At 40.0% G+C, this 144,179-nt stretch overlaps 2 long non-coding RNA genes and 2 other non-coding genes across 4 annotated transcripts; 2 read left to right on the top strand and 2 right to left on the bottom strand.

Moving 5' to 3' along the window:
* Positions 1-13,133: 13,133 nt before the first annotated feature.
* Positions 13,134-13,242, top strand: LOC141603815 (small nucleolar RNA R71). Its single transcript, XR_012525663.1, has one exon. It is a non-coding gene; the product is annotated as a small nucleolar RNA R71 (small nucleolar RNA).
* Positions 13,243-37,717: 24,475 nt separating this feature from the next.
* On the bottom strand, positions 37,718-41,507 carry LOC141600109 (uncharacterized). The gene is made up of 6 exons (XR_012524150.1): positions 41,320-41,507; positions 40,380-40,498; positions 39,796-39,897; positions 39,361-39,485; positions 38,695-38,827; positions 37,718-38,344 (listed from the first exon to the last, which is right to left on the bottom strand). It is a non-coding gene; the product is annotated as an uncharacterized LOC141600109 (long non-coding RNA).
* A 3,002-nt stretch (positions 41,508-44,509) lies between these two features.
* LOC141600108 (uncharacterized) lies at positions 44,510-63,525 on the top strand. Its single transcript, XR_012524149.1, has 2 exons — positions 44,510-45,032; positions 63,329-63,525. It is a non-coding gene; the product is annotated as an uncharacterized LOC141600108 (long non-coding RNA).
* Positions 63,526-85,751: 22,226 nt separating this feature from the next.
* On the bottom strand, positions 85,752-85,858 carry LOC141604000 (small nucleolar RNA R71). The gene has a single exon (XR_012525829.1). It is a non-coding gene; the product is annotated as a small nucleolar RNA R71 (small nucleolar RNA).
* Positions 85,859-144,179: the final 58,321 nt, after the last annotated feature.

The following is a 144,179-nucleotide window of genomic DNA, read 5'->3' as shown; positions in this document are numbered from 1 at the left end:
AGTTTTAGGAAGCGTATGGTTTAAGCCTTAAAATCCTCTTTCATACCTTTAATCGTTTTCCTCCCTTTTGTTCATACCTTGGTTGGATTTGATTCTTAAGTATAAAAGTTTACTCGTTATTTCCTTGTCTTGAATACCTCCCTAATTCTAATATCTCTTACTGGTTGTTAACTAGTTATCTTTATGATTCGACTCTTTTAGTCTCACACTCTGACATGTTGCTTAAGTTTCCTTGTTGTCTAATTTCCCTTTCTCCTTGATCATAAGCGTTACCGTTCATACCTCTTTTTCTCGCTTCATCTTGGTCCTCCTTTAAGTTTGACATTCGTATCTTGTGAAACTCTATCCTTGACATCCTTGTAATTTTAACTTCAATTTTTACCCTAAGAAAGTCATTATAGCTCTCTTGTTGGTTAAGTTTGAGCTCTCTTAACATACTTTGTTTTTATGCTATCTAAGTTACTTTCCTTTTTGTACAATTTCAAAACTTTCAAGCTACCAGTTTCGATTCATTCTTAAAAGTTTATGTCACTTCTGCAAACTTTACCTATTTTAAAGGTTTGAAAATGAAAATTTAATTTAGTTCCCATTTTGATCTTTGAGCATCGACTCCTTTATCCTAAATATTGATTGTTAAACCCGAGTTGCTTTTAAATTTTGTTCAAATTCTAACTAACTTTGATTTGTTTATGATTCTTTGTCAAAATTTAATGTTATATTTTCACGAACTTGACTCCTTTTTGAGTTTAACCATGAATCCCTTAATTTTCATTTGGCTTTTGCGAAAGAAAAATTTGAATGGATTGCCATTTTCATTTGGTTTTAACGTTGATGGGATGTTAGGACTCGTTATTAAAGGCGTCTAATAACTTGCCCTGCGCTTATCGGCGAATGATTTTTATTTTAAATTTGTCTCTGACTTGGAAAGTTAGCGCTCTTGTGTGCACGACAAGGGCAATTTCGTTCCATGGAGGAGACTTATATTTTCGAAAACTCTCTATAAATGTTTTTGAAAGCATTTTGATTTTTGATTCATACAAATGATTTGCCTTTTGACCTTATCTTTGATTTGGAATGTGATGTTCTTGAATGCGCAACGAGAACACTTCCGTTCCTTTGATGAGAATCTGGTTCTGTCGGAAAATTTTATTTGAAACTTTGGAAAGAATTTTGATTCTTACGATAAGTGACCTTTTAAATGTTTTGGTTACCGATTCCAATTCCAGTTTTATTTTTATAACCTTTCATTTATACTTTCAAGTTTCGAGGACGAAACTTTTTAAAAGATGGGGTGATTGTAACACCCCGTATTTTATTAAGTAGGATAAAATTCTTTTAATTGCTATTTTGAATTTAATTACATCATTTAACGATTTATATATATATATGCTTAGCTAATTAATTAATTTCATCATAATTCGATACGTTAATTTTAATAATCATTAATAAGTTTATTTAAAGTTAGTTCGAGTTTATTGAAATTAGTTCGAGTTTATTTATTTAATAATTTCCGTTTCTTTACGAGTCCTTATGAAAGTTGTTTTAAGTGAACCCGACATGGATTTTGGGAACAAAATCGTCCAATTAGCTATTTTGAGCTTATTTCACTAAATTAGCAATTTTTATTAATATCCGTTAGTTTTGTAAAAATCGCTAATAATTCCGATTCAAGCTGATATTGTATTATTTACGTTAACTAGCTGAGTTTATTTTATTTTCACTCATTAAATTTATTTATTATTGATTTCGTTTTATTACTGAAACTTTTACTTAAATCGGTTAAATTTAACTCGAAACGGTTTTAATAACTATCGAAGTTTCTTAACGACGAAGAAACGTACGTATAATAAATAGCAGCGTGCAAGTTTGCTCCCTCATTTCTCACGCATCATCCTTCTTCTTTCTTCTTTTTTTCTTCTTTTACGTTCTGTTTCCATTTTTTTTATTTTAAATTGATCCTGCCACTCCGTTTGTCATCCGTTATCAATGATTTTTGTTCCATAGCGCTCCTTTCGTCGTTCTCGTCAATCCGTTGTAAGTAAAATTCATTTTCGTCATGTATTTTTACAAACCCATTTATATTTTCAGCTTTATTTATTATAAGACGGTTGTATGTACTAAAATAGACGGTCTTGTAGAAGATTTGTTAGCCATAAATGATTAGTTCAATCGGAAAAAGGTAACAATTATGGATTACTCGATATTACTTGTAAAATATGTTTATTTCGAATGCTGGTTAGTCAGTTGTATAGTTGAGACGGTGTATACTGATATGTGGAGATGATTGAGACGGTGTATACTGACCTCTAGGGATCATTTGGGATGCTAGTTAGTAAGTGGTATATTTAAGACGGTGTATCTTTGACATGTATGGATTGTTTTGGGTGATAATTGGTGTGTTTTATAGTTGAGACGGTGTATACTGACATGTAGGGATTGTTTTGGACTATTTTGGACTCTGTGTTGGGGCGATTTTTGTAGTCTTTGGGGTCTGTTTTTGAGTTGCTTTATACTTGTGGATTTCCGCTCTAAAACCGTTTTAAATGCTGACTTAGTTGGCTCAGCTAGGACTGTTTTTAGGCGCGAGAATGGAGTCTTAAGGGGACGATTGGTACTCTTTTGGGCGGGGACAAGAGCGTCATCGTGGGTTTTCACTTTGCATTTGAGGACTGGAGTTGGGGTCGAACTTAGGCATCTTTTGGGTTCTGTTTTGGGTGATTTTTGGGTCGGGTTATGAAGTAGGGTGAAGGGTGGCTATGGGTAGTCGGGTGGTGGTCGTGTCGGACTCCTTGTGGCTTGCTTTTAGGCGAGTCGATGTGGCTGGTCGTAGCTTAAAGATGGCCTGGCCGTGGCCTAGGCAGTGGCCTAGCTAATTCACGAGTTTGAGGCCATGTGTAGTTGGTGGTTAGGCCGAGTTTGAGGTTGTCATAATAATTTTAGAGTCGTGTCTATAATTTGTTTTGACGCTAGTTTGGTTTATTTAAAATATAATTAAATTAATTTTCGTCTCATATTTTTATATAAAGATAATTCATTAATATCGTCCTTTCACATAATTATTTTAGGTGGCTCATATGTGGTTGAAGATGAAGAGTAATTTTGGGTTTTAGAAGCTTTCTCAAGTTATTACTTGTCTCTTTGCTAGCGTAAGGTAACTATTCCGAGTTACTCGACGAATTAATGTCACATTAGTAGTTAATTTTGTGCCTGTTGTTTGTTAAGTGTTTAGGTGATTGATAATGTGTTACTTTCGTTTTTCACATGATAGAAATTAGAAATAGCATGAGAATTATATTGTGATAAATTTTATGATTTGGGCCAAAGTAGGCAAAGACTCGAGTGGGCAGTTGACCGAACGAGTTTGGTCAAGCTAGGTTTAAAACAGATCGACCTCGATTTGACCGATGACCCGTCGCGGGACTCGGGTCGAGGGTTTGTCTTTGAGGTAAGATTGGTTGTTATTGGAGGTTTTATGTTATGCCTTGATATTTGTAATTATCATTTCACATGTTGGTTGTTGGATGCTTTGGATGCCTTATGCTTGAGTCTTGTTTGCCTTTAGCCATTGTAGTTTATTCTCATGGACTATGATATTGATGGTTAGCTATAATTTGGTTATTGATGACATTGAGGATATGGTTGGATTGTCTGCTGAATAGACATTTATATAGCCTTTCGCATGATAGAATGTTAGCATCTATGTTGGTAAGTTGGACTCTTTGCCCCTCTTATGGTTAATTGGGTATCCTACTTGTCTTGTGTGGTGTGGGCTAAAGTATTCAAGCTGGGACTAGCTGGGACTAGGTCCTAGGTGAGTATTTCGGCCTTCATCATAGATAGGTCATTATAGTCTTTGACGAGTGTATGTTCACTGCTTAATAGCCTCTGTGTTCCTGACTTGGTGGGTTTATATCCAAGTTGGGGCATGACCTCGTTACTTATTTTGAGAGTAAGTGGTCAGCTTAAGTACTAGCCAACCCTTTGGTGGACTCCTTAGGGTACTCACATGGTTTTATAAAATTGTGGGTCTTGGGTGTGGTGGTGTGTATCCGCATGTCTAGGTCTGCGCAGATTTTAGGCTAGGGTTGTGTTGTGTCTTGGCCATGTTTTGATAGAACCTCTGAGCCAAGATACCGGTTCGATTACCTTCCCTACCTCGTGGTATAGACTCGAGTTCTGAGTGACTATTGACGGGACTAAGAACTTATGCCTGTCTTTGATATATTGCCCTTTCTTGTTTGATGATTCTATGAATCATAGAAGGTGAGATGCAAGCCGGCTATGGTTGATAGAGTTTGGATTCCCGGATGTTATGTGATCCACATGATAGTGTAGTATGAGTCGGTCTAGTATTCACATGTTAGGACTATGTGTTGCTATATTGTTGTTCACATGATAAGCACGATTGTCTAGCATCTATATGCTAAGGCATTGTGTGATTCGTATTCATATTCTTATGTTTACATGTTATATTAATTATGACATTTCGTGGCTGGGAGAACTCGGAGTTACTCCCCACTGACTGTGGCTTTCGTATTTCTATAAAATGCGATTGACAGGTAGGTGATGCATATATGGGGTACATGGACGAGCTAGCGAGCAAAGTAACCTTGGAACCTAGATTGACTTTATTATATTGTGACCCTTAAATACTTTTTATGTCATATACTTTTTAGGGACATATGTCTCCCTTTCTCATATTTGGTTTGTATAACTTTGTTTCTCGACTTTAGCGATGTTTCATTCATGAGATTTATTTTGGACCTTGCATGTTTGACACCTTCCCATTTGGATATCTTTATAACAGGTTCAGGTTTTAAAAATTACAGGTAAGCACATGAGGCGTGTTTTTATTCCAGCCAAAACCTTATTATTTTCAAGACTCTTTTTTTTTTTTTTTTCTGTTTCTTTCTTTTTCTTTCATTTTCATTTTTTTTTCAAAATCTGAACTGGTGGTCGATCGACCAATGATGGCAGTCGATCGACCACCCTGCACACTCCAGAGCATTCTGCCCAGGTAAACAACTTCCTTTTTTTTCATTTTTTCTGAATTTTTCCTTTCTTCCTGTTTTCAGGCTGAAGTGAATCCTTCACTTCTCAAAAATACCCGCTCCAACATTACAAGAGCGAACCAAAACAGCTTAAATCAACAAATTCCTCTACTACCTCCTAGCTTGGCACAATGGTAGGCTAAGTATGGGATGTAGTTGAGGGCAACTGGCAATTTTGGCTTATAGTGGAGTTAATGGGGTAAAATGAGAAGGGGAAGGTGCAATAGTTCTCAAAACATGCAATACCGACCACAACCAATGCGTATAGGCAATAAGCAATCAAAACTCATACACGTGCAAAACATGAAATGAAGGGAGTAACTACTCTCAGTCCTAGATTAACCGGTCATAAATGTCACCAGTTATAGGCTCTATATCTCAGAAGGTATATGTAGTTTGCCAAAAGTAATGAGTCAAGTCTAATTGCCCGAAATGGGTTCCATAACAAAATTTGAAAGATCACTTTTAATTCTTGCTAAGCAGCTGTGAAAAGGCAAGGAATGGCATATTTGACTAATAGAGCAAAATCATCATTAATAACTCCAATCCGACTCAACTATATGCAAAAGTAAACGTGATATTTTTGGTTTTTTTTGAAATTTTTCAATTTTTTTTTTATTTTTTTTTTTGAATGGTGAAAATAAAAACAAATGCAAACAGAAATGCACTAAACATGTGACTGAAATGCAATAAAAGACAAATGCAGATGCAAAACAAAAGGCATATGCAAATACCCTCCCCAAACCAAAACGCACAATGTCCCCATTGTGCTCAACAGCAAATCACCAGCAGAAATATGGGAGAATAAAAGCATAATAAAATAAAAGGAAACGAATAAAGAAAGGAAGAGACTCACAAAATACGACCTCCCCAAACCAGCGAAAAACGGGGAGGTCACCAGCATCTAATCTCCACCCTCGTAGTCAGAGTCACTGTCCTCTCCGGACCCCGAGTCACTCTCCTCCTCCTCCTCAGCAGCAGCAGCAGCAGCAGGTGTGGCCCTCCTGGAACCGGAAGCACCAGCAGTAGTAGTGGGAGGGGGTCTCCTAGCAGGCTGAGGGTAACCGCCTGCAGGGGGGACAAAGTAAGAAGGGTGAGCCCAGTCACCCTGTGGAAGCACCCCCCCGAGCCAACTCATCGTAGACCGGGTACAGGCTGATGGCCGTGTCCAACTTGTGCTCGTTGAAACTCCTGCACAAGTCACCCAAAACACGTGACATTGCCCTCTGGTCCATGACCGGAGGGACAACCAAAGGAGTAGATGGTCAAAAAGTGGAGGTGCCAGCAGTGGGAGTGGTAGTGGAGGTAGGGGGTGCCTGTGAAGAGGAGGCACGAGCCCTCCTCGAAGTGCTAGCAGCAGGTGTGGCCGCCACCAGAGGAAGCCTGTAACTAGACAAGGGCGGCCGAGCTGCCCCCTCAACAGTGGTAAGGGGCAGGACAAGAGGGTAGCCAGTGACAGGGATGCGGTCACAGATGAAAGAGTCAATCTTCCACCGCATCTGTCTATCGACCCAATAGACACCCCTCGCATAACGGAGGTCCATGAAACGCAGGTCAGGGTCGATGGGGTCCTCTGTCGAGGAAAAGTAAAACAAGGCGGTTGGCGATACGTGTCACCAAACCGCCACAGGCAATGGTGGTCAAAGTGCCCTCACTTACAGTCTGAAAGTGAGCGGCAGTCAAGTAGGCAATGTTATAGATACGGGCCGTCCGACGCTCAACGTTCAGATAGCCCGCCAAAATCGAAAGCTCAATATTATTCACATTGTTAGACTCTTTACGGCCAAAAATGGTATTACCCATTAGCCGTAGAAAATAACGAAGAGGGGGCAAGTGGACGGAAGTGCCCGTCCTCCTCGACCCGTAAGTGTCACCGATACAAGACCACATGACCCGATGAGTGTCAGAGGGGTCCGAGGTTCTGCCCTCGAAGTAAAGACCCAGAAAAACCGCAAAATCAGCAAGTGTCAGAGAGTAGTTGACATTAAAAAGACGAAAGGAAATGCAGGGTTTGGTCGCATCAGCCTCAAAGGCTTTAGAATCAAAAGCGTAAGAGGAAAATAATTCAAGGGTCATAACATAATATGTGAACTCAGCCATGTCCACAAGACCCATCATACCCGTCCCATTTAGCAGGGACACGACCGACTCGTAACAGCCTAGTTTCTCCAAAGTATCTTTATGGAGAAACCGGGTAGCTGTGACCTTAATCTTCGAAACAAATAGACAAAACTTAGCACGCTGCTTAGAATCAGCAAAGATAACCTGCGGATAGTCAGGTAGACTATTCGTGGTAGCTTCTATCAGTAGTGGCGGTCCTCGTTGCCGCTTAGCTGGCCCTTGGCTCGATTGTCCTTCTTGCATTGGCTCTTTTCCCTTTGTCATTGTTGTTACCTGCAAAAAAACCCATAAGCAACGAAAAACCCCTTAGCAATGTCAATTTCTGGAAACCCGAATCAAGATCAAAACTGGAAGCGAATTAGGGTTTCGAATAAATTGGGGGAAACGGTTTAAAACACGTCCTAACTGCATATTTGCGCTGAAAATCAAGGGGGAAAGGGTAGACTAAGCAATTAAAGTACAAGGATGACAAGAAATCAAACCCTAGAATCGATTTCCCCAAATCGATTTTTCTCATCTCACAAGCATATAAGTCGAAAACTTCGCATAAAACCACAATAAACTCGAGAATAGAGCATGGAAATGAGATTAGAGACATACCTTGAAGAAACTTCGAAGATTAAAGCAAGAAAAACGAGTGAAAGACGGGATTATTGGTGAAAATCGCAGAAAGGGAAAGGAAATTTAGGGTTTGCTCAAAAGTTTGTGTTTTGTGAAAATGAATGAATGAATGAGTAAAACTCCCCTTTTAGTTGTAATCTGATCCCGCAGAGTGGTCGATCGGCTACTTTACTCAGTCGATCGACCAAGATCCCGGCACAGTGGCTTCTGGAGTCCCCTTTTCAGTCGATCGACTGAGCCACCTAGTCGATCGACTGCTAGACCTGGCAATTTAGCTCAATTTCGTCAAACTTGTTTCCCGACTTAATCTCCGTCTTTCTCACAACATCCAGTAAACCACTTGCGCACTTTGCATAAAATAAAATCCTGCAGAAATTATCAAAGGCGCACAATTTTCCCAAACCAAAAAATTGCAAAATGCATGAAATTAAATAGACTCAAAAGAAATGCGAATAAAATCAAAGAACAGAATAAAATTCCTAAATTACAAATAATTACAACCTGGGTTGCCTCCCAATTAGCGTTGGTTTAAGAGGTCCCGCACGACCTTTTTACCTCACTTTTCATCATCTGATAGCGGGTCGAAGTACAAAACTTCGACTTTCCCAACATATGCATCTGATCCATGATAGTGCTTCACATATTGGCCATTTACCTTGAACCTTTCTCCAGCTGAGGTCTCCAATTCCACCGATCCGAACTTTGTGTGACAATTTGTGACCGTATAGGGGCCGGTCCACCTGGATTTCAGCTTACCAGGAAATAGACGGATACGAGCGTTAAAAAGAAGTACCTTATCGCCAATATTGAACTCGCGCTTGATGATTCTTTTGTCGTGCCAGCGCTTTGATTTTTCCTTGTAGATCCTTGCATTGTCATAGGCTAGCAGCCTAAATTCCTCTAGCTCATTCAGCTGTGTCATGCGTTTCTCACGAGAGAGGTTAGGATCCAAATTCAAATCACAAATAGCCCACCAAGACTTACGCTCTAACTCAACAGGTAAATGACACGTCTTACCATATATCATTCGGTATGGAGACATCCCGATTGGCGTTTTAAACGCAGTTCTATAAGCCCATAAGACATCATCCAACTTAAGACTCCAATCTTTCCGTGATTTAGAAACAACTTTAGCTAAGACTTCTTTCAACTCTCTGTTAGAAACCTCAACCTGACCACTAGTTTGGGGATGATACCCCAAACCTCTACGATGTTGGACACCGAATTTAGTCAATAAAGCACTAAGTTGTTTCTCTTTAAAATGCGTTCCCCCATCGCTAATGACAACCCGAGGGACACCAAAACGAGGGAAAATGATCTTTTTAAACAGTTTAATCACGGCCTTTGCATCGCAATGGGAGGTAGCAATAGCTTCCACCCATTTGGATACATAATCTACAGCTACGATGATATATTTATTACCTTGACTGCTCGGAAAAGATCCTTGATAATCAATGCCCCAGACATCGAAAATCTCAACCTCAAGAATGCCTACCTGTGGCATCTCATGTCTCTTGGAAATATTCCCCGATCTTTGACAAGCATCGCACTCAGCAACAAAATTGCGACAATCTGCATGCAAAGTTGGCCAATAGAAACCAGATTGGAGTACCTTAGCTACGGTCCTGGACGGACCGTGATGACCACCATAAGCAGAAGAGTGGCAAGCCTCTAGGATATCCTTCACCTCCCACTGAGGTACGCATCTCCGGATGAGACCGTCTGCGCATTCCTTGAAAACATAAGGATCATCCCAAAAATATTGTCTAGCATCATAGGCAAACCGCTTCTTCGCCGCCATGAAAGCTCGGGTGGTATCCTACTGTCACACAATGTTAGCAAAATCAGCAAACCACGGAGGTGGATAAGACCCTGAAGTAGTAATAGCTAACAAACTCTCATCGGGAAAAGAATCATTAATAGGTAACGAATCCTCCCTTTCGTCACCATTTTGTAGACGAGATAAGTGGTCACTACCACATTCTCTGCTCCTTTCTTATCTTTGATCTCCAAATCAAACTCCTGCAAAAGGAGTATCCACCTCAAAAGTCTCGGCTTCGCATCTTTCTTAATAAAGAGAGTCTTCAACGCTGCATGGTCAGTGTAAACAATAACTTTAGAACCTAACAAATAAGACCGAAATTTGTCTAAGGCAAAAACAACAGCTAGAAACTCTTTCTCAGTGGTAAAATAGTTGACTTGAGCCTCATCCAGAGTTCGGCTCGCATAGTATATGGCATTCAAAGCTTTATTCTTTCGTTGTCCCTTAACCGCACCGATCGCATAATCGCCTGGCATCACACATGATCTCAAATGGGAGGTCCCAATCAGGCGGGTGAATGATTGGCGCAGAAACTAGGGCCTCCTTTAACTTCGTTAAAAGCGACATGGCACTCATCAAGTAAATTCAAAGACAAAGCATCCTTAAGGAGCAATTGTGTAAGTGGTTTAGCAATTTTTGAAAAATCCTTAATGAAACGCCGGTAGAAACCAGCGTGACCAAGGAAACTCCTCACTCCTTTAACATTCACGGGAGGAGGTAATTGCTCAATCACCTGCACCTTTGCCTTGTCAACATGTATACCTTTATCAGAAATCAGATGCCCTAACACAACTCCCTCATTGACCATAAACCGACACTTTTCCCGATTTAAAACAAGATTAACATCTATACAACGCCGCATGACTTTATCAAGGTTAGCTAAACAACGATCAAAGTCTTTGCCATAAACCGAGAAATCATCCATGAATACTTCCATAATATTCTCTATATAATCAGAAAAAATCCCCATCATGCACCCTCGAAAGGTAGCGGGGGCGTTACACAATCCGAAAGGCATTCTACGATACGCAAAAACACCCTGTAGACAGGTAAAAGTAGTCTTACTCGATCGTCCAGGATGAATAGGGATCCGAAAGAACCCTGAATATCCGTCTAGAAAACAGAAAAATTTGTTAGAAGCAAGTCTTTCAGTCATTTGGTCAACAAAAGGGAGGGGGAAATGGTCTTTCTTGGTGGCGGCATTCAACTGTCTATAATCAATGCACATCCGCCACCCTGTCACTACTCGAGTTGGTATTAATTCATTTTTATCATTTTTAACCACGGTAGTCCCTCCTTTCTTCGGGACTACCTGAACTGGGCTAACCCACTTGGAGTTGCCAACTGTATAAATAATACCTGCATCGAGTAGTTTCATCACCTCAGCCATAACAACTTCCTGCATCTTCGAGTTCAACTTGCGTTGACCCTGTCTATAAGGCTTGTGGCCTTCTTCCAACTCTATCCTGTGCATACAAACATCAGGGCTGATGCCCTTAATGTCATCAAGAGAGTAACCCAAAGCCTTCCTGTTTTTCTTAAGTACACACATCAAAGCAGACAGCTGGTCATCATTGAGCTTAGAGCTAACAATAGCTGGGTACTGCTCCGTATCATCTAGAAAAACATACTTAAGATTAGGAGGAAGTGGCTTACGCTCTGGCACCTTTACCTCTACAGCATAGACAGAATCAGCTTCAATGGTGTAGCAAGTGTTCACCAAGTTATCGTTGGTAAGGCTCAAAAGCATCTCATCTTCTTCTTCATTGAGCTCGTAGCTCTCCATTGAGGCAACCAAAGCATCTGGCTCCTCAGCATTCTCCACTGTATTACCTGCACACTCAGCTAAATGGGTTAGATCAGCTAAGGGATCCTTGGCTAAGGATTCCCTCCAATTGCAAGTAACAACCCTGTCAACAATATCAATAGAATAACACGTATCCTCATCAGCAGGTTCGGTTGCCTTGTGAGCAAGACTGAACTCAATGGTGTCATCCCCTACCTCTAAGGTGATGGTTCCGCGTTTGACATCTATCACAGCCCCAGCTGTATGTAAGAACGGTCTACCTAAAATGATAGGTATCTGACTGTCCTCTGCAATGTCCAAAACAACGAAATCGACAGGAATAAAAAACTTACCCACTCGAATGGGTACATCCTCTAAAACACCTATAGGTCTCTGAGTCGATCTATTTGCCATTTGAACGGTAATATCGGTCACCTTAAGTCTACCAATATTTAACCTTTCGCAAACAGAATACGGCATGACACTAACACTGGCCCCTAAATCACAAAGGGCCTTTCCAATTACGTGGTTACCTATAGTACAAGGAATTGAAAAACTACCCGGGTCTTTTAATTTAGGTGGCACATTAACTTGTGAAAGAGCATTACATTCCTCCACAAACGCAACATTACCATCATCACGAAAATTTCTCTTACGATTCAAAATATCTTTCATAAATTTAGCGTAAGAGGGTACCTGGGTAATTAAATCAGTGAAAGGAATCGTTACCTCGAGATTCTGGACCATCTCTAGAAACTTACCAAACTTACGCTCCAGCTTAGTAGCCTTCAGACGCTCCGGATACGGGACTGCAACACTGGCCGTAGGATCAGTAACCTTCGGCTTTCTTAGGTTTAAAACCCCCGTCAAATCATCAATGAGTGAAGAATCATGCGGACTAGTTGACGGATTTGCATCCTGCTCTGGAGTTCCAGTCGATCGACTGGTATGAGTGGTCGATCGACCAAGTAAGCCGGGCGTGAACAGTTCTGTCGAATTAACTTCGTCAGTGTCTCGGTCGATCGATCGAGGATGTTGGTCGATCGATCGATGGATGTCTTTGGTGTGAATAGTTTCGACCAGAAACTATTTTATCGACACTTGATCGATCGATCGGGAATGTTGGTCGATCGACCGAAATGCATCGCATTCAGACTCGTTTTGCACCGAATTTAAACGAGCTTCTTCGTCATTTCCCGAGTCTTCCTTTGGCTTGTCGGGACTTTCATAAGAAAGGCCACTTCTGAGATTGATGGCATTGATCGTCTCAACCGGCCCTTCACATTTGCTTGAAGAATTAGCAGCTTGCTTAGCCTCCATATTATCCAATTGTTTCACAAAATTCCGTGAGGACTCAATCCCGGCTGCTTCCATATTTGCCACTTGAACCAAAAGGAGTTGGACCATCTCTCTCAACTTCTCGATCTCATCCGAGTTTTGAACAGGAATTTCAACTTTCTCCTTGGAAGCTTCAGAAATTTCGAGCCTCTCGAGACGGGTAGAAATGGAAGTCATAAGTGTCACAACAGCAGTCATTTCTTCACTTTGCTTTCGTGACTTTCCACGTGAACTTCCAAACTTAGCTTTATGGACTGCCATCTCCTCGATAGTGTTCCAACCTTTGCTTTGACCGGTATTATTTTGGAACCTACCATTAGCAGCTGCATCCAAGATGACCTTGTAATCATCATATAAAGCATTGTAAAATAGGTTGCAAAGATACCATTGCTGGAAACCATGATGAGGGACAGCTCGGACCAAACTTTTGAAACGTCCCCATGCTTCACAAAAATCTTCGTCGGCTCCTTGCTGAAAACTCGTGATTTTACCCTTCAAGGCATCAGTCTTTGAAAGCGGGAAGTACTTCTTGTAGAAGGCTAGTGCTAAAGATGTCCAATCAGTGACTCCAGCTGCTACCCTGTCAAGGTAGCGGTACCAATCTCGCGCCGAATCCTTCAAGGAGTACAAGAACATGAACCCCTTTACTTCATCTTGAGTTACCCCATCCGGTATAGGTATGGAACAGCAATAGTCTGTGAAAATTTCCATATGCTTCAAGGGATCTTCATCTGGCAGACCCGCGAATTGATTCCGTTCCACTAAATCAATATAAGAGGAACGAAACTCGAATTTACCGGTAGTAGGGGTAGGTAACTGGCGCCCCTTTGGAAGGTGGTGCTCCTTTGGCTGAAAATTATCATATATCGTAGCCATAATTTCCAAAGTGAGAGTACTCAAGTCTTCCTCTCAAAACCTGTCTTCTAACTGTGCAAAAGCAAAACTAGAAGTAAAGGTAAGCAACGGCCTCAAGGAACAAAAGTTCCTTGACACAAGAAAAATAAACTAAAATAAAGCAAACAGAATTACACCGTCTCCCCGGCAACGGCGCCAAAATTTGATACCGTCGTTTAGTACCAAAATTAAATTTATAGTTCCAAACTAAAACTATAGCTAGTGATAGTAAGGGTCGAACCACAGAGAGACAAGGTTGATTTTGTTTGCTAATTTTCAGTCTACAAAAGTAACAGATAATTGGGGGTTTTGAATTTGGTTGATTACCTTCGGTTCACCATGGCAAATAATAGGTCAGTCAAGCAACAGAGGTCTTATAATACGGTCTCAGGGAAGATAAGCTAGTCTTTCGATCAAAGCTCAAATAACCTCACGGTCTAATAAGTCCCTAGAATTTATCAAAGCTTTCGCTCAAGAGAAATTCTAAATCTAACGATAAATCAAATTACCAATCTTTCAATCTAGCAAAGAAATCTATCAAAAGATAACAAGACCAATACGGAAGAACTCATGCTACACAACAATCCTAATTTAATACCATGGCTCACCTTGTTCCCAATCAAAGAAATTACCTACGCATAATTATAACTATTCTAACTTCGAAATTGCTAATAAAGAACAAATTTAACATGATGGAATCTAACTAGAACAAAGGAGAGAAATTCAATTGCTGAAATCAATTGATGAAACAAGAATCAAAATAACAAGGAAAAATAAGAAAGAGGAAGAATTGCATAAAAAGCTTACTAACTGAATATCAAGAACAAAGCATTCGAATCAAAGGTTTCCGTCTCAAGCTAGATCTCGAAAACTAAGTTTTTTCAGGAATGAAAAGCATAACCTAAAAGTTGCTGCGTTCTCTCGATAAAAAGATACTGAAAGTTAATTACAAGTTGGGCTTTTAAAAGTCTAACACGGAGAAATAATTATCAGCTCGAAATCAGGTCGATCGGGTCAAGACGGCCGATCGATCAAAAACGCGAATGAAAAGAGTAGCATCTGATGAGCTCCAGTGGTCGATCGACCTCATAGTCTAGTCGATCGACCGAGAATGCTGTGCAGTGGCTCCTTGTTGCTTCCAATCAACTCTTCACCCCTTGCACGCATCCCAAGGTGAGTGAATACGACTCTCCTTCTTCTTGGCTTCCTTGAACTTGCTTTCGGAGGACGAATTTGGCTTAATTTAGCCTACTTCCACGCATTCCTACAATAAATCATAGAAAATGCAAAGTAAACCGTTTCGGGAGAAATAGCAGCCTTAAGCTAACAATTATGCATAGAAATACGTGCCAAAGCCACAGATAAAGTGTATAGAATATGCACGTATCAACCGTGGTAGAAATATGTTAGGGTCGACATGATTAGATTAGTTTTGCGACAATAATTGTATTAAGAAATATAATTGTGATTAGGTTGAATGAATGCATGTAGGAGACCGATTAATTAGTTACCCCCGACCTAGATCGAAAGATTGGAAGAGAAGGCTTGCTTAATTACAATAGGTGATACCTAACTAGGGCGAAAGCTAAATTAGGGAGACCCTAGGGCGATTAGAGACCGAAAGGGTATAATCGTAGGTTTAAGGACCGAAAGGTGATGACCTCGCTCTTCTTATCAATAATTTAATCGACTCAGTTGACCCGATAGTGTAGTTGCCACGGTAGACCGATTTCTAGCATATTTTCTCTTTTACCTGATTTATCCCCGTATTTCTTCCTTATTATCTCTTATTTTGATTTCTCTTCCCTTAATCCTCGTAGTTTAGTTACCAAACAATTAAAACCCCCATTACTCATAGACTAAAATTAGACAGATAAATCTCATTTTTGCCTCCCTGTGGAGATCGACCCTACTTACCGCTAGCTTCTGTTAGTTGTACTTAGGTTTATTTTTGATACTAGAAACGACCGTATCAAATTTTGGCGCCGTTGCGGGAGGAGGCGTGATTTTATATTTTTTTTTTTTTTTTAATTTATTTCTTGTCTCGGGAACTTGTTCCTTGAGACGTTCTTATGTCTTCCATTCTCGATTTCGCAGGATGAGAAAGAAAGCTTTGGTGCTTATATAGACGGGTTGGAGGAGTTTCTCGAACCAAGACGAGGAATTCTTTCGGGACTCCAAATATGCCGATCTATCATCAAGGGAATGAATGTCCCTACGCGAGCATACCTCGAGGCTAAAGGTAAGGGGGATTTTGATGGACTCCCCACAAAAGAGGTATTAGAATTTTTTGATTGGTTTTTTCTTTGAAACCGTTAAACCCATTTTCTCTCTTCATGTTGACTCAGACGTGGGGATGGGTGAGACTTTAGAGACCAATCTAGAGGATGCCATAATTTCTTACGGAGACATAGAGGAGACTTCTAGCATGGTTGATAATCCCTTTTATAGGGAAAATCTAGAACCCCTTTATGATTCTTTCACAGACAGTGAGGACAACTGGGAGGGTCTCTTTGAGAACTTCCCTACTGACGAGTCCGGCCCTAAGGAGAGTGAGGAGAGAATTTTTGACAGTCTTGAGGTTAAATGGGATAGTTATGACGATATTATGGATGAACTTATTGTTGAGGACCCAATTGACCCAGTTGACTTTACTGTCCCTTGCATCTGGGATGATTATCCACCTTCACCTTTAGCTGACCAGACTCCTTCACCTCACAGTTCTTACCCGTCTGAGCATTTAAATTCTACTCGCGTTATTTTTAAGTTGAATGTTGTTGTGCTCCTTCATTTACCACCTGCGGTTATTTTGAGCTTCTATATTCCGCCCTTAGCTGGAGGGAGGAATAATTTTGTGAATGATTTTAGGAGCTGTCATAGGAAATTTGTTAGGCTTAAATGTTATTATATTTTACTTTCCTATGCTATTGCTGTCTTATGGTGCTACTTACAGTTTTGTGCAGCACATGCGCAGAAGTTTGATAGGTTGCTGCGAGCTTTGAGCTGTTTTGATTGGGCTAAATTAATTAGAGCAGCTGGATGAAAAAGAAGGTCGAGCTGGGACCTGTCTGAAACTAGCGCTACCCGGGAGGCAACCCGGATATTTATTTTTAGTTATTTTTCAAACATTGCATTTTATTTCAGTTGTGTGTAATAATTGGTCTTCGTACCATAGACTATATCAGTATGCTTGCTTTGTTAGTTTTGCGGGCTGTTTTTATTGCGTCTTTTGCAGGAATATACTAAGGATCTCTCGATCGAGTACTTTTTGTACTCGATCGAGAGCTTTTGCTGCTGAAATCACTCGATCGAGTACTTATATCACTCGATCGAGTACCTGCTTAAAAAAAAAAAAAAAAAAAAAAAAAAAAAAAAAAAAAAAAAAGTACTCGATCGACCACTATTCCTCTCGATCGAGCCGTTTTGGACGCCCATTGCTTGGATTAGATTCTTGTGACGATGCTTCGGAGCTATTAGTGACCTCCCACGTTGCTGGCTGGTTTGGGGAGGTCCCTTATTCGCGCAATCTTGTGAGTTTTCCGTATTTACTCTCTTTCTCTTTTAGTTTGCATTTCCTTTCCATGTTTTGGTACAATGAGGGCATTGTACGGTTTGGTTTGGGGAGGTTATGCATCCATATCTGTGTCTGCATCTTGTTTTTATCGCATTTCTGTTATCACGTTTAATTTCAGTATGCATTGTTGTTTATTTTCATAAAAATCAAAAATCTCATAAGAATTGAAAATTTTCAAAAATTCAAAAAATATTTACGTTTATTTTTGCATATAGGTTGAGTCGGAACGGTAGATTTCCGTGATGAAATTGCACTTTAACTTGTCTTTTTACTTGAGCCTTGCACTTTATTGACAGTTATTAGCTGAGTCTTGCGCATATCTACGAGTTTTTGTTCAAATTTAGCTGACTGTTTAGACTTGACCTGATAAATTGGCAACCTACTCTACAATTTCTGAGTTTTAGAGCCTTATAACTGGTGACATTCATGACCGGTTCATGTAGGAATTGAGAGTAGTATTCCTTGCATAGCATGTTCGTTATTTTTGCACTTTTATGACATTCGATTTCTTGTCAAATGCATACATTCGGGTTTGTGGTCGGTGTCACATGCAGGGAGGTGCTTATAAATTTTCCCCTTTTCTTATATTTTTCACTCATATAGCTCCACTTAAGCCAAATTTAGCCTTTTGAACCATTAGCTACATCCATAATTAGCCTGCCTTGTCAAGCTAGTTTAGTGTGACTGTTGTGGTATTTAGATCCATGTTGCGAGTTTGGCTCATTTTTATTGTCTGGAGTTGGTAGGAAAATGAGAAAGGATGAAGAAAAGAAAAAAACGTGGAAAAGAGAAAAAAGAAGGACAAACGTGTGAATGAAAAAAAATGAAAAAATGAAAAAAAAAAAAAAAAGAAAAAAAAAAGAAGAAAAAAATTTGAAATCATACGTGAAAATCAGAGGGAAAAAAGAAGGAAAAATCAAAGAATTGAACTAGTTTGAATTTAGAGACTGTCTGTGCTTATTCTTATCTTGTGACGGTCTTACTCCTCTGTTTTATTCCCATATTTTTTGAGGAGATAGTGTTTTGGGTAGTAGTGAGATGTGTGCCAGTGAAGGGCACTTGTGTTTATTTTTCAGTCAGTTGAGATTCGGACGGTCTTATATGGTCCTGTTTAGGAACTAGCTTGACGTTTTACCTTCACATTTCCATAATTTGTTTTGCCTTTTCTCACCTGAACCTCACTTTCCCATATCATTTGTAAGCCCTCAGCTGTGACGGACATTGTTAGTTGGAATGTATGTGTAGTACTTGAATCGTCTATCATTTTTGTTGCATGCATGTTATGTAGGTCGCAGTCTAGGTGAGTGACTGTTTCTCTTTCTCTCTTTTACATATATTATTCACCCTTTGCTTCATGAGAGAAGAGTGACCACATGAGAGTCTGATTTTGTTGGTCTTGCAAGGTCGATAGGTCAGCTTTATTTATGGACATCTTATAATTCGTTTGCGTATTGACCATTGTAGCTGTAACTGTTGATTTTTGTTGCATTAAATTGGTTCGAGTAGACAAGTTATAGCTAGCTCTGAGATTTCTTTTTCCGTTCCATTAGTTTGCATTTAGTTTACTCGAGGACGAGTAAAGGTTTGGTTTGGGAGATTTGATACGTGCATTTTATATAGTCTTTTTAGGCCTTTTTATGCACGTATTTCTATGCTATTATCGTAGTTTATGCTACGAAATGCCCCGAATATGCTACTTTGGTTTGTTTTGTCTTATTTGCAGGAATGAACTAGAAAGTAGTGAAATCAAGCCTTTTACCGTCCGTTTAGCATGCATTTGGAGGAAGAGTGAATTTGGAGCGGGAATGTAGCTATTTTGAGATGCGCAAAGAAGAAAGATAGCTAGGCGAGCAAAGGAAGAATTTAAAATTACTAGTACCTACTTTGGAGAGCCATATCTCGAGTTCTACAGTAGATATTCAGGTGATTACAATTGAAGATGAAAGCTTGTCCTCTTAGCTTTCCAATGCCATCGGAATCGCCCTGTTTGCCCAAGTAACGAAGAAATGGCAGCCGTTTGAAGTTCAGTGCGCGAAGCAGGAATTGTGTGTTGGGAAGTACTCGATCGAGTAAATTTATATTCGATCGAGTCCTTTTTCTACTAGATCGAGTAGATTCAATTTAAGGTTTACTCGATCGAGTGGTTTAAGCTTAATTTTACTCGATCGAGTGATTTAAAGTTACTCGATCGAGTAGTTTTTGTTATTGGGCTTGGGTCCGTGACGCATTAGGTCTAATTACGCATAGGTTTATTATAAATAAGGAGATTAGTCTTGCTAATCAGGGGGATCTCTCATCATTATCTCGGATGATACATCTCTTACTTTTACATCTCAAATACTTTGCTACGATTTCCGATCTACAACTTTGTAACCGTACTCTTTCCCTTTTAATTCATTCTTGTTTCTTTATTGCTTTTATTTTTTTTTCCTCTATTTAGTTATCATGTCTTATGTTATTAGATTAGCAATTGCTAGTGTAGTATCCCGAGCCATGCGTAGCTAATTCCTTTAATATGTTAGGATTAGGGAAACCGTGGTAGCAATATGTTAGGGTCGACATGATTAGATTAGTTTTGCGACAAGAATTGTATTAAGCAATATAATTGTGATTAGGTTGAATGAATGCATGCAGGAGACCGATTAATTAGTTACCCCTGACCTAGATCGAAAGATTGGAAGGGAAGGCTTGCTTAATTACAATAGGTGATACCTAACTAGGGCGAAAGCTAAATTAGCGAGACCCTAGGGCGATTAGAGACCGAAAGGGTGTAATCGTAGGTTTAAGGACCGAAAGGTGACGAACTCGCTCTTCTTATCAATAATTTAATCGACTCAGTTGACCCGATAGTGTAGTTGCCACGGTAGACCGATTCCTAGCATATTTTCTCTTTTACCTGATTTATCCCCGTATTTCTTCCTTATTATCTCTTATTTTGATTTCTCTTCCCTTAATCCTCGTAGTGTAGTTACCAAACAATTAAAACCCCCATTACTCATAGACTAAAATTAGACAGATAAATCTCATTTTTGCCTCCCTGTGGAGATCGACCCTACTTACCGCTAGCTTCTGTTAGTTGTACTTGGGTTTATTTTTGATACTAGAAACGACCGTATCAAATTTTGGCGCCGTTGCCGGGGAGGCAACGCAGTTTTATCTGTTTTTTTTTTTTTTTAATTTATTTCTTGTCTCAGGGAACTTCAGTTCCTTGAGACCGTTCTTATGTCTTCCATTCTCATATTTCCGCAGGATGAGAAAGAAAGCTTTGGTGCTTATATAGACAGGTTGGAGGAGTTTCTCGAACCAAGACGAGGAATTCTTTCGGGACTCCAAATATGCCAGTCTATCATCAAGGGAATGAATGTCCCTACGCGAGCATACCTCGAGGCTAAAGGTAAGGGGGATTTTGATGGACTCCCCACAAAAGAGGTATTAGAATTTTTTGATTGGTTTGCTGCTGAAACTGTTAAACCCAATTTCTCTCTTCATGTTGACTCAGACGTGGGGATGGGTGAGACTTTAGAGACCAATCTAGAGGATGCCATAATTTCTTACGGAGACATAGAGGAGACTTCTAGCATGGTTGATAATCCCTTCTATAGGGAAAATCTAGAACCCCTTTATGACTCTTTCACAGACAGTGAGGACAACTGGGAGGGTCTCTTTGAGAACTTCCCTACTGACGAGTCCGGCCCTAAGGAGAGTGAGGAGAAAATTTTTGACAGTCTTGAGGTTAAATGGGATAGTTATGACGATATTATGGATGAACTTATTGTTGAGGACCCAATTGACCCAGTTGACTTTACTGTCCCTTGCATCTGGGATGATTATCCACCTTCACCTTTAGCTGACCAGACTCCTTCACCTCACAGTTCTTACCCGTCTGAGCATTTAAATTCTACTCGCGTTATTTTTAAGTTGAATGTTGTTGTGCTCCTTCATTTACCACCTGCGGTTATTTTGAGCTTCTATATTCCGCCCTTAGCTGGAGGGAGGAATAATTTTGTGAATGATTTTAGGAGCTGTCATAGGAAATTTGTTAGGCTTAAATGTTATTATATTTTACTTTCCTATGCTATTCTTTGTCTTATGGTGCTACTTACGAGTTTTTTGCAAAGCACATGCGAGAAGTTTGATAGGTTGTTTGCGAGCTTTGAGTTGTTTTGATTGGGCTAAATTAATTAGAGCGGTGGATGAAAAAGAAGGTCGAGTGGGACCGTCGAAACTAGCGCTACCCGGGAGGCAACCCGGATATTTATTTTTAGTTATTTTTCAAACATTGCATTTTATTTCAGTTGTGTGTAATAATTGGTCTTTGTACCATAGACTATATCAGTATGCTTGCTTTGTTAGTTTTGCGGGCTGTTTTTATTGCGTCTTTTGCAGGAATATACTAAGGATCTCTCGATCGAGTACTTTTTGTACTCGATCGAGAGCTTTTGCTGCTGAAATCACTCGATCGAGTACTTATATCACTCGATCGAGTACCTGCTTTAAAAAAGAAAAGAAAAAAAAAAAAAAAAAAAAAATAAAGTACTCGATCGACCACTATTCCTCTCGATCGAGCCGTTTTGGACGCCCATTGCTTGGATTAGCTTCTTGTGACGATGCTTCGGAGCTATTAGTGACCTCCCACGTTGCTGGCTGGTTTGGGGAGGTCCCTTATTCGCGCAATCTTGTGAGTTTTCCGTATTTACTCTCTTTCTCTTTTAGTTTGCATTTCCTTTCCATGTTTTGGTACAATGAGGGCATTGTACGGTTTGGTTTGGGGAGGTTATGCATCCATATCTGTGTCTGCATCTTGTTTTTATCGCATTTCTGTTATCACGTTTAATTTCAGTATGCATTGTTGTTTATTTTCATAAAAATCAAAAATCTCATAAGAATTGAAAATTTTCAAAAATTCAAAAAATATTTACGTTTATTTTTGCATATAGGTTGAGTCGGAACGGTAGATTTCCGTGATGAAATTGCACTTTAACTTGTCTTTTTACTTGAGCCTTGCACTTTATTGATTATTATTAGTCATTTGAGTCTTGCGTATATCTACGAGTTTTTGTTCAAATTTAGCTGACTGTTTAGACTTGACCTGATAAATTGGCAACCTACTCTACAATTTCTGAGTTTTAGAGCCTTATAACTGGTGACATTCATGACCGGTTCATGTAGGAATTGAGAGTAGTACTCCTTGCATAGCATGTTCGTTATTTTTGCACTTTTATGACATTCGATTTCTTGTCAAATGCATACATTCGGGTTTGTGGTCGGTGTCACATGCAGGGAGGTGCTTATAAATTTTCCCCTTTTCTTATATTTTTCACTCAAATAGCTCCACTTAAGCCAAATTTAGCCTTTTGACCCATTAGCTACATCGATAATTAGCCTGCCTTGTCAAGCTAGTTTAGTGTGACTGTAGTGGTATTTAGATCCATGTTGCGAGTTTGGCTCATTTTTATTGTCTGGAGTTGGTAGGAAAATGAGAAAGGATGAAGAAAAGAAAAAAAACGTGGAAAAGAGAAAAAAGAAGGACAAACGTGTGAATGAAAAAAAAAATGAAAAAATGAAAAAAAGAAAAAAAAAAAGAAGAAAAAAAGAAGAAAAAAATTTGAAATCATACGTGAAAATCAGAGGGAAAAAAGAAGGAAAAATCAAAGAATTGAACTAGTTTGAATTTAGAGACTGTCTGTGCTTATTCTTATCTTGTGACGGTCTCACTCCTCTGTTTTATTCCCATATTTTTTGAGGAGATAGTGTTTTGGGTAGTGAGATGTGTGCCAGTGAAGGGCACTTGTGTTTATTTTTCAGTCAGTTGAGATTCGGACGGTCTTATATGGTCCTGTTTAGGAACTAGCTTGACGCTTTACCTTCACATTTCCATAATTTGTTTTGCCTTTTCTCACCTGAACCTCACTTTCCCATATCATTTGTAAGCCCTCAGCTGTGACGGACATTGTTAGTTGGAATGTATGTGTAGTACTTGAATCGTCTATCATTTTTGTTGCATGCATGTTATGTAGGTCGCAGTCTAGGTGAGTGACTGTTTCTCTTTCTCTCTTTTACATATATTATTCACCCTTTGCTTCATGAGAGAAGAGTGACCACATGAGAGTCTGATTTTGTTGGTCTTGCAAGGTCGATAGGTCAGCTTTATTTATGGACATCTTATAATTCGTTTGCGTATTGACCATTGTAGCTGTAACTGTTGATTTTTGTTGCATTAAATTGGTTCGAGTAGACAAGTTATAGCTAGCTCTGAGATTTCTTTTTCCGTTCCATTAGTTTGCATTTAGTTTACTCGAGGACGAGTAAAGGTTTGGTTTGGGAGATTTGATACGTGCATTTTATATAGTCTTTTTAGGCCTTTTTATGCACGTATTTCTATGCTATTATCGTAGTTTATGCTACGAAATGCCCCGAATATGCTACTTTGGTTTGTTTTGTCTTATTTGCAGGAATGAACTAGAAAGTAGTGAAATCAAGCCTTTTACCGTCCGTTTAGCATGCATTTGGAGGAAGAGTGAATTTGGAGCGGGAATGTAGCTATTTTGAGATGCGCAAAGAAGAAAGATAGCTAGGCGAGCAAAGGAAGAATTTAAAATTACTAGTACCTACTTTGGAGAGCCATATCTCGAGTTCTACAGTAGATATTCAGGTGATTACAATTGAAGATGAAAGCTTGTCCTCTTAGCTTTCCAACGCCATCGGAATCGCCCTGTTTGCCTAAGTAACGAAGAAATGGCAGCCGTTTGAAGTTCAGTGCGCGAAGCAGGAATTGTGTGTTGGGAAGTACTCGATCGAGTAAATTTATATTCGATCGAGTCCTTTTTCTACTAGATCGAGTAGATTCAATTTAAGGTTTACTCGATCGAGTGGTTTAAGCTTAATTTTACTCGATCGAGTGATTTAAAGTTACTCGATCGAGTAGTTTTTGTTATTGGGCTTAGGTCCGTGACGCATTAGGTCTAATTACGCATAGGTTTATTATAAATAAGGAGATTAGTCTTGCTAATCAGGGGGATCTCTCATCATTATCTCGGATGATACATCTCTTACTTTTACATCTCAAACACTTTGCTACGATTTCCGATCTACAACTTTGTAACCGTACTCTTTCCCTTTTAATTCATTCTTGTTTCTTTATTGCTTTTATTTTTTTTTTCCTCTATTTAGTTATCATGTCTTATGTTATTAGATTAGCAATTGCTAGTGTAGTATCCCGAGCCATGCGTAGCTAATTCCTTTAATATGTTAGGATTAGGGAAACCGTGGTAGCAATATGTTAGGGTCGACATGATTAGATTAGTTTTGCGACAAGAATTGTATTAAGCAATATAATTGTGATTAGGTTGAATGAATGCATGCAGGAGACCGATTAATTAGTTACCCCTGACCTAGATCGAAAGATTGGAAGGGAAGGCTTGCTTAATTACAATAGGTGATACCTAACTAGGGCGAAAGCTAAATTAGGGAGACCCTAGGGCGATTAGAGACCGAAAGGGTATAATCGTAGGTTTAAGGACCGAAAGGTGACGAACTCGCTCTTCTTATCAATAATTTAATCGACTCAGTTGACCCGATAGTGTAGTTCCCACGGTAGACCGATTCCTAGCATATTTTCTCTTTTACCTGATTTATCCCCGTATTTCTTCCTTATTATCTCTTATTTTGATTTCTCTTCCCTTAATCCTCGTAGTGTAGTTACCAAACAATTAAAACCCCCATTACTCATAGACTAAAATTAGACAGATAAATCTCATTTTTGCCTCCCTGTGGAGATCGACCCTACTTACCGCTAGCTTCTGTTAGTTGTACTTAGGTTTATTTTTGATACTAGAAACGACCGTATCAAGTATTATTAAAACGATAGATGTTAATTATTTCCTTCATTTACGTTTTTGTAGTTAATTATTCGCAATGAATTCATCTAATACTCCTACACCAATCATCGTTGATACATGGTTCCAATCATTCGATGAAAAATGCTCCGAGTATGACAACGATACGATTAGAGAATTACGCATTGGCATTGGTCAGGATGGAAATTTTTGCTTCTTTACCACCTCCACTCAACCCACTCCAATATTATTGCCCACCACCTTGGAAAGAAAGTCTTGTGAAGAAAATCTTACAAAACCTTAGGCATCCTTGTTTGAAGAAACAATGAGAAATATCAAATTGAGTGGGAGTTCTAGCAAGAGTGTCCTTGCAAATGAAAGGAGTGTTGGTATTTATAAAGGGAAGGCAAAAATGGGCGAGAAACCCAAACCTGATTATAAATTGGAAATGGATAGTGGAACTACCAAGACCAAGACCAAGAAGGGTGCCAAATCCTATGAGGAATGTCATTATTGTAATGTCATGGGCCATTGGAAGCGAAATTGCCCCAAGTATTTGGAAGATATTAAAGTTGGACTTATTACGCCAAGTGGGACTTGGAAATGTGAAAAGCTAAACAAGGGTGATGTGGATCGCCGACAATGAAATGGAGCTCGGGTAGCCGCCACTTCAAGAGAAATTTATGTACTTGTTTTTGCTAATAGCTTTGAGTTATAATTTACATAATTATTATTATGTATCCACTTTGTCTAAATCATTATTTCCTTGTGCGACATGAAAGGATTTATTTTTTGCCATCAAAGACAATTGTTGTATTTTGTTGAAAATAGACATGGATGTGAGCCATGTCACTTATCTTAATGTTATTCATGTTTTAGACACTTCCAACTCAAGCAATGATATCTACATAATACGATCCAAAAGACTCATAACTAGTAATCCAAATGATTTGTGCATTTGATTTTTCAATTTGGTTACGTAAAAGAGAAACGCATTAAAGGCTAGTGTCGACTAGATTTAATAAACCATATGATTTCAATCATATGGAATGTGAGAATCTTGTCTCCTTTGCAATATGATTTATACTTCCTTTAGTGGTAAAGGGACACCAGCAAGTGATTTGTTGGGACTAATACATGCCGATGTATGTGTTCTAAATGTGCATCATCGCAAAGGATATTTATGACTACTTCGTCGCTTTTAACAATGATTTAAGTAGATATAGGTATATTTACTTAATCAAATATAAAATGAAGCATTTGAGATATTTGAGAAATTTCTAAATGACGTAGAGAACCAATTGAATAAATTTCTAAGCATTACGATCCAATCGTAGTGGCAAAGATCTAAATAATAAATTTGATTTATTAAAGATGGATTATGACCTAGTGTCACTACCCATAATATCAAACTAATATGAGTCGGTTTGAGTTGATGAACTCAATTTTGGGAATTTGCAACCCAATACGGACAAGTAATTCTAAACGGATGGTCAACCATGAGATACCTAGAATAGAGAGTCTATTAAACCAAATCACATGGATCAGACTGCCATATTACATGTATCAAGCTGCCATGTTTGGGATGGCCTTTTGAAAGCTAATACATAGTCTAGGTAAACTCCAAATACTCCGTTAAATATATATGTTTGTGACTTACAAAACTATCTCTCAAGAAGATAGATGTATTTCTGAGAGATAGAGTGGGAGTAGATTGAATCGTCACAAACATCTCTTATAGTTGAAATGTTACTTTGTGAAAGTAATGGAATTATAGAGTGGGAGAGTAGTTGAACTATAATCTATGAAGATAGTATGAGAGCATAGTTCAGTGGGAGTTTATCGCACATGTCTTATTGTTTAAAAATATTACTTTGTGAAAGTGATAGTATCATGACCTTGTTACATACGAGCCGAAGCATTACAATTCGAAAATTGTTGCTCATGAGTAGATTTACTTTAAGGCGAGGGTCTCCTCAAAAGTAAATAGTGCTCTACAGTACATTAATGCATAAGATTTACATGAAGATGTTGATCAAGATAAATTGTGTTAGGAATTGCTGCATTTCATTTTACATGAAGAATGGCAAATGAGATTTAAATTCGCTTTTCTAAAATGGGAATTTAGAGAAGGAAGTGTTTGAAACACGAAATCTTAGATGAAGATCTAAGAATCCTAACATATTATGCGTAGCTATCTTAAGTGATCACAAGATGGTCTTAAGCTAGCATTAAAGGATTATGTTTTTCATTCATGTGATAATAGTGGATGGTTTCATTCACATGATTGAAGAATCATGATTATACATGAAGTTAAGTGGGAGCTAGAATTGTTTCTCCATGTCTTATATGCTGATAACATATTACTTATTGAGAATTATGTACCAATGCTCTCTTCTGGCAAGAGTAATTGGGAGACTTGGAATGGGATGCAAAGTATTCTAGATTTTTAATCTATGAGAGAGAATATTGGCATAGAGTTAAGAGTCTTATGAGGATAAGTTCTTTCGTATCTGTTGTACATCAACAAGATTGAATAGGCTATTCATGTTGATGAAAGTGGAATTACAATGATGGAGTCATTATCATTCACTGAACCTATTAAGTTGTTGATCGCATGAAATCGATTGCTAATGTTTCCGCCATTAGAATGATCATGTATGCCAACAGACGCACATGCCATGGTGTGACATATGCTGAGAGCATAATAAGTCAATAAAAGGGATAATTCCCATGATATGGCTTGTGAAAGTCTTGAAGAGCATTCTTGAGATTCTTGAGAAGAATTAAGGATTCGTTCAAATGTTTGGATGATAAACTAAGTAATGTGCTGAAGGGTTGCACAGACTTTAGTTTCCAAACCGTAAGGGATTTGTTTAAATCCTAGGGTGTCTTGTTGACTAAGGAGTAAGAGATTAGAAAAGTATTTTAGTATCGAGCATTGAAAATTCTACAAAAGGAATCTAAATAAATTGTGATAAAAAGATCCACGTAGGGATTAAGGGTGAATCCCTCTACAAATGACTTTGTCACAAGTTATGCGATAACAGTGGGAGCATCTTTCAAGTTAAAGAGCCCAAGTCTAGTAAGAAGTCTAGACATATACTTAGATAAATTCATGTCATTGGAGATGACATTGAATAGAAGGAAATAGCGATTGAAAAAGTTGGAATACATGGATATCAGGTATATCCACTTGCCAAGCTTTTAATTGCATCTAAAATAGTGTTAATAATACACTAGAGATTATGGGATATGAAGTAGTAATAGTGTATTAATTATTCATATGTGATAATCGCATTTATCGTTTGAGTTTTATTAAACTCACCCACTACCTTGTCGTATCCGAATGGGTTGTAGAGACAAATTGAACCCCATTAAAGTGAACTGGATTGATATGGTATTCGCCCCCTAGTTACTTATATGAGGTGACGTCTCGAAGTGACTAGAGTGTGATGCGATTGATGGCAAGTTCAAGTGCCATAGAGTCATATGGGATGACTAGTCGATCACATAGACAGATTGTATGGGACAACGTCGCGGCGTGACCGCTTATAGAGTTCTGGTAATTCATAAAGCCTGGTCGTGGCAAGAGCTACTATAGTATTCTTATGAGTCAATTCTTTTGACTAGAGACTATTCGTCCAAGTTAGCACAACTTCTGATTAGCTTTGATTTATACTCTACGATTTCGTAAATGAGGTCAAACTGGGTACATTTTGGGTTATGATGGACTGTGGCTGAACGAAGGGAATAGGGCGATAGGAATTGTCCACCCCTTGTCAGGGTTGTTTGAAATCTCAAGGCCACTCGAGGAGTAGTTAACTGGAAATGCGTGGCCACGCTCGGAAGGTATCTCGATAGATAATTCGGTTAGACGAGTTAATCTCGGATCGAGAAAACCACTCAAGATATGATCAAATGTAAGTACGACCTGCAAGACACCTTGCATTGAGTGGGAGATTGTAATAGGATAAGAGAAATGGTGACGCACACTTGTCGAGGACAAGTGGGAGATTGTTGGGAAATGTGTCCTCAACAATAGTGCGATCACATGATTTAAATATCATTATTAAATCTCATATAAAGAATACGTAAGAGATGATTCATTTATATAGTCAACTGATCAACATTAATCGGTAACGATTGGCTTGCTAGAGTTTGACGTTACTGTCGTGGGACGGTGGTGGTCAGTTGATCCCTTAAGGTCACACCTAAAGGATGATGCCCTTATCTGTAAAGTTAATTAATTGTATGTCGATACAAGTTGATTAATTCCTTAAATATGAACAATTTATATTTATGAGAGGAAATATGTATCTTATTGTAATGTGATTAAATAAGATTCAATTTAGTGAATTAATATGTTAATTTACTAAATTATGTTGAGGTTTTATAAATATTTCGAGGTAGAGGTAATTAGTTATTTGCATTTACAAGAGGTTGTAAATTTAACTAACTAACTATTATGGGACCCATTATATGTTGATATAATGATAAAATATTACTCAATAAGTTGAGTGGATATATGTTTATTAATTTGTCACATAATTGTTGTATGATCAAGTTAATATTTAATTATGTAAGATAATTAAACATAAGACTTATAAGCATTTGTGGGACAAATATTATAAGACAAAAATGGACCCATATAAGCATATGTGTACCGTCCAAATGGGTACATGCTTGAGCCTATTGGTTTTGTCATTTTGTTGTTGGAAAGATACTCCAACAACTTATGACAATGCTTTATACATAAAACCCATTACCCTATGGCAAAAAGAGGTGATTTTGAGAAGACCAAAAGTGCTCTAAAGAGAGCACTTTGGCCGGTTTACAAGAGGAAGAGTGAGGAGAACATTTTATTATGATTACTCACTTATTCTCTCAAAAGATAACTCTTTCATCTTTACATGCAAAACCTCCATTGTTCATGGTTTTCTTTCTATCAAAACATGAGATTTTTGATTCAAATTGTTCATATTAGATTACTAATATTATTAATGTAATATATGAGTATTAGTAATCAATTTTAAGGTAAACTATTAAACAAATATCTAGCAAATATTATTTAGTGGGGATAAGGGATAATCTTGGGTGCAATCAAGAGTAGTGACTTCTATACCTGAGGTCTTTGGAGGATCATCCTAATACTCATCATAGCTCAAGAACAAGTGAAGGGAGGAGACCTTACTTGTGCCCATAAAACCGAAATTAACAATGTAAGGGACATTGTTTTCTTATAAATCTTTTATTTTGTTATGCATGCACTAGATCTAAAGAACATATAATTAACAAGTTAATTTGTTCACTATTAGAGGAGTCTAATAATAGGTATATGAACCTTACAGTGAGAGCAGTCCAGAGTTGGTTCATCATTGGAGATTGCGTGGATTCCGAGAGGATTTGTTTTGTTGTTTGGCTTAGTCGGTGGAGGTAAAGGCAATTCCCCCTTCTCAATCATGTCTTGGATAATGTGTTTGAGTTTGAATCAGGTTTCTGTATCATGCCCTTTGCCTTGATGGTACTGACAGTAGGCATTGGGGTTCCAGAAGCGGGATTTCTTAGCATCGGTCGGATCCGGGGTGGGTCCGATTGGTTGTAACTTTCCCTGGTCCATGAGCCTCTTCAGGGCACTTGCGTAAGTTGACCATATATTAGTGAACACTCTCTGGGGGCGCTCAGCTCTCTTAGCAGATGATTCAACGAGGTTGACCTCATCGATCTTGTTCTGTTGACCATAAGGGCGAGATCCGGTTGAGGTGGGTCCCTGGTAGCCTCTGCCAGTTGTCTTGGCTAGGACACCCTTTCGGAGGTCATCTTCAATGCGTGTCCCCAGAATTTGCAGATCCTGGAAGGTCTTAATATTTGGATACCTTAGTAAGTTGGCATACACTGGGCGGAGATTGTTGACGAACTTTTCCACCAAAGTTGATTCACTCGGCTTGTCGACCACCGAGTAATTACCCTCCTCCAACGGGTTAAGAACTCGGTGAATCCCTCCTTGTCGTTCTGGGTTAGGACCTCAAGGGTACGGGTATTGGCTTGGATTTCAACATTGTCAGCGTATTGCTTAGCAAATTCAACCGCGACCTCATCCCAGGTAGTAAGGTTCTTCGAGTCAAGGGAGTAGTACCATTGGCGAGGGATCGGTTCCAAGGATGATGGAAAGATCCGGGTGAAGAGCTCATGTTTGACCCCTTTTATGGGCATGTAGTCTTTGAAGGCACGGATATGATTGAGCGGGTCCTCCACTCCTTTGAACTTAGGTATATCAGTCAGGGTAAAGTTGTCAGGTAGTTGATCCCCAACAGGTTCAAACCTTCGGTTGTTCTCAAGATGGATATTGTTAACCCGGGCTAGGAGCTGTTCTTCCAAGAGCTTTAGCCTCTTCTCAGTTTCAGTCAGAGGTGGAGTGTTATGTTCTCCAGCTTCTTTATTTTCCAGGGTGTCGATACGGGTCTCGACACGATCCAGGGTGACCTTAAGAGCGGTGAGCGGTGGCTAGCCGAGCAAATCGTGACATCTCTGTTGTTATCATTGTTGTTGTTGTTGACAGAAGAAGTTGAAGACGGGGCCATGGCTCTGAGGCAGAAAAACGGCTCACATTATAACTCAATCCGACACGGTTCTAAGACTGAACGCGGACAACACAAAGGACGAGACAAAGATCAGACTCAACAAGGCGATGGGGACCGTGTGTGGTACCTCGGTGCTGACTCGATTTATGACGTGACGGTGTTGACCGAACCTTTGACACGTGTCCAACGTAGCGGCGTGACGCCATTGGACGAGTCTCTTTGTGAGACGACTCATAAGTAAAGACCCATAAGTACGTTTGCTTCGACTCGATAGACACAAGGCGGAATTGGAATGGTGGACTGAAATTTTCAAAAATAGAAATTTTCAAAAAGATTCATTTTTCGCTTTGTGGACGGCTTCCGAAGATAGAGATCTCCGCAAGTCGGTCAGTTGAAATGGTCGTCTTAAGTTTGTTTGCAAAATACGGTTTGAGTTTGAATCGGCTCAGAAAACAAGGTATTGCCGCCCAAGACGGTTTTTGAAATTCAAAATTGTATGTTTTGAAAATCGGGTTTGAATTGTTTGAAGAGGTCTCGGGGATGGTGCATGGTCCTCGGGATCTCGAAAGTGTCTCGAAAAAAGGGTGTGTGCTTTTCTCGGGTTTTGAAATAGCCATTGTCGGCGCCAAACGGGTTAAAATCCGTGTCTAGAAGCGGCAATTATAACGGCGTAAAAAGGTGATTTGGAATGGTTGTAAAGAACCGGGTTTGAAAATCGTCATTACGACGGCCTAGAAAGGCGTGTTAAAGTGGTTATAAAAACCGGGTTTAAAAATCGTCATTACGACGGCCTAGAAAGGCGTGTTGAAATGGTTATAAAAACCGGGTTTGAAAATCGTCATTACGACGGCCTAGAAAGGCGCGTTGAAATGGTTATAAAAAACGGGTTTGAAAATCGTCATTACGACGGCCTAGAAAGGCGTGTTAAAGTGGTTATAAAAACCGTGTTTGAAAATCGTCATTACGACGGCCTAGAAAGGCGTGTTGAAATGGTTATAAAAACCGGGTTTGAAAATCGTCATTACGACGGCCTAAAAAGGCGTGTTAAAGTGGTTATAAAAACCGAGTTTGAAAATCGTCATTACGACGGCCTAGAAAGGCGTGCAACGGTCGGCAAAAGACCGAGGTTTGAAATGGCCATTATAACGGCGCAAAAGGGTGTTTTTTGAAAGTTTGAAAATGACACGGAAGGACTTATGATCAAGTAGCACATAAGCACTCACAGTTCATTATATTATGCATTATGCTGACACGGGTTTTGGCTTAGAAGGGTGGGTTACACACCAAGCAATCAAACCCCGATTTGCGAGAGGGATACCAATCCAAACAAAATGTGTAAGGAGGGTGCCCTAGCCTCGTGCTCGAAAGTGATGAAAGCTCTTTGACGAAACAGAAATGTGTGACGTCAATGGTATGCTTGACTCAATCGCGATTCGAAACGCGGGGATGAGAAAACTCACGCCGACGAGACGAGCCAATTGGCCGATGAAGGTTAGGTTGTGGGCCCGGACAAGGAACCCGACCATGACCGTAATATCAATTAATGTATTCCAACCAAAACCTCGTTCGAGTCTCACCATCTAGGGATCACAAAGACGTAAGTGTCCTAGTTTTACCCAGCGGAGTCGCCAATCTGTGGACATGGCCCACCTGCAAGCCCAGCCGATCTGTGGAAATACAGCGGTCTTTTGAAAGCCACGCTCGGCGGAGTAAAAATGCTTTCGACCGGATCGTTTTAGATCGGTCGGTTTCGTCTCGGTAAGGGTCTCGAAACGATTAGAGATGTTCGGAGTCGCCACCAAGCATTTGTGGGATGTTTGGAACCCGTTCGAAATCCACTTTATACCTCGGTCAAATCGAAGCACAAAGCAGCGTTTGACATAGGTACTAAAGATAAGGAAATCGTCCCTCTTTAGCATCCTATCTCTAGAATGACTCTCGTACGCCCTGGATAAGGTCGTACACTATCCAAAGTTTCTGAGTAAGAGGTGAAGGTACGTATTGGGAAGCCCTTTAATCAGACACCCAATCCCGCCCGCGGTAGCGGCCTCTACTGATCGATCTTGGTTGGTTGAATACAAAAGTTGGTAAAACGGTTTAAATGTATGAATGCGCATCCAATAATTTAAACCTAACATGTGAGAGCTTTCTAAGTCGGTTGATTTAATCCAAGTATCAAGTATAAGATGTCGAGTTGGATTAATGGTTGATTTGCATGCAAGACGGAAATTAAACATCCATTTACCGTATTAGGTTTATGGTGCATAACGTGATCCATTTGTCTTAGTAAAGCATTTTACAAACATGATTTTCGAATGAGCAAATAGTCATCTGATCCGTCCTATATCCGGGCTAACCGGAGTCGGGATCGTCCTAGACTAATGCTGGAAAGGGAACAGGCCCTGTGCCAGGCAGCCATATAAGGCGCGAGCATGCCGACGGTGTAAGGAGGCCTCCCTGGTTTTGGAAATAAGAGAAAAGGGGCTTGTTTAGGCGCGGGTCAGTCAACGGTATATGACGTGTTCTGACCATTGAAAAACGTTTATAAAACGTATTGAAAAATGGGTATTTGACCCGATTTGGTTTGAAAGGGTCGTTTAGACCGCATTTGTTGATTTGAGGAACGAGACTCGAATAATCATCATTATTTTGATGATATTCGGTGTCGGGTTCGACTTGACAAGCTTGACATGAATAGTTTTGAAAATAATTATGAACTAATTGTTTTAAGTTCATTTGAATATAATTAGTCAATACTCATCATCGTACCGGGTTAAAATCCGGCATGGTATGTAGAACCAAGGATGACTTTGTGTTGGTGACTAATATGATTGTTTTGAAAATGTGAAGAAATGATGAAAGGCTTTAAAATACCTCCCAAAATGTAAAGAAATGAAATAAAAGGCTTTAAAATACCTTTTAAATGTTATTAACCAAATATTATCACCGAAACACGGATTTAACCGTCATGGTATGAGGAACCAAGGGTGAAAAATATTTTATGGTTAAAAAACAAATGAACTAAAATAAAAAAGGTTTGAAAATATTTAAAATGGTAAAAACCGATTACAAATATGAAAATGAATTAAAGGGAAAAGACGAGAACAAACACGGTTGTGTTCTGACCTGGGCACCCCATTGAGGCGCGAGCCTATTTGCACAATAAGGGGCTTCTACCTCAGGCCAAAACTTAGTTTTGGCTTGTTTATCCCATGTTTTGGATCGTGTTATGCATGTTTTAGCATGTTATAGTCATAAAACAAATGAAGACATGATAAAAGAAGGATTTTTACACTCTCATACTTACATGTTTGGTTATGGCGAGAAATCGACGTAAGTGTAACAACTCGTTTGGTCGGAAAAGACTCGGTTTAAAACCGTTTTGGTAAGTAAAAAGAGTTTTTTATTATGATTAGTGACGGTGTAGTGGTCGAAGTGGTCGGTCAAGTGATTTAATGCACGATGACGGTACCAAACAATGTGTAAGGCTTGTATTTACGATCGGTAGGTCGTAAATACGCGTCGGATTGTGACTTAAGAAGTCGAGTCGAGAATTTTAAGGGAGAAAAGAGGGGGCGGACACTCGCGTAAGTTCTCAAATGGGGGCATTTGAGGGGTATTTATAGGAAAATGAGTGGTTGTGTGAGTTTTGAGCGACGTGGCCACCTGGGCTGCTCAAAGAGGCGCGAGCCACGTCGCGGGTATTCGAGTTGTCTTGTCGCTTTCACACAAGTGCAATCATGATTTGTTCTATCTTAGGATTTGTAGTCACATGTTTGGTACTTGACCATTCATGAATCCGGAAAATCTTAGTATAGAAGGCTTTGAATGTTTTGTTTTTGGTGGTTGACTCGGTTTGACTCGTTGTCGGAGTTGGGATTTGAATTTTTGAGTCGGTTTTTGGTCCGGTGTCGGTTTTGACTCTAGTTAGTGTTATTGCGACCCCGTCGTCGTGCATTAAACACTCCAGGTACTTTTGAAAAGTTTTGAAATGTTTTATTTTCGAAATCGTTTTAAGTTTTCCGACGTAAAGTTGTACACAAACTATCGATCAAACGTCGCGATTCCAAAGCATGTTATAGTCCGATAATCATCGGGTGTTTGTTGGAGTCTCAGCAGATACTGCGTATCTACAGTCACCCATCCTAAGACTACTCCCAGCCAAGCACCCTTAACTTTGGAGTTCTTTCGCATGGATGACCATAAAAGAAAGTGAACTTTGTTGATATGAGTAGTACTTCCAATCCCTTTAAGCACTAGTCATTTAAGCTTATCACTGGACCTCTTCAATTACCGTGGGGTGTTACAATCACCCCCACTTGAAGAATGCAACGTCCTCGTTGCGCCTGGGAGCATAACCGCTAACCCAGAATCCTCCCCGCTAGGTGTGTGATCACAATAGAGCGTATAACCACTGCCTCCAGGAGCGTATAACAACTGCCTCCAATCACCACACGGTCGCGGGGTTGCTCTGATACCATTTGTAACACCCCGACCCAAACCTAGGGTCGGGAGCGGTTACTTATGATAACTCATCAGGCTGTGTACATGGCCCACAGATCAACACGGGTCCTTTATAGCGCATTTTGTCATCACTCATACGCATCTCGGGAAACTTTCCAGGAGGTCACTCCCAGCCAAGCACGCTTAACTTTGGAGTACTTTCGCATGGATAACCATAAAAAAAAGTGCACTTTGTTGATATGAGTAGTACTTCCAATCCCTTTAAGCACTAGTCATTTAAGCTTATCACTGGACCTCTTCAATTACCGTGGGGTGTTACATGGTATAGTGACACTAGTACAAAAATATTTATTTGCGTCTCCAAAAAATGGGCCTTTTGCGGCGTTTTTGGTGTAACAGCAAATATGTGGGCCGCAAATAGAAAAATTGTTTCCGACGTTTAAAAAACGCCGCAAATAAATGGCTATTTGCGGCGTTTTTTAAAAAAAAACGCCACAAATAAGGTTCTTATTTGCAACATTTTTTCGAAAAAAAACGTCGCAAATAGGCATATTAAAAAAATATTTTTTTTCAATATTTTTTTCTAACAAAAAAAATTAATCTAAACAAATGATTTAAATACTCCAATATAACTCTCAAATATATTTCTCCAAAAGACAATCAATACTATATATTAAATCCAGAAACCAAGGGACTTCAATGTAATTAAAGAAAGTTATACAAATTAATTATACTATATAGTTTTAAATCAATAGCACCGTGTGATGGATCCGATTAAGGGATCTCAATGCAAATATTATATAGTTTGGGTTAAAATTAAATTATATAGAAGTTTGGTAATTTTCCTAAACATGGTCAATTTCCTTAAAATAAAATAATTAATTAAGATGATCAATTTCCTTAAAATAAATAGTATAAACATGCACTTATGGTATTAATTATAATCATCATAAAATTATATATTAAATTTAAAATCTATGCAATTTTATTAAACTTTATAGTTCATTAGATGTATAGAGATGTTAATTATTTAACATACAAAAATATAATAAGTAGGTTATAAATAATTCAAGTTAGATTCCATAATATATAATATTGCATAATTATTTCGAATTGATTTAATGCATATATGTAATATATTTAAATAAATATATAGTCCTCTTAAAATTGTATGCCTAAATAATAAAAGTAATTTCGGCAGTAAAGAAAAGAATTGTAGTAACATTGGATATAGTTATATAATAGTAATCACTCATTTGAATAGTAAAAGTAACAATATTATCAACGAGATTAGTGAGAGTGGTAGAAACAACGAGAGTAGTGAAATAATCAAATATTAATGTGGCAATAGTGAAAGTAATAATAATTACGGCGGGAGTAGTGAAAGTAACGATGATTACGGGCAAAAAGTGAAATGTTATTATTGTTTCATTAATAAGAGTAAAATATTAATAGCGGGAGTAGTGAATTTGTCTCAAAATTTATTTCATCGTATTTAGTATATGTTATAAAAAATATATTAATGATAAATTTATGGGTATGCAACTTTAAGTAAGTTTATTTAATAAAAAAAAATTAATGATAAGTAGAGGTATCCCGGGCGAAGCCAGGCACCAATACTAGTCTTACATGATTTTAACTCTCAAATATATTTCTCCACAAGACAGTCTTACATGATTTTAGTAAATATTCTAAATTCATACATCAACTAGAAACACATACAAATATACAATACTCCAAAACTAATGTGGGCACACCAATTCCTTGATAATCAGCGTCTCCCAGATAGCGGTTACCGGATGCAGGAGAAATAACTTCATTTAGATGCATATGGTTATTATCCAGAACAAAGAAAGACATGCAAAAACAATATCAGATGTGTATACATGCCAAAGCACGAAGCCCTGAACAGATTGCAACTATTGCAGTCGGCCCTTAGGAAATGAAGAGGCATCTAGGAACTACTTAATTGAATCGCTCGTTCATTAAAAGATTCAATGCAGTAAATTCATAGAACCTATCAACCAGATGAACACAAGCCTCCCATGATCAATAGTATCATAACTTACCAGGGTAAAAAGAACAATTTTACTGAAAGCAAATAAGAGGCACAATGAACAGCTAAAAAAATTAATAACCTAGAGTGCTGGCTGATCACGAGGATGGTGATTCGTTTCATGGGATCAACGACAAGCACCCTGGGAATTAGATCTCTGGCCCCATGTCATAAATGACTTGGAAGTGTATATATCCCACCCTAACAAATAACAACAACATGAGAAGTCAAAAGGTCTGCTTCACTAAAGTCTAAACTAAGGTAATGGTGTAGAGGAGATGGCAGGACTCTCGAGATCCTTCTTTATGATAGGTCTAGCCATCTCAGAAACCAGAACATATGTAATACGTTCAGATTGAAAAGTTAAAGACCGACCTTAAAATTATACAATAAATTACTCAGTACACAGGAATATGAAAGTAATCTCCCTTGGCATAAACCCTAAGTCAAGGAATCAACCTCTAGAGATAGATCAACCCTTCATGCCATCCAAGATATCTTGCACTTAGTTTAGACTATTTAAACATTCAAACTAAAACAAAAGCATGTACCTTCATTTTCCTAAAAAGATTGGGAATATTTTCATCATCGAAAGGGGGGAGTACCACAACGTAGCGCATATAAGATAACACCGCAACTTCATACATCAACTTCAGGTCCAACCTACCGTTTACCAAAAATGACCTATACACAAAAACATAGGTGGTTCATTCAGTAGCCATAAATTACTTCCTTAACAACAGCAAAGACATAATCTTCTGATACTAGTTGGAATTAAAAACAATTCGATTGTTTAATAACTAAAGTCAAACAAATATGTCAAGAACTACGCATATGTTCATTATGTAAGTGAGGTCATACAAAACCGAGAAACATCAATGTTAAATGTGTGAAATGAGCTTGGGACACGCCCACAAGGAGGAGAGGGATTACACCACATAAGCCCATGAAGGTTTTATCATAAATTTCTGCTCTTGATATTGTGTTGGACTAGCAGTGATAAGAAAGATGGTAATGGAAGCTTGGAAGGTTCAAGTATTTCTGATTATTCTCATATAGTGTAACTGTAACCCCAGCCCAGTCACAAAGAGGAACAAGGGGAAAAAAGCAAAACACAATGAGAACAGTTGCGTCAAATAAAGCTCACCAGTTGAAAGTAAAAATATCAAAGAAACATAAGACAAATTAAAAAAAGACCATACAATAAGCTTACTTACATCATGTGTCCACTAGTGCCAGAAAATTGCTAGAAAATGCCAGGGCGTACAAGGGTGTACGAGGTGAAAGCTGCTAACTCGCTTAAATTTGTCTCACTGAACCCTTTTGGCATAAACTTTGTCCTCTATGAAAAATATGAACAACGTTATAAGTTTCAGCATCGCAACAATGTCACAGCAACAAATGGTCAAGAGTCAGCTGTGGCAGAGCCAGAAACCGTAAAGTATGTGGTCATATTCAAGTATTCAACACATACTGAACCGAACAACTTTTCATTCAAAATATTGACAGCAATAATTAGTGGTTATGATTGATTGATTTCAGATAACTACTTTGTATTGAGATGACATACGCGGTAATGATAAACTGAAATTTAGACCATGGCTATTTTTCAGCATAAAATTAACATTTCAGAAGGGCTACACTCAAAATACCTGAATTTTCGCCAACCATGCCTGAACCTGACTGACAAAATCCTCACATTTCGTTGAGCCATCAGCACTTTGTAGAGACTTCTCCACAATCTCATCCATAGTCTGCAAGACAGAATTGAGTTGAGATAAAAGTAGAACTTTTGTTTTTACAGCAGGTATCCATTGTTTTTCAAAAGAGAAAAGAGGAGGCAGAAACTAAGAGATCAATATATATCAGTTAATCATATCACATAGTATAATATACTCTCTACACGACGATCCAATAATATGTAAAGAGTGAAGAGCAGGCACTCGTACCAATGAAAATTTAACAATATCTGACTCCAGTAAGTTTTCTATCCAAATTGATAAAATAAGAAAATACATGAACACGGGTGAAGAGCAGACACTCCCTGTATTCGTTTAGATTCACTTCATTTTCCGTTTTAAGACATTCCTAATCAGTAAACTACAATTCCATTTTGTGAAAGAAAAAAATACACAAAAACATTCACAGGCGAGCATAGGCCTCATTCTTCTAATATCTAACAGTAGAAATTGCAGTTAATAATCAATAACAAAATATATAATTAATAATTTGGTACCTAGCCCAGCAACGAGCACTAGAAGAGTTGAATATCTTGGTGAGAATACTGGCTAGAACTCCCGAAGACTGGCCAAATCTGCTCAATCCATGCTGATGGGTCTTGCGATCACCTATAAACTGCAACCCCCATCTATTAGAAAAATCAAACAAGAAACGCTAATTTATTTATGGTACTCTCTTTTTCCTTCTCTTACCTTCCTCAATGTCTGAAAATCCTACTTTCCTGCTAAAACGATAGGAAGATTGTCTACTTTATACTATTTCATAACCTGAAACAGTCTTACAAAATATAAAGTACTTCTATTTAACCATTGTTTTCTCTTAATCCTTACATATAACTTCGCTGTAGGCTGGGGCTTAATATTAAATTTATACATGTATAAGGCGTGTAGCAATGAAGGTAATAATTCAGAGCAAAGAAGTCCTTATATATTGAAACGTATTTTCATGTAAATTTTTCGTCTTTTATGCTCTTCTCTTATGATGTTAGTGTACATACATACAATAATAGAAGATTAGTCAAATACCTTTAAAAATCTTGTTCATAGCACAGTTTATGTCCAATGTATACCATCTTCCCGTTTTTCTACTAGTGGAGTAATCTTCTCGTTATTCTATCCCCATCCTCCTCTTTCTCCCTACTTGTAGTCCCAATCCTATACCCTATTGCCTATATCCCTCACAACCACCCAGATGTTATATTGATAAACTTTTCTACTTAATCGAAGATATAAACATAAACCCTAACAAAAGATAATTAATCCAAAACAAACATAAACCCAACAATTAATCGAATTGAATTCCCTAAAATCACACTCCAATTAATCGAAATTAAACATAAACACTAAGAAATGATAATTAATCCAAAACAAACATAAACCCTAAAAATTACCACTGCAATTAATTGAAAAATTAAACCATAATACTGAATTACATACCTAATACTCAAATACCGACGATTTCAAGCGTTTTCCGTCAAGTTCTGACGAGGTGGCGCGATGGCGGTGACCGTGGTGAGGCACGCTTGATGACTGGTGAGGGAGTTTGAGTGAGATGCGTTTTTCTTTTCTAGAGGAAAGAAGAAGTAGGTAAAGTGAAATATGTGGTGCTGTGGTGGTGAGTATGTGACTATGTGAGTCACTTTATCATTATATATATAAAAAAGAATCTTGTAAAATCGCTGATGTGATACAATCTCCTTTGAGAATTAAGGTAATGCAGCCCTCACATTTAATCTCACATTTAATCTCACAAAATCTGTTTTGTTTGAGCCAATCACGGTTTTGCAATATGGCCACATCCGAAAAAAAAATATCCAATTAAATTGGACGTTAATTTAACCTAACCCTTTGTCATTCCCTATGGATAATGAACAATTAATCTGATGCAATTAACCGAATTACATATTCCCAAGAGACTCAATGAATGAGCGATTAAGAAATACAAATAATCACACCAGCTGCCTACCCATTTTGGCAATACCCTATTAGCATTCCAATGCACCGTATTAAATTCCAATAGGCTATTAAATCTGTTTCAAAAGTATCATATGCGACGATCAAATCTAAAACCGATTAGGCATCAAAAAATTAGGCATCAAATCTGAAACAGAATACGCATCAACTAATTTTTTGCAGCATTTGATGCCTAATCGATCAACATAAGAACCCTCAACTCTTCAATTCTCCATATTTATCATATGCGACGATCTCCTCCATCTTTATCACACCGCGGCGCTTCACATCTCGGTTTATCGTCTTCTTCAACCAACTTGGCACTGGTATTTAGGTAAGAAAATCGAAAAGGTAAAGTAAAAGAGTGATGAATATGAAAGATGATGATGAAGGTTAGGTCAAAGCCTCAAACAAGAGTGAATTTTTTTTAATTCTAATCACTATAATTGAAAACTTTGAATGAATTGGGATGAATTGATTTGGGATAATTATATTTAAGATTAGAAAAAAAAAAAAGAAACGTTAGATAGGTTAGAAGATTAAACATCAAGTTTAATTTTTTTGGAAAGGAAATTATTTTGATTTGGGGGAAGAATTTAATTTGGGAAGGAAATTAATTAATTTGGGAAAAGAGAGAGATTTGGGAATTGGAGTACATTATACGTGCAGCCTACTTGATTTCATCAATTTACCCCCTTTTTTTTTGTCAATTAGTATATGGGTTTGCCAAGTTTGGGTCCAAAAATTTGAGGTCCAGTGCAAATGTACATAGAGCGCCCATTAATAGACGGGCCTGAACACAGCCCATTACATCATTTTGGCGTTCGGCTTCATATTTGCTTCGGATCGAATACTCCACCTTTTAAAGTTGATATCCGAAAATTTTAGTAAAAAGGAGAGTATTATTAATCTTTCTTCCAAACATAAGTTTTGGGAATATTTCATGAATATTTCTTCCAAACATGACATCTAAGGTACTGACTTATATTTTTGCCTAACATTTTAAAATCGATTCGTGAAATATTTCCAAATCGCTACAAAAAATTGAACATGTCTGATCATCAACAGATGACTTCCATAAGGTATAGACACGAGTATCTATAATATGTTTTCGCTTTTTATGAGTAAATATACTTTCGTTGATTTCTTTTCTTCATGGTTAGATACTTAGATCATATAACACAATAGCAAATAAAATACTAACACAATTACGCTCTATTTCAATCTCAATTTTTTTTTTACAATTTGAAATTCACGAGTTCCTATATAGAGCGGTCATACACTAAAGTTATTGTAAATCACTTATAAATTAATTACATGCAAGGGTGAACCCAATGAGTAGCAAAGGTAGCAGACGCTACCCCAAGTATAAGAAAATCGTTTTAAGAAAACGATGTTTGGCTACTCCTGATTTAACTACAAATAAGGCATAAGTACAACTAAACGAATAAAAAAGCAACTGGAGATATTTGTAGCAGTTGGTAAGGGAATACTATAAGAAAATTAACAACCACCTGCAATAGGTGGGTAGCATTACAACTATAAGAAAATTAATATTAGCTAGACACGGGTTCTATTCCGAATGGAGTCATATAGCTTTTTTTTATTTTATTTTTGTCATTGTTTACATTCATTTTATGCTTTCTTAATCAAATACTGCGTATTATTTTTATTTTTAGCAAACTTTCAAATCGTAGTTAGGTTTTAGGATTTTTTTTGCTAACAATTATGTTTATTTTCACGGTTTCAAATGTGTGTCCTAAAGCTATATGATAAAGTAGTTAAACAAAGTATGACATTAAACATCTCTTTCAAATTTGAAAAAAAGACGTATATAATTTTTTTTTTTAAAACTTGGTTTTAACCCTTATATATTTTTAAAATATAAAAGTAAAAATGGATATTAGTAATGGAATTGAAGGCGTAGTAAAAATAATTGTATTAACAACGGTAGTAGTGAAATTAGTATTGGTATCATTAGGTATAATGAAATTCAGTTAGTCTTGCTGAAGACGGGTCGGAGCAGGTGATGGGTGCCACTTACAAAACGGATAGGGGGGACAAGGTGGGGGCACCCCCATGTGCTTCCCTCTGTCCTCTATTTGGGTCATTTATGATAGAAATTTGTATCTGTCACTCCAAAGTGACGGATACGTGTCGTTTTCAATGAGATTTTGTGAATGAAATTAACAATACTGATTGTAGGAGCATTGGAAGTAACAATAGCGACAACGGAAGCCGTTTTTATAATTATGTTTTAAATTTTAACTTAATCATAATTTTAAGAGTAAGTTATCAATAACTCTCTTTTAAAATACACCTTTTAAAACTTACGTCCTTTTAAAAAAAAATTAAAAAAATTACACTCAAAGTATATATATGAGTATATATTAATGTATTAAATATATATATATATTTTTAATAATTAACTACACTCAATACATTCATTTCACAAATTTAATAAATAAATTTAATTTTTGAGATATATAAACAACCCCGTGAATTTTCACGGGTGTTACACTAGTTTAATTTTTTATAATTTTTCGTCATTTGCTGCGATTTTTACTTTAGACGCGCAGATAAATTATTTGAGGTGTTTTTCTATAAAAACGCCGCAAATAAGAATATGATTTTTACGAAAAGGAAAACTATTTGCTGCCATTTGGCTAAAACGCCTAACAACACCAATAATATTTTTTTGTCGTAGAGAGAGAGGGAGTTAGTGAGAGAAACTCTCTCAAATAATAAAAAAACCAAAAAAAAAAAGAAAACCGTATACGAGAAAATCAGAAAAAGAAAAACCAAAAACAAGAACTCTACATGCTTCGTCTAAATCATTCTATTCTCCGAAGCCTTCAACCATATTTCTGGATTCTTCACAAATAAATTTCGACTTGTTTATGCATCATCCCTCCATTGTCTCTTTAATTAGGATCATCTTTTCATCCTTTAAATCTTCTATTTTGCTCGATTTTGAGGATTTAGCTTTTCAGATCTGTATTTCCTCTATTTCAAATCCCTCTTTTGGGGTTCTTCTAGTGGAATTTTTCAGAAATTCACAATCTTTCCAATTAAATTGGAAGACTAATTTGCTATTCGATGGAGTCATTTGGCTATGGTATTGGTGTAGCGAGGTAACTTTGAAGAGACTTTCAAGGTCATTTCGAGGCGGGTTTTCTACAGCTCATCTTCTTGAGGTAAACCACTTTTCTCCAAATTTGCCTTTGTGTTTGACCGAAATTTTCGTTTTGACAGTCCTTTTTCCGGGTCTTTTTCTTTCTTCTTTAGTAGACACTTGGTTGCTCTCCATATTAGCCAAGGAGAACTCTTACCAGAACCGTGTCTATTTTGAAGAAAGTCTTGACCTGGAACCTTTTTCAGTCACATATTCATTAGAATTAATTATTAAAAGTACCGATTTTAGATATCCTTCTAAGCCTAGTTTATTTGCTTTCGGTTGTAAGTCTTTGTTCTTGAAGCCCTCTAATTTTGTATCACTTCTATTATGGATGGTTACTTTTGTTAGTACCGTCGACTGTTGTCATGGCTTATACTATATCTTGAATCCAGTCCAAACATTTGTTGTAGTACTACTCCCCACAGACGGCGCCAATTGTTCCGGGTGTAATTCCAGAGCAGTTATTTGTTACCACCCGTGCTTGTAGAATGTCGTCCTTGATTGAATCCTCCTTTCGGTCTCCTGAAACAGTGAACAAACTGAGGGCTCGGCTTTGGACCGAGCGAACTCACTCCGACGCTCAAGTCAGTAAACTTAGAAAGATAAGTTGTTGTTACTTGGCGAAGTATATATTGTAGAGAGATAAGGAAGATAATACCAGATGAATAGTGATTCTTAGGTTAAATTCTGGATCCTTTCCTCAATGAGAGTTGAGGAGTATTTATAGACTTTCACCTTTTGTCACGTAGTGGCCAAGTGGCCAAGTGGCCAAGTGGCTAGCAGGTGGAAAGACTTATCTGCCCTCGGCCGAGGGACCCGTGGCAGGCCGGCGGGCCCTGTTGACTCGCCGCCGAGGGGTCTTGGATATGAGTTCGCGGATGTGTGCCCCGGCTGGCTAGTTGCCCCGGCCGGGACCCAAGAGACAGCCGACAGTCGCGTCGGTTAGGTTAAATTTGTCTAAGCCGTTGACTTGCTCGTGGATATCTTTGACCTTGCTCAATATGTTGACTTGGTCAGCGGGTGCAGAATATGCCCCATCAATTTGCCCCCAGCGTAGTCTATGCCGTGGTATGGGCTCCGATGTATGTTGAGCGTATATTCTGCGTAAGACGAAATTTTTCTGCCCCGACTTCTTCTACCTCGGCGTGGCTCTGCTTAGGCCGTACCATATCCCCCCTCCACATGGATGTGTAATGGACATCAGATGTGGAAAAGAAAGTGGTGTTGGCCGAGACCGAGGTTGTGAGCGCCGTGTGCTTTTGATTGCCCCCAGCCGGTGCTGACAAGCTTGGTTGATCATGTGGCCGGCGGAGAACAGATACTTAGGAGTTTGTTGAGGAAGATGAATGGGCGAGAGAGATTTGAAGGGGCGTGTTGAAGACGCTTGGTCACTGTTGCATTGATTGACGTTATTTGTTGCAACGATTGACATTCCGTGGTTGCATGTCTGACACGTGTCTGTTCGCTGATTGGCTGACGTTTCATGGGCTGTGCCCTGATTGGTCCTTCTTCATGGGCCTTCCCCTATAAATAGGGCAGTTAGTCCCTGAAATTGGGCACCAATTTCATTTTCTCTAAAATTTTCTTCTCTCTAAACTTTCAAGGGCTTCTTTCTCTTCTAGTCTTCAGAGTCGTTACTTCGGCTAGCACTTTTCTTCAAGGTAAACGACCAAATTTTTCTCTTTTTAACTTGTAAGTTTTGTTGTAAACATGTCTTCTGCTGGTGCCGGACCTACTAAACCTGCGCCGGGGGGTTCCCCGTCGCGTCTTGATGAGGAGGAGATACTAGACGCCATCCCGATAAGGTCTGGGGGCCTTAGGTCTCCGTCTCCCGAAGTCGATCCAAAAGCTTTGGAGGGTTGGGAGGATGATGATGTTGATGATGACTTTGATGATGACGGTGAGGAAAGGATTCCTTCTGGTGAAGAGAGGCCGCATATCCTGGATCACGGCGAGGCCTGCATGACTGGTCCTGACCGTGCCTGGACCAATAAATTCGCCAGTTGTTCCGGTGGAACTCTTTTCGAGGGTCATTTCTCCTTCGGTGAGGGATACAAAATTGTTATCCCTGGGGAGGGTCAGGCGGTCTGTTGCCCTCCTCCGGGTCATATCGGCGTATATATCAGGCACCTGGAGTATGGGCTCCGGTTTCCTTTGAATAAATATGTCACGGCCATCATCAAAGCTATGAACGTCGCCGTGGCTCAACTGCATCCGTTGGCCATTAGGACGATAGTTGGCTTCGTGTGGCTTTGTCTTTTTAAGGGGGAGGTCCCTACAGTTAACTTATTCCGCCGGCTTCATCATCTTCGGGCATCGACCCCCGGCAAAGTGGGGTGGTACAGCGTGCAGATGGAGCGGAGACTCGTCTCTGTTGATAAGCTTTCTTCCGCAAGGACCTGGAAGGGGCGGTGGGTGTATGTCGAAGTGCCGGATGACTATCCGCCGCCCCGTCCTTCCAAAGACCAAGTCAACTTGCGGTGCGAGAGTAAGAGGGAGCGTGAAAAATGGGTCTCCCGGAGTAAGCTCAAGATGGATGCCAGTAGGGTTCCTCTTAATGCGGATGAGGAGCGGCGTCTGTTGTTTGATCTTTGAGAAGGGATGGGTGCCCCCGACTCGGATTATTCTTCAGGATGAGTCGCTTTGCGCGTCGGCCTCATCCGGCCCTCAACCCGGGGTGAGTAGGGTCGGTGTGAGGCCCATCTTTGCCTGTTACGCTCCTGTTCTTAGAGCTTTGTTTTACTTCTTTTATGTAACTCTTGTCTGGTTTCTTGCAGACCGGTTTGGCCAGGATCTGTCTGAGAGGACCTTGAAGAGGTTAGGGCTTGATAAGGACGGGAACGTCGTTGAGCGGCACCCTCAGGCTGATGCGCGTGATCGTAGACTGGCTCCCAACGAACTTATGGACAAGCAGCTGAAGGCACTGGACCCGGCGGTGGCTCAAGCACGGGTTCTCGGTGGCGTGCCGAAGAGAAAACCAAAGGCAGCGTCCAGGTCGGCGACGGCGTCAATCCCAACTCCCTCTTCAACCCCAACGGTCCAGAAGGAGCGTGTGGAGGTCATCGATGTCTCCGAGGAGGTGGTGACCGTTGCGAAGGGCCCTCCTCCTCCAAAGAAGAGAAAAGAGCCACTGCCGGCTTCTACCGTTGCCGGGGAAAAGAATGATTCACCCGGTCCTCCCTCTAAGAGGGTCCAGTCGGTACGGACCTAACCCGTGGTTCGAGACTTAGCCGGTTCATTATGCATTCCCGATGACGAGACTCTACGATGTGTCAATGAATGTTGACATGGATGCGTTTGTGTGAATTTTTTGTAGATCCACCGTCGGCGGCACCGTCGTTCTCACCGAACGGCAATTAGAGAAGCGACACGAGAAGGCGGGTGATAGAAATGTCACCATTGACTCCTTACTCCAGAAGGTTTCCCCCGCCGAGCTTGTGGCAGAGGGTACAATAATATACAAGAGGTTGGCGAAGTGGACTCAACTAGCCGGCTCCCACATTATGGAGCAAGAAAAGGTCATGGCCCAAGCTGGGCCATTGATCGAACGGCTCAAGCTTGATCTTTCCGCTGCAAAGGAGAAGCGGGAAGGCTAAGCTTGACCTCCTTCGCTCGGAAGCGTGCGGAGGAAGGCGAGAAGCGCCTCGGCCGAGAGGGCTAAAGTTGAGGCCGCCGATGCCACCTCCGCCCGATTCTTTGGAGGAGCGGGACAGGTATAAGGGCGGTTACGACGCCGTTGTTGCCAAGAGGGACGAATGGAAAGATCTGTATTTGTCTCAGTCGGAGGCACATAGGGATACAAGAGATATCCTTGCCCAAAGGGAGAAAGATATCGAGATGCTTCAAACCGAGATCATCCCTAACATGTGCGCTCAATTCCGGGATCAGGCCGAGGAAGCGACTAGGGAGGCAATCAAGAAGCTCATTCCTGAAGGCTCCTTCCCGTGGGAAAAATTTGAACGACTTACGGATGAGATGGGCGATCCGCGGAAAAAGCGGCCGCGGAAAAGGCGGAGGCGGCGAAGGCGGCTCAGATAGCCGAGGCCAAGGCGGCCTACGATGCAAAGGTGAAAGAGGCCGAAGAGGAGGCTGAGAGGCTAAAGGCACGTGAAAATGACGAGCCCTCCTCTGGGCCGGCCACCGAAGATGATGCTGCTGCTGATGATGCTGCTGCTGCCGATGGAGGGCAGCAACTAGCATAGGGGAGATGGGCGGTCGTCACCAGACTCACCCGGCATCTCGGATAGCTGTAGCTGTTCGGGGGCTAACTATTGAGCCTTTCCTCCCTGCCATCTTTTGGCGCTTCAAATGATCATGTATGTAACCTTTTGCTTTTCTTTTCCTTGTTTTTGTAAAACTTTGGTAGGTTGCGTTTTGGCTTATCCCTATGGGGACGGTCGTCGTCTGTATTCTCCTCACTTGTAACCTGTTATCATTTTTAATAAAAGTTTGCTTGTTTTGCCTCTGGCTTGGCCGAGGTCTTTTCTTGTCTTCTTGCGTTAATAATTGAGCGCTTTTTCATTTTTACCTTCGGCTTAGCCGAGGCAGCTAGAATGCGTATCTCAACTGCGTTTAACGTCTTTTTCTTGAACATGTTAGCGTGTTGGTCGCTTCCTCTTTCACTCTCGGTCTAGCCGAGGCGTCGGATTTGCGCTTCCCAACCGCCGTTGTGAACATGTTAGCGTATCGACCGTTGTGTCCTCTGCCAGGCCTTCGGTGGGCCGAGGCGACTAGAGGTTATGGCGCGACAGCGTATATTGGCGTATCGACCGTTGTGTCCCCTGCCAGGCCTTCGGTTGACCGAGGCGACTAGGGGTTACGGCGCGACAGCGTTCTTTGGCGTATCGACCGTTGTGTCCCCTGCCAGGCCTTCGGTGGGCCGAGGCGACTAGGGGTTCTGGCGCGACAGCGTTCTTGGGGTGATTTGCCGGCTTGGGCGTGGCGTCTACCTCGATATGGCGCGGAGGGGATAAACACTTTGATGGAAAAATTGGGTGATTCTTCATTAGATGTAAACATGCGTTGGGGTGCCAACAATTGTTTTGGACACCTCCGCCGCTACACAAAGTATTTCCTGAGATTGTCAGTGTTCCAATGGCTTATCAGAGGCACACCCTCCATGTCGGTCAGCCGGTATGTACCCGGCCTCATTTCTTCAACCACTTTGTAGGGACCCTCCCAGTTGGCCGTTAGTTTACCATGAATGTTTCCTTTGTTGGTGGCGGCCGACTTTCTTAGGACTAGATCCCCTACTTTCAAGTCCCTTTTGTGGACTCTTCGGTTGTAAGCTCTTCTCATTCGGTTTTGGTATCTTTGCCAAGTTGAGGCGTCTTTGTATCTCGGCTTTCTTGAGCAGGTCTAGGGAGGTTCTTAAGCCTTCCTCATTTTCAACCGGGTTAAAGGTGGCCGTTTTGAATGTCGGCACCGTTGCTTCAATTCGGGATCGCCGGACCGTAGACTAAGTGGAACGGATTTGTACCCGTTGCTTCTTTCTCCGTGGTTCGCAGGGACCACGGGACGCCGGGTAGTTCATCGGCCCATCTTCCCTTTAGGTCTTCAACTGTCTTCTTCAAACCGTTGAGGATTGTTTTATTCGCTCCGCCTCACTTTGTCCATTGCTCGTGGGTGACAGACGGAGGAGTATGCAAATTTAATACCAAGTTCCTCCGGCCCGACTCATTATTGTGTCACTCCAAAACTCTCGGCCGTGGTCGAATACCATGACTTGGGGTAACCCAAAACGAGTTATGACATTTTCCCAGATTACCTTTCTTACTTACTGTCGTCGTCTTTGCGAGTCTTTGCTACAGCTTCAACCCATTTGGTGAAGTAGTCAACGGCGACAATCAAGAACTTTCTTCCGCCGGATGCCGTTGGAAATGGCCCTAGTAGATCCATCCCCCACTGTGCGAAAGGAAGGGGATTAAGTACCAGCTGCAGGTCTCGGGATGGCGCATGTATCACCGGAGCATGCATTTGACAGTTGTTGTACTTTTTGGTTTTGGCTCTGGAATCCGCAAGCATGGTGGGCCAGAAGTAGCCGGCTCGGAGAGCCTTGTGGGCTAGTGTTCTTGCCCCCATGTGATGGCCGCAGATGCCTTCGTGAATTTCTGTCAGTATTAGCTCCGCGTCGGCTGGACCGACGCACTTCAAGAGTGGCCTCGTCACGGACCTCCTGTACAATTCCCCTTCAAACACCAAGTACCTTGCTGCGATCCTCTTTATCTTCTGCGAGAGACTGCGGTCCTCCGGTAGTTAATTTGTCAATTTGTATTTCATTATCGGAGTCATCCACGTCGTCTCGGTCTCTATGTTACCCACCATGCCGACGGCCTCAATAATGCTCTTGGCATTCCTGATGTCCACCAAAGACGGTTGGTGACATTCTTGATGGTTGAATCGGCGAGCTTTGAGAGAGCGTCGACTCGGTTGTTCTCAGACCTGGGAATGCATTGTATCTGAAAAGATTTCAACTTTGAGGTGTCAGCTTTTACCCTTTCCAGGTATCTTACCATTCCGTCGTCTCGAGTCTCGTACTCTCCTCTGATTTGATTAGCCACTAAAAGTGAATCTGTTTTCAAAATGATGTGCTCCGCCCCGGCAGCCCTAGCTAGCTCGACTCCGGTTATCACCGCCTCGTATTCGGATTCGTTGTTTGAGGCCGAGAAGGTAAATTTCAAGGCGTACTCAAACTCGTCCCCATTTGGGCTGATGATAAGTATGCCGCTCTGAGTGTTCGTCGTGGAAGACCGTCGGTGTATACCTCCCATACTCCGGGTTTTGCTCCTCTTGGTATGTGCACTCGGCCGGGAAATCGCCGGTCTGTCCCTTTATTGAGGGCCTCGGCTTGTCCGAATGCCAAAGCCGGATAGCTCTCGCCCATTTGATGAGCCTGCCGGATTGCTCAAATTTTTCCAATGCTTTCTCCAATGGTGGTCGGTTAAGACCGTCACAGGATGTGCGTCGAAGTAGGGTTTCGATTTCCTTGCGGCGACGACGACAAAGAAAAGGCTGCTTTTTCAATCGGCGGGTAATTTCTCTCGGCGGGCAACAATGTATGGCGGACAAAGTAGATTGGAGTCTTCTTTGCTTGTCCTCTTCTCGACGATCACGGCAGACCGACCGTGGCCGAGGAGGTAATCTGCTATGTCTGAGATATAGTGTCTCCCCAAAGATCGGCTGGACGGGGTTGGGAGAGTCGAAGATGAGCTTTCCGTTGTTTGAAAGCGTGCTCGCTCCTCCCCCAGCCGAAGTCTTTATTCCCCTTCAACACCTTGAAGAATGGGGTGCTCTTGTCGGTTGACCGAGAGATGAAACGGGCTAGAGCCGCCATCCTCCCGGTCAACATCATAACCTCTTTTCGATTCCTCGGCTCCCGCAGTCTAGGATTGCCTGGACTTTGTGCGGATTGGCATCAATTCCTGGCGGCGACAAGTACGCCGAGGAACTTACCCGCCCGGACACCGAAGTTGCATTTCATTGGGTTGAGCTTCATCTTGTATTTCCTTAGTGAACAAAATGTCTCGTGTAAATCGGCTAAGTGCTCGCTGTCGGACTTGCTTTTTACAATAGCATCGTCGACGTAAGCCTCAATGTTTCGCCCTTTTTGGTTTTGGAACACTTTGTCCACCAGTCTTGTGTAAGTTGCTCCGGCGTTCTTCAAACCAAACGGCATCATTTTGTACATGTATGTGCCGTTAGCAGTGATGAATGCGCATTTAGGCATGTCTTCCTCGGCCATGAACACTGATGATACCCGAGAAGGCGTCCAGCAGCTCATCATAGTGTAGCTGCCGTCGCGTCGATTAAACTATCTATTCGAGGCAAGGGATAGCAATCTTTGGGGCATGCTTTATTAAGATTGGTAAAATCCACGCACATCCTCCATGCCCCCGATGATTTCCTCACCATTACAACATTAGCTAACCACTCGGGATAGGTACAAGGCATGATGAAGCCTGCCGCTAGTAATTTATCTACCTCGGCTTTGATGGCCTCATCCTTCTCTACCGAGGAGTTCCTCATCCTTTGCTTGACAGGGCGGCGGTGGGGAGTACGTTTAGCTTGTGAACAATTACCTCCCGCTCACGCCGGCATCTCGGCGGCCGAGTAGGCGAAGACGTCTTTGTTCTTCCTCGGCGAGATCTAGGAGGGCGGCTCGAATTTTGGCTCCGAGGTTAACACCGATAGTTACGGTGCGGCACGGGTCAATCTCCACCTCTTCGGTCTCCGCTCCTTCGACCATGCCGACGGTGGTATCCATGCGTTCGCCCTCTGTTGTTGCAAGGACGGGCTCTTCCCCTTCTCGACTTCTTCGCCACTTTGAAGGATTGCATGTTGCACCCTCGGGCGGACACTTGGACATTGACCACTTCGTCCTTTTCGTTCTTTGAGACGAGCTTATGCGCTTCCCCGGTCGAGACATACATCAATGTCGAGCCGGATGGACATTACTACATCGGCCTCGCTCAGGGTGACTTGGCCTATGAGAACGTTGTAGGCAGACGAGCCGTCAATGACCACGAACTCAGACATAACATTCTTGGCCGCACTTCCCTCGCCGAACCTCACCGGCAGCCTGATTGACCCAAGGGGTACCAGGCCGGCCCCAGAAAAGCTGTACAACGGGTTGGTGCAGGGGCTCAAGTCTTCAACCTTCGGATCGAGGTTGAGAAAGCATTATTGTACATAATGTTTGTGTAGGGCGCTGTGTCAATCAGGCACCTCTTCACCAGGTGGTTGGCTATGTCCAAGTGGACTACGAGTGGGTCGCTGTGAGGGGCGATGACTCCCTCGTAGTCCTTCTTCCCAATAGTTATATCGGGGATGTTGGAAGCGGGAGCCGCTGTGTTGGGCACAAAGTTGATGGCCTGATACAGCTCGTTCAGGTGTCGTTTGTGCCCATGAGCGGACCCACCGTTCTCGTTGCCCCCGATAACAACATGGATCACTCCTATCCGTTCAAAGACGGATTTCTTGTTTGAACCGCCGGCGTCAGTCTTTTGGCCTTTGGCAACATATTTGCCGAGGCTCCCTTTCGGATCGCTCTTCGATGGCGTTCTTCGATGCCAGCGGTTGTCGATTAAGTGGCCGGTGTGGCGTGGTACTCACAAAGATCTTGGCTCGTGTCACCGTCACTTCTCGGCACGGGAGGCCTTTCCCACTTCGACCCTCGTTTTGCTCGGGCGAAGACTTCGGCGGCTGATACGACCAGGGGGGTGTGATCATTATACCGCTTTTGGTTGTGCGGTCCCGAACTTCCCCCGGCGCCCGCCGAGTTCTGTTTCCTGGCAGACTTGTCAGAACGTGACCTATTATTGTCACGGCGTCTTTCATCCGGGTTGTCCTCCCGGTGGCTCTTCTTCTCGAGTGCCCGGCCTCGCGTGGCCTACCAGTCTGTGATAGTCTTCCACCTTGATGGCCTGGTCGGCCATCTTCCTAGCGGCATCTAGGCCCAGACCTCCGTACTTGATGAGCTCGTTTTTTAAGTCTCCCCTTAGGAGGCCTTTCATCAGCGCGAAGGCCGCCAGCTCGGGGTTCAGCTCTCGAATCTGCTGAACCTTGGCGTCGAACCTCTTCACATAGCTTCGTAGAGACTCGCTCCCCTCCTGTCTGATAGTCAGGAGATCAGATGTCTCCACGGCCCTTCTCTTATTGCAAGAGTACTGGGCTAAAAAGGCGTCCCTTAGGTCGGCGTAACAGTATACCAACCCATCGGGTAGCCCCTTGTACCAACTTTGTGCCATCCCATGCAGTGTTGTTGGGAAGACTCGGCACCAAACCTCATCAGGTTGCTCCCAAACCGACATGTAAGACTCGAAAGCCTCGGTGTGGTCGGTCGGGTCGCCTTCTCCTTTGTATGCTATGGGTGGCAACTTCAGCTTAGTCGGCACCGGGGTATCTAGGACGAGGCGCCGAGGGGTGTCGACCACGTGCCGAACGACACGCGGCGATCGGCTCCTCACATCCCTAGTCCGGCTCCTCTCCCCGTGGCGGGAAGGGCTTCTTCTCCGACTCTGGTGAGTCGGGCTCCTTCTCCGACTCTGGCGAGTCGGATTTCTTTCACTCCTCTGGGGAATGCCTCGTCGGTGTTGCGGCGACGCCGTCCTCCCGCGAGTGCGGGAAGGACTCAGGTCTACCACTAGCACTCTGGGCTCCCCTGGCGTCTTAACTGGGCCAGCTTCTTACAGTGCTCCATTCAAGTCTCTTGGAGTCACATTCTGGGCCCTGGTCTCCTGGACGGGTTCCGCCGCTCTTGTCGGTGTGACAGTGTGAGCCGTCGTACTACCAATTATGTCCAGGAGTAGCTTCGACTTTCTTTGCATCAACCACATGTCCCATGATGGTGACTGGTCGTGGCGGCGGCATATCTTGTTCCTTTGGCGTCCCGTTCGTCGTATCAGTGATACGGCCGGTGGGGGACTGCCCGATTTCTGAGTTGTGGAATGTGTCGTCTTGGTAGAATTCGTTTTCCACCAACACCTTCTCTGGTTGTTTCGACATCTGCTTAGCTTTTTGGGTGGGTTTTTGTTTGGGAATGAATGTGACTAGCTTCTAGTATCTTTCCCCACAGACGGCGCCAATTGTTCCGGGTGTAATTGCAGAGCAGTTATTTGTTACCACCCGTGCTTGTAGAATGTCGTCCTTGATTGAATCCTCCTTTCGGTCTCCTGAAACAGTGAACAAACTGAGGGCTCAGCTTTGGACCGAGCGAACTCACTCCGACGCTCAAGTCAGTAAACTTAGAAAGATAAGTTGTTGTTACTTGGCGAAGTATATATTGTAGAGAGATAAGGAAGATAATACCAGATGAATAGTGATTCTTAGGTTAAATTCTGGATCCTTTCCTCAATGAGAGTTGAGGAGTATTTATAGACTTTCACCTTTTGTCACGTAGTGGCCAAGTGGCCAAGTGGCTAGCAGGTGGAAAGACTTATCTCCCCTCGGCCGAGGGACCCGTGGCAGGCCGGCGGGCCCTGTTGACTCGCCGCCGAGGGGTCTTGGATATGAGTTCGCGGATGTGTGCCCCGGCTGGCTAGTTGCCCCGGCCGGGACCCAAGAGACAGGCCGACAGGCTGCGTCGGTTAGGCTGTCTAAGCCGTTGACTTGCTCGTGGATATCTTTGACCTTGCTCAATATGTTGACTTGGTCAGCGGGTGCAGAATATGCCCCATCATTTGTATCTTGTTGTCATCTTCTATGATCATTTTAATTTTGGTCAGCTTGTTAGAAATGCTTTTGCAGTCTCTTGTGCTTTAGTCTTAGAATATTCTTTGAACAATTACAGAGTTTATTTCCGCAACTGTAACACTCTACCAATACCTTGTTTATCAAGAATGTCTCTTGGTATTTTGATTAGGCCTGACAAACAGTATCTTCGTCGTGATTGTTGGGTAGTTTTTATCGTTGGAGCAAGACCGAAATTTATTGTCCTGTGTTTAATTTGCTTCGTGGCTTTTTCTAAAGCAACTGTTTCGACAATATTTTGTTTGTTGGACAAATTTATTCTTACCTCTGGCAGTAATTTTCTAGCTTTAGGCGATTTCACTCTATCCTTTGAAAATGAGGTTAGTCAGTATGGTTCTCCAAGCATTGTTGTTGACGGTTTTTTGCATTATGGAAATTATATTACCAATAAATTCCGACCTGCCTACCTCGTCCGTAGACTCCTTTTTTACTTGGCCATATTCTTTTGGTGTGCTTTTCGTTTTTCACGGAAGAATTTTAGTCTTAACATCAAGATATCCCTTTTTTACACGATGGATTTCAATTTGTCTCTTGTTTTTGACATATTTGTAATCTGTAGCCATCTTAAAGGATCCAAAGAGAGATTGAGACTTATTGAACAAATTCATGTATGGTTACTATCCTAGAGGCATAATTGCACACTATGAGGTTTGTAGTGGAATTTTTTTTCTTTTAATGAATTTCCAATGAATATTGCTTTTTGGAATGTTCGAGGTACTAAAAGAAAGAATTTCGCCGAAGAACTTAATTTCTTTTGCTCGTCAAATGAAATTAAAATCTTAGCTATTTGTGACACTAAATCGATTGATAAACCCGAACCTTTCTTGATTGCCAATTTTAGATTTAATGAGTGTGATTTTATTCCAAGTGTTGGTTTATCAGGTGGAATTTGGTTATTTTGGAAACAAACTATCGCCATGACTTTTTCGATAAAAGTCACTTTTAAATCTAAAAGGTTCATTGTTTGTGAGGTCTATGACTTAACGAAAAATGTGAGTTTTTGCCTTATTTTTGTCTATGCTCCGCCACAACCTGCTGACAAGTCGGACTTTTGGAATGAATTGGAGAATTTTGTCCTTAATATTGATATGCCTTTCTTATTACTAGGAGATATTAACGAGATTAAGAGCCCTAGTGAAAAAGAAGGGGGTGCAAAGGTTACCAATGCGCGTTGTGTGAGATGAACTAAGGTTTTAAATAATACCAATTCTATAGATCTCCCTTTCTCCGGTAATTTTTTTACTTGAAGAAAAAAAATGTGGTTGTGATAATGTTTTTGAAATTCTAGATAGAGCATTAGCATCCCCTAATTGGATTAGCATTTATCCAAATATGCAATTTATGCACCATGCTTTTACTAGCTCAGACCATTGTCCTATCTCTGTGAAGTTTCATGACCAAGTTCATAAAAAAGCCCCTCCTTTTCGTTTTGAACTCATGTGGACTCTGCGGAATGATTTTAGTAAGATGGTCAAAAGTTGTTGGCAATATCAGTTTCAAGGATCGTATATGTTCTGTCTTTCTCAAAAATGCAAATTTTTAAAACAAAAGGCTAAGAAATGGAATCAGTCTACTTCTGGTAATATTTTTAGACAACTTTCAATTGCTGAAAAAAAGTTAGAAAATATTCAAAAACAACAAGGCTCTTCTCATATTACCCATTTAGAAAACGCACAACTGAGATGGCTGAAAAAGCGTGATGCACTCCTTGACTATAAACGTGTCTTTTGGCAACAAAAATCTCGTATAACCAAAGCGAATTTTGGAGATAACAATACCAAATTTTTTCAAAGTTATGCCACGATTAGACGTAGTCGAAATGGTATTAAGCAGTTTATTAATAAGAATGGTGCTTGTATTATTGATCAAGAACTTATTAAACAAGAAATTTCTGACGAGTTTAAACTTAGGTTTACAAAAAATCAACTTTGTAATTTCGACAAAAATGAGGATTTTAAGTCTATTAGTGGCTTAATTACATATGAAGATAACAAATTTCTTACTAAAAATATTAGTATGGAAGAGGTTAAACAAACTGTGTTTAGTTTAGCTCCTGATAAATGTCCAAGTCCAGATGAATTTCCTGCCGAGTTCTTTCAAAAATATTGGGATATCGTAGGAAATTCTGTTACTAAAGCAGTTTTAGCTTTTTTTCACTCGGATAAATTGCTAAAAGAAATAAATCATACTTTTACAGCATTAATTCCCAAAGTTGATAATCCTCAAACAGCAAACCATTTTCGCCCTATTAGTTTGTGTTCAACAATTTATAAAATTATTGCAAAAATACTGGCTAGTCGTCTCCGAAGTGTTTTGCATAAGATTATACATCCTTTTCAAGGTGCATTTACACCTAACCGCTTTATTCAAGATAATATTCTTCTAGCACATGAAATTTTCAACTCGTTTAAACGTAAAAAAGGCAAAGGAGGTTGGATTGTATTAAACTTGATATAGAAAAAGCATACGACCGACTAGAGTGGAACTTTATTGAGGAAACTTTTAAGCAAATGGGTTTTAATGCAAAGTGGATTTCTTGGATTATGGAATGTAGAAAAACTGCTTCTTTCTCGGTGTTAGTAAACGGAACAGCATACGTTTTTTTAGACCCAATCGAGGTATTCGACAAGGAGACCCGCTTTCGCCGTATATATTTATTATGTGCGCCGAATTTTAGCAAGATCACTACAAAAAAATAGTGATCTTAGTTCTAGTGATATTGGTATTAGAATTGGATCTGGGTGGAGAAAATCCCTTTTCTCACTTTTGCGGATGATACTATCATTTTCGCTAAAGCATCTAATCAGAGTTGTAGAACCATAAAGTCTATTTTAGATAAATTTTGCACGATTTCAGGACAATTTGTTAATTTTGACAAATCCACTTTTCAATGCACTAGAAATATTGAGCGATCTCTTCGGGAATCCTTTAGAGGTATTCTTCGTATGAACGAGGAAGCTCACTTGGGTAAGTATTTAGGATGTCCTATAATTGACAACAAAGTGACTAAAAATACTTTTGAAAGTATTATTCAGTCTTCTTGCACCCAATTATCGAAATGGAAAACAAATTCTTTGTCGCAAGCAGGTAGACTAGTTCTAGTCAATGCTAATTTAGCTTCGAAGGGAACTTTTCAAATGTAAAGCTTTTCTATGGAATAAGAATCCTTCACAACGTTCCCTTAATTTGGTTGGTTGGCATAAAGTTTGTTTACCGAAATCGGTTGGAGGACTGGGAATAAAATCTTCGGAAGCAGCCAATAAAGCCCTCCAAATGAAACTTCTATGGAAAATTCTTATGGATAAGGAAAGTATATGGGTTAGAGTCATAACTAAAAAATACTTGAGAAACTGTTCACTCTTTGATCATAAGCCAAATTCAGTCTCTTCTTGGCAATGACATAAACTTATGAGTCTTCGTATTCTATTTAGAAAAGGACTAAAATGGCAGGTAGGTAATGGTAGCAATATTAAGTTTTGGTCTGATAATTTGGTTTTCTCACACCCTCTTACCAGCAGTATGAATGATGATGATAGTAGTCGTGATCTTAATCTTTGGTTAAAGATTTCATAACCTCAGACAAGCAATGGGATGTTTATAAATTATCCAGTTTAGTGAATAACGATACTGTTAATCAGATTACTAACATTTCAGTGCCACATAATGATATTCCAGATACCCTCATTTGGGGGTTGTCCGTAGATGGAAATTTCTCTACCAAAACAGCAACTTGGTTAGCGCAAGGTTTGTTCGATCAAGCTCTTGACAAATGTGAATTTCAGTGGATTTGGAAATTGAATATTCCTCCTAAATTGAAATTTTTTCTTTGGAAAGCTTGTGTTGACGGCCTTCCAACGAAAAGTAGATTTCTCAAGAGTCATATTGATGTCCGATCTCATTGTGTTCTGTGCAATAATCCTATTGAAAACAAAGATCATTTCTTTTACGAATGTTCCTTGATTGGGCCTGTCATCCAAGACCTGAACATTATTAGTTTCAACGAGTTTTTGTCAAATTATGATACTATTACAAGTCAAAGTTTTCTAACGAAACTTAATTATCTCAAGGATTTAATTCCAAAAGATGACTTGCTTTATAAAGATTATTTTTATTTGGTGGAATGCATGGTTCCATAGAAATAATATTATCTTTAATAATGTTAATTTAAGTATCAGCAAACTTATTACTTTATGTAATAATAGCACTAACACATGGAATGTGACTAGATTTAAGGATCTCAACAATCTCGAGGTAGAAGAGTCAGCTAGAAACAATTCTAGTAAGGAAGAGATTTGGTGGATAAAACCTACAAACGGTTTCCTAAAGCTAAATTTTGACGGATCGAGAATAGAAGGTAATAAAGCCGCTTTAGGATATTCTATAAGAGATCACAATGGTAAAGTCGTTTTGTTGGGAGCAAAAAAGTGCGGATCCAATAGTATCCTTGTTGCGGAAGCACTTGCTTTAAAAGAAGGTATTTTAGCAGCTAAATACTTAGGAATCTCAAAGTTAATTGTGGAGGGTGATAACTTATGTGTTATTAACTCGATTCGAGGTACTTGGCAAATTCCGTGGGAAAGTTCTAGTATTATCAAGGATGTGAAATTAGACCTTCATTTTTTCGATGAAGTGATAATTAAACATTAGTTTCGTGAAGCCAACAAGGTTGCTGACTTCATGGCTTCAGTTGGACATTCATGTCCAACTCTTTCGAGGTGGTTTGATAGCCGGTGGCTTCAACTTACCTCCCTCATTCGAAAGGATGAGATAGGTTGGTCCTACCCTAGAGGATCAACCTAGTTTTCTTACCTAATCAAAAAAAAAAAATTGGCTAAAACGCCTCAAATAGAGAGCCGCAAAAAAAATATTTTTCTACTAGTGTGATATTCTGTTAATGGGACACAGTTGTGAGAGGTTGTTAGAGTACTTTTGATCTTGTTTTAGATGAGGCATTAGTCGACATAGTTGTGGAAAGAATTTTGTGGAATGTGTGTATGTGCTGAGCTGGAAGCGGCAAGTGGTTCGTGATCTTTATTGGGATAGTGAGTATAGGGTGTTGGGAATTAGTATTATGTTAAGTTATGGATGAGTTTTACGGCAATAAACAGGAGAACTTGAGGATCTAGTGTAAGTGTGTGTAACAATTGTGGATCGTGAGTTATGATTGTGGAGATAAGTGCATGTATAAAGAAGTATGTCGTATAAAGAAGTATGTCATTTTGCGGTAATGTTGAAGAGATGGAGTAGTGGTTATGCTGAGGATTTTATAGTATAGGCTAGATGGAGTGCAAAATAATTGGAGGCACGAGAGCTGTTAGGGAGAGAGAGCCTTGGATATGGGATGGTTGTCGGTGTTGAAGTTATAGTCGGTGATAGGTGATATAAGATGAGGATAAGGGGAAGAAAACAGCTAAGGATCTAGTATTAGTGGGTTACGAGGACGTAACATTTATCTTAAGATGAGTAGGATGCGATAAAGAGAGTTTAATGGTTGTTTATGTTGTAAGTATATTTGGAAGTTTGAGTTTGGTGTAGAATAAAGGATAGATTTATGTTGTGGTTAATTTTATTAAAGGTAAGGCCGTAAGGGCAGTGCTTTCACTAGTAAGGAGATTATGAGTGTGAGTATACTTCGATAGTGTTGACAGTTTGGGTGATGATGTTTAGGAGTATGAGTAAACTTCGAGGACGAAGTTCATTTTAAGGGTGGTAGAATGTAACATTCCGTTTTGGTGGTTGATCTTGTTTGGTGGATTGTCTTGGTATTGAGTTTGCTAGTGAGCGTTATGGAAGTAAGATAGAGTTGGCAACACTTATGTTGTTGGTATTTGATAGTATTATGAAGTTAGATGAGTTATTCTATGGTTGATGTTATGTCGTGAGCTGCGTTGTTGAGATAAGCGTTGTTGATTGAGTTAGCTTCGAGGATGTAGGATGAGAGTTGAGTGATGTTGGTTGGCTGAGTGGCATGTGTGTATGCTATGTAGGTATGGGTTTGAACTTCGAGGACGAAGTTCGTTTTAAGGAGGGAAGACTGTAATACCACGATTTTCTAGGTCTTGTTACTCGGCCGAATTGGACTAACTCGGCCGAGTAGAGCGTCGTGTGTTTTCTGGTCAGGCTACTGTCCAAGAACACTCGGCTGAGTAGTGTAATACTCGGCCGAGTACTCCACGTACTCGACCGAGTATCCGGTCTGATGGGGTTAATTTCCGCGGTTTGATTAAGGTGATTAGAGATTCTATATAAACTTCGTTTAACAGTTACTATTCATTCTATAAAAAACCTAAACTACGTTCTTCACTCCTATAATCACCCTAATCACTCTCAATGCTAAGTGATCGATCGCAAGTCTACACTTTCGTCTTTTGTCCCGATTTCGTCGGTAAGTCTCTAGTGCTTTGTAATAAGTTAATAGGTTATCTTTTAGGGTTTTGCCCTAATTATTGATTTGGTTTATTTTGGGGGAATGGTTTATAGTGATGGTATGTGATTATTGTATGTAGGTGATGGTGTCATGGAGAATTCTATTGATTGCTTATGTATGCTTGGATTGCGAAAAGGTAGGGTTTCCCTACTCAGTTGTCTGTTTAATTGATTTAAGATGATTATGATTGTATTGGCATGATTAATATCGTTGTTGTTGGCTTGTCTCTCTTGATTGTTGGAGTTGTGGTGGATTGGCTATATTGGTGAGGTGCGTCCTCGGCTGAGTGGAGTCACTTGCGGGAGTGACTTCATGCCCTTGATTCCCCCCTTGTGGTTCCCGTCACAAAGGGGGATGTGCAAATTAATGAACATGGGTTGTTGCTCGTTGCGATGAGCGGGGCTTAGGTGGGCAAGGCTGCGGTCCCCCACTGGCGGTGTGGATTATCTGTCACGGCAGTAATATGGCAGGACTACACACTTGAGAGTGTAGTCAGATATGAGGCATGATTGGAATTGGAGGATGGTTGTATAGTTATTGTCGTGGTTGTTTATTATACATTGCTTATCTTGATTATTCAGTGAATTGACCCCGTTTTTGTTTTACAAAACTATGGTGATCCATTCGGGGATGGCGAGCAGTTGATTAGCAGGTACTTCTGTTGATAGCTCGCGGGATCTAGCAGGGATGGAGTCATCACTTGTTGAGTCCTTAGTCTTCTGCAGACAGTTTATACATCAGTACCTTTGATAGTTTTGGTTGTAAATAGTTTTGGTTAACTTCAGTTGTATCTTGTTTAAACAGTTCTATCTTTTAATAAACGTTCTTGGATGGTCTATTTGATATACTTTACCTCGGGCAACCGAGATGGTAGCATCTCCATATGCTAGGGTGGTCTTGGTAAGGCACCTTGGTATATGGGGGTGTTACAGCGATCCACCTACTTCGCGTGCTTTTCCCTTATAAATGCCTTTGATAAGTGAGTTCACAAGTTGATATCTTTTGAGTTTTGTTTCCGCATTTCACTCGATAGGGTTGTTGGGAGCTTTGAGCGTGGAGTTCCTTTTATGTTGTCATCAATAAGGAGCATTGTGCCCGGGAGTAGGTGGCCGGCCAGATCGGAGGAGTCGGTCACGTCTCCAGTGTGTGCGCTTATGGCTGAACCGGAGGAAGGTGAGGCGACTTCAGAGCCTGTGAATCCTGAGTGGGAGCTGGTTTTGGATGCTCTTCCCTGTGTTTGGAGTTAGCAAGGGGATGCTCGTAACTGAGTAAGGAAGGCATTCCGGGATCTTCTCTTTGGAGATTGAAAGTCGACCGTTGTGCAATCCGAGGCTGTGTGGATCATATCCAAGATGGCTAAGGATGAGGACTATGACGTAGCGGAGGTGAAGTTTGCCGACATTGAGCTTTCCCTGTCCAAGGCGGCTAGAGCACTGGCCTCGCATGAGTCTTTGTGTAGGAATTTTCTCTTTGTTTGTAGTTGACACCTTCCTGTATTAGGGAACAAGTTGCTTCTTCCGCAATCTTTGTATTTTCATCCCTTTTCTTTGTGAGATAGAAATAGTGATTCTTATTCTTTCGCCAGGTTCCATATGTTTATAAAAGGATTGTCTTACTTCGTTTTCGGGGAAACACTATCTTTGGGGCTCCCTGAAGTATACATTTTATCCCCTTATTTTGCTAATATCGATCGATGTCGATAGTAACATTATTGTTACTCGGTCTGTTGGTGGCTCTTGCCCTTGTTTGTCGGGCAATTCTTAACCATCCACGGTCGGTATGCTGAGTCGATCCCCGTCTTCTCGCGAATTGTCTCCTACAGCTGTCGTGGAGCTTAAGCGTCGTTGTCTGGCCTCAACTCGACGGGCAGGGTCTTCGAGGGGGAGGTGCATCGGCTACAATTCATTTTGCGGCCTGAAGGGCGGTTTTCCCCTGGGGTATCCAACAGTGGCTTCGATCAGGTCTTCTCTGAACCATTGTAGCATGGCTGTGAAGCTGGTTCAGAAGTATAGGGCAAAGCTGAAGAGTCATCTGAAACGTCGGGTCGGACGCGACTCGCTGGGTCGATCTCTACTTGGACGTGAGGTCGGCCTGCTAGAGAGACCTTTGATACGGGGTGATAGATCCCCTAGTCTCTTCGGTAGGCAGGCTTGGACTTATTCTTCTAGGTATTTCCTATGTGTCTTCACCTTATAGTTATATGTATATAGCCTTTCCTTTGTGTGGTCGGCTAGTTTGTCGGATGTAGTTGTGATTTTTATCTTACTCCTTCGGCTTTCGGATCCAAATTATTTTGAATTTTTGACTTTAGCCGTTTTGCCTGCGTTTTCGTACACGTGTCGCTCTCTGATTCTTCAGGGGATTCGATGGGGGGTGGAATGCATTTACTCTTTTTTAGACTTTCTCCTATAAATAGGATTGCAATCGTTTATGGATTTTTGCAAAACTCACTTCGCACTTTGATTAGCGGAGATGGGTTCGATAACACAACTTCTCCTTCTTTTCTTCTTTTCTCGCCGTAAGCCTCCTCAGTTGATCTCCGCTTCTAGGGTGATCGGAGAATCCTACTTTACAAAGAAATTTTTTCTTTTCTCATAGAAAATACAAATGGCCATCACGGCCCAAGTTATGCTTTCTTATGGATTTCCTATCTCCATTGCTCATTCGGTTTTGGATGGCAATTCTGAGTAACATCCGACCCGTGTCGTAACGGTGTCGTCGGATGATCTACCATCCTGTTGCACATCGCTCGCTGGGAGGTGCAGGCTGAGGTCCGGATGACACTTGTTATTTCGCCGATCCTGATGGGATCTTGATGAGGGGAGTTCAGCCAAATGCGCGCCTAGTCGGCGGGATCCTCTACGGGACGTGGATTGGAGCTCTTTTAATGGGTCGTCGTTGAGTCCGGTGTTGATGTGGCTTCATATTTACACACCTTTACCCCCCTTTACCAACCTCATTTTGCATGCTAATACGGTCTTTTATAACCATTTACCTAGCCAATTGCTTCCTATTTGCCTTCCTAGTGTATTTCTACATGTTTTGTAGGAGAAGCGCCAAACAAGGCGGAATTCCCGTCTTTATGCACCTTGGGAGCTAGTTAAGGAGCATAGAAGATTAGAATCAAGAGGAGACAAAGCGCCATGGATCCATAGGATCAATATGACGAGCTAATGGGGCAATAGAGGACAATCCCTATGAGCCCATGTACCATCCCCACGGATTATGGGGCAGCAGGCGTCATGGGAGAGGATACCAGCTGAGCTCGAGTGAGTTACAGCATAACTCGACCGTGTTCCCTTGGAGCTCGCACGAGTTCTCGACCAGATATCCCTATTCCAGAGCCAATCCCCACGAGTTGCTCTGGAGCCTTGCAAGAAGATGAATTCGTTTTATGAGCCTATCCTTCATTTGAGCCCTTAGTTAACCCTAATCTTGTAACCCATATAAATACCTTATTTGTAATATCTTTAATTATGCTTCATTAGACTTAGGAAGCCATCCTAGATTAGAAAATTCTCTTAGATTAGGAGTAGATTAGTCTGTAATCTTTCCATCAAGCACTTTAATCTTTTAATAAGTGTTCTTGCAATTTACACCTTCAATAGTTGACACCTTTGGATCTCTTGGGTATGTATTTGAAGACTAAATGACAAATCTCCATCTTGATACAAGGATCCTCCTTTATTTATATTCATCTTTACTTTCCAAGTTGGTATCTTTCTTATCCCTCTTTAATCCTTTGTTCTTACTTGCTTCATATCATCATGTTTAGTTTAGTCTCTTTGTTTTTGTTGTTGTTATTAGCATAGTTATCATGATGATTATTGAGTAGCAACCCTGCTAGGGTTAATGGGGGAGTAGGGGGGTGATTAAAGGGTAGATTATGCTTGTTGAGTCTTTCAAAATGGATTAATTGTTGTGGTTTCAACTAGTGCATATTAAGTGTTTGATGAAATGCTTGTTTGACAACCTTGAATAAATGTCCATATATTCAACACTCCTATAATATCGAGAGCCTTATGAGTTGTTAGACCATGCACTATGTTGGTGGGTAGAACTGGTGTACGCGAGAGCTAACCCGAATCGACCTAGGTATGGCCGTAAGATCGAGAGCCTCGGTCCATAGTCCGACTATAACATTGTCCCAATTTAGACTCACATGTGTAGAAACCCTTTGATTACTCCTATGAACCCTTGACACCCTAGTGCTTTCTTTTAATTGTTTACATCTTGTTTTTGTTGTTTAATTTCATTAGTTTAGTTTAAATCCAAAACCTTATAATTGTGACACTTTCATAAATCGAAATAGATAGACTTAGAACCCAAAGTACACCGTCCCGTGGATCGACCTCGACCTACCACTTGCTAGTTGTTGTTGAGATTATAAATATTGTTTGATTTGGATGTTGACGACACGGCCGATCATAATGGCGCCGTTGCCGTGGACGGTGTTATGTGTTTAAGTTCTTGTTGTTTGTCTATTTTATTTGTGCTTTTGTCTTGAGAAACTTTATAACTTTCTTGTTTAAGTTTGCTAACAATGATGATCCGAGGCTTCCCACAAGAAGTACCTTGCCACGATAGATCTTTATGGTACAACTTCAATGGGTATGGAGAATCTAAAGAGCAAACTCACACTTATTCTCACCAAAATTTCAACAATGAAGACCAATGTTATGCCCCCAATTTTTCATGTCAAAACCCAAACATCCATCTACAACAACGAAGCTTCCAAAATCAAACTTTCCATAATCATCCATTTGACCAATTTTACACCCACCAACAACATGAAAACAACCAAAATCATCACATGCAAACCTGGTACTACAAATGCTTCAAGATCAACAACAATTCTTTGAGCAAGTGCAAAGAGAAGGCAAAGCAAAGGATAAGTTGTTAAATGACCTTGTGGAGTATGGACAAATGTTGGAGACTCAATTGGGACAATTGAAAGCCAACCAAGAGCCCCTTAATGAATAAAGTGATGAGAAAGAAGAGTTTGGAGGACATTATGAAGCCACTCTTGTGACTACTTCACCAATTCTTAAGCATTGACCACGCTATATTCCAATCGGTACCCCCCACTTTGTGAACATTGTCCATGAGTGTGAATTCGAAGGTGTGACCTTTGATGTGGAGAATGTGAAGTTAAAGGAACCAAGTTCCTTGGACCATTGCGAGTATGAAGGAGTGTGATTTGAAGTGGCCATTGAGGTGGTAAAGAAAGAGCTAACAAAGAGAAACAATGATCACAAGAATTTCTTTTTTGGTGAAATGTGAAATCATATATTATAATAAATATAGAGTTGAAGTACAATCTCACACCAAATACAAGTTATTGTTCATCTAATACAAACAACATAGAAACATTGAAGATTATGGGACGCCTAAATGCATAGAGTTTCTCCTAGATTGAATATCCTCTTTCACCATAGCAAAGACCACACTAGGCCTAGGGAGTCTCTGCTCAGGCCTGCAGATATTTCGAGCATACCATAAATGGTACACCAGACCCACCATAGTTGAGAGAACCATCAACTTCCTCAGTAGGGACCTGCATCGCCATTTGATTCCCCATTCCAGAATGCCACTCTGAGGTAGTTTTACACCCAACCAATCCTGCAAGGAAAACCAGCATTGAGCACTGAAAACACAGTCATACAACAGGTGTTGATGATCTTCTTGTTGAGCCAAGCACATATCACACTTAGCATCAGTGATAATATCAAATCTAAGAAGTCTGTCTTTGGTCATTAGGCGCTTCTGCGTAGCTAACCACCCAATAATTGAGTGCTTAGGGTCATTATAGCGATTCCAGATCAGAGGAACCCAAGACACCTTGAGCTGTACACCCTGTAACCAATGATACCCACTAGAAACAGAATAAATACCCTGGTCACTTTGCCAAACTCCATTACTGAACCCAGCACTCAAATGATCCTTAACCTGACAAATCTTTCTCCAAGTCCAGCTAGAACTAGTAGTTGGATGATAGGTCAGCCAATCCTGACCTTATATATATATATATATATATATATATATGATTAACCCACTTAATCCATAAGTGGTCAGCTTTAGACACCAACCACCACACATACTTGCCAAGCATGGCAACATTCCACTGTCTACAATTGATGATACCCAACCCCCCATGTTTCTTGTCCTTGCAGACTTTGTCCCAAGCCACAGGAGGAGCTTTATGATACTGGTCTAACCCTGCTTAGTGTTGGAGCTTGTGTCCTCCACAAATTAGTGTGATAACATTTGTAAATCTCTTACAGGTTCACAAGGGTATACTTCGTATATTTAATCAGTTGATTAACGTTTACCTAATAACGGTTGGCTTGCTAGAAAGTTTGACGTTATTATTATACAGATGGCGGTGATCAACTGGTCCCTAAAGGTCACACCTATAGGATGTGTTTGAGAGATGTGGTTATAGAAATATGATCACATTGATGCCTAATATGACTAAACAGTTAGTCAATGTGTTGATGAGACAATTATTTAATGAAGATTAAATAATATTAGTTGAGACGAATTAACTGTGAATTCGTAAATTAAATATAATAAGTTATATTTAATTAAATGTATGTAATGTTAGCTTGGACGAATTAATCTGTTAATTCGTAATTAAATGTAATCAGTTATATTTAATATCAACAAGTTGAATGTGTCATAGTGGTAATAGTGAGGGTACACAAACCAAGAGGTCATGGGTTCGATCCTCACTAGATGACAATTTACACATTTTATACATTTTTTGTAAAAACCGAAAAAAAAGAAATGGACCTCTCTTATTTCGGTTAGCATATGGGCCGGAAAAATAAAATAAGAAAATCTACCCTAATCATCTATATACTCGGTTGTATAGGGTGATGAGGGTGAGAATTTTTAACCTAATTTTTCTACTCATTGCTTTTGCCTCTTCTCATCAGGAAAAACACAAAAACCTAAATTTTACAGAAAATTTTGGATCGATTTCTAGGATAATCAGAAGGGCATATCTCATATCGTCTTGGGTGGAACTGATAGGCGAATATCTACTTTGATATTGTTCTTAGGCCATATTTGCTAGGACAGAAGGTTATTTCTGAATCCTTTATTTTGTTTATGTATTTTATTTATGACTTGTGATCGTCTTAATTAAATTCGTTATAATCCTTCAATTTTAAGGGAAGTATACAGATTATTTCCCACAAGTGGTATCAGAGCAAAGGCCACTAATTTTAATTTTGATGATTTTTATAAAAATTGTATGTAAACTTTTAGGGTTTCCGAAAAAAAAAATTAGGGCACGACTGTTTTTTTTTTGTTAATGCCGATTGAAAAAAAATGTTTGCAGCTGGTGTTTGTTCTTTTTGATGCGATATTTCCATTTTTATTTTTCATAATATTGTTTTAATCAGTTAAAATTATCATATGAAGAATTGGTAGATGTTTGATTTGATGCAGATTAAGTTAAAACATAAATGGAATCGTCATGTTTGATTTAATGCAGATTAAATTGAAATTAAAAAGGCATTAGGGTCCTAATTTAAAAACCGTGAAATTTTTTTTGCTGTTTCTGTACTGTTCACAGATGAACAGTAATAAAAAAAAAAAAATTTTGCTGTTTTTTTTTGCTCTCGGTTTTTCTTAGAAAAACCGATTAAAGTTTTTTTTGCGGTTGTTTTGTTTATGCCGTTTTGGAAAAGCATCCGAAAATTTTTTTTTGTTGTTGTTACTGTTCACGTGCTATTGTTCACAGGGGACAGAATTTAAAAAAAAAAATTTTTTTTTTGTTTCGGTTTTTTACAGATAAAACCGTGTATAAAATAAGAAACATGCTAGTTTTGTTTTTCTTTGTTTATGCCGAGACCAAAAAAAAAAAGGATTTTGTTTTTGTTTTGATTTTGGCCAATTAGTTATTGTGAAACGGTTCACAATTAAAAGATACCGAATTATTTTAAAGCAGTTTAAAATTTTGACGGATTGAATTCATATTACAAGTTTAATATGGATTAAGATTGAAATTAATGTGATTAATTGAGGAATTGTCACTTAATTTGATTTAAATAGGTGGTTTGGATAAATTAATCAACATAATTAAGGAATTGTGTCATGTATGTTTAATTTATTTTAGTTGATGCATTATATTTTATTTTTGTTGAATGAATCGATTGAATGAATTTAATTTACGTATTTTTGCAATCAGTTGTAATACTTAGTGCGGCCTTAGTCAAATTATGTTTTCGTAATGAAGGAAACATAATTTTTAATGTAATTATGAGATCTCGAATCTCCTTTATTTTTCCTTTAGTTTTTGGGTTTTGAAATTAGAATGTAATAAATAGGTTTATTATGTAAATTTTATTTATTGTAATTTTCAAAAGAAGACTAAAGATGGAGATTGGAGCTCACTCCCGCTACATGGATCAAGATGGAACATCAAGACAAGCTTCTCGGGTCCAAGGAGGATTCCAAACTTGTATTTATTGTTCATTTTGATAGGATAGGCCACACTAGGACTTTTACTGTTTTTACGTTTTTCATTCTTATTGCTTTTCATTCACATGTTAGTTTATGCATCATATTCCGCATAAAACCAAACCACCTACTAATAAAATGCATGAAAATTGACTCATATAGGTTGTATGTTAGTTTTCATGGACATACAGATGTCACAGTCTTTAAGCCACCACCTTAGTTTATTCATTCTCGCATGCTAGATATTAGTTCACTTAAAATGAATTAAATAAAGTTGATGGGATTTTCCTCTAAAACGGAAATTGAGATTAGTCTTTATAAGGGCAAACAACTATGAATCCCTTCTTCGTCGGTAGGCATAATATGACCCCTTCTACGTTGGGTAAGTAGTTGTGTTGACTTAGTTTACCTCAACATCATAGTCCGAAGAGTTTCTCGTGATTATGATGGACTAAAGATAGAATTTACAGAAATTTATCGACCAAGAATTCTAACGGTAGAATTAGCTAAAAGGTTAGCTTATCAATTTACAGAGAATTGGGTCTTGGGATCATTTATATAATTCTTGAGGGAGGTCAATTATATAAATGTTTTGAGTCTTCGCGTTATGACAGTAGTTCATTAGACTTAAAAATATAAACGATGCACATGCTTATTATTTTTATTCTTCTTCTCATGATGTAGAACACGATTATTTTTTCATAATACTGTTACAACGAAATGGCTGGAAATAACACAATCCCAATGCCTAGTGCCACACTTGATCGCGCATCCTGGCTGAAAGTATTCATGGACCAGATGAATCATTTCACACGTCTGAAAAATGATGGGTGCAACTTTGCGGACTGGGAGGCGGCACTACGGAATCTTCGCCATTGCGACGGTAAGCTCAAGTACTTAATCGAGCCAATACCGGTCAACCCAGGCCCCAATGCAGGAGTCAACGAGGCACTCGCTTATAGTGATTTCGTTATGGAAGCGGGTGCGATAAAGAACGTACTCATCTTTGCAATGGAAACCAATTTGCAGAGACGCTTCATTGCCCAAAGTGCAAACAAGATTTTCACTACGCTCACTAACGAGTTCTCAAAAGCACCGAGAATCGTTACATATGAGCATACCTGTCGCTTCTTTGATGCGAAACTCCAGAAGGGCCAACCGGTTAGCCCACACATTCTTCACATGATTGAGAATGTCGAGAAGCTGGAGGCACTGAATTGTAAAATCAGTGAGAGCATTGTCATTGACCGAATGCTTCATTCTCTTCACGATGGGTTTGCCTTTTTCAGGGCGAACTATTACATGAATGACTTGAAAAAGAGTCCTCATGAGCTACACTCCCTTCTCGTACAGACTGAGAAGGATATGAAATTGAGTGGGAGCATGAACCAGGATGTTGTCACGATTCACAACAAGGGTAAAGGTAAGGGCAAGGCTCATGGTGACCTAGCTGTAGGTAAGCCAAAGTTCAAGAAGCCAGGAAACGGTAAGAGTGCGCCTGGTGAGACTAGTGGCTCACAGGGCAAGGCAAAGAGCAAGGGCGGTGACATAGAGTGCCACCATTGTCACAAGACTGGACATTGGAGGAGGAACTATCCCGTCTACCGTGAGGACATCAAAGCAGGCCGCGTCGTTCCTGTTGGTATGTCATCTTATATTCATATGATTGAGATTAACCATGCAAGTTTCGGAACTTGGGTAGATACTGGTTGTGGTTCTCATCTGTGTAATCATTTGCAGGGCCTAAAGAACATCATACCTCTCGAAAAGGGTGATGTGGACCTACGAGTCGGAAATGGAGCACGAGTTGCTGTTGTCTCGAAGGGAACATATGTAATCCAACTCCCTAGTGGTTTTGAGTTATTTCTAAATAACCGTTACTATGTACCAAGTTTGTCTAAGAACATTATTTCTGTTTCCGTACTTGCTAAAGACGGTTTTGCATTTTCAATAAAGGATAATAGCTGTATTTTCTCTTTCAATGAAATGATTTATGGCAAAGCAGTTTCCATGAATGGAATTTATATCTTAGACCAAACCACAGAAATATTACATGTGAATAATAAGAAAATAAAGGTTGGTGACAAAGATCAAACCTATCTATGGCGTTGTCGAGTGGGACACATAAATGAGAAACGCGTGAAGAAACTCGTCGATAATGGGACCATTCCCGCATTCGATTTTTCTACATTTGGCACGTGTGAATCATGTCTCATTGGCAAGATGACTCGAATTTCCTTCAAAGGTATTGGAATGCGCGCTAGTGACCTATTAGGACTCATACATACTGATGTTTGTGGACCTATGTCAATTACCGCTAGAGATGGCTATAGATATTTCATCACTTTCACGGACGATTTGAGTAGATACGGATATGTCTACTTAATGAAGCACAAAAGTGAGTCCTTTGAGAAATTCAAGGAATACCAGAACAGGGTACAGAACCAACTGGGTAGAAAGATTAAAGCACTCCGTTCAGATCGGAGTGGCGAATATCTTTCAAATGAGTTTGATCAACACCCGAAAGACTGTGGAATCGTTCTGCAGTTAACTCCACCTGGAACACCTCAATTAAATGGTGTGTCTGAACGGAGAAATCGAACCTTACTTGATATGGTTCGATCCATGATGAGTCACACGGTAGTGCCTGATTCATTATGGGGTTTTGCTCTTTTGTCAATTTGCTCTTATACTTAACCGAAGTCCGTCTAAAGTCGACAAGACTCCATATGAAATGTGGAAGGAACGGTCCCTAACTTGTCCTTTATTCGGGTTTGGGGCTGCGAGGCTTATGTCAAGTGGAGACACGAGGATAAGCTCGGCCCGCGATCGGTCAAGACATACTTTATAGGTTATCCAAAAGGAACATTTGGTCATTACTTCTATTCGCCTACCGAACATCGAGTTTTTGTTGCGGCTAGTGCGACGTTCTTAGAGAAAGAATTTCTCGAGAACAAGACGAGTAATAGAACCTTCGAGCTGTCGGAGATTCCAGAACCAACAACCGAGGAACAGATGGAGGAAGTTGTTCCTCCAACTGATGATACGGTTAACATTCCCGAGGAACCTAGAAGGTCGGGTAGAGTCTCTCATCCTCCGGACAGATACATTGGTATGGTCGAGGAGAATGACGTTTTACTCCTAGAGAGTAATGAACCCGTTACCTATAAAGGTGCTATGACCTGTTCCGACTCAAAGCTATGGCTCGAAGCCATGCAATCCGAGATGGACTCCATGTATGAGAATGACATATGGGATCTAGTTGATTTACCTAATAAGGTAAAACCTCTACAGTGCAAATGGCTTTACAAAATAAAGCGTTACGTAGACGCGCGCAACCAGATACCTATAAGGCACGACTTGTGGCAAAAGGTTTCACTCAAGTGCACGGATTGCATTATGATGAGATTTTTGCACCTGTAGTCATGCTACGTTCCATTCGGATAATCTTAGCGATTGCCGCATTTCATGATTATGAGATTTGGCAAATGGATGTGAAAACCGCCTTCTTAAACGGTTATTTGGAGGAAGAGTTGTACATGGTGCAACCCGAAGGTTTCATAGATCCTGAACATCCTAAGAAAGTATGCAAGCTTAAGCGTTCCATTTATGGACTTAAGCAAGCTTCTCGGAGTTGGAATCATCGTTTCGACCAGGTGATAAAAGAGTATGGTTTCACTCGATCGGTCGAAGAACCATGCTTATATATCAAGTCGAGTGGGAGCAAGATTGTATTCTTGATATTGTATGTCGATGACATACTCTTGATTGGGAATGACATTCCTCTTCTATCTTCGGTTAAAGAATGGTTGAAGAACCATTTCCAGATGAAAGATCTGGGTGAGGCACAGCGCATTTTGGGAATCCGTATCTACCGAGATAGATCACGACGGACGTTATCACTTAGTCGAGAGTCTTATTTGGATAAGATTCTTGAGAAGTTCAAGCATGACCAACTCCAAGAAGGGGAACCTTCCAATGACGATCGGGATGCGATTGAGCAAGTCTCGATCACCCACGACGCCTGAAGGGATTGAGCGCATGAGTCGTGTTCCTTATGCATCTGCAATAGGATCGATCAGGTATGCCATGATATGCACACGTCCAGATGTGGCATATGCATTGAGTATGACGAGTCGGTTACAAAAGACTCCAGGTGAAACACACTGGATAGCTGTTAAACACATCCTCAAGTACCTACGGAGGACTAAGGATTGGGTATTGACTTATGGAGGCGATTCTAAGCTATGCGCAATCGGTTACGCAGATGCTAGCTTCCAAACGGATCGAGATGATTCAAAATCTCAGTCCGGGTTCGTCTTCACTCTTAATGGTGTCTTTGCGGTCGTGGAAGAGTTCCAAACAGTGTTGTAGCAGATTCTACTACTGAATCCGAGTACTATGCCGCTTCGGAGGCAGCAAAGGAAGCGATATGGATGCGTCAATTCTTACAAGGACTTACGGTAGTTCCTAGTTCGAATGACCCGATCACCATCTATTGTGACAATAGAGGTGCCATCTTCCAGGCTAAGGAGCCAAAGTCTAGCAACAAATCTAGACATGTACATCGGAAAGCTCACCTGATCCGTGATTATGTGGAGCAAGAGGAGATAGTGATAGACAAGATTGCGACGGATGATAACATCGCGGATCCTCTCACTAAACCGTTGAATTATGATAAGCATGTAGGGCACGTTAATTCCATGGGAATTAAACGCGTTCCTGAGTTGTAGTACTTGATTATGGATTTGATACATTATCTTTTTCATATATACTATTTATAACTTCATCGTTTTATATATAATATTTTGTTTTTCATGTGGATTGTACTGACAACATTGAACGCCACAAAGTGAACTGAATTACATTATATTTGTTTTGGTCCGTAATCGCGAATGTGAGCTGATAACTCCGGCTATTATATTGTGCAGTCAATTGATGGTGGGTTCAACGAGCCATAAGTGAAACGGTTGACTGATCGATCACAGATGCGAGATTATAACGATACCTCGTAGGACAACTTTTTGTGAAAAGTAATGGAGTCCTAAATGTTTAAAAACATTCGGTGCCAGGTCGTGGATAGGACATACATTGTGTTCCTAGAGTCGATTCTTTTGACTATCGACTGTCTCTTGAGATTAAGGCATTTTTTGGGTGACTCTGGTTTCTTTCTCACAGTCTGCCGTAACTGGAGGCTAAGTAGATTTTTTCTGGGTCATTTCATACTGTGCTTACATCTGCAGGATTCGAGTTGAGGAAAATATCCAACCCTTATCAGGTATAGTTATTTCTCAGGGCCACTCGAGGAGTTGTAACTGAAATGCATGGCCATGCTCGAATGTTGATTCGTTTATCAGTTAAGTTACTCTCTAGTCGGGGAAACCACTCTTGATAATGATCTTGTAAAATACGACCTTTGTGAATGCGGATTTGCAAATTGTTTTACATTAAGTGGGAGAAATATTAGGATATGAGAATCGGTTATCGCACATACACTTGTGAGGACAAGTGGGAGTTTGTTGGAGCTTGTGTCCTCCACAAATTAGTGTGATAACATTTGTAAATCTCTTACAGGTTCACAAGGGTATACTTCGTATATTTAATCAGTTGATTAACGTTTACCTAATAACGGTTGGCTTGCTAGAAAGTTTGACGTTATTATCATACAGATGGCGGTGATCAACTGGTCCCTAAAGGTCACACCTATAGGATGTGTTTGAGAGATGTGGTTATAGAAATATGATCACATTGATGCCTAATATGACTAAACAGTTAGTCAATGTGTTGATGAGACAATTATTTAATGAAGATTAAATAATATTAGTTGAGACGAATTAACTGTGAATTCGTAAATTAAATATAATAAGTTATATTTAATTAAATGTATGTAATGTTAGCTTGGACGAATTAATCTGTTAATTCGTAATTAAATGTAATCAGTTATATTTAATATCAACAAGTTGAATGTGTCATAGTGGTAATAGTGAGGGTACACAAACCAAGAGGTCATGGGTTCGATCCTCACTAGATGACAATTTACACATTTTATACATTTTTTGTAAAAACCGAAAAAAAAAGAAATGGACCTCTCTTATTTCGGTTAGCATATGGGCCGGAAAAATAAAATAAGAAAATCTACCCTAATCATCTATATACTCGGTTGTATAGGGTGATGAGGGTGAGAATTTTTAACCTAATTTTTCTACTCATTGCTTTTGCCTCTTCTCATCAGGAAAAACACAAAAACCTAAATTTTACAGAAAATTTTGGATCGATTTCTAGCATAATCAGAAGGGCATATCTCATATCGTCTTGGGTGCAACTGATAGGCGAATATCTACTTTGATATTGTTCTTAGGCCATATTTGCTAGGACCGAAGGTTATTTTTGAATCCTTTATTTTGTTTATGTATTTTATTTATGACTTGTGATCGTCTTAATTAAATTCGTTATAATCCTTCAATTTAAGGGAAGTATACAGATTATTTCCCACACTTAGAGGTAGTTTCTACAAATTCTTTCAATCATGTCTATTACAGTTAATGGAATGATGGAGATCCTGGACCAGAAGCAATGAAGTTGAGACATAACAGCTCTAACAAGAACCAGCCTGCCTGCATAACTAAGTTTTCTAGTCCCCCAACTCCTAATCCTCAAGCACATTTTCCACTAGCCTGGTATAGTCCCCAACTGCCATACGTTTATGAGAGATAGGAATCCCTAAATACCTGAAAGGAATTTGACCCTCCTTAAACCCAGAAATGTTGAGAATATAGGAAACCTCCTTCTCACACATCTCATTGAAGTAGGTCTCAGATTTATCACAGTTCATTTCAAGTCCAGAAGCCACAGAAAAAGTTGCAAAAGCTCTAAGAATAACAATGACAGAACTCCTATCCCATCTGCAGAATAAGAGTAAATCATCTGCAAAGCATAAATGGCTCAACTTAAGAGCCCAACATAAAGAGTAAAAAGTTAAACCCCATTCTATCAGTTACAGAAGCAAGGATCCTGCTGAGATACTCCATGCAAACTGTAAATAATAGAGGAGACATGGGATCCCCCTGCCTAATGCCTCTTCTACCTTAAAAATACCCAAAATTGGCTCAATTCAAAGACAAGGTAAACCAAGGGGTAGTAACACACTCCATAACCCATTTAATCAACTTGCTAGGAAACCCTAGAGCCTGCAACATTTATTTGATAAAATACCATTCAATGGAATCATAGGCTTTTTTCAAATCAACTTTCATAAGACATCTAGGGGAACAAGACTTCCTTTTATATAATCTGACTAGGTCCTGACAAATTAAAATATTATCCACTATGTCATGACCTTTGATAAATGCACTCTGGTTTTCACTCACAATGTCAGGAAGTACCTTGGCTAGCCTAGCACAAATAACTTTGGATATAATCTTATAAACCACATTGCAGCATGCAATTGGTCTGGAGTCACTAACACTCACATGCTTATCTTTTTTTAGGGATAAGAGTAAGGGTAGTAGTATTCCATTGTTTCAGCATCTTACCTGAGGTAAAAAATTCCTGGACAACAGCAATAAGATTATTCCCAATCACAGCAAATGAATCTTTAAAGAATTGAGAATTAAAGCCATCTGGTCCAAGTGCCTTGTTTGCTGGAATAGCATACAAGGCATCTTTGATTTCAGAACTGGTCACCTCTGCAGTGAGCATTTGACTGTGGATGGCAGTCACCAGCTTCCCCTCCCTGACAGTCTGCCTGTGAACCTTATGAACAGGTTTACTGGAACCCAACAGATGAGTATAATATTCAATAAAAGCTCCCTCAATAGCACTGGCAGTTGTATGCTTGGTACCTTTCATATCCTGGATACTTAATACCCTATTATGCATTCTTCTAGCTCTGATGACACTATGAAAATAATGAGTATTGTCATCCCCCTCAGCAGACTACTGTATCTTAGCTTTCTGTGGAAGGAAACATCTCCTAGCCTCTGCCCTCTCCTGATAACTTAGAGCAGCATCTTTAGTTTCCTGCTGCAGCCTAAGATTCAGTGGGTCCATATGCAAATTCTTTTGAATGCTATGCAGTAAATTCAGAGCAACTCTAGTAGTAGTTTCAATGTTTGCATACATATTTCCATTTAATTCTTTCAAATTCTTCTTCAAGAACTTCAACTTTTTAGCAAACTGGAACATTTTAAACCCTTGTATTTCCTGTGCCCACACAGACTCAATCATAGGGATGAAGTCGGGATCTTTCCCCCCACATATTGAAGTACTTAAAACTACCTTTTTTCCTTACAACCTCAGGTTTTAGGGACAATGTCCATGGACAATGATCAAAAAGCCCTTCAGGGTGAAACATTGTCATAGTATCAGGATAATGAAGCAACCAACCAAAGTTAATCATGGCTCTATCAATCCTACTAAGGACCACACCCCCAACCTCATGTTTATTAGTCCATGTGAAGAAGGCACCTTGAGCAGTGATATCTCCTATCCCACAAGCATCCACACAAGCTTGAAAATCCCTCATTTATGCTTGAGTAACCTCAGAACCAATCCTTTCATTCATAGCCAACACATTGTTAAAATCTCCTATCACAATCCAAGGACCATTAACCACATATTTCATATAAGTAATAGATTGCCAAAGTGGAGTTCTCTCAGCAACTCTATTGAGACCATAAACTATAGACATCCACCACTTATCTCCAGTAGGAAGAAATGTTACTTTAGAATTTATAATTTGAGTTTCATTACTAATAATTTCCACCTTATAATGAATATCATCCCAAATTATCCAAGTTCTGCCCCCCTCATGACAAGAATTATTATTATTCACCATAGTCCAATGACTCCCAAGCCCTTGGTGCACTTTATTAATAGAATTAGTCCTAACTCTAGTTTCTAATAAACCAAAGACCCCTATATTATTTGTATGCAGAAACATCTTATATCCTTCTGCTTATTCACATTATTCATACCACGCACATTCCAAAAGCCAATGCTACCCATTATCACTACGTTGAATGACACCCCCTAAATCTTCTTGAAGCACCTGTTTGTACTGAACAGAATGCTCCACCACCTACATGAATGTTCTCCTTCCAGTCTCAGTTTGAGTTCCTCCTTGCCTAGTCAATCTGGTAAATATCCTAGCAGGCGAAAAAGGAGTGAAAGAGAAAGGTAGTGGAGTGATAAGCCCAGATGACACTACAGTAGGGATCTGAGGTTCCTGAATAGGATTTGGTTGTACTGGTTGAGCAGGAACCACTACCACTGCTCCAGGAATAGGTGCAGGAGGTTGCGAGGCTCTCTTTTTAGGAACCCATACTCTCCTAGGCTGCCCTGTCCAGTAGGTTGCTTCTTCCTGCAGTCACGGCGAATATGACTAATTCCCTTGCACTGAGAACAGATTACAGGTTTCCATTGATAATGAACAATCTGTTTATGTTTGACACCCAATTCATCCATATACTCAACCACATCAGGTAAATCCTCCTCCATTTTCACTTCCACCATAATTCGAGCATGCCCAATAAATGTTTTAAGCTGGGTATTACTATCACACCGCACAGGTGTTCCAACCAACCCTGCAATTTTGTTTAGAGCATTCCCCCAGAATTTCAATGGAAGCCCATAAAATCTAATCCAAATGGGCACCATGTCAACAGCCTCCCTAACAAGTTTTGCTTCAGGCGTCCATTCCTTCACCACCACAGGTTTGTTATCAAAAAAGACCGGACCCAATTGCAACACACGCTGTTTCATTTCAGTAGTTTTAAACCGCACAAGGAAGATCTCATTAGAATGAAACGAAACCTTCTCAAACTCATTACCCCAAACCCTTTTCACAAACCCATCAACAACTTTAAAGGGAGGGTTAGCCCCGAGAACATAACAATAAACTGCTTTAGACCAATATGCCAGTTCATTCTCAACATCAGTACTAGTCAATTGGAGAGTGCTTACCCTGGTGGTGTCAGACGAGTGGGAACGTTATGATACCTCCGTCCATTCGCTGTCATCATCCGAAACATCCTCCTCAATTGAATCCATACCACTACTCAAGTTAAACGGACGGATAACTGATGTGGAAGCATGAGCGTGATCATCCAACTGAGGACCAGTAAGAAGACCATCATCTTCACGATCCAACATCTGAAATCTCGATCCATTGATTCTATTATGAGGCGTACTATTATTATTTGTTAAATTTTTTGATTTTTTTGTATTATTATGATTACAAATTAGTCGAATTACTCTATTAGATTTAGGGTTATTCCGTTTCTTTTGCACCATTGCTGTAACAAAGAAGGAAATCTCTAAAAGTCGCTTCTCTCTCTAACCACTTTCTCGCTCATCCTTTAATTTCGATATTTTTAACTCCTCTGATCACAAGAATTTCTCATATGAGGAAGAGTTTAGAAGCGACTACAAGATACCCCACCAATCCACTCTACTCCATGAAGTCATAATCAACAAAGAATGCCCCATATTCTAACCCACGCCTTGTCTTGAGAATATTGCTTACAAATGCGAGTACGAGAATGTAATATTTGATGAAGAAGATAGGAGGTTGGTTAGGATAAATACTCTTAGCCTTATGCGAATATGAGGAAGTTACCTTTGAAGTAGAGTTTAGAGTAGTTGTAATACCCCGTATTTTATTACCTTGGTCAAATGCTAGTCAACGGTAAATGGGTAAATATATTTTGTAAAATTATATTATATGGCATTTATACGATTTATAAAAGAGACGGAATAATAAAATAATAATAACAAGTTAGTAATGATGATAATAATAATAATAATATATGATACATATACATATATATATATATATTATATATTATATATATATATATATATATATATATATATATATATATATATATATATATATATATATATATATATATATATATATATATATATATTTATACACGTATACTACCATACTAACTACCCTATATATACTGCACCCACCTTATCCATTCACAATCACAACACAATCCTCAACCAACATTTAATAGAGAGCATTGTTGTCAGAATCGCGATTCGATCCGACGATTTTACGATCCAAAAATGCTTGACCGATCCTGGATCCTACGATTCTATCATAGTTGTAGAATCTTACGATCCTATTAATTTAAAAATTTCTAGGGATGGGATCACAATACGATCCTACGATTTTACGATCCTACGATCCGACTCCATAATAAAAAAATTAATATATATTTTTATATAATGACACCGTAAAACCCAAATTTCGTGTAAGTTGTTCATACAATGATACTAAATTCATTAATTACCAATATTTTATGAATAAATATTAATAAATAAGTGTTTTGATTTTCAATTATATGTTTTTTACCAAATAAAAAATTATATTTAGCGAGTTTGTAGAATCTTGCGATTCTACGATCCGATTCTACCGATTCGATCCTACCCTCCCCATCGATCCAAAGTAGAATCCTGATCCTGACAACATTGATAGAGAGAAAATAAAAGGGAGATTTGGAAGACCGTCTTTTGTCCCTCCGCCTCGAGATCGTAAGGTAAGACCGTCTTACACTAGTTTATATAGTATTTAACTAATACCGTTGACCTGCCTCAACCTTGACGCGCCCTAAGACCATCATTGACCACCATGGGACCACCGTTGACCACCATATGTCGAGTTTGACCGAGCATAATATGGTTATTTATTGTTGTTGTGTGACCGTCTTAAGACGAATTTTTACCTTGGTTTTCGTGGCCCACTTGGGGAGCTCTTGGGTGCTCTTTGTCTTTGGGAGTGAGAAGAGTCTAGTGGTAGTCTTGGGTGGTGGAATGGGTGGTGTTAGGTGGTCGGTAGTGGGCTGTTTTGGGAGGGCGTCGTGTGATGTGTTTTTAGTTGCTGTTGTTGTCGGCTGCGGTTATTGTTGCTGTCGTGATGGGGGATGGTGGCTGGTTCCACTGTGGTCAAGGGAGGCCACGGTGGTTGCTGGTGTCGGCCATGGTGGTCGGTGGTAGCTAAAAGGGTAGGCTGTGTCGGGTGTGTGTTTGTGTAGGGGTTGTTGTGCCGTGTTGTTGTAGTTGCTGCGGTCGCCGTCGCTGCTGGTGGCTGTGGGTGGCGCGTGGGTGTAGTGGTGCCAGGTCGTGACCACCGTGGTGGTGGTGGCTATTTTTGGTGGTGGTTGGTCCGTATGTCGACTGTTTTGGGTAGCTTAAGACGGGTTTTGTTTAATTGAATTTGTATTTAATTTAATTAGATTAAATAGTAATTAGGCTAGCTAGTAATTTTTTGTAATTAATTGTATTTATTTAGGTGACGGTTTTGTGAGTCTGTGATGCGTGTCTTTTATATGATGTTTTAAACCTCATTTTACACGCATTTCAGAGCTCATTTATGTAGTTTATGCTACTATTTGCCCCATTTCGTCTACTTTCGTATTTTTATGTAATATTGCAGATTTATGCGAAAATGAGTAGATATTGAGCTAAATCCGTCCCCGAGTATCCTGCATTGCTTTTGACGTGAAGTGTTTACTCAAGGAACGAGCTTGGTGCGCATTTCGAGGCCCGAAAGACAAATCCACGAGGAATTAGAAGTCAAGTACCAGCTAAAGCAGTCGATCGACTTGTCTCATTGGTCGATCGACCAACACACGATAAGCAGAGGCTACTGTACACTGCAGTTCAGTCGATCGACCGGTCACAGTGGTCGATCGACCAAACCGCTTCTTCAGACGTGAATTAATAGATCGAGAAACTTGAAGCCCATGATACATTAGGTTTTGGAATAAGAACTACGTTGTATTCTATATAACGTAAGCTAGGTTTTCAGAATAAGGATCTAGCTTTTAACCCAGTTTTATACATTCAGTCTATCATTAAGTTTTCACTCAGTTTTAGTTTAGCATTCAAATAATTAGGGTTCTTAATATTGTTTGCTATTCAATACAATTTACATTCACATTCGGTTTCCGGATCTTTCTTCTGCAAATTCATTCGGTATTCCTCTGCTTATTTTCAGTTTCATTAATTTATTATCATTCATAGTATAGAATTGTTAGTTAGTTTCCCGAAGCCATAATTATCGTTTTATGCTAGCCTTTTACTCCGTTAATTTAAGCATGAATTCAGTAGTTGATTTCGATAATTTCATTGTTGTTATCATTCCTAGTAGAGTAGCTAAATTAATTGTGCTAGGATGTAGGGGAACTGTAGGTTAGGCGGCATTAGTATTAACATGGCCTGAAATCGCATGCCGGTCGATCGACTGGGTTCCCTGGTCGATCGACTGGCCACTCTGAGATTGCTTCGTTTTAATTGTTTTAATTGTTATGTTTGACGAATCGAGTGCACGCGACTAGTTGAATACCTAGGATTTGACCGACCCAATAAAGATCGAAAGATAGGGAAGGGATATAGCCTGCTTAATTAAGACGACTAGATTAATTAGATCGAAAGATAGATTAATTTAGACCTTTAGTGACTTTTCAGGACGAAAGTCAGTATTAGTGGTATCAGGGACCTGTAGCGCGATCGAAAGATGCTACCTGTAAGAGTGGACCGAGAGGACCTCTTGTTTTCCCGCCTCATGTGTTTGATTTAGACCTACTTAGTATGCTGCCGCCGAAACTATAGTGAACCGACCATCCTAGTACCCTTCTTTATATTTGATTTAATACATTTCTTTAGTTTAATTTATATTTCACTGCCTTTAGCTATAGACCAAATTCAATCAAACCCCCACATAATCGTTACCTTAGACTGAAATTAGACAACTAATAATTACATCTGCCTCTCTGTGGTTCGACCCTGCTACCGCTGTCTACAGTTGTAGTTGGAAATTATAAATATTATTTTTGGTGCATAACGACAGGCATCAAATTTTGGCGCCGTTGCCAGGGAGGCAATTGTTCTAATTTTTAGTTGTTTTATTTTAATCTGTTTCTCAGTTTAAGGGACATTCGTTCCTTAAACTATTCTCATATTCTTTTTGCAGTTTCTTTTATGCGCAGGTCACAGGGTGGTGAACTACTACCGATCAATCCTGAGATTGAGAAGACTTTGCGTGAGTTGAGACGATCATCTAGGATATTGCCGACAGAGGAAGAGCTGAGTACTCTGTTTACTTACTACGAGAACGCTTTATTTGAGGAGGATCCACCTTCGTCTCCAGTTTCTAATTCATCGGCTGAGACCGTCACTTCTCCAGACTTTCTAGAAATGGCTGAAGAAGCAACTATTGCCAGTCACTCTGAGGCGACAGCTGCGAATCTCTACAAGGGATTTGCATTACCAGAGACGGACAGAAAATTCGAGCCGAAGCCGTCTTATATCAACTTGGTTGAGAGAAACCGGTTTGGGGGAGCTGCGAATGAAGATGCAGCTAAGCACATGGAGACATTTATTGATTATTGCTGTTCCATACCCCCGCCAACCGGTGTGACCCAAGACCAGGTGAAGGAGACCATGTTTATATTCTCTCTTCGTGATACTGCAAGGGAGTAGTATAGAGACCTGGATCGAGCTGCTAATGAGATCACTGACTGGAATTCGTTGGCCTTGGCGTTCTACAAGAAGTATTTTTCTGCCTCGAAGACCAATGCCATTAGAGCTCAGATCACGAGCTTTAAACAGGGGCCTGATGAGAACTTTCATGAAGTATGGGTCCGTTTTAAGAAGCTGGTGCGAACCATTCCGCACCATGGGTTCGCAAAATGGAGTCTATGTAATCAGTTTTACAATGGGCTCTATGACGATCAGAGGGCTATCTTGGATGCTGCAGCTAGTGGCAGATTCCAGGAGAATATGGGAGAGACTAAGGGGTGGAAAATTATTGATAACTTGGCCACCCATAAAGCTGAGTAGGGGAATTCCAGGGGAAATCAAAGGAGAGCTGCTGAATCTCCTTCTGTAGCTGCATTAGAATCTCTCACGGCAAGGTTTGATAAGTACGAGTTGGGAGGAGCTTCAAAAGGAGGGATTTATCATGTAAATGTTGTTTCAGATGGTCCTTTCGTCTGCAAAAGGTGTGGAGCTGACGGGCATGTCTCAGACAATTGTCCCAGTCCCTTTGAGTCTTGTGCTGCCTTTCAACATTATAGGCAGACAAACACTTACTATGAGTCGAATGTCCACCCAAACTTGAGGTGGAGTAGCCAAAATGTCTTGAATCCGACTCAACCTCCACAGCAGCAGCAGCAGCAGAATTATGTGCCCCCTCATAAGCAGCAGCAGTACCAAAAGCTTCCATATGTTCCTCAGCAGCAGCAACAATCCCAAGGTTCCGATTTCACTGAATTGAAGAACTTGTTGCTGAAAGAGTCTCAAGCTAGAGAGGCCGGGATGAAGATGCTAGAGAGCCAAATTGCTCAATTGGCTAGCAAGAATACAACTCGAGCTCCGGGACATTTACCGACTCAAACTGATCAAAAGGAGACCCTCAATGCCATTACTTTGAGGAGTGGGTCCACCCTGGAGGGGCCTGCTATGGTTGAGGATGTCCCTGAAAAAAGTAAGGCGGAATCGAGCAAGAACAAAGCTGTGACGGATAATAGCAAGAAAAAGGCGTCTACCAGGTATGACAGTCGATCGACTGACATACCCAGTCGATCGACTGGTCCGCGACAACCAGAAGCTACTGTTCCTGTAGAAGTCAGTCGATCGACTGACCAACCTGGTCGATCGACTGACAGCGTTGCTGAAGGTGATTCTTTTCGTCCTCCAATGCCCGATAACTTGAGGGACCACTTGTTTCGGGGTACGACCGCCCCGAAAACACTGGGGCAAGACCCAAATGCTGATGGGTCAGTCCCGGTCCCCAAATATGACCCGACAACGATTAATGGTTCACATTTGAGACGGTCTGAAGAGGGGTCAAGCTACAACAAGGAGAAGGTTGTGGACTTTCAGCCTAAGTCCACCGATGCCGGCATGCGAGAATTAGAGGAGAGGGCTAAGTTGCTACTTTCAGCCCCTTATCCAGAGCGATTAGTGCCGACAAAGGAACATGTATCATTTAATAAGTTTGAAAAAGTTATTCGTAGCTTAAATGTACAAGTTCCTTTCCTTGAATTAGTAAATCAAGTGCCTGCTTACACAAAATTCATGAAACTACTTTTGTCCAAAAAGAAGTCACTTGAAACTGTCCATACTGTCGCACTCACTGAGGAGTCATGCTCCTATTTGACTCATACTGCACCACATAAATTAGCTGACCCAGGTAGCTTCTCCGTTCCTTACAATATTGGTACCTTCTCAATTGAGAAGGCATTATGTGACCTAGGAGCTAGCATTAGCGTTATGCCTTTGAGTCTAGCTAGGAAATTGAAATTGACTAGGTTTGCAGTCACCGATATGACAGTACAGATGGCTGATCGATCTACGGTGCAGCCAATAGGAGTCTTAGAAGACATTCCTGTGCAAATAGGAAAGTTTTTCTTCCCTGTTGACTTCGTTGTACTAGATATGCCCGAGGACGCCCACATACCTATCATACTAGGTAGACCATTTCTGCACACTGCTGGTGCAGTTATCGATGTTGGTTCAGGAACTTTGACCTTTAAAGTGGGAAAGCACTCTATTGTCTTTGCCCAAACAGCTAAGAAGAATGCCCCCATGTGGCCAATAACTTGTAATACGGTTTCTGAAAAGAAATCATATTTTGTGCTTTCTGATATGCCTGTCTCTACACCTATTCCTGTTATGACACCTCCGCCCCAGATTGGGAGCAAATTGGAGGAAGATCTGTCTATTTCTGACATTGCAGGAGTTGGTTTGGGGAAGGAAGAGCCGCATATTGCTCCAGCTGCAAAGGAGCCAGTCATTTCAAGAGGCGGTTTAGGCTGTCTTAGCTATGGCACTGATGAGGAGCTTGAAGATGAGCCGGTCAAAGTGAGGGAGTCCGACTTGGACTTTGATGAGCCGGAGGAGGTCGTTGAGTGGGAAGACATCCAGGATGATCCGTTGAGTTCTGCGGATGTCGGAGTTAAGAAGAGTGCAGCTGAGAAGATGAGCACTATTGAGGCTACCTCTAGTAGCCAGAAGCTGACCAAGTGGGCCATCCCGTGGCCGTTCTTGATCAACTACTAGTTGATCGAATGTTTTACAAACCAAACATTTTATTGCTTTTTGAGACTATTTATCGTTTTTCGTGTGCGCGAGACTTCGCTCTTTTAAGTTTGCTTAGGATATTATATACTTTGGACTATTGCTTTGGGTTACGCGCAATTTTGGGCGCAATATTATGTGCATTTGCAGGTTTATAGACCTTGATAGCTCAATTTAGTGAGCTAATTGTTGGAATATGTGTCCTCCGACAATAATGCGATCACAACTCTCGATCATGATGATCACATGTTTAAGTCTCATTTTAAGAATACATGTGGGATGTAATATTTTACAATGTCAACTGGTCCACACATATCGGTAATGATTGGCTGACTAGAGTTTGACATTACTGTCATGAGACGGTGGTGACCAGTTGATCCCCTTAGGTCATACCTAAAGGGTAACACACTTAATTGATCATTTAATTGATCGTATGACGATACGGGTTAATTAAATTACTTAAAATTGACGGACGATTTTGGAAGTAATATTTACGTGTCTCATTGAAATTTGATTAAATAAGATACGGTCTAAGTAATCGAATTGTTTCATTACTTAGATGAAATTATTGTTTAAGGAAACAATTGCATTTGAATGAATAAATTATTATAAATACAAGATGTTGTGATTTATAAATTGGTAAAATTTTTGGTACAAGTAATTATGAATTACTAAGTCGATTTTTGTTTATGACGTATTTTTGTTAATAAATTGATTTTTAATATGTTAAAAAATACATAACAATTTTATGTGACATGTGACATGTGACATATGACAAATTGACAAATTGACAAAGATAAAATGGAATCCATTTTATCTCATTTGGACCGAAAATTAGGAGGGAGTATGGTGTTTAAATTATGTTATATTTTTGAGTGGAAAACAATATAATTACACCTAGCCATAGCCATGCAAGCCTATGTTTTCTTGGAAAGAAAAACTTCACCATGCATTGGCTCCCTCCCTCTCCTTCCCACCGGTTTTTCAAGGGCCAAATAGAGAGTTTTTCTCTATCTTTTTCATTCATACTTTTGCATAATATTTTTCTAGAGTAAGAATTAGAAAATACTCTCTACATCTTATGAAATTAGAGAGATAAAAACTCCAAAAATGCTTCTTCTCTATACCGAAATTATAGAGTGCAAAATATTATTTTGGGTCAATTTTTGGTAAGATTAATATTGTTCTAGATCTAATAATGTTAGTCTTTTAAGTGGTTACCTTGGGTATTATTCCTTAGGAGGGATTCTATACTTGAATCCTTGTTCTTCCATTTAGGAGTGCTCAAGAACTAACAAGAAGGAGATCTTGTTGGTGCCCATTTGACCGAATTTCATATGGTGAGAAAATGATTTCTTCACTTATCTATTTTAGTTTGCATGCATAAGATTTGCAATTTATTTTATGACTAAATAAATTTGAAACATATAAGAATATGTTAAACATGAGATACAAATTTCTAATAAGCGGTATCAAGAGCACAAGGTTGTTTTCATGCAAATCGGTTATAGTTTTTCCGAGTTATACGATTAACAAATAAAACTTGTAAATTTGTGTTATTATGATATATCACGAAAATAATTTTTGCATGTTAAAGTTTCTTATCCTAAAATGTATTTAGGATATTTTGGTTAATTTATGGATTTTATTGTTCATTTTATATAATATTGGCATTAAAATGTGAGTTTTATGATAAAAATGTCATTTTTGGACGAAAATTAGCTAAACTTCGAATTTTCCAGTGGTTTTTGGATATATTTTCACATATATTATTTTTAGTTGATTTGGAAATTTTCATAATTTTTGGAGTTTTATGCTCGAAAAATGGATTTTTCATGTTAAAAATCGAATTTAAATGAAAAATAGGTTAATATGAGAAATATTTCGAATCTGGTCATAGAAATTTAGTATGTTGTCAAATGCAATTTTACAAGATGTGTGTAAAATAATAGGATATAATGAAGTCTTCATGCATGATTTATGGATTTTTGATGAAAAATAGCATAAATAGTGACTTAATTAGTGAATAATTGCTAAAACATACTTCATGACTAAGGAAAAACGTCACATGTTGCATTTTATTATCTTTTTCAGATCTAAAATTGAAAAGTTGATGAATATAATTTTTTCTCATGTTTTTATGATTATTAATGATAAATCCGATAAACCGCAACATTGTTTTTCCCGATAAATTTTGAAATTTTTAACCTATGTTTTTGAACATTATGAGTGTCATGGTAATTTTACAGAATGTTCATGAGTTTAAATTTCAAAGTTTGAATTTATTTGAAATTTTTGTGATTTATTTGGAGTTTATAGCATTTTATTGTTATTTTGAGTCCTTTAATGAACAATTTTAAGAAATAAAAGTTAATTATTGTCAATATATTAGTGAAGACTAATTTTGAGTCCTAAGAGGTCAGGGTAATTAACTTGTGCATAAATATGAATTTATGTATTTTTGTGATTATAAAACGTTGAATCACGCAAATCCGTAAAAACCGTGTAATATACGATATTGGCTCCTTAAAGGCGATTTAGCATAAAATTGGGCATGTTCATACATATTATAATGCTGCATTTTATTTATGATTGTCATAATTTTTATTTTTATGTAATTTTAAATTATGTAATTTTACTTAGTATGGCCTTAGTTTTTAATTGGTATTACCCGAAATGTATGGGAATATCGATTCGGTTGTAATTATTGTGATCTCGTATCACCGTTTTGTAATTTAATAGATTTATTTTATTTTAATTACAAATGTATAATAGGAAATTATGTAATTTGTTATGTAATTTAATTATTTCGGAGTTCCTTGAAGACGGTGTCACTCAAGGAAGACGATACATAAAGACGGTGTTACCTCGAGATGCGCGCCAAAACCGAAGTTCAAGGGACCAATGGAGTTGGTTTCCGAATATGTAATAGTATTAGATTTTCTATTTTAGGAAGGCCATACTAGGATTTAATTTATGCTTTGCATTTTATTTATATGTCGCATGCATCGCTAAATCGCCATAACTAAAACATGCATTATCTTTTTATCGAGTTTATCGACCGTGTCAATTACAATTATCGTAGTTCACCGCTTTAGTTCACTTAAAACGTGATAGATAATAAATTGACATGACCTCTCGCTAAAATAAACAATTGAGACTTACCCTTACCAAAAATTAAAAACCCATGAAGTACCAGTTTCGCAAGGGAGTTGAGCCGGCTTTACCGTAAGACAAATCTTGTTACGTTGGTGAAGTGGGGTGATAAATGTCTATCCACCGAATTTATGTTAATGAAGGGTATTTCGGCACACCGTGCCCTAAGTTGATATGAGTTTGGATCATGGACACATTTATTCGAAATTTGGGTTGAACTCAACGAAAGTATTCACGACGTATTTCCGGATGTGTTTCGGGCTAAAGATAAGTATTAATGTAATTTTATCGACCAAGAGTTCTAAAAGTAGAATCGATTAAAGAGTTAATCCACCGAGTTATATTGATGAGGGGTATTTCGGCACACCGTGCCCCAAGTTAATATGAATTTGGATCTTGGAATCATTTATCATAGTTGGGTAGAGGTCACTATGTAAATGATTTACTTGTTATTTACAAGTATTAATAAAACGATAAATGTTAAGTTTTCCACTATTCCGTTATTATATTGTTCTATTTCTTTACCACAATTCATATACGATATCTTTTTCGATTTTTGATTCAAATCTCCATTAAAACATCGTAACTAAAGACAAATATGAATTTTCTTCTAAAAACCTCGAATTAACCATTGCTAAGGATCTCATGTAAAGAGTATAGATGACAGTTATTCATTATTAAACAGGTTTTTGATTCTTGACTAACACATCTACTTACAATGGATTGTTTCTCATATGCTTAATTAAATTAAGTACCTTGAAGCGATAAATTGTTTTGGTAATTAGATTTGTCAGAATTCGTAATTGACCAAAATAACGCAACCACTTCAATGAAAGTTTTAAGACTAAAACGAACAAATGAAGAGCAATCTTCATGAATCCAATTTTGCTTCTCTAAGCAAAGACTCATTGAAATGAGTGGGAGCATTCTCTTAAACCGTTAAGATGGGATGAGGTTCAAAGAACTAAAAATAGAATGGAATTGATACAAGGTAATGTTAAAAGTGACGTTATTGAGAATGACAATACTAAACCTATCAATCCCGACCGATAAAGTTTCCATTGTCTTAAATGTTGGACACTAGAGAGGAAACTACCCCAAATTATTGAAGAATCAACAAGTTAGTTGTGGGACATCTAATGGGACCTTCTTCTTTAAATGTTTATTTGATTAAACATACATTTTGCTAGTACTACTTCGTCAATATTAGAAACCAGTGGAGGTTTTCATCATTGTATGCGATACATAGAATGATTAGAATATGACGACTAGCAACAATGATATCGAGAGATAGAGTCATTGTGTCATCAATCTAGTTTTGGGTTTATATTTGTACTTAACTATGACTATTAAGTACATAAACTCTAAATAAGAATATATACTTGTTAAGATACAAAAGAGGTTTCACTTTTGTGACCCTATACACCACGATTTGATGTATGGCTGGCCCATTATCAAGGTGATTATATTCTAAGCCAAACTAGAATGATATATCATGAAGATGATGCAAGACTCAAATTGGTAACCCAAGATTAAACCTTAAATTTTGGAATGATGAACGCAAAGGGTTATCGAGTACTCTTGAAACCATTAGATTGTTAATGGTATATGCGTATCTTGTATTCAAAGCAAGATGTCTCATGCCTTTTGGTTGAAAAGGAGATCGACGTTGTAAATCATCGATCCAAAATAGGTTGATCATTTTCTTTTACCAACGATTTAAGTTGACGCTAATGTGTTCACTTAATAAGGTAAATAGAGAAATCTTTGAAGAAGTTCAAAAGTTCAAAGAAGCACGATTTAGTCGTGATGGGATTATCAAAGTGAAGACTTTGATATAAGCCAAAGGAAATGTGATATAGTATCACAAGTTAATCTCTCTTAGCACGCATTATGGAATAATGTGTGGTTGGATAAGAAATCAAACGCTATTCGATATGGTTTTGACTTCAATCAAGTTACTTTGAGTTACTTGATTCTTTTGGGGATTTTATCATTTTGTCTAAATTATTTTTCCACTAAATCTAAAACGAATCATATGAGATATGAAATGGTAGGTTACCATGTTTGTAAGTTTTCAAAAGAAACAAATGCTCATTTTTCCTTATTATAATCACGAGTACACCGGGTTTGTGGCTCGTGAAGCTGTCTTTCTAAAATACAAGTTTATTTCTAGAAGACAGAGTGGGAGAAAATTATTCAAGAGCCACAAAGAATGTTATGTCGCAAGAAATTGATCTTTCTTGGCTACATGAGACGTTTTGTGTAAGACGTTGTTTCTTTAAAACCTAGGAGGTTAAATTCGTCACTTGTGGAAGATGATGAATTCATGCTACTTTTAAGAAAGTAAAGAGCTTATAACTTACAAAAGAAATCGTTTTATTCAAAGTTGATTACTTCTAGAAAGTAATTAACATATGACTTACATGAGAGTGTTTAAAGTCACAACTCAATACAAGGCTTAGAGCCATGAAAATCCGAAACAAAAAGGCTTGATTAGTGACAAAGGGTTTTGCACTAATAAAGAGAAATTTCAAACCTTGATTGGTTGCAAAGGGTTTTGCACTAGTTGAAATGCTGAAGTCTATTTGGATCTTCTTAGGGATTGTGTTTCATTATGAGGATACACATACGGCAAGTGAATCTAAAACCCACTTCTTCAATTAGAAGGAATGTATTCAATACATGTCTTGACTTTTGTAGATTCTTGCAATCCTAAGATAATGTGAAACTTAAGAGAGGATCTTAAGTAGGACATCAATGAGTTGGAATCAACATTTTGATCATGTGATAAAACATTTCTCGATAAGTCGAGAAGATTGTGTTTATACATGAAGTTTAGTGGGAGTTACGGAAATTTTAATTAGTCTTATATGTGGATGACATATTGATCATTACAAATGATTTAAGACTTTTGGAGTAATATAATACATCTTTAATATCTAGATTTATGTAGATAAATCCACATGATATTAGCGTCAATAAGAAGTCTTATGTTCATAAGATTCATGACTAAGTTCAATAAAATTGAACATATTTGATTGATTCCATTTGCTTCCGCTGCCGGATCAATTAAATGAGTAATGATGTATAACACTTCATATACTTTGAGTATGATGAATTGTTTTCAAAATCGAATTTAAGTAATCTTTACCAAGTAAGCCATAAAGATTACCCTTTAGTGCTTGCAGAAGCATTAAGGAAGTAAAGCAAAGTGTTTATGATGCAATTTTGTGTAAGGGTGTTACACAAGTGACAATTGACAATTGAGATTGCGCATGGTTTCCGACAAAACCATAATCAAAACACATTAGGATGGTTAAGACACCATTGTGGCTATGTTATTTAAGAAATAGATTTTCTAGAATCGTTCTAAGCAATAAAGAACAATGAGAGATATTTATAACGGAAATTGAGTACACTTGTAATCATGAGATGTGCAAGAGAATGAGTCCCGCACACTGTGAAAACAGTGGGAGCTATTCTTAGGCTAGAGGGCCTATGTCTTGATTGGATCTCGACACGTACTCAGAAAGTTTTGTAATGCAAATGTATACATTACAAAGGAAAACGAGTATGTAGTAAGGTTGAGTAAGGTACAAGAAGTTGATAAAACCTACTAACCAAAGCCTTCTCAAAGGCTAAACATGATGAGTCATGTCATTTCAATTAAATTGAAATGAAAAACTACATACAAGATCAAATTAGATTATAGAACATGAAATAGTAATCAGGCATTGACTATTCATATGTGATAATCGCATTTGTCGTTCGAGTTTTACTTTAAAACTCTTTTATTATACTTTGTTACATCCAAACGGGTTGTAGAGACAATTGAACCCCGTTAAAGTGAACACGGATTAGCATTGTATTCGCCCATAGTCACTTGTATGAGGTGACGTCTCGAAGTGACTAGAGTGTGATGCGATTGATGGCAAGTTCAAGTGCCATAGAGTCATGTGAGATGACTAGTCGATCACATAGGCGGAATGTTAGGAACACTTTGTCGGGCAGTGACCGCTTATAGAGTTCTGGCAAATTTATATAGCCTGGTCGTGGCGAGAGCTACTATAGTATTCTAATGAGTCGATTCTTTTGACTAAAGACTATTCACCTAAGATGGCACAGTTTCAGATTAAATTTGATTTGAGTTACTACGACCTTCGTAAATGGGGTCAAATGGGCATATTTTGGGTTATGATGGCTGTGACTAGTCGAAGGGAATGAGTGCGATAGGAATTGTCCACCCCTAGTCAGGGTTATAAAAATATCTCAGGGCCACTCGAGGAGTAATGAACGGGAAATGCGTGGCCACGCTCGGAATGGATCCATGGTGGATAAATCCGGTCAATCAGTTATTCTCCAGATCGAGGAAACCACTCACGATATGATCACTTGCAAGTACGACCTGAAAGACACCTTGCATTGAGTGGGAGATAGTAATAGGACAAGAGAATTGGTGACGCACACTTGTCGAGGACAAGTGGGAGATTGTTGGAATATGTGTCCTCCGACAATAATGCGATCACAACTGTCGATCATGATGATCACATGTTTAAGTCTCATTTTAAGAATACATGTGGGATGTAATATTTTACAATGTCAACTGGTCCACACATATCGGTAATGATTGGCTGACTAGAGTTTGACATTACCGTCGTGAGACCGGTGGTGACCATTGATCCCCTTAGGTCATACCTAAAGGGTAACACACTTAATTGATCATTTAATTGATCGTATGACGATACGGGTTAATTAAATTACTTAAAATTGACGGACGATTTTGGAAGTAATATTTACGTGTCTCATTGAAATTTGATTAAATAAGATACGATCTAAGTAATCGAATTGTTTCATTACTTAGATGAAATTATTGTTTAAGGAAACAATTGCATTTGAATGAATAAATTATTATAAATACAAGATGTTGTGATTTATAAATTGGTAAAATTTTTGGTACAAGTAATTATGAATTACTAAGTCGATTTTTGTTTATGACGTATTTTTGTTAATACGTTGATTTTTAATATGTTAAAAAATACATAACAATTTTATGTGACATGTGACATGTGACATATGACAAATTGACAAATTGATAAAGATAAAATGGAATCCATTTTATCTCATTTGGACCGAAAATTAGGAGGGAGTATGGTGTTTAAATTATGTTATATTTTTGAGTGGAAAACAATATAATTACACCTAGCCATAGCCATGCAAGCCTATGTTTTCTTGGAAAGAAAAACTTCACCATGCATTGGCTCCCTCCCTCTCCTTCCCACCGGTTTTCCAAGGGCCAAATAAAGAGTTTTTCTCTATCTTTTTCATTCATACTTTTGCATAATATTTTTCTAGAGTAAGAATTAGAAAATACTCTCTACATCTTATGAAATTAGAGAGATAAAAACTCCAAAAATGCTTCTTCTCTATACCGAAATTATAGAGTGCAAAATAATATTTTGGGTCAATTTTTGGTAAGATTAATATTGTTCTAGATCTAATAATGTTAGTCTTTTAAGTGGTTACCTTGGGTATTATTCCTTAGGAGGGATTCTATACTTGAATCCTTGTTCTTCCATTTAGGAGTGCTCAAGAACTAACAAGAAGGAGATCTTGTTGGTGCCCATTTGACCGAATTTCATATGGTGAGAAAATGATTTCTTCACTTATTTATTTTAGTTTGCATCCATAAGATTTGCAATTTATTTTATGACTAAATAAATTTGAAACATATAAGAATATGTTAAACATGAGATACAAATTTCTAATACTAATTAGACGAAATCAGAAGTTACAGCAGGTTTTCCAGTCGATCGACTGCCTCCTTTGGTCGATCGACTGGGCTGCGAATTCCAGAAGCTCCTGTTGCTGTTCACCCTGGTCGAACGACTGAGTGATGTGGTCGATCGACCACCCAGAGCTGCTGTACCTGTTTTCGATCATTACCCTGTTGTGTTTGATTGATTTGCGGAGTCAAGGGAGTATACCTTTCACTTTACTCTCCGCTTAATTTCTGATTTCTCCCGTTTCTAACTTTGCACATAATTTTACCGTCCCAATTTTGTTTTCTCGGTTTTATGTGTGGTACTTTGTTTGTCTTTTCAGGTACTTATTGGTAGCACTGCTGGCTACTGAAACCTCCTAGCTCACGTTGGTTTGGGGAGGTTTCCTTTTTGCTGCGCTTAAAGTCTTGTGAGTTCCCGAGTCTCACTTCATGTCGTATTTCCTTACTTTCTTGCAAATTCCCATTTCTCTTTTATTCTATTACATGATTTTGCACAATGGGGACATTGTGCGATTTGGTTTGGGGAAGGGTTTTGTGTCGCAATTCATTTGCTTGCATTCACGTTTACATTTCAGTTTGCATTTGTTTATTGCATTTGTTTATTTCATTTCTCATATATACAGAAAAATTAAAAATTTGAAAAATTTCAAAAAATTTCAATATCACGTTTATTTTAGCATATAGGTTGAGTCGGAACGGTAGTATTTCAATGATGACATTGCATTTGCATCTGTTTTTGCCTAAGCCTTGGTAATTGACATGTTATTAGTAGAATCATATATGCATAGTCTACGAGTTTTCGTTAAATTATTTGCTGAACTTGAGACTTGACTTTGATTTTTGGCAACCTACTCATAATTTCTGAGGATTAGAGCCTATAACTAGTGTCATCTGTGACCAGTTCATCTAGGATTGTGAGTAGTACTCCTTATGAGACATGTTACATAAATGTGCATAAATATGAACTTAATCTGCTTAATACCTGTATGCATTCGGTTTGTGGTTTGTTGACACATGTGGTAGAGGTTTCCTTTTCTCATTTTACCCATAAGCTCCACACTGCCAAAAATAGCCTTTTTGTCCCGTCAACTACATCCTACACATAGCCTGCCTTTGTCAAGCCAGTAGTTTAGTTGTTGGGATTGTTACTTTGTTTTTGGTGGCATATGCTCTTTCGAGATATTGATGGGAAGATGAAAAAGGAAAGAAAGAAAGAAAAAAAAAGAAGAAGAAAGAAAAATGATTCGAAAAAGAAGAAAAATAAGAGTGCTGTACTGTAGAAGCAGTCGATCGACTGGCAACATTGGTCGATCGACTGAAGCCCGAAAATAAAAGAAGAAAAGAATCAATTCGCATATTCAAAGTCTTTATATTATGGCGATTTTTGCTCCCATGTTGCATTTATATCTCATGGGGAGTTGATTGATTAGTTATTATGGAGATTTGCGAGATTTGTGCTAATCATTAGCACCGGTTTTATTATTGATTTGAGCAAGAAGTTGGATGTTGTCATATGGTTCTGTTTAGGTACTAGCTTGGCCGCCTATACCTGTTCATTCCCATAAATGTTTTGCCTCTTCTTACCCATTACCTCACATATCCCTATTTACCTCGGCATGTGTCATGGTCATCTGTTTGGTTGGAATGAGTATGCACGGTTATAGAGATTATTTTCATATTAGATTGCAGGCATGTTCTTATAGGTCGTAGTTAGGTGAGAGTCACTGCAAAATGAATTCTTTCTATCTTATACTTTATTCACCTGTGCTTATGTGTGATATGAGCGACCCGTGAGAGTCCGAATTGATAAGTCTCTATAGTTGACGGTTCAGCAGTTTTTGACGACTCCATAACTCGTTTGCATGATTCATATGCTAATTGATTGTTGGTTGTTGCATTAAATTGGTTTAGGCTTACATGTTGCATTTCACTCTGAGTTTGAACTCGTTCCTTTAGATCGAGTCTAGTTCTTGCTTGGGGACAAGCAAGGGTTTGGTTTGGGGAAGTTTGATGCGTGTCTTTTATATGATGTTTTACACCTCATTTTACACGCATTTCAGAGCTCATTTATGTAGTTTATGCTACTATTTGCCCCATTTCGTCTACTTTCGTATTTTTATGTAATATTGCAGATTTATGCGGAAATGAGTAGATATTGAGCTAAATCCGTCCCCGAGTATCCTACATTGCTTTTGACGTGAAGTGTTTACTCAAGGAACGAGCTTGGTGCGCATTTCGAGGCCCGAAAGACAAATCCACGAGGAATTAGAAGTCAAGTACCAGCTAAAGCAGTTGATCGACTGGTCTCATTGGTTGATCGACCAACACACGATAAGCAGAGGCTACTGTACACTGCAGTTCAGTCGATCGACCGGTCACAGTGGTCGATCGACCAAACCGCTACTTCAGACGTGAATTAATAGATCGAGAAACTTGAAGCCCATGATACATTAGGTTTTGGAATAAGAACTACGTTGTATTCTATATAACGTAAGCTAGGTTTTCAGAATAAGGATCTAGCTTTTAATCCAGTTTTATACATTCAGTCTATCATTAAGTTTTCACTCAGTTTTAGTTTAGCATTCAAATAATTAGGGTTCTTAATATTGTTTGCTATTCAATACAATTTACATTCACATTCGGTTTCCGGATCTTTCTTCTGCAAATTCATTCGGTATTCCTCTGCTTATTTTCAGTTTCATTAATTTATTATCATTCATAGTATAGAATTGTTAGTTAGTTTCCCGAAGCCATAATTATCGTTTTATGCTAGCCTTTTACTCCGTTAATTTAAGCATGAATTCAGTAGTTGATTTCGATAATTTCATTGTTGTTATCATTCCTAGTATGAGTAGCTAAATTAATTGTGCTAGGATGTAGGGGAACTGTAGGTTAGGCGGCATTAGTATTAACATGGCCTGAAATCGCATGCCGGTCGATCGACTTGGTTCCCTGGTCGATCGACTGGCCACGCTGAGATTGCTTCGTTTTAACTGTTATGTTTGACGAATCGAGTGCACGCGACTAGTTGAATACCTAGGATTTGACCGACCCAATAAAGATCGAAAGATAGGGAAGGGATATAGCCTGCTTAATTAAGACGACTAGATTAATTAGATCAAAAGATAGATTAATTTAGACCTTCTGTCACTTTTCAGGACGAAAGTCAGTATTAGTGGTATTAGGGACCTGTAGCGAGATCGAAAGATGCTACCTGTAAGAGTGGATCGAGAGGACCTCTTGTTTTCCCGCCTCATGTGTTTGATTTAGACCTACTTAGTATGCTGCCGCCGAAACTATAGTGAACCGACCATCCTAGTACCCTTCTTTATATTTGATTTAATACATTTCTTTAGTTTAATTTATATTTCATTGCCTTTAGCTATAGACCAAATTCAATCAAACCCCCACATAATCGTTACCTTAGACTGAAATTAGATAACTAATAATTACATCTGCCTCTCTGTGGTTCGACCCTGCTACCGCTGTCTACAGTTGTAGTTAGAAATTATAAATATTATTTTTGGTGCATAACGACAGGCATCAGTCTGTTTTATGAGACAGATCTTACTTGTATCGAGTAGCTTATGGAGATTTGCTAAAAGGTAGGTTTATCCTACTGAGTTTCAATAATGTGTATGTTTGTTAGTGAGTCATTTGTCATTCTTGCATTATATGAGCCGTATTGCATATCGTATTTGGGAATGTGTATCATGATGAGTTGATAATTGGCATCTTGTGTAGTATCTTACATTTATGGTGTTTGTCATGTATATTGGAGGATATGACGATTTGTGTTGGTTACTTGTTGTTGAGGAGACAAGAGGCGGTTGGGAGACTGTCTCACGCTCGAGTCGCCTCTTGGAGCTTCCTACTCCAAGAGGGATGTGCACATTAATGACTTGAGTTTGGAGGGACTCGTGTAGTGGAGACACTATATATGCCAGGGAACCCGGTTGGCTTCCGACCCCGGTACGTCTGGGCGTGTCCCGGTACATGTTTGTGTGGTTTTGTGTTGTGGGCGTGTCCCTGGCACCGGTGGTTGTGGGTATGTCTGGGCGTGTCCCGGTACAAGCGTGGTGGTTGCATGATAGCATCTCATTCATATGATTGTCATGTTGCATACACACATACTTTGGGCCGTGTCTCACTTTATTTATTAAAACTGACGTGTTGTGTGTCTGTGTAATTGTCACCTATTTCCGGGGTGGCCTGTGTCGATCCATATGATATTTCTGATCATATAGGGAGCAGGTTGAGTACAAGTTTGCTTGTTGACGTGATCGGGATTTGGGCTGCGCCTTGGACTCGGAGTCGAGTAGCGTAGCATAGATGACATAGATGGTAGTGAATTTGTAAATTGTATAGTTCACATTTATCATTTGTTTACATTTATGTAATCACTAAACTTGTTATTTATTTAAAGAGTTTCTTAATTGTAATTCCGATTTCACTGCCTCGGGAAACCGAGATGGTAATATTTCTTAATTACCCTGGCCGGGTAAGAAGGGGGTGTTAGAAAATGGTATCAGAGCGACGATTTTGAAACCTAAACCAATGAACCAAAATGAACATAGGTGTATCTAATAAAATGAACCCGGCATGAGTACAATAGGAGGTCGGTTTTGGGTGAGTAGGATCCCTCATATCAAAACTAGATCTTATTGTCTCGGTTGGTCACTACGTGGGTGGTTATGAGTCGGGAAATGTGAAGTGAAATGTTGCATGATTATATGGGTGTTATGATTTTGTTGAACATCTTGCATGATTTACTCACTCAAATGAAATGTGACCATGTATGGAAGTTGGATGAAATAATCGATGAGCGTAACATATTTTGGAGCGGTTGTTATGTGTCGATGTGTGAAGGCTATGTGAAAGGTGGTGTGATTACATGTATTCTATAACAAGTTGATAGGATTCTTATATGATGTAGTTATTCATTGGGTATATGTTAATACGTGAAAATTAGATGAAAAAGAGTAATGTGTGTAATATGTTTTGGGAAGTGTTTATTACATGTTAGTGTGTAAGGGGTACTAGCCCCGTCCTTTAGCATTTAATACCGCAAATATGTTTGAATTTTACCTGTGCCATAGTTGGAGTGTGATCGATAATAGTTGTTAGTAGAGTAGTCACTAGTATAAGAATAGTAATTCTTAGTCGGAAATCGCAAACCATAGAGAGGCACCCAACCGAGTGCGAGCTAGTACTAGACCGAGTGAACCCTAGCACTCGACCGAGTGGACAATCTTCCAGAAACTTGAAAATTTCTGGAAGTGGGTCACTCGACCGAGTGGAGAGGGCACTCAACCGAGTGGACGAGCACTCGACCGAGTGCCATTTTCGGGGTTGTGAATTTCGTGAGATTTGCATTATTACCTTATTTCTTGCATTTCTTCATTGTTTCTCATAACAAAAATACCAAAATCTCTTTAAATTTTTTTTACTCCATTATTGATGATTGTCGCTTGGACTTAAGCTTTCTACTCCATTTTATCCTCTTAATTCTTGCTAATTGAACAATGTGAGTGGTTTTCTCCTTGCTCTTATTTTTCCAATTTGATTTTGGCTTAAATCTAAGCTAATTCCTTCAAATTTTGTCAATTAATCGCATGTTTTGTTTGATTCATGATATTAATCACCTTTTTACATCATTTATGATGTCAAATATAAAATTTTCATGTTGAATTTTGCCCAAAAAATTTATGAACCCGAAAATATGTATTCTCTAGTCAATAATTTGATTTGGTATTTGATGCATGGTTGATTGTTTAACAAGGACTAAAGTTTGGTTGTTATTGCTAACTCTTGTTATGCATTTGAAATTTGGTCCTGAAAATTCTATCCCGAAAATTTTGAAACTTTAATGTTCATGCGTAGGTTTTTATTTTCGCGTTTAAAAACTTAGTTTAGTTGACTAATGAGGCTCAAGAATCCTGCCGCGCTTAAGTTTTGATTTTTCTGTGTTAGTAACGACCTGTATTACTTTGAATCAAAATTTCATCTTAAAATGTTGTCCAAATCTTTTGAAATTTCATTTTAAAACGAATGATTTCGATTCTTGCACTCAAAACACGATATAATTATTTCCTAGTGCTTAGTACTTGTTGATGTTGCAATGTGTCGCACTAACCTAGGAGTTTTGCCTTAAAATCGCCTCGAGTTTTGACATGTATGTTAGTTATACCGAAAATTTGATTTTCTACCCGCCTATTCCTACCTAATTATGTTATAATGATTCACATGTTGTTCAATGTTGTTAGGCATGACCGTAAAATTTTAAAACTTTGTTTTAAATTTTTCTTGATTTAATTAAGTAATAAGACTTCAATTTTGTTAGTAAAGTTATGCATCGTCTTCAAACGAAAATTTCGTCTTGGAAATTTGACTCAATTTTTCGAAATCCCATTTGACCATGACCAAATTTTGATTCCTTTTTTTATCTTAAACTTGGCTTAACGGTGTTTTAAGGCAATAATTGTAGATACCCAGTATCTGCTGAAACTCCAATAAACACCCGATGATTATCGGACTACAACATGCTTAGGAATCGCGACGTTTGATCGACAGTTTGTGTACAACTTTACGTTGGAAAACTTAAAACGATTTCGAAAATAAAACATTTCAAAACTTTTCAAAAGTACCTGGAGTGTTTAATACATGACGACGGGTCGCAATGACACTAACTAGAGTCAAAACCGACACCGGACCAAAAACCGAGTCAAAATCAAATCCCGACTCCAACAACGAGTCAAACCGAGTGAAACACAAAAAACAAACCATTCAAATGCTTCTATGTTAAGATTTCCCGGAATCTTACATAGTCAAAGTACCAAACATGTTCATCCAAATCCTAGGATAGAACAAATCATGATTGCACTTGTGTGAAAGTGACAAGACACCTCGAAGACGTGCGACGTGGCTCGCGCCTCTTTGAGCAGCCTAGGTGGCCATGTCGCTCAAAACTCACACAACCACTCATTTTACTATAAATACCCCTAAAATGCAACCATTTGAGGGTTACGCGAGCGTCCGCCCCCTCTTTTCTCCCTTAAAATTCTCGACTCGACTTCCTAAGTCACAATACGACACATGTTTACGACCTACCGATCGTAAACACAAGCCTTACACATTGTTTGGTACCGTCATCGTGCATTAAATCACTTGACTGACCATCTCGACCACTACACCATCACTAAACTTAACAAACACTCTTTTTACTTACCAAAACAGTTTTAAATCGAGTTTTTCCGACCAAACGAGTTGATACACTTACGTCGATTTCTCGCCATAAGCCTAGCATGTAAGTATGAGGGTGTAAAAATCTTCTTTTATCATGTTTTCATTTGTTTCATGACTATAACATGTTAAATCATGCATAATATGGTCCAAAACATGGGAAGAATGAGCCAATACCGGATTTTTGGTTGAGGCAGAGGCTACTTATGTAGCAGATAGGCTCGCGCCTAAAGGACCCTGTCCAGCCTTAAGTCCAAACCGTGTTTGGTCTCTTCATCTCCCTTATTTTCATTTTCATATTTGTAAACGGTTTTACCATACCAAATATTTTCAAACCATTTTTACAAGTTTTTAACCATAAAACATTTTTCACCCTTGGTTCCTCATACCATGACGGTTTAATCCATGTTTCGGTGATAATATTTGGTTAATTATATTTAAAAGGTATTTTAAAACCTTTTATTTCATTTCTTTACATTTTGGAAGGTATTTTAAAGCCTTTCATCATTCCTTTACATTTTCAAAATAAATGTATTAGTCATCAACACAAAGTCATCCTTGGTTCCATATACCATGTCGGATTTTAACCCGAGTACGATGATGAATATTGACTAATTTCAAACAAATGAACTCAAAACAATTAGTTCATAATTATTTTCAAAACTATTCATGTCAAGTTTGCAAAGTTGAACCCGACATCGAATATTGTCAAAACAATGACGATTATTCAAGTCTCGTTCTTCAAATCAACACAAAGACGGCTTAAACGGCCCTTTCAAACCAAAACGGGTCCAAATACCCATTTTTCAACACTTTTTGGAAACGTTTTTCAATGGTCAGAACACGTCTTCCATTGTTGACTGACCCGCGCCTAAACAGGCCACTCCTTTTTCTATTTTTCAAACCAGGGGAGACCCTCTTGTATCGCCAATAGGCTCGCGCCTCTTTTGGCTTTCTGCTGCAGGGTCTGTTCCCTTTCCAGCACTATGTTTGGATGATCCCGACTTCGATTAACTAGAATACAGGACGGATCAGACGACTGGTTTGCTCATTCAAACACCGTATTTGCAAAACGCCTTACTAAGACTAATGGATCACGTTATGCACCATAAACCTAATTTGGTAAATAGATGTTTAATTTCCGTCTTACATGCAAATCAACATTAAATCCAACTCGACATCTTATACTTGATACATGGATTAAATCAACCGACATAGAAAGCTCTCACATGTTAGGTCTAAACCAATGGATGCGCATTCATGCATTTAAACCGTTTTATCAACTTTTGCATTAAACCAACCAAGATCGATAAGTAGAGGCTGCTACCGCGGGCGGGATTGGGTGTCTGATTAAAGGGCTTCCCAATACGTACCTTCACCTCTTACTCAGAAACTTTGGATAGTGGTCGACCTTATCCAGGGCGTACGAGAGTCATTCTAGAGATAGGATGCTAAAGAGGGACGATTCCTTATCTTTAGTACCTATGTAAAACCCTGCTTTGTGCTTCGTTTGACCGAGGTATAAAGTGGATTCGAATGGGTTCCAAGCATCCCACAAATATTTGGTGGCGACTCCGAACATCTCTAATCGTTTCGAGACCCTTGCCGAGACGAAACCGACCGATCTAAAATGATCCGGCCGAAAGCATTTTTACACCGCCGAGGATGGCTTTCAAAAGACCGCTGTACGTCCGCAGATCGAGCTGGGCGCGCAGATGGGCCCGTGTCCACAGATTGGCGACTCTGCTGGGGAGAACTAGGACACTTGTGTCTTTGTGATCCCTAGATGGTGATACTCGAATGAGGTCTTAGTTGGAATGTATTAATTGATATTACGGTCATGGTCGGGTTCCTCGTCCGGGCTCACAACCTAACCCTTTTCGCCCAATTGACTCATCTCGTCGGCGTGAGTTTTCTCATCCCCGCGTTTCGAATCCCGATTGAGTCAAGTATACTGTTGACGTTACACATATCTGTTTCATCAAAGGGCTTTCATCACCTTCGAGCACGAGGCTAGGGCACCCTCTTTACACATTTTGTTTGGATTGGTATCCCTCTCGAAAATCGGGGTTTGATTGCTTGGTGTGTAACCCACCCTTTTAAGCCAAAACCCGTGTTAGCATTATGCATAATATAATGAAACTGTGAGTGCTTATGTGCTATGTGATCATAAGTCCTTCCGTGTCATTTTCAAACTTTCAAAAACACCCTTTTGCGCCGTTATAATGGCCATTTCAAAACTCGGTCTTTCGCCGACCGTCGCATTTCAACACGCCTTTCTAGGCCGTCGTAATGACGATTTTCAAACCTGGTTTTTATAACCATTTCAACACGCCTTTCTAGGCCGTCGTAATGATGATTTTCAAACCCGGTTTTTATAACCATTTCAACACGCCTTTCTAGGCCGTCGTAATGACAATCTTCAAACCCGGTTTTTATAACCATTTCAACACGCCTTTCTAGGCAGTCGTAATGACGATTTTCAAACCCGGTTTTTATAACCATTTCAACACGCCTTTCTAGGCCGTCGTAATGACAATCTTCAAAACCGGTTTTTATAACCATTTCAACACGCCTTTCTAGGCCGCCGTATTGACGATTTTCAAACTCGGTTTTTTACAACCATTTCAAAACACCCTTTTACGCCGTTATAATCGCCGCGTCTAGACACGAATTTTAACCCGTTTCGCGCCGACAATGGCTCTTTCAAAACCCGAGAAAAGCACACACCCTTTTCTCGAGACACTTTCGAGATTCCGAGGACCATACACCGTCCCCGAGACCTTTTCAAATATTTCAAACTCGATTTTCAAAACATACAATTTTGAATTTCAAAAAATGTCTTGGGAAACAGTACTTCGTTTTCTGAGCCGACTCAAACTCAAACCGTCTTTTGCAAACAAACTTAAGGCAACCCTTTGAACTGACCGACTTGCGGAGATCCCTATCTTCGGAAGCCGTCCATAAAGCGAAAAACGAATCTTTTTGGAAATCTCTATTTTCGAAAACTTCAGTCCACCATTCCAATTCCGCCTCGTGTCTATCGAGTCGAAGCAAACGTACTTATTGGTCTTTACTTATGAGTCGTCTCACCACGAGACTCGTCCAACGGCGTCACGCCACTACGTTGGCCGCGAGTCAGAGTCCGGTCAACACCGTCAGGTTATAAATCGAGTCAGCACCGAGGTACTTCACACGGTCACCCTCGTCTTGTTGAGTCTGATCATTGTTCCGTCCTTTGTGTTTTCTGCGTTCATTCTTTGAACCGTGTCGATTTGAGTTATAATGTGAGCCGTTTTTCTGCCTTAGAACCATGGCCCCGTCTTCAGCTTCGTCCAACAACAATAACGACAACAGAGATGTCACAACTGCTCAGCTAGCCACCCTGCTCACTGCTCTTAAGGTCACTCTGGACCGTGTCGAGACCCGTATTGACACCCTGGAAAACAAGGAAATTGGAGAGCATAACACTCCGCCCTTGACTGAAACTGAGAAAAGGCTCAAACTCCTGGAAGAACAACTCCTAGCCTGGGGTAACAATATCCACCTTTAAAATAATCAAAGATTTGAACCCGCTTGGGATCAACTACCTGCCAACTTTACCCTGACTGATGTGCCTAAATTCAAGGGAGTGGAGGACCCACTCAATCACATCCGAGCCTTTAAAGACTACATGGCCATAAAAGGGATTAAATAGGAACTTTTTACCCGGATCTTTCCATCATCCTTGGAACCGATCCCTCGCCAATGGTACTACTCCCTGGACCCGAAGAACCTCGCTACCTGGGATGAGGTTGTAGTTGAATTTGCTAAGCAATATGCCGACAATGTCGAGATTCAAGCCAATACCCGTACTCTTGAGGTCCTAACCCAAAATGATAAGGAGGGATTCATCGAATTCTTAACCCGTTGGAGGAGAGTAAGCACTCAGTTGGTCAGCAAGCCGAGTGAGTCAACTTTGGTGGAAAAATTTATCAACAATCTCCGCCCGGTATATGCCAACTTATTGAGGTACCAAAACATCAAGACGTTCCAGGATTTGCAAATCCTTGGGACATGAATTGAAGACGACCTCCGAAAGGTTGTTCTAGCCAAGACCAACGGTAGAGGCTACCGGGGATCCACATCAACCGGATCTCGCCCTTATGATCAGACGAACAAGATTGACGAGGTCAACCTCCTCAAGCCAACCGCCAAGAGAGCCGAACGCCCTCAAAGAGTGTTCACCAACATACGGTCAACTTATGCAAGCGCCCTGAAAAGACTTATGGACCAAGGGAAGTTACAACCGATCGGACCCACCCCGGATCCGTCTGATGCAAAGAAATCCCGCTTCTGGAACCCTAATGCCTACTGTCAGTACCATCAAGGGAAAGGTCATGACACGGAAACCTGCTTCAAGCTCAAGCACGTCATTCAGGACATGATCGAGAAAGAGGAATTACCTTTACCTCAACCGACAAAACCAAACAACAAGACAAACCCTTTGGGAATCCATGCTATCTCCGACGACGAGCCAACCTTGGACTGCTCACACCTCATCTTACCAATTGATGACGAGGTGAATGCTCTAGATAAGGATGCCTCCGACGGGGTATTTGTGTTCAGTGCCGCAACTATGCTTGCCATGTTCCAACAAGTCGAGGAAGCTATGGCCAGTCTCTCCGAAAGGATTACCCGACTTGAAAATGCTTACCGCCGATTGATTTTCAATCCTCCAACACCACGCCCGCGCGAGGGTCATCCAAACACCCAAAATTACCCTCACCAGGATGGATTGCTCCCGCGACCATTCTGGCATGCACCTCATAACAATCACCCCCAAAATAATCACTCCCACAATAATCACCCTCTCAAAAGCTACCTTCACAATAATTACCCTCACAAAAATTTCCCTCACAAAAACTGCCCACCAAGTAATCTCCCTCCGAGGTACCCTCGAGATCCCGAAATCAATGGTATCTGGAGAGATGATGCTGAGGATATCTATATAGTCCCAGGGAAAGAGAAACGGGCAAAAGAGATCGGTCATCTTACCCGGTCCGGACGCCCCTATCAAAACCCGAACAATTCAACAGTCATTCCAACAACGAACGACCAGGTTGTCCCGGACACGGACACTCAACCGAAGGCTCTCGAGAATTCGATCCTCAAACAACTGCAGAAAGCGAAAGCCGAAATCTCAATTTGGCAACTGATTGCTACATCCTTGTGAAAACTGACTATGCCCTCTACCTCCTCCCCTGAATAAGTAGTAGCACACATGATAAGGGATGTACCCGACCTGAACAACCCGGTCATCTTCTTTGATGAAGATATCCCTCCCTTCGGAGCCAACCATAACCTGGCCTTATTCATCACCGTGCAGTGCCTCAAAAAGAATGTGCCTATGGTTCTTGTGGATGACGGATCCGCGGTAAATGTCATTCCCCTCAAAACAGCTCATAAACTGGGTATCAAGGAGGCCGATTTGTCCAACCAATCAAGGAGTACGCGCTTATGACGACACTCGTCGTAAGGTCGCAGGGCTTATCACTCTAATCGTTGCAACCGGACCACTGGAAAGGCAAACCGGTTTTCAGGTAGTCGACATCGACGCCTCCTTCAACATGCTTTTGGGACGTCCCTGGATCCACGCCATCAAGGCAGTTACCTCAACTCTTCATCAGAAAATCAGGATCCCCTTCAACTGGAAGACGATCACAATTCCCGCTTTCGCGATCAAAGCCGTCATGAAAAAGGGAATAGTCTCCCAAGCTGTCGAGGAGGACGACAACGAGATGTGGGGATTTTAAGTTGTGAATGCCCTAACTGACGAATCAACACCCTCTGATTGTGACCCATTTGCCAACCTCACAATCAACCGCATTCTCATGCGCTAGGGTTATTTCCCAGGTTTACCCCTCAATCCACTAAAGAGCGCCTTACCTCCCTTGAAATAGGCTAAGGTCCCCAACATCCCATTCGGACTGGGCTATGAACCTACCGATGATATCCAGAAGATGAACCTCCTAGTTCGGAAGCGCGAGAAGTACAGAATTATCCTCCATCCCTATCATCTGACCCTCAATGGATACTTTGTCCCCGAGGGAGAGTCCGAGCTCTATCACGACTTTCCTGAGCCGATCTATGACTCTGTGGCCAAGGTCAGGTACCCGGGTGTAGAAGTCTTCTAGGACTGCTACTTCATCCCCAACAACACCGAGGCTGCATCAACCGAGTCTAAATCGTCCCCATGCCTAGACGGACAAGCTGTCACTCTCCTCTTTGGAGAGGATAACATCAAGCACCTCGACTATGAGGACATAATCAATATTGCTCTGAGGGACAACCAGTTTGACCCCACCGCCTTAATCTCTGATACTGACCCAGAGAAAGCTACACAGGGCTGGAGCAAAACTGTCAAGTGGACCGATCGCCAAGGCCGCATTCTCAAGATCACAACTGAAGAAGGCCCTATGTTCAAAGAGGGAAGTGAAGAAGAATCTGAGTCTGAGTCGGAGTCAGAGTCTGTCTTAGCTCCTAACACTCTTGATGTCCTAGTCAAGGTCCCCATCCCGCTGTTTTATCACAAACTTGTGGCTGCTTCAGAGGCTGAGTCAACTAGGGTCGTCCCCACTCCCATGGAAGGTGACAACCTGGAGCCTGTTCCAGGGGCCACCTCCTCTGATGTATCGCCTCTGACTGACCATGAGATATCTGTCCTGTCCGAGCTTTTCGCTCTTGTCAACTTAATGAACGCTAAGTTTGCTTATGACTCGTCTCAATTTAACTGCAATGCAATTCTAAATGACTACGAGGAATTTGACTTGAGTGACTACCCACCTCACTTAGCCAAAGAACTTGACAAACGGGAAACCAGGACCCCCATCATTGAGGCGACCGAACCTATTAACGTAGGAACCGACAACACACCTCAAGAACTTAGGATAGGGACAACCCTTGACCCCTCGGAAAGACAACAATTCATTGACCTCCTACACGAATACAAGGATGTATTCGCCTGGTCCTATAGAGATATGCCTGGGATTGATAGGGAAATTGCAGAGCATCGGATACCCATTAAACTCGGGGCTAAACCCGTGAAGCAAAAGCTGCTCCGAATGCGCCCAGAGTGGGCCCTGAAAATCAAAGAAGAAGTGGATAAACAGTTCAAGGCCGGTTTCATCAAAGTGTCTAAGTATTCTGACTGGGTGGCCAACATTGTTCCTGTACCAAAGAAAGACGGGAGAATTCGGGTTTGCATCGACTTCAGGGATCTGAACAAGGCGAGTCCAAAGGATGACTTCCCTTTGCCACATGTTGAAATCCTGGTGGACAATACCGCCGAACACGCCCTCTTATCATTCATGGACGGGTATGCTGGGTACAACCAGATCAAAATGGCTGAAGAAGACATACACAAGACTGCATTCACTATGCAATGGGGTAAATATTGCTACACGACCATGCCTTTCGGTCTCATCAATGCTGGAGCTACCTATCAAAGAACTGCTACCACTCTCCTACATGATATGATTCACAAGGAGGTAGAGGTATATGTCGATGATATGATCGTCAAATCAAAAGAACAGGACGACCACATCAACGCCCTCCGGAAATTCTTCGCTCGTCTGCGGAAATATAACATGAGACTAAATCCTCAGAAATGTGCATTCGGAGTCACCTCCGGAAAACTCTTGGGACATGTCTTCAGTAAAAGATGTAGGAAATATCGGTATACTTCCTTTAAGATTATTAGGATTATAACGAAATTATGATTATGAATACTAGTCATAAATGAAATTGCATAAACAAAATAGTAAAGATTAAGAATCAACCTTTGGTCCTAGCAAATTAGGCCTAAGAACAATATCGAATTCATATTCTCCTAATCGTTGCACCCAAAATGTGATGAGAAATGCCTCTTGTTCTTGCTAGAATGGATCCCCAAATTCACTAATTAATTTTAGGGTTTTTGTATTTTGATGATGAGAGAATATTAGGTCAAAAGAGTAGTAACAAAATGATCTCCCTTCTACCCTGTTATAACCGAAAAAGGGAGAGAAAAAGGGGAGATTTTTTTTCTTTCTTTTTGTTTTGACCGAGTGACTCCTCAAATAAGGATAGATAAATCTCCTTATTTTTGGTAGTTATTCTAATGTATATAATATGTATTAATTTTTATCAATTGTCATATATATCGACATGTATTAATAAGTCCACTTATAACAGTTTGCAGTCGATTTATCAATACCAGTCTGTCAACATTTATTATGACAATATTGTATAATATATACATTAACTATAAATATTGCATATTTATAATTTGCTAATTAAATATAACTGGTTACATTTAATTACGAATTAACATCTTAATTCGTTTAAGCTAACATTATATACATTTATTAAATATAACAGTTTATATTCAATTTACGAATTTAACAGTTAATTCGTCTCAGCTGGTATTATTTAATTGTATTAAATAATCGTCTCATCATCACATTGACTAACTGTTTAGTCAATTACATGGACTAACCTTTTAGTCATAAGGCATCAATGTGATCATATTTTCATACAATCACATCTCTCAAACACATCCTTTAGGTGTGACTTTTAGGGACCAGTTGATCACCGCCATCAGTATGATAATAACGTCAAACTTTCTAGCAAGCCAACCGTTATTAAGTAATCGTTAATCAACTGATAAAATACTAAGTATACCCTTGTGAACCTAGAAGAGATTTATAAATGTTATCACACTAATTGTGGAGGACACAAGCTCCAACAATCTCCCACTTGTCCTCACAAGTGTATGTGCGATAACCGATTCTCATATCCTAAAATTTCTCCCACTCAATGTAAAACAATTTGCAAAATCCGTATTCACAAAGGTCGTATTTTACAAGTGATCAATATCAAGAGTGGTTTCCCCGACTAGAGAGTAACTTAACTGATAAACGAATCATCATTCGAGCATGGCCATGCATTTCAGTTAAAACTCCTCGAGTGGCCCTGAGAAATAACTAAACCTGATAAAGGTTGGATATTTTCTTCAACTCGAATCCCTGAGATATAAGCACGGTATGAAATAACCCGAGAAAAAATCGCTTAGCCTCCTGTTACGGCAGACCATGAGAAAGAAACCAAAGTCACCCAAAAACTGCCTTAATCTCAAGAGACAATCGATAGTCAAAAGAATCGACTCTAGGAACACAATGGACGTCCAATCCACGACCTGGCACCGAATGTTTTTAATCATTTAGGACTCCATTACGTTGTCACAATTTTTTGTCCTACGAGATATCGTTATAACTCGTATCTGTGATCGATCAGCCAACTGTTTGACTTATGGCTCGTTGAACCCACCATCAATCGACTGCACATATAATAGCCAGAGTTATCAGCTCATGTGGGCGATTACGGACCAAAACAAATATAATGTAATTCAGTTCACTTTGTGGCGTTCAATGTTGTCGTACAATCCACATGAAAAACAAAATATGAAATAAAACGATGAAGTTATAAATAGTATATGAAAAAGATAATGTATCGAATCCATAATCAACTACTACAACTCAGGAACACGTTTAATTCCCATGGAAATAACGTGCCCTTCATGCTTATCATAATTCAATGGTTTAGTGAGAGGGTCCGGGATGTTGTCATCCGAAGCTATCTTGTCAATCACTATCTCCTCTTGCTCCACGTAATCACGGATCAGGTGAGCCTTCCGATGTACATGTCTAGACTTGTTGCTAGACTTAGGCTCCTTAGCCTGGAAGATGGCACCTCTATTGTCACAATAGATGGTGATCGGGTCATTCGAACTAGGAATTATCGTAAGTCCTTGTAAGAATTGACGCATCCATATAGCTTCCTTTCTTTGCTTCGAAGCGGGATAGTACTTGGATTCAAGATACTAGAATCGCTACAACTTCCTGTTTGGAACTTTTCCGGTGACCACAAAGCACCATTAAGAGTAAAGAAAAACCGGACTGAGATTTGAATCATTTCGATCCGTTTGGAAGCTAGCATCTCACAGAATCGATTCGCGATAGCTTAGTATCTCCTCCATAAGTCAATACCCTATTCTTAGTCCTCCGTAGGTACTTAAGGATGTTTTTAACAGCTATCCAGTGTGTTTCACCTGGATTCTTTTGGTACCGACTCGTCATACTCAATGCATATGCCACGTCTGGACGTGTGCATATCATCGCATACATGATTGATCCTATGGTTGATGCATAAGGAACACGACTCATGCGTTCAATTCCTTCAGGCGTCGTGGGTGACTGAGACTTGCTCCAATGCATCCCAGAAGTCATTGGAAGGTTCCCCTTCTTGGAGTTGGTCATGCTGAACCTTACAAGAATCCTATCCAAATAAGACTCCTGACTCAATGATAACGTCCGTCGTGATCTATCTCGATAGATACGGATTCCCAATATGCGTTGTGCCTCACCCAGATCTTTCATCTGGAAATGGTTCTTCAACCATCCTTTTACCGAAGATAAGAGAGGAATGTCATTCCCAATCAAGAGTATGTCATCGACATACAATATCAAGAAAACAATCTTGCTCCCACTCGACTTGATATATAAGCATGGTTCCTCGACCGATCGAGTGAAACCATACTCTTTTAAGCTCGGGGTTAAACCCGTGAAGCAAAAGCTGCTCCGAATACACCCAGAGTGGGCCCTGAAAATCAAAGAAGAAGTGGATAAACAGTTCAAGGCCGGTTTCATCAAAGTGTCTAAGTATTCTGACTGGGTGGCCAACATTGTTCCTGTACCAAAGAAAGACGGGAGAATTCGGGTTTGCATCGACTTCAGGGATCTGAACAAGGCGAGTCCAAAGGACGACTTCCCTTTGCCACATGTTGACATCCTGGTGGACAATACCGCCGAACACGCCCTCTTATCATTCATGGACAGGTATGCTGGGTACAACCAGATCAAAATGGCTGAAGAAGACATACACAAGACTGCATTCACTATGCAATGGGGTACATATTGCTACATGGCCATGCCTTTCGGTCTCATCAATGCCGGAGCTACCTATCAAAGAACCGCTACCACTCTCCTACATGATATGATTCACAAGGAGGTAGAGGTATATGTCGATGATATGATCGTCAAATCAAAAGAACGGGACGACCACATCAACGCCCTCCGGAAATTCTTCGCTCGTCTGCGGAAATATAATATGAGACTAAATCCTCAGAAATGTGCATTCGGAGTCACCTCAGGAAAACTCTTGGCACATGTCGTCAGTAAAAGAGGCATTGAGATTGATCCAACCAAAATCAAAGCCCTTCAGCAAATGCCTCGGCCTTAAAACGAGAAGGAGATTCGGGGATTTCTCGATCAGGTTCAATACATCAGCCGCTTCATAGCTAAGCTCACCATGATTTGTGAACCAATCTTCAAGAAACTTCGCGCCTCCGATCATATCGATTAGGACGACGACTGTCAAAGAGCCTTCGACAAGATAAATGAAATCCTATCCAAACCTCCTGTCCTTATGCCACCGCAACAAGGGATTCCCTTATCCCTGTACCTGGCTGTCACCGACACAACTATGGGAGCTATGCTAGCACAAACAGTCGACGGCGACGAACGAGCCATCTACTACATCAACAAGAAGTTCATCGAGTATGAGGTGAGGTACACCCAACTGGAAAAGAGATGCCTTGACCTAGTATGGTCAACAAAGAAACTGCAGCACTACATGCTCAGCTACACGGTTCACATCTTCTCCAAGATGGACCCGGTCAAATACATCTTCGAAAAACCCGTACTAAACGGAAGGCTGTCTAGATGGACACTCATGCTGTCCGAATTTGATCTTAAGTTCGTACCCCTCAGGGTTATCAAGGGAAGGGCAGTCGCCGATTTCCTAGCAGAAAATCCCGTCCACGAGGATCCTGCAACCGACACATGGTCACGTCCTGACGAAGACATCCTTTGTGCCGACTCCGACGCATGGGACCTATACTTCGATAGTGCATCTAATCTGAGAGGCTTCGGGGTAGGAATCCTTCTAATATCGCCAGAGGGGGAACATGTTTCGATCTCAGTCAAGCTAGACTTTGCCGTCACTAACAATGCCGCCGATTCCTAACTCATCATCAATCAGGTGTCCGGATCATGGAAAATACGAAGCGACAACTTGGCTCCCTACGGGCGAAAATCAATCATGAGGCCGAGTTCTTCAACCAAGTCGACTACTTCCACTTGCCACGAGAGGAAAATCAATTCGCTGATGTCGTGGCAAAACTTGCCGCGCTCGTCAACATACCTGACGACATGACATCGATGCCCCTATGTGTCGAGAGAAGGAGCGAGCCAGCTCACATCTGTGCCATCAAAAACGATGAGGAAAACCATGATGAACCCTGGTACCAAGCCATCCTCAACTACAAAACCAAAAATGAATTCCCTCCTAACTCTGATCCAAGAGGACAAAGAGCCATCCGTTTACTTGCATCACAATTCGTGATAAACCAAGACCAATTATACAAAAGAACACCCCAAGGGATTCTCCTCCTTTGCATTGACCATCACAAAGGCAAAAAAGTCATGGGAGAGGTTCACGATGGAGAATGTGGCCCCCACATGAGCGCAATGATGCTGACTCGAAAGATAATGCGGTTAGGCTACTACTGGACCACCATGGAAGCCGATTGCCATAACTACGTCAAACATTGCCACAATTGCCAAATCTTCGCCAACATACAACACATACCACCATCCCTTTTATACACTATGACATCACCCTGGCCTTTCTCAACCTGGGGCATCGACATCATCGAAAAAGTCAACCCGATAGGCACCAAGGGGCATTGCTTCGTCCTCGTCGCCATCGACTACTTCACCAAATGGGTAGAAGCGCAGTCATATGCAGTCTTGACCGCTAAACAAGTGGCCAAGTTCATCCAAAACAACATCATCTGCAGATATAGGGTACCCCATGAAATCATCAGCGATCAAGGCTCTCACTTCCGGGCGGAAACGCAAGCCTTATTGGACAAATACAAGATCAAACGACACTGATCGTCCCTCTACCGTCCCCAAACCAACGGAGCGGTGGAGGCAGCAAACAAAACTCTTGTCACCATTATCAAGAAAATGCAAGACAACTACCGCGATGAGCCGAGCAAACTCCCATTCACACTTCGGGGATACCGAACCTCCATTCGAACACCGACAGGTGCCACACCCTTCTACCTAGCATACGGTATGGAGGCAGTTTAGCCGGTAGAGCTAGAGGTCCCATCTCTACGCATCCTACTAGAAAGTCAGGTTCCTGAGGCGGAATGGACCGTCGAAGGTATGAACAACTCACACTTCTAGACGAACGGCGGCTCAACGCCTTGCACAACGTCCACCTATACCAACGACGTATACAACGGGCATTCAACAAAAAGGTTAAACCCAGGAACATCAAGGAAGGCGATTTGGTCCTCAAGTCGGTTCGAGCACCATTACCCGTCGATCCGAGGGGGAAATTCAAACCCAACTCGGCCGGGCCGTACCTGGTCAAGAAAATACTTTCGGGGGGCGCAGTGTGACTGAGTGACCTAGACGGAGAGGATTTTACAAACCCGACCAACCTAAACCAACTCAAAAAATACTACCCTTGAACCGTAGTAACCAACGACCTCACCCTAGTTCTACAACTAGCGACCACCTTAACCTTTTCAAGTCAAGTTCCTCAACGTGTTCTGATTTGAAATTGCATGTTTTATCGAGTCTAAGTTGCGGCACCTTGCCCGTTTCGAATACCCTTTGATCTGTCAAAGGCAACATCCATTTGCACTAAAACAAAAAACCCCCCTGAACTACGAGCATGGTTTGATTTCACCTTTTTAGGTGGATACGTAGGCAGTCCTTCTTATACATGACGGATACAATCACAAAACCCAGTTAAAATTTACAGAAAAACCCCCTGAACTACGAGCATGGTTTGATTTCACCTTTTTAGGTGGATACGTAGGCAGTCCTTCTTATACATGAGGGATACAACCACAAAACCCAGTCAAAATTTACAAAAAACTCCCCGAACTACGATCATGGTTTGATTTCAACTTTTTGAGGTGGATATGTAGGCAGTCCTTTCTTACACAAGAAGGATACAACCATACTCTTAATCGAAGAAAATACATCCCCATCAAAAAAATTTTCCTTTATGTTTACCCACATACAAAAATCACCCATATCAACTTTCAAAAAAGAGAAAGGAAAAAACATTCCCTTTCCTGCAAAATATAAAAAAGAAGCCTTTCTCCCTTCCTACAAAAATCCCACTTCCTAAGTGCAATGTTTAGGACGATTCAAACCGAATTACCTTTACAAAATGGATGGAAGAAACAAGCGTTCACAATTTTCTTTTGACACAAGCAATCCTCTTATTTAATTAATAATGGGAGGAATTACAAATTCAACAACAAATAAAGCTCAGCAAGTCTACAACTTGTCAAAGCTAAGGTGTCGACTAAAATACCTCACATAGTAAAACTAGCATAAGACACACAATACATAGCAAATACAACATAATAAAAACTCACAACACTAATACAACATAATAATAAAGTGGGTAATGAAGGTCTTCATTCTTCCATTCTAACCTTGCCTTTTCCTTCGGGGTGCATCTCCCCCTTGTTCTTCTTGTTGGCCCGCCTAGCATGAACTGCCTCTTCGGAACGTATCCTCAACGGATCTACAACGGCGACGGCCTCCGGTCTCTTGCAAGACCCCATCCTCGATCCAAAACGAACCCATACACGGCCCACTACATCTTTGGGTCCCGAGCTTCTCTTCTTTGGCGGCCTCATCACATCCGGGCTAGCTCCATCGACATAGTCCTCAAAGAAGGCACGACTGGCCTTCCCAACCTCTCGATACTTCAAGTCAACAACCTCGTCCTTACGAGACTTGGACCTTTCCTCCAAGGATTGAGCTCTTGAACACTTGACATAAGCGGGAGTCACCCATTTCATGGCAACGGGGTTTGGCACCTCCCAAAGCGGCTGAGTGGCCCACCATCTTTCGAAGACCTCCATAAGCTCGGAGTTCCGGAAAACATTCTCTTGAACAAGGGTATCTTGAGCAGACACCTTTTGTTGACGCCCCATTTGCCTCATGAACCTTTCGGGATAAATGAAGGAAACAACCTTCAAACCCACCACCATCAAAGAACGAGGACTAGCGCTCGAAGCTGGGAACCCCGTGAAGGACCTCAAGTGCCACCATGGCACCACCCAACGGATATGAGGACCACCCTCTTCTGCCAATGTCGCGGCCCAATAGTCCTCGGTGGATGCGAAACTATCCGAGTACAACTTCTTCCTCATGGTAAGGTGACAGAAAGAATAAGAGGAAGAATCAACCGGAGACTCTACATACCTTAGCCTCTCCAATAGCCACACTTGGAGGATCCTTGGAGATCCAAATGAGAGAGCTTGTCCACAAGAACCCTTCTTGTCCAATGCTTGGATGATCTCGCCAAGCACCAACCATGATGGATCTCTACCATGCTCCATTTGCTCAACAACATGCACAAGGGTCATGCTACCATAGCATTTTGACCCCTCCTTCTTCAAAGCATCAACAAAGAGGTATACATGGACAAGGAAAAAGGCAAGAGCCCTTCTCCTAGCCACCTCCGAAACATTGACATCCAATCGGTTTGAAAAGATGTTGATAAGAGCCAACATATCCACACCATGAGGAGCAAGGAGGAAATTGACTTAGCTTGTTGACAAGCCCAACATTGAACGAAATTTCTCCTTGTAACACAAGCGAGTCGGAGGAAGCACCGGAACACAACTCGGCCACCCACCAATGGCACCGACTTCTTCGGCAAGAGTACAAGTTTCGCATTTCGGGAAAGCGAAAACATGATGTTTCGAATCCCAAAACCAAGAGAATGCTTCAAGAAATGAGAGTTGCACCTTGACTTGACGAAGCACCAACAATTGACCAACTCCCATGCAAACGAGTTGATACTTTTCGGGAGGCGACAAATCCCGGCATCATTGTTACAACGCATTCTCAAAGGCATCCATGAATTTTTTTTTGTGGAAGAAGAAGAAGTTTTTTTAGAGATGTTTTTGTGTGTTTCGGATGATGAAACAATGAAGCACAAACATCCCTATTTATACAAAACAATCAGCACCTTTTTTTTCCGAAAAAAGGGGAGGCTGACTTCTATCGCCAAGCTGCTCGCGCCTCTTTGGGCCTGTTCTCAGGATTCCCACCTTGAATTGTCCCTTTCCAGTTGTGTTTCCTCCTGACACCTCAAACCTCCTGCCGGAATGCTCGCGCCTCTTCGGGACGGTCCAGGATGTTTTGTGTTTTCTCACACTCACATTTCCTTGTTTTCGCATTTTACGAAATCCGACACGGTTTCCATGACTCAGCTTTAAACATACGGATTTTTCTTTCTTTTTTTTAAGGGGGAAGGGCTAGCCACCCCGATCCGCGACGGATCGTTTCCATGTTAGCCGAAATTCCGAAATTTTTTCGCTTTTTCGCTCTTTTCCCGGCAAAAAATAAAAATCGAAAATTGATAAACACGACATCAGTTTTCTTCAAAATTTCAAGGTCTCCATATCCGAGTCTTGATCCTACAAAAATCAAATCAAATACACTCACAAAAATCTATTCTAAAATTCACCCCTGGCGGTTTGAGTTTGAATTTTTCGAGTTACAAATCAATTTCAACAATTTCGATGCAATTTAATTCAAGACACAAGTTAATTGCTCAATTTTCAAATCATTTCTTTTTGAGAAGTCCAAAACGTGACGACTTGTCGCGGAATTTTCAAAATTTCAAATTTCAAATTCCAATTTTAACTTCGAGCCATCGTGGTTAATTTTTGTTTTCAATCAAATGCTTTTTACGTGTTCACGTTTATGCATACGTGCTACCTGTTGCCTGTTTTCTACACTAACGATGCAGGAACTAAAGCGAAGCAAAAAGGAAACTGACGGCCGACAACGCTTCTCCGAAACACAACACAAAAAAGCAGAAAATCACAAAATAAACCACAATCCAGAAACACATATATACAAACCGCCTCACGCAAAATGAAAATATGTACAGACAAGAGTCCAAGACACGGACAAAAAACTACAACTACTCAGCGCCTCCCGTCGGACCAGTCTCGGTCTCACGAGGAGTCGCGGCCAAGGCAGACACCACCATCTGCTCAGGCTCCCTCTCCGGAGAACTCTCCAACGTCTCGTAATCCATCGTGACACGAAGCTTCTCCGCCGCAGCCAACTGAGTCCTGAGAGAGGCAATCTCTGCGTCTCGGCTCCGCAACGCGTCCTCACGACGCCTCTACTCCTAGCCTTGACTGGTGATCCTTAATCCCTGGGCCTCGATCATCGACCTAGCTTCATCCAACTCAGCACGGACCCGAGCGAGCTCCGCCGGATCCGCAGTACCCTGCAAAACACAATACAGATCATTAGGATCTAAAAACGTGAAATGCAACACAAAAATACACAAAAACAACATACAAAAAGTACCTGAGCAAGCCGAGCCTCCCTCGGAGCCAGGTCACCAGCATGTACCCTCTATCGGTTAGCCATCCCCCACAAAGCCTGATGACTAGCGGTCGTCACCTACAACAAAGAAGGTCCTTCAATACAATGCAGGACAAAACATAAATGAGGAAGAATGTTCGGATCAGGAACTCACCCTTAGAATGCTCAACCTCCACTCCATGCCAACGCCGGTCACCTCAGTGACCGCAGGCTCTGGCAGGTGCAGCTGTAGCTCCTCACCGCTCGGTCCTTGAAATGTGGTCTCCGCCGGGAAAACTGGGGGCTGAGTCCTCATCAACGTATCGACTCCCTGCAATTCGGGTCCACATAGAGGGTAACAAACCCTCCTATCAAAAGAGGCAATGAAGAAAAAAGAACAGAGGAAAACATACCTCGATCGGGTACCATGCAAGCCTCGACAACCGGAAGGTGTCGTAGTCGACCTCCCGCCACAATAACTCCTCACCTCCCTGACCGTGAAGATGCTCCTCAACCTCGTCGGTGGTTGACTCCTGGAACAACACCCTAGGCGGATCGACCGGTACTAAAAACTCTCGGTGAAGCACTGACGAGCTAAGCGCTCGCCCAGGTACCAAACCGGCTCGATCGCCATCTCCAGGTACAAACGCTGGGAGCTGCGAGGCCGCAAACATTCCCTAACAACGGCCGGCACCTCTGTGTAGTGCTCCCAAGGCCACCCGACGAACTGCACTCAAGGCAAAACTAATCAGCTAACTAGGGCTTCCTAAGCTACCTAGTCATCCTATCTCTATCTGTTTCTACAAGACAAGAGGAGTAAGGGACAACAACTTACGTCGGCAACTCGAAGGGCATTCACACGACGCCTACAGTCCTCGCAAGTCGACTTAGTCGACTTCTTCCGAGCCACCGTCCAGGCCCTCACAGCAAGGTAGGTCGAAGGGACGCCACCGGTAGTCCCCGGACGCAGGGGGATGAAGTAAGCATACAACCAAGCCTGTAACCAAACACAGCAAACACAAATCAGCCAGTCTTTTCAAAAATTGCCAAAATCAAAATCAAAATCAAAATCAAAATCAAAATCAAAACTACAAAAACGCTCGTACCTCTAAGATGAGGCCGGGACCAATCAAATCAGGAGCACTACCATCTCCCACCGCCTCCGGGCGCACCGCTGCGTGCAAATACCGGGTAAAACTCGCCAAAGCCGGCGTAACCCAGTCAAACTGACCTAAAGTGTTAAGGTCAGCAAGAAGAGGAAGCACCTTGGTCGACAAGCGCTCACCCTTGTCAGCAAAGTACGTGGTACCTAAGAAGTACCACAACCACAACCGCGCCTCCTGCGCGTCAGCTCTGGCCTCGACCTCCGGACTCGCCAACGGCGCCGGAGCATAGCCCACCGCTCTCCCCCTGAAGTGATCCCTCACGTATGAGCTCGCGATCAGGTACGAGGTGATGTCAGAAGGCTCAGGCAAAACACTGCCGATCAGACGGGTGACCGCGGGAGAAGACACCCTCTCCGTTGTCTCCGCGAACTCAACAGGCGTCTCGCCGCAGGGGAGGCCCGATATCATGGCAAAGTCCTCTAAGGTCACACCAACCTCCCCAAACTCCATATGGAATGACGACGTCGTATCCCAGTACCGATCCAACATGGCACGGATCAGACACAGGTTCGACCTAATCAAAGACCTGTGAATATCTCGCCAAGCAGCCACCAACGGCCCCAAGGCCGACCTCTCTATCAACGCCCTCGTACCGGCTCGGAAAACGTCGTAGAAACCCAGACAAGTAGAGAAGCCTGAGAAAGTCCTCATGGTACCAATCTCCTGAAATCAAGAAACAAACAACGTCAGAACACCTATTCAGGTCTGAAATGTCAGAAATGACAAAAGTTCAATCAAGTGACACGACTCACCAGGGCCTCATGCGCACGGTAGGAAATGTGTCTGTCCAGCCGAAGAAACAGCTGGCTACTGTTAAAACCCTCGGCCCAAGCAGGCGCCGCCCGCAGGTTCAGCTCCCGCGGGGCTGTAACCCGTCTGGCCTCCCAACCCGCGATGTGAACGTCGTCCTCAACCGTCTCCGCCCTCCGTCTCTTCTGACTACAAGACTCTAAGTGACGGATATGAGGCATCTCAACGAACTAACGACGTTCTGCAACTCACGTCAGGTCGGCCGAGGAGCCCTCCTCCTAGTAACCCTCCTCGCGGAGGTACCAGCCTCAGACCCTGTCTGAGCTCTCTCAACGTGAGCAGCCCCAACAACAGGCTCCTCCCGAGCCCCAGCGACTCCCTCAGCACCAGCAGCCCCAACAACGGGCCCCTCACGAACCTCAGCGGCTCTCTTAGCCCTAACGGCCTCCTCGGAGGGCCTCTCCTCCTCAGAAGCGTCCTCTATAGTCACGTCAGGCGCACTGGCTGGAGTACTAACTGGCCCGGTCCCGAACAGGTCCCCCAAGGTCGCGGCAATGGACCCAAGAGGTCCCAAGCACTCTCCTGCAATCAAAGAACGTCAGCCAAAATTTCGGCATTACGACGGCATAAAATGGACAAATCCAAAAAAAAACCTGCAAAGCAGAACAAGGTCAATCCCGCCCAAACCCAACCAAACAAAACAATCTACAAAAAAAACGCAAAAAACCGACTCGCCCTTCTTTTCAAGCAAAAGACAAGTCAAAAGAACAACAATAAAAGCGGCACCTCAAGACCCACACAAGGTCCGCCAACAACCCAGAGTACACTCCCGATGCAATGGGATATTTTCTACAACTGAAAAAGGCAATTTCTACGCCAATTTGAGCGCAAACAGGTTTTAATTTCAAAATGCGACCGCAACAAAGCAACGTGATTTTACCACATCTCAAATCGACCTAAACTACCAATAGGGTCCATTTCAAAGCAAACTGACTCAATTCAAGCCCAAACAGGCGCTTATTTCGTCACACATAAGACCGTCACAAAAGGATAAAATACCAATTTTGCCCACAATACCCAACATAGGTCCAAAATGGCAAACACGGTCTTCCCCGACTACAATGCAACCTAGTGGGGCACACAACTCAAGCAATTAAACTTGACATTGTGAAATGAGACAGTTTCTTCGCCTCACTCACGTTTTTCGAGCATAGGGAGCGGGAACGGGGACCAAAATGCAAAATAAAAGCACCCCTATACTCCTAAACAGGTTTCTAACCTAATGCAATCATCAATTTCACTCGAAATTGGCTCAATCAAAAACGCCCAATTCAATTTTCAAGGGTATAGATTTCGCCCTAATTCAATCAATAAAAAGACCAACAAATTCAAATGGATTCAAGAGGAACTACATACCTTGAGATGACATGTTGATAATGGCAAGAAAATGAGCAAAGAAACAAGGTCGACAATGGTGGTTTTCGCCTGTTTGTCGCGTGTTTGAAGAAGACGAAGTGATCATGGCGAGCTTCCCATTCTCGCGTCTTCTGCAGAAAAAAAAGGGAAGCTCCTTTCCTTCGCAGGAACACTCGCGCCTCAATGGGGCACTTCCTGCTTTATTCAGCGAAATTTAGGCTTTGGCCCAATTTCCCACACAAATCCTTCAAAATTCAAACGACGGCAATTAAAACCGTCAATTTCAAAAATAATAGTGAAAATTCAAAATTCACTATTTCTTCAAATTTCAAACGACGGCAATTAAAACCGTCAATTTCAAAAATAATAGTGAAAATTCAAAATTCACTATTTCTTCAAATTTCAAACGACGGCAATTAAAACCGTCAATTTCAAAAATAATTTCTTCAAAATTCAAACGACGGCAATTAAAACCGTCAATTTCAAAAATAATAGTGAAAATTCAAAATTCACTTTTTCTTCAAATTTCAAACGACGGCAATTAAAACCGTCAATTTCAAAAATATAGTGAAAATTCAAAATTCACTATTTCTTCAAATTTCAAACGACGGCAATTAAAACCATCATTTCAAAAATAATAGTGAAAATCAGAACTCACTATTTTCCACGGCGGCATTCAAAAGCCCCCACCTGTCAAAGACAAAATCAAGGGCATGTCTCAAACCCGCCATTCCCACAAAATTTCAAATCGCGGAAAGACGAAATTGAAAACGTCCTCCCCAAACACACATCAAACAGCAGAGCACTCATCTGTCTCTTTTCTGTAAAATCAACGGTAACAAAAACCGCTATATCCCCTCGGGATTCAAAATCACTGCCGACCCTGGGGGCTAGGCTCACAAACCTATCCCTTTCCGGCACCACAAACAAACGCCGAGATTCCCCAACAGGATATCGGGCGCTTCCTCAAGAAGCCAGCCAATTCAAACAAACTACTCAAAACAAGCCTATCATGGCTATTTCCCCACGGTCGATCAACCGACCTTCGATATGGCTGGCGAGCCTTACAACGCACCATGGATGGCGAGCCTCACAACGCATATGGCTGGCGAGCCTCACAACGCACCATGGCTGGCGAGCCTTACAACGCACCATGGCTAGCGAGCCTCACAACGCATATGGCTGGCGAGCCTCACAACGCACCATGGCTGGCGAGCCTTACAACGCACCATGGCTGGCGAGCCTCACAATGCACCATGGCTGGCGAGCCTTACAACGCACCATGGTTGGAGAGCCTCACAACGCACCATGGCTGGCGAGCCTTACAATGTACCATAGCTGGCGAGCCTCACAACACACCATGGATGGCGAGCCTCACAATGCACTATGGCTGGCGAGCCTTACAACGCATCGTGACTGGCGAGCCCTCTTCATACCTGCAACACAGCTGGCAAGCCTTTGTCCGCAAACAAGATACAAATAGAGGACATATCCCGAAGATGCCTCGGGTACGACTCCTCAACACAGCTGGCGAGCCTTTGTCCGGAAATAAGAAACAAATCGAGGACATATCCCGAAGATGCCTCGGGTATGACTCCTCCGCACAGCTGGCGAGCCTTTGTCCGCAAACAAGACACAGCTCAAGGATATATCCCGAAGATGCCTCAGGTATGACTCCTTCTTATGGCTGGCGAGCCTTTGTACGTAGTCTAACAGACTTTAAACGACCCGCACGGACAGTCGACAAACTCTAAACTGTTCCCGACGACAGGCCCTTAGCTCGTACCCTCGAGTCGCCTTGGCGTCGCCCTTCCCGACGGCAGGTCCTTGGCCCGAATCCTTTCGAGCCGCCTTGACGTCGCTTGGGTCTCCAGGTTGTAATCTTCGATTGACCTGGGGGCTCTAGTTTGACTTTCGCCCTGTCCAAGCCTCAGTCAAAGTGGGGGCTATGTAGATACTGAGTATCTGCTGAGACTTCAACAAACACCCGCTGATTATCGGACTACAACATGCTCAGGAATCGCGGCGTTTGATCGATAGTTCGTGTACAAATTTACGTCGGAAAACATCAAACGATTTCGAAAATAAAACATTTCAAAACTTTTCAAAAGTACCTAGAGTGTTTAATGCATGACGACAGGGTCGCAATGACACTAACTAGAGTCAAAACCGACATCGGACCAAAAACCGACTCAAAATTCAAATCCCGACTCCAACAACGAGTCAAACCGAGTCAAACACAAAAAACAAACCATTCAAATGCTTCTATGTTAAGATTTCCCGGAATCTTACATAGTCAAGTACCAAACATGTTCATCCAAATCCTAGGATAGAACAAATCATGAATGCACTTGCGTGAAAGCGACAACTGGTCGTGACTCCTCATGGGAGGTTTAGTTTTCAGTACTTGTCGTTAGGAGCACCTAGACCAAAACACAATTTATAACTTCACCAACAACTCTACAATTAGTAAAGAGGCAAGTAAAGGTCGGATCCCAAGGGATGGGAATTGAGATGAGATTTCTATTGCAACTAGTGGTGTCTAAGGGTGTCACAATTGGGGTTTGAAGTAGAAGATCACTAAACTAAATAGCAATGAAAGTAAATAAGCAAGATGAATTAAAAGGGATGTAAACAATTGATAAAAAGCACTAGGGTGTCATGGTGTCATAGGGGATTCATGGGAATTGATCATACAAACATGTTCTCTAATTATAAGCAAGCAATTATTATTGTGATGGATTGAGTTGGTTTATATCTTACAATCCTAGGAAAGTTTGGGTCCCGGAGCCGAATTGATTAGATTGTACAACACCTACAAGTCGACTTAATCTTCCCTACTCAATAACATGCATGGTCTAATGAGACTCGAGTTGGTTTATGTCTTACAAGTCTCATTGAGAAGATAGGCGATGGGTAAAAAATGCAAGGATTCATAGGCTCACATTTCATCAAACATAACATGTGCATGAGTTGAGATCACAACAAGCAAGCAAATAAACTATGAAAGCATATTAATTTAAGCATGAATCATTCCCCATGTTGGTTTCCCCTAATTACCCATTAACCCTAGCTAAGGAAACTACTCACTCATTATCATGTTAAATATGCTAGCAAGGTTGTCAATCATACCAACAAAGTGAAACATGATGAATAAATGAAAGTGATTAACAATAATTAAAAAGGGATTAAGAGAATTATACCTACTAATGATTCCAATAATAAAGCAAAGAATAAAAGAAGTACTTGATGCTTGATTGGAAGGTTGTCAATCTCCCAATAATAACCCAAATAATCTTCAATTACCCAAAATAAAGGATGAACAAGAGAGAGATTAAGGAAATAAAACTTGTATTAAAACTTGATTAAATGTTGATTACAAGATTAAAGAGAGATTTGATTGATATTAACTACACTAAAGATTGCTAAGAAGAACATGCTCTTCTAATAGACTAATGGGGTATTTATAGTGGGGATTAGGTACATGAATTAGGGTTAACTAAGGACTTAAATGACGATTAAGTCCCTTGTTGAGGAATCGCCGGTCTTTTAGGGAGACTCCGGTCTCTAGGGAGACTCCGGTCTCTAGGAAAAGATGTGCATCCTTCCTTGAAGCTTGTAGAAGATGAAATGGGACTGTCTGGGAATCCGGGCGTCTTTAGCACGGGACGGGCGGATTTGGCAGCTTTTGGACGGGCGTCCAGAAGGGAAAGACGGGCGTCTTTGGGTGGTTTTGCCCGGGCGTCTTCTGGAGAAGCCGCTCGGATTGTGGCGTGGTGGACGGGCGGATTCAAGGCAATCCGCACGGATTGCTAGGCAGTCTTGTTCCTTCTTCTTTTCTTCCTTTTTCTTCATAAAGTCCTTGAGGATTTCCTCGGGGATGCAAGGATCTTTTCTCATCATTGCCCATCTACTATAGTATGTACAAAGGCCTTCTAATCTTGTCTCTCCTTGATGCTTGGTCATTGAATTCAATCAATTTAGCCTCATTTTGCCATGAAAATGCAAAGTTTCCACTCCTTTCCTACCAAGGGATCAAAACCTCAAAGAATATGCAAAACAGAGAACTAAAGACAATAAATGACCCAAATATGCACTAAAAAGCATGGGAACAAGGCTAATTCGGGGACTAAATATGCTCTAATTATGGTCACATCAAATATCCCCAAACCAAACCTTTGCTCGTCCCGAGTAAAGAGGTGACAAAGACTAGGACCATTATTTAAACTAACCTAATAACATAGCGGATATGAGACAATTAGCGGGTCTCACTCCGCCCCTTCAACTCACAACAAGACAACCATGAGGTAGGATGCCTTCTTGCAAGGCAAGGTGGGTCTTGCCAAAATGGCGACACATCCAAACATTAAGCACACAAAATCAAATAATGGATGCATCTACAAAAGAATAGCCACTTTCCTCATTTAAGTGGTGGAAATTATCTACAAGGGAAGCAATTCAAGGGTACACACTCCTTCATAGATGCAATTTCTTCAAACTACTAAGCCTATAAGGATACCAATAAATTACCTCCAAATTGTGTCAAGCTAGGGTACCTTTGTCCTCAATCGTTAAATGCTTTTGTCAAGAATAGACTCCCTATAGTGTTAGAAACACTGGAGGATCGCGGAATTCCCCTTCTTGCCTAGACAAGAAGAAGGGTCGTCCCTTCTCTACCATGCACAAAAATGGATACGATGGATAAAGGGATCAATAGAATTTGAGTTTCATTTGGGAGTTTGCTTTTGTTGTTGTTTTTCCCCCCAATTTCTTGTGGCATATAACATTTGAGAACACTTTCTTGCCATTTCTTTTGATTTTTGGCAAATCAATACTTGACAACTTTTCAACTTTTCTTTGCATTTCTTTTGAACATTTTCAAAGTCACCCCATATGTAGTGAGGGTGCCTTATATTTGAAGCATAGGAGTTCTATTTTTGCTCCTCTTTTCATTTGATGCATTTTTGCAAACTTTCTTTCACTTTTCATTTCATTGAACTCAAATTGATTTCTTTTTGTGCCCATTCCCTTTGATGACAAAAATGTGGTAGAACATGGATGATGGATGCATGCATGGTTTCAAGGGTCACCTTGGAATAAACGGTAGCCAAGGAGTTATCACACCACAAGGTACTTTTGACTAGGCCTTAATCCATGGGTCAAAGGATACTAGCATGACACATCCTAGGGTGTTTTACAAGTATTCTAACAAGCAAAGTCTTAAGAAGAAAAAGCATCTACTAGGGCCTATATACACTTGTCAAGTTTCCCAAATAGACGGTTTCTCAAAAATTTTCTAACATGCAAACTACATGCCATGATGCAACTAATATATAAACATCCTAATGCATATGATTCTACCAACTAATATGACATATAAACTAAATGCAAGTCCTAAATTCACATTGTTATACCGCATCAATCAAAATAAAGCCACATAGTCATTAACATAAAGAGGAAAAAAGGAGATTGGAAAGATCATACCATGCGGTCTTCATGATCCTCATGTCTCGGATGTGGCGTAGTCAATCAATGTGAACAAGGATAGAATAAACACAATATATACAAAACAATATATACAAGACTATACTACAAAGGAAATGAACTTGTTTTTGGTTTTTCAATTTTTCAAATCTTTATGGTATTTCAAAATTTTTCAATTTTTTTTTTTTTGGATTTTCGAATAAAAGTTAAGTTAGAATTCCCCATCCCCACACTAATATGGGCATTGTCCTCAATGGCCAAAATGATGGGAAATTATGCAAATATGATGCATGATTTCTACACTAAATGCAAGCTACACTAATCTACACTACATGATGCATGGGTTTTTGTTTATGACGGAGAGCGTAATTTAGATTACCTCCCGTTGCGTATGCATGTACTTCCCCAAACCGAGATAGACATTATTTCTAATGTCCTAAAGTTGGGGGCAGTTCATGCACACAAGATGCAATGCATGAAACTAAATTTGTCATTTTGGATTTTCAAAAGTGGGAACAATGAAATAAGAACACCTCAATGGGGCCGAGGTGTTAGTCCTCTATGTTGCTAGGACTCTCCAACCACGATCAAGATAAATAAATAAAACAAAGAAAGAAGTAGACAAACCTCAAGAGGGTAGGAGCCTCCAAAGCTTGCTAGTCTTCCACCATATCATCATTGTCATCATCTTCCTCAATAGAAGTGGACTCATTACCACTTCCCTCTTCACTTCCTTGCTCACTTCCTTCATCATCTTCTTCTTCTTCATTAGCCTTTTCCTCTTCATCAATGCTTTCATCAACAACCTCATCACCGATAACCTCATCGTCACCCGGTATCTCACCCCTAGATGCACTTGGAAATAAGACTTCCCTATCCGCCCAACTAGGCAAAAGACATGAAGGATCATGTAGTCCTTGCCTAGCTAAATGAAGGAGGGGTGGATATTGGACTAAGTATGCATCTTCCCGATCCTTAAAAGCTTGTTTGTGAATCTCTTGCATAAGTAGAGTCATGTAGTCTTTGCTTGCTTCAACACCTTCGGGTTTGAACTCTTGATACTTGAATGGATAGGGTGGTGTGACAATGGAGGAGGAGGGCATTTCAATTTCACCCCTTTGTTGACGGATGATGTATTCGGCTTCTTTTGAGAGGGGAAGGAGGTAGTTGATCCGATGGACACTAAAACGGAATATCTTGGAAGGCAAAGTAAAAGATCTAGCTTCATTGGTGAGCCACCCATATTTGGTGTCAAGAGGGTTATGAGTGACCCACTTGTACTTGTTAATGAAGGAAATGAAGATTCATATTCATAATAACATACTCATATATGTCTAAATTAATTTGTCATAAAATTAAAACGGATTTTATGCATGCAAACAATAATAAAATAGAGGAGAAATCATGTCCTTACTTTGATGATTTCGGTTAAATGGGCACAAGAGAGATCACTTTTCTCTCTTGTTCTTGAGCTTTTCCTTATGGAAGAACAAGATCCAAGTGTAGGATCTCTCCCTAAGCTTTATACCCAAGGCTTTCTCTTAATTTAATTAATATTACAAATACTAGTATAATATTAATCAAGGTAGAAAATTGAACCAAAATATTATTTAACACTTGAATATTTCGGTTTTTAAGAGAGAAGAAGAGAGGATTTTTCTTCTCACTAGAACTATATATTTTGGATGATAAGTTGAATGAATAATAATACACTACACTTAGTATATTATTAGGTAAAATTATAGGAAAAACAATGATGGGTTTTGCTTCTCAAAACCGTGTAAGAGGAGAGGCTTTAGGAGAGCCAATGCATGGAGAAATTGTTCTTCACAAGGAACAATAGGCTTGCATGGCTAGGCTTGCTTTTTAATCATTGTGTTTACCACTAAATAAAACAATTAATTAGCTTAATACTCCTCCAATTTTTCGGCACTTTACATAATATGGATTCCATATTATTTTTGTCAATTGTCAATATGTCACATGTCATATGTGACATAAATTTGTTATGTATTTTTAACATATTAAAAATCAACGTATTAATAAAAATACGTCATATACAAAAATCGACTTAGTAATATCATAATTACTTGTGCCAAAATATTTTTACCATTTATAAATCACAACACATTGTATTTATAATAATTCATTCAATTTCGATTGTTTCTTTAAACACTAATTTCATCCGAGTAATGATACAATTCAATTACTCAGACCGTATCTCATTTAATCACATTTCAATTTGATACGTAAATTATACTTCCAAAATCGTCCGTCAATTTTCAAGTAATTTAATTAACTCGTAACATTATACGATTAATTAAATAATCAATTAAGAGTGTTGCCCTATAGGTATGACCTAGGGGGTCAATCGATCACCACCGTCATACGACAAGTAATGTCAAACTCTAGTCACCCAATCATTACCGATATATGTTGACCGGTTGTGAGAACAAAATTACTTCCCAATTGTATTCTTTATAATGAGATTGAAACATGTGATCATCATGATCAACAGTCGTGATCGCATTATTGTCGGAGGACACATATTCCAACAATCTCCCACTTGTCCTCGACAAGTGTGCGTCACCAATTCTCTTGTCCTATTACTATCTCCCACTCAATGCAAGGTGTCTTTCAGGTCGTACTTGCAAGTGATCATATCGAGAGTGGTTTCCTCGATCTGGAGAATAACTGATTGACCGGATTTATCCACTCTGGATACCTTCCGAGCGTGGCCACGCATTTTCAGTTCATTACTCCTCGAGTGGCCCTGAGATATTGTTATAACCCTGACTAGGGGTGGACAATTCCTATCGCACTCATCCCCTTCGACTAGCCACAACCATCATAACCCAAAATATGCCCATTTGACCCCATTTACGAAGGTCGTAGTAACACAAATCAAAGTTAATCTGAAACTGTGCCATCTTAGGTGAATAGTCTTTATTCAAAAGAATCGACTCATTCGAATACTATAGTAGCTCTCGCCACGACCAGGCTATATAAATTTGCCAGAACTCTATAAGCGGTCATTAGGCCCGATAAAATGTTCCTAACAGTCTGCCTATGTGATCGACTAGTCATCTCACATGACTCTATGGCACTTGAACTTGCCATCAATCACATCACACTCTAGTCACTTCGAGACGTCACCTCATATAAGTAACTATGGGCAAAAACAATGTTAATCCATGTTCACTTTAACGGGGTTCAATTGTCTCTACAACTCGTTTGGATATAACAATGTACAAGGTGAGTAAATAATAACTCAAACGACAAATGTCGACATCACACTCGGGTAGTCAATATCATATTACAACCTTGTGATGTATATCGTCAGTGTAAACACTTATTGATTGCAATAGAAGTTTAACATCCCATGTGTCCATGTGTTCAAACTTCTTGCACTTGCAATTTCCTTTGCATTCATGTTCTCTCTTATAGCATGAATCCTACCAAGTACACATCAAGGTTCCCGACCTTGGTTTCCGTTCTTTAACTTGAAAGAACTTTCTTATTGACTATCACATAACGAACGAATTCGTGATGAATGATATAACTTGTACTGATCAAGTACTCCATCCACAAATATTGCACTAGGTATATGTTTTGTAGTATCTTGTAACAATTGACAAGATTATTTAGCTTAGCACTTCTCACAAGTCCTAGCTTAACTAGGAAAGATTGATTTTTGAATAACCTCTTATTTAACCAAGCATCTTTCCAAAACTTCTCATTTCTCTTTCTGGGCTTGAAAGATTTGGGATTCTCATAAATCCTCATATGTGCTCGGATTTTCTACAATATGTGCAACCTCTTGACACACAATAGAACATTCCGTCAATCACTGAAATCTCTCATCGTATTCTACTCGAGAATTCATGACGTTTCTATTATGGCTTACCAATCAATCATCATGCTCTTATGCATATGATTCATAATTGGACATGTATATGATTATTCTAATGGCGGAAACATTAGTTACTAATAATCATGAGATCAACTGTTCATAGGTTCAATGAACGACCATGACTGCTAATGATAATTCCATTTTCATCTATATGAATAACCTATGCGAATGTTGATACGATGTGTATCTCTTAATACTAATCCAACATCCCTTGATGTAATTGGATTTATCGTTGTCCATTTTCATCCAGAATTGAAAACTTAAAAGCTTCTTTATGAAAGAAGATATTAGCTCGTCATTCCTTAATGAGTAATGAGTTTTATACATTCAAGGATGATAGCTCCCACTAAATTCCATGTCTTCACATGAGAATTTCCTAACTCCCACTCAATTCTGCACATTTCGAAATTGACTTCTCAATCGAAATTTATCAAGAATTGAATATAAATTGCATTGCCAAGTTATTTGGATAAAACCATATATGTTCCCATCATATCCTTTCAAAATACCTATTTTGAAGTGATCTCATCTTAACCTTACAGAAAAAGATTTTAAATCTCCAACACACTCATGTCATAATGATGTGTAGCAATGTCATTATTCAAGTATAAACAATATCTAGAATACGTCCTTCGCAAATACCCTTTTGGAAGGATGTTTAACCATTTCATAGTGAGGTTAATCAATGACATTTGCGTGGTTAAAACTTTGGCCATTGAGGATATCGGTATATCAATCTTTGTAACTCGATCATAACTAGTATGTTACTATGATTTATTTAGGCTCTTAAGTAAATCTCAAGGTTGAAACTATTGGTCAAATGTTTCATAAACTTAGTCAAAAACTTGTTAAGACTTTACATTAGTCATTTTTCTTCCAAAACTTTCTTTTGGTCTCCTCGTGTAGTTATCTTGAGAATATACTCTTATGATTACTTCACTTGGTCTCTTTAGTCATATAGAACTAACTTGAGACCATAGATCTCATCTATTCGTTATACTATGTAAATAGATATACCTTTATTCAAATCATTCTCTCTTGCGTAGATCTTCATATACACAAGTACACAATTTTATCTTGCCTTGTGTGTTGTGTCCTCATTTTTCTCCCACTCTATCTTTAGAATAAATACACTATAGATTCAAAGATAGCATATGAGACACAAATTAATGATGTTGAAGTATAAGGAGAACTATCTCATAGATAGACTAATAGTTATTGTTTTCATATGTGTACTTGGTGATTGACATACCTTTAGGAGAGTTCATAGACTCAAAATCACCTTGTAAGTGATCATACACACGCCTTAAGCATGTGGACATATAATGAAACCCGTCATTATATTTGTCTATTAGATCACTTAAGTGAATAATCTTATGTTTCAAAATGCAAGCATTTAAAGATGAATTTTAGAACATTAAAAGGATAAATGATAAAACGGGTGACTTGGGTTGCAAACCAAGTCACCATCATCCAAAATACAACTCATTATCCAAAATACTTTTCCATGTCGAACACGGAAACTTAAAGTTCTAAAATCCAAAACATTACTTAAAATAAGACAATGAAAAACAAAGCTCCATAAAAGCTATCCTTAGCTTCTCCATGGTTTCTCATGCTTGTTTTTCTTTTCCCTTGTCTTTGCTTGGTGGAGGCCCTATTTACAATAAAAAGGGAGATACATTATCACAACTTTGCATCATAATACCATAGTTGAATTAGAAACATAAAAGAAGGTTAGTCATTTACCTACTGGAGTGATCTTTCCAGCTTTGATATCACCAAGGTATTTGGAACAATTTCTTTTCCAATGTCCCATGCCATTACAATAATGGCATTTATCAAGAGGACCCTTCTTGACTTTGGATGTGCTAGCTTCACAAGACTTAGCTTTGGTGAATGTGGGAGCTTGCTTTTTACCCTTCCTTCCACTCTTCTTGAATTTCCCTTTACTCTTAGTGCTTATGTTAAGCACATCCTTGGGAGGGTTCACATTTAACCCCACGTCCCTCTCGGCTTGCACAAGTAGTTTGTGCAACTCCTCAAGAGACACGTCCTTGTCTTGCATGTTGAAATTCACCCGGAATTGCACATATGCCTTGACTTTGGACAAGGAGTGTAGAATCCTATCTACGATGAGTTCTTTGGGGATTTCAACCTTTTGAATTTTCAAGGTCTCGACAAGCTCCATGAGTTTGAGCACATGAGGGCTAACCTTTTGGCCCTCTTTGAAGTCGAGATCAAAGAATGCCGCGGCCGCCTCATATTGGACGATCCGCGGAGTTTGTGAAAACATGGTCACAAGTTTGGAGTAAATCTCATTAGCATTGCCCATTTTGAAGGCTCTCCTTTGGAGGTCCGCCTCCATCGCAAATATCAATACATTTTTCATTGCGGCGGACTCCTTTTGGTAAGTCTCATAGGCTTCCCTAGTGGCCGCGGTGGACCTAGTGGAGGGTTCGGGTGGAGAGGCCTCGGTAAGGTAACGAAGCTTGTCGTCACCTTCGGCGGCTAATTTGAGTTGGGCATCCCATTCGGAGAAATTTGACCCATTCTTTTCAAGTTTACATCGATCCATAAAGGATCGGAGCCAAGATGAACTAGCGAGAGGTGTAGCATTAGGAGTTGGTGTTGGTGTTGCCATTTGTTATGAAAAAGAAGTGGTCTACAAAACAAAATATAAGGAGTAAAACAATTGTCGTTTTAATAATACTCGTAAAAATGTATGATTTAAACAAGTTTTAAGCATTTTTCTAGTGACCTCTACCCAACTAGATAAATGATTCCAAGACCCAAATTCATTTCGACTTAGGCACGGGGTAGCCGATGCAACCTTTATCAATATAACTCGGTGGATTAACCTTTTAATCGATTCTACTTTTAGAACTCTTGGTCGATAAAATTACTCTAATGTTTATCTATAGCCCAAAACACATCAACAAGGGCACGGGGTAGCCGATGCAACCCTTATCAATTACTTTTGTTGAGTTCAATCCAAATTTCGAATAAATGTGTCCATTATCCAAACCCACATCAACTTGGGCACGGGGTAGCCGATACATCCCTTATCAACATGAATTCGGTGGATTAACATTCATCACCCACTTCCCCTATGTAACAAGGTTTGTACCCCGGGGTAGCCGAGTGCACTCCCTCGCGAAATAGGTTTTCATGGTTTCTACTATTTGGTAAGGCTATGTCTCAATTGTTTGTTTTAGCGAGAGGTCATGTCAATTTATTATCTATCACGTTTTAAGTGAACTAAAGCGGTGAACTACGATAATTTGAATTGACACGGTCGATAAACTCGATAAGATAAAAATGCATGTTTTAGTTATGGCGATTTAGCGATGCATGTGACATAAAATAAAATGCAAGCATAAAAATAAATAAATCCTAGTATGGCCTTTCCTAAAATAGAAAAACTATTTAACTATTACATATTCGGAAACCAACTCCATTGGTCCCTTGAACTTCGGTTGTGGCACGCATCTCGAGGTAACACCGTCTTTATGTATCGCCATTCTTGAAGAAATCCGTCTTTGGGAACTCCGGAATGAATAAAATTACATAATAAATTACATAATTTCCTATTATTCATTTGTAACTAAAATAAAATAAATCTATTAAATTACAAAACGGTGATACGAGATCACAATAAAAATTACAACCGAATCGGTATTCCCATACATTTCGGGAAATACCAATTAAAATCTAAGGTCATACTAAGTAAAATTACATAATTCAAAAATTACATAAATTAAAATTATGACAATCATAAAGAAAATGCAGCATTATAATATGTATGAACATGCTCAATTTTTATGCTAAATCGCCTTTAATTAGCCAATATCGTATATTACTCGGTTTTTACGGATTTGCGTGATTTCAACATTTTATAATCACAAAAATGCATAAACTCATATTTATGCATAAGTTAATTACCCTAACCTCTTAGGACTCAAAATTTAGTCTTCACTAATAATTTGACCATAATTAACCAATATATTATAAAATTGTTCATAAATGGACCAAAAATTACAAAAATAAGCTATTAAACTTCAAATAAATCACAAAATTTCAAATAAATTCAAAATTTGAAATTTAAATTCATGAACATTCTGGAAAAATTCCATGACACTCATAATGTTCAAAATCTTAGGTTAAAAATTTCGAAAATTTACCGGAAAAAACAATGTTGCGGTTTATCGATTTTTAATAAAATAATCATAAAAACATGGAAAAATTATTTTCACTAACTTTTCAATTTTAGATCTGAAAAATATAATAAAATGCAACATTGGACGTTTTTCCTAAGTCATAGATTATGTTTTATTAAGTTTCCACTAATAATGTCACTATTTATGCTATTTTTCTTCAAAAATCCATAAATCTTGCAAAAAGACTTCTTTATAGCTAATTATTTTACACACATCTTGTAAAATTGCATGTGACAACATATTAATTTTCTATGACCAGATTCGAAATTTAACTCATATTAACCTATTTTTCACCTAAATCCGAATTTAATAATAAAAAATTCATTTATCGAGCATAACAAGTCCAAAAATTATGAAAATTTACAGGTTATCTCAAAATAATATATGTAACAACATATCCAAAAACCAACTGAAAATTCGAAGTATAGCTAATTTTAGACCAAAAATGACATTTTTACTCATAAAATCACATTTAAATGCCATTATTGTAAATTATGAACAATAAAAATCCGACAAATTAACCAAAATATCCTAAAACATTTTAGGACCAGAAATATTAACATGCATGGTTTAATTTCGTGATATATCATAATAACACAAATTTTACAAATTTTATTTGTTATTCTTATAACTCGGAAAAACTTTTAACCGATTTGCATGCAAACAACCGTGGCTCTTGATACCGATTGAAGGAAATGAAGATTCATATTCATAATAACATACTCATATATGTCTAAATTAATTTGTCATAAAATTAAAACGGATTTTATGCATGCAAACAATAATAAAATAGAGGAGAAATCATGTCCTTACTTTGATGATTTCGGTTAAATGGGCACAAGAGAGATCACCTTTGTCTCTTGTTCTTGAGCTTTTCCTTATGGAAGAACAAGATCCAAGTGTAGGATCTCTCCCTAAGCTTTATACCCAAGGCTTTCTCTTAATTTAATTAATATTACAAATACTAGTATAATATTAATCAAGGTAGAAATTTGAACCAAAATATTATTTAACACTTGAATATTTCAGTTTTTAAGAGAGAAGAAGAGAGGATTTTTCTTCTCACTAGAACTATATATTTTGGATGATAAGTTGAATGAATAATAATACACTACACTTAGTATATTATTAGGTAAAATTATAGGAAAAACAATGATGGGTTTTGCTTCTCAAAACCGTGTAAGAGGAGAGGCTTTAGGAGAGCCAATGCATGGAGAAATTGTTCTTCACAAGGAACAATAGGCTTGCATGGCTAGGCTTGCTTTTTAATCATTGTGTTTACAACTAAATAAAACAATTAATTAGCTTAATACTCCTCCAATTTTTCGGCACTTTACATAATATGGATTCCATATTATTTTTGTCAATTGTCAATATGTCACATGTCATATGTGACATAAATTTGTTATGTATTTTTAACATATTAAAAATCAACGTATTAATAAAAATACGTCATATACAAAAATCGACTTAGTAATATCATAATTACTTGTGCCAAAATATTTTTACCATTTATAAATCACAACACATTGTATTTATAATAATTCATTCAATTTTGATTGTTTCTTTAAACACTAATTTCATCCGAGTAATGATACAATTCAATTACTCAGACCGTATCTCATTTAATCACATTTCAATTTGATACGTAAATTATACTTCCAAAATCGTCCGTCAATTTTCAAGTAATTTAATTAACTCGTAACATTATACGATTAATTAAATAATCAATTAAGAGTGTTGCCCTATAGGTATGACCTAGGGGGTCAACTGATCACCACCGTCATACGACAGTAATGTCAAACTCTAGTCAGCCAATCATTACCGATATATGTTGACCAGTTGACAGTAACAAAATTACTTCCCAATTGTATTCTTTATAATGAGATTTAAACATGTGATCATCATGATCAACAGTCGTGATCGCATTATTGTCGGAGGACACATATTCCAACAGTTAATCATGGCATCCATGTCAATGAGATGACCACCTTTCTTCGCCACATACTTGCCATCCTTGTTGAAATTCGGATCAAAGTACTTATCCAAAAGAGTGACTAGACCTCCATTTACAATAAAAGTGGTGCCTTTCTTCCCACAATCAACATTTAGCCATCTTTCCACCAAAAGCCTTAGAGAATTGTAAGGCTTGAGGAATTCCCTTCCAATATTTAAGGCCGACTCAAGTAGAACACAATCGAGCTTGGTAAAGTGGTTAGTGTCTTTTCTTGCAATGATAGTATTCCTGATGACCTTGTGCCACACTCTAATGCCCGGATGGTGGACTAATAGAGCGCGACTAGCATGATAGTTCTCAAATTTCCTCCCGGAAATTGCCTCCCAAAGAGGAGCGGGGTCATACTTTTCGGGATTCTTGTAATAACTAGGTGAATCACTAAGACCCAATACTTTACCCAATTCATCAAAGGTGATGCGCCTACTCACATTGGCAAGGCGGAACTCGATGTTTTCTCTAGTCTCTACCTTAGTTACTTTCAAAGAACTCAAGAATTCTAAGGTAAGGGAGGGGTATGTCAATTCTCTTGTAGCAAACAATTTTCCCAACCCCATGGCTTCAAAGAAGGCTTTAGTTTGTTCAAGGACACCCAATTTGTTCAAGGCATCTTCACATATGAATTTGGTGGATAGAAAGGATTTTCTAGCATACTTGGCAAATGTATCCCTATGGGAGTTAGAAATGAAAATTACCTCCGGATAGTTTGATAATTGAGCAATTTCCGGAGTTGTTGGTGTTGTTGCTTCCAAGGGAGGTTGTTGTTGTTGAACTTCCAAGTTTGAACTAGCTACCACCATAGCCAATGAGGCTTTCTTTGCTTGAAGACATTTTTGTCTTGTTGAGAGTGTCTTTGCCTTAGGTGCCTTTGTTGATACTTTTGTTCTTGCCATTGATGATTATACCAAGAAAAGAGTGAAAATTTTCAATTTCCAAGTATACCCAAATCGATTTTAAGATGAAAGGCTTTGCCTTTATAATTTCAAAAATCGACTCAAAGGTTGAAGATTTTGGTGCTTGGTTTGATTTTTGTTGGAAGAGGAGTGATTAATTGTTGTTAGAAGGAAGTTTGGATTTGATTTTGTTGAATTTGGTTGAGGAAATCTTGTTTTGGTGATGGAGAGGATGAGGGTTTTGAGTTTTGGGGTTTATGGGTAGTGTTGTGAATGAAGAAATGAAGAAATGAATGTGGGAGGGGGTATTTAAAATACCCCAAAAATTTGAAACAGCAGGGGAAGCCGGGCGTCTTTCCTTCGGGACGCTCGGATTCTGCCCATTATGGGTTCAAGATTCTCGCCTAAAGACGGGCGTCTTTCAGCAAAGACGCTCGGATTTATCAATTACAGGACGGGCATCTTCTGCTGAAGACGGGCGGATTCTCAGACAGTGAGCTTTTCTTGTTTTTCCCAGCCATAAAGACGGGCGTCTTTTCATCCAAGACGGGCGGATTTCTGAAGACGAGCGGATTCTCTTCCAGGACGCTCGGATTTATCAACAGTCCCAAAATTTCGAATTCTCAGTTAAAAATGGACGGGCGGATTCAGGCAAAGACGGGCGTCTTTCCTAAAGACGAGCGGATTCCCTAGAAGACGCTCGGATTCTCCCTGTTTTACCCGGATTCAGTTCCATCCGTGCACTTGCATATCCCGTGTCATTTTTCATTCTTCAAATCCCGTGTTCTTCATTGTAGGGGCACTACTAAGGCATGAATAGCCTAGGCAAATGCTATCCCCACACTAAGCTAAAGCACTACACATCAATTAAAATCATTAGTCCCTCCCTCACTTCTCTCAAAAATGATAATTATCTTGATCAAAGCATAAAAATCCAAAAATGACAAAAAATGCAATGTAAGAATTAAAATGCGAGTTAGAGAGTTAGAAATATTTACAAATGGTGGTTTAGGGAGGACTCCACCAAACTCTCATCCTTAGTGAGATGTCATGGGGGTATGTCCAAGGTGTTGTTGATGTTGCTCAACACCTTGAAAAAGTAGTTAAAAGCTTGTTCATTATCATGATAAAGATCTTCAATAGATCTTTGCCCTTGTTGTCGGTCTTTATCGATAGCATTACCAATATAGGGATTGAAAATCCCTTCAAACTCATCGTCCCAAAGACCACAAACTTAATCTACTTGGTCACTAAAGATCTTTTGAGTTGATGGAGACAACTCTCCCACTTTCTTGTCTTGGCTAATGAGGCCATCCTCTTCATTGCTTGACTTTGATGAGCTTTTCAAGCTCTCTTTGTTACAATTCACTTGCTCTTTGAATGGAGCATCTTCAATTTTCTTCTTCCATTAGAATTCCGACTTTTTCCTATCATCCTTCCGGCTATAATGATCAACCATAAAACAAGGTTCATGCAAACAGGGAGCTCTCATGGTCTTGTCAAGATTGAAAGTTATGCTCTCATCTCCCACTTCTAGAGTGAGCTCTCCATGCTTCACATCAATCACCGCACCCGCGGTGTGTAAGAAAGGTCTTCCTAGAATGATTGGAATGTTGGAATCTTCTTCCATGTCAACAATGACAAAGTCCACTGGGATGAAAAATTTCCCAACTCTTACGGGAACATCTTCCCATATCCCTAGTGGTGTCTTCGTCGATCTATCGGCCATTTGGAGTGTGATATTGGTGCATTTAAGCTCTCCCATCCCCAACCTTTTACTCACTGAGTACGGCATAACACTCACACTAGCCCCTAGATCAATAAGGCTTTGTTGATCGTGGTGTCGCCAATGGTACACGGTATTGAGAAGCTTCCCGGATCTTTGAGTTTTGGAGGTGAACTCCCTTGAAGTATTGCACTACTCACCTTAGTGAAGGAGATAGTCTCAAGCTTCCGGATTGACTTCTTCTTTGTGAGGATGTCTTTCATGTATTTCGCATAGGCCGGCACGTGATTGATTAATTCCGTGAAAGGAATTGAGACTTCCAAATTCTTCACAATTTCCATAAATTTTCCAAGTTGGTCATCAAATTTGGGCTTGGTTTGACGACTTGGAAAAGGAAGTCTAATCACAATGGGCTCCTTCTCCTTGACCTTGTCTTCATTTTTCTTTGAAATTTATTCTTTTGATGGTTCTCCATCCTTGGAGTTTTGCACAATTTCTTCTTTGTCACTAGCTTCCACAACTTCATCCTCAACTTGCTTCTTCGGTGCTTCATACCTTGTACCACTCCTCAAGTGAATGGCACTAACCGTTTCATGTCTTGGGGGATTACTTTGAGGTGGTAATTGCCCCTTTTGTCTT

The sequence above is a fragment of the Silene latifolia genome, chromosome 9 (assembly GCF_048544455.1).
Source record: "Silene latifolia isolate original U9 population chromosome 9, ASM4854445v1, whole genome shotgun sequence".
NCBI lineage: Eukaryota > Viridiplantae > Streptophyta > Magnoliopsida > Caryophyllales > Caryophyllaceae > Silene > Silene latifolia.
This window is presented reverse-complemented; position numbering and strand designations above follow the sequence as displayed.